This window comes from Bufo bufo, chromosome 9 (genome assembly GCF_905171765.1).
Source record: "Bufo bufo chromosome 9, aBufBuf1.1, whole genome shotgun sequence".
NCBI lineage: Eukaryota > Metazoa > Chordata > Amphibia > Anura > Bufonidae > Bufo > Bufo bufo.
In genome coordinates this window covers 168,204,966-168,349,144 of record NC_053397.1, presented here as the reverse complement: position 1 = coordinate 168,349,144, position 144,179 = coordinate 168,204,966, and the positions used below count along the sequence as shown (strand labels likewise).

General features: G+C 47.2%; 1 protein-coding gene across 1 annotated transcript; it reads left to right on the top strand.

Moving 5' to 3' along the window:
* The first annotated feature begins 40,511 nt into the window (after positions 1-40,511).
* On the top strand, positions 40,512-124,368 carry RANGAP1 (Ran GTPase activating protein 1). The gene is made up of 17 exons (XM_040407522.1): positions 40,512-40,664; positions 54,687-54,801; positions 55,792-55,919; positions 77,350-77,409; positions 77,493-77,672; positions 78,530-78,664; positions 78,742-78,900; positions 79,006-79,119; positions 79,716-79,815; positions 86,645-86,729; positions 95,703-95,892; positions 96,464-96,586; positions 96,693-96,795; positions 100,332-100,420; positions 105,130-105,251; positions 105,390-106,857; positions 124,258-124,368. Exons 2-16 carry the CDS (start codon positions 54,690-54,692, stop codon positions 105,457-105,459), a joined length of 1,770 nt encoding a protein of 589 aa, XP_040263456.1. The 5' UTR covers positions 40,512-40,664; positions 54,687-54,689; the 3' UTR covers positions 105,460-106,857; positions 124,258-124,368.
* Positions 124,369-144,179: the final 19,811 nt, after the last annotated feature.

Here is a 144,179-nt window from a genome sequence, read left to right as displayed (position 1 = left end):
CTACCATCTGCTGACCATACATTGTGACATCAAAATAAAATTCGGAATACTATTATCTGCTGACTATACATTGTGACGTCATAATGGAATCCGGGATACTATTATCTGCTGACCACACATTGTGACATCATAATGGAATCCGGGATACTATTATCTGCTGACCATACATTGTGACATCCTAATGGAATACGGGATACTATCATCTGCTGACCATACATTGTGACATCATAATGGAATCTGGGATACTACCATCTGCTGACCATACATTGTGACGTCATAATAGTATCCGAGATACTACTATGTGCAGACCATACATTATGACATCATAATGGAATCCGGGATACTATTATCTACTGACCATACATTGTGACATCATAATGGAATCCGGGATACTATTATCTGCTGACCATACATTATGACATCATAATGGAATACTGGATACTACCATCTGCTGACAATACATTGTGACATCATAATGCATTCCCGGATACTACCATCTACCGACCATACATTGTGACGTCATAATGAAATCCTGGATACTACCATCTGCTGCCCATACATTGTGATATCATAATGCATTCCCGGATACTACCATCTGCTGACCATACATTGTGACGTCATAATGGAATCCTGGATACTACCATTTGCTGCCCATACATTGTGACGTCATAATGGAATCCTGGATACTACCATCTGCTGACCATACATTGTGACATCAAAATGGAATCTGGAATACTATTATCTGCTGACTATACATTGTGACATCATAATGGAATCCTGGATACTATTATCTACTGACCATACATTGTGACATTATAATGGAATCCGGGATACTATTATCTGCTGACCATACATTATGACATCATAATGGAATACTGGATACTACCATCTGCTGACAATACATTGTGACATCATAATGCATTCCCGGATACTACCATCTGCTGACCATACATTGTGACGTCATAATGGAATCCTGTATACTACCATCTGCTGCCCATGCATTGTGACGTCATAATGGAATCCTGGATACTACCATCTGCTGACCATACATTGTGACATCAAAATGGAATCCGGAATACTATTATCTGCTGACTATACATTGTGACGTCATAATGGAATCCTGGATACTACCATCTGCTGACCATACATTGTGACATCAAAATGGAATCCGGGATACTATTATATGCTGACCATACATTGTGACATCATAATGGAATCCTGGATACTATTATCTGCTGACCATACATTGTGACATCATAATGGAATCCTGGATACTATTATCTACTAACCATACATTGTGACATCATAATGGAATACTGGATACTACCATCTGCTGACAATACATTGTGACATCATAATGCATTCCCGGATACTACCATCTGCTGACCATACATTGTGACGTCATAATGGAATCCTGGATACTACCATCTGCTGCCCATGCATTGTGACGTCATAATGGAATCCTGGATACTACTATCTGCTGACCATACATTGTGACATCAAAATGGAATCCGGAATACTATTATCTGCTGACTATACATTGTGATGTCATAATGGAATCCAGGATACTATTATCTGCTGACCATACATTGTGACATCATAATGGAATCCGGGATACTATTATCTGCTGGCCATACATTGTGACATCCTAATGGAATCCGGGATACTATCATCTGCTGACCATACATTGTGACATCATAATGGAATCTGGGATACTACCATCTGCTGACCATACATTGTGACGTCATAATAGTATCCGAGATACTACTATCTGCTGACCATACATTATGACATCATAATGGAATCCGGGATACTATTATCTGCTGACCATACATTGTGACATCATAATGGAATCCTGGATACTATTATCTAATGACCATACATTGTGACATCATAATGGAATCCGGGATACTATTATCTGCTGACCATACATTATGACATCATAATGGAATACTGGATACTACCATCTGCTGACAATACATTGTGACATCATAATGCATTCCCGGATACTACCATCTACTGACCATACATTGTGACGTCATAATGGAATCCTGGATAAAACCATCTGCTGCCCATACATTGTTGCATCATAATGCATTCCCGGATACTACCATCTGCTGACCATACATTGTGACGTCATAATGGAATCCTGGATACTACCATTTGCTGCCCATACATTGTGACGTCATAATGGAATCTTGGATACTACCATCTGCTGACCATACATTGTGAAATCAAAATGGAATCCGGAATACTATTATCGGCTGACTATACATTGTGACATCATAATGGAATCCTGGATACTATTATCTGCTGACTATACATTGTGACATCATAATGGAATACTGGATACTACCATCTGCTGACAATACATTGTGACATCATAATGCATTCCCGGATACTACCATCTGCTGACCATACATTGTGACGTCATAATGGAATCCTGGATACTATTATCTACTGACCATACATTGTGACATCATAATGGAATCCTGGATACTATTATCTACTGACCATACATTGTGACATCATAATGGAATCCGGGATACTATTATCTGCTGACATTACATTATGACATCAGAATGGAATAGTGGATACTACCATCTGCTGACCATACATTGTGACATCATAATGCATTCCTGGATACTACCATCTGCTGACCATACATTGTGACGTCATAATGGAATCCTGGATACTAACATCTGCTGCCCATACATTGTGACATCATAATGCATTCCCGGATACTACCATCTGCTGACCATACATTGTGACGTCATAATGGAATCCTGGATACTACCATCTGCTGCCCATGCATTGTGACGTCATAATGGAATCCTGGATACTACCATCTGCTGACCATACATTGTGACATCAAAATGCATTCCCGGATACTACCATCTGCTGACCATACATTGTGACGTCATAATGGAATCCTGGATACTACCATCTGCTGCCCATGCATTGTGACGTCATAATGGAATCCTGGATACTACCATCTGCTGACCATACATTGTGACATCAAAATAAAATTCGGAATACTATTATCTGCTGACTATACATTGTGACGTCATAATGGAATCCGGGATACTACTATCTGCTGACCATACATTATGACATCATAATGGAATCCGGGACACTATTATCTGCTGAACATACATTGTGACATCATAATGGAATCCGGGATACTATTATCTGCTGACCATACATTATGACATCATAATGGAATACTGGATACTACCATCTGCTGACAATACATTGTGACATCATAATGCATTCCCGGATACTACCATCTGCTGACCATACATTGTGACGTCATAATGGAATCCTGGATACTATTATCTACTGACCATACATTGTGACATCATAATGGAATCCTGGATACCTTTATCTACTGACCATACATTGTGACGTCATAATGGAATCCTGGATACTACCATCTGCTGCCCATGCATTGTGACATCATAATGGAATCCGGGATACTATTATCTGCTGACCATACATTGTGACATCCTAATGGAATACGGGATACTATCATCTGCTGACCATACATTGTGACATCATAATGGAATCTGGGATACTACCATCTGCTGACCATACATTGTGACGTCATAATAGTATCCGAGATACTACTATGTGCAGACCATACATTATGACATCATAATGGAATCCGGGATACTATTATCTGCTGACCATACATTGTGACATCATAATGGAATCCTGGATACTATTATCTACTGACCATACATTGTGACATCTTAATGGAATCCGGGATACTATTATCTGCTGACCATACATTATGACATCATAATGGAATACTGGATACTACCATCTGCTGACAATACATTGTGACATCATAATGCATTCCCGGATACTACCATCTACAGACCATACATTGTGACGTCATAATGGAATCCTGGATACTACCATCTGCTGCCCATACATTGTGATATCATAATGCATTCCCGGATACTACCATCTGCTGACCATACATTGTGACATCAAAATGGAATCCGGAATACTATTATCTGCTGACTATACATTGTGACATCATAATGGAATCCTGGATACTATTATCTACTGACCATACATTGTGACATCATAATGGAATCCGGGATACTATTATCTGCTGACCATACATTATGACATCATAATGGAATACTGGATACTACCATCTGCTGACAATACATTGTGACATCATAATGCATTCCCGGATACTACCATCTGCTGACCATACATTGTGACGTCATAATGGAATCCTGTATACTACCATCTGCTGCCCATGCATTGTGACGTCATAATGGAATCCTGGATACTACCATCTGCTGACCATACATTGTGACATCAAAATGGAATCCGGAATACTATTATCAGCTGACTATACATTGTGACGTCATAATGGAATCCGGGATACTATTATCTGCTGACCATACATTGTGACATCCTAATGGAATCCAGGATACTATCATCTGCTGACCATACATTGTGATGTCATAATGGAATCCTGGATACAACCATCTGCTGACCATACATTGTGACATCAAAATGGAATCCGGAATACTATTATCTGCTGACTATACATTGTGACGTCATAATGGAATCCGGGATACTACCATCTGCTGACCATACATTGTGACATCATAATGGAATCCGGGATACTATTATCTGCTGACCATACATTGTGACATCCTAATGGAATCCGGGATACTATCATCTGCTGACCATACATTGTGACATCATAATGGAATCTGGGATACTACCATCTGCTGACCATACATTGTGACGTCATAATAGTATCCAAGATACTACTATCTGCTGACCATACATTATGACATCATAATGGAATCCGGGATACTATTATCTGCTGACCATACATTGTGACATCATAATGGAATCCTGGATACTATTATTTACAGACCATACATTGTGACATCATAATGGAATCCGGGATACTATTATCTGCTGACCATACATTATGACATCATAATGGAATACTGGATACTACCATCTGCTGACAATACATTGTGACATCATAATGCATTCCCAGGTACTACAATCTGCTGACCATACATTGTGACGTCATAATGGAATCCTGGATACTACCATCTGCTGCCCATACATTGTGACGTCATAATGGAATCCTGGATACTACCATCTGCTGCCCATGCATTGTGACGTCATAATGGAATCCTGGAAACTACTATCTGCTGACCATACATTGTGACATCAAAATGGAATCCGGAAGACTATTATCTGCTGACTATACATTGTGATGTCATAATGGAATCCGGGATACTATTATCTGCTGACCATACATTGTGACATCATAATGGAATCCGGGATACTATTATCTGCTGACCATACATTGTGACATCCTAATGGAATCCGGGATACTATCATCTTCTGACCATACATTGTGACATCATAATGGAATCTGGGAAACTACCATCTGCTGACCATACATTGTGACGTCATAATAGTATCCGAGATACTACTATCTGCTGACCATACATTATGACATCATAATGGAATCCGGGATACTATTATCTGCTGACCTTACATTGTGACATCATAATGGATTCCGGGATACTATTATCTGCTGACCATACATTATGACATCATAATGGAATACTGGATACTACCATCTGCTGACAATACATTGTGACATCATAATGCATTCCCGGATACTACCATCTACTAACCATACATTGTGACGTCATAATGGAATCCTGGATAAAACCATCTGCTGCCCATACATTGTGACATCATAATGCATTCCCGGATACTACCATCTGCTGACCATACATTGTGACGTCATAATGGAATCCTGGATACTACCATTTGCTGCCCATACATTGTGAGGTCATAATGGAATCTTGGATACTACCATCTGCTGACCATACATTGTGACATCAAAATGGAATCCGGAATACTATTATCTGCTGACTATACATTGTGACATCATAATGGAATCCTGGATACTATTATCTGCTGACTATACATTGTGACATCATAATGGAATCCTGGATACTATTATCTACTGACCATACATTGTGACATCATAATGGAATCCGGGATACTATTATCTGCTGACCATACATTATGACATCATAATGGAATACTGGATACTACCATCTGCTGACAATACATTGTGACATCATAATGCATTCCCGGATACTACCATCTGCTGACCATACATTGTGACGTCATAATGGAATCCTGGATACTACCATCTGCTGCCCATGCATTGTGACGTCATAATGGAATCCTGGATACTACCATCTGCTGACCATACATTGTGACATCAAAATGGAATCCGGAATACTATTATCTGCTGAATATACATTGTGACGTCATAATGGAATCCTGGATACTACCATCTGCTGACCATACATTATGAAATCAAAATGAAATCCTGGATACTATTATCTGCTGACCATACATTGTGACATCATAATGGAATCCTGGATACTATTATCTGCTGACCATACATTGTGACATCATATTGGAATCCTGGATACTATTATCTACTAACCATACATTGTGACATCATAATGGAATACTGGATACTACCATCTGCTGACAATACATTGTGACATCATAATGCATTCCCGGATACTACCATCTGCTGACCATACATTGTGACGTCATAATGGAATCCTGGATACTACCATCTGCTGCACATGCATTGTGACGTCATAATGGAATCCTGGATACTACCATCTGCTGACCATACATTGTGACATCAAAATGGAATCCGGAATACTATTATCTGCTGACTATACATTGTGACGTCATAATGGAATCCGGGATACTATTATCTGCTGACCATACATTGTGACGTCATAATGGAATCCGGGATACTATCATCTGCTGACCATACATTGTGACGTCATAATGGAATCCTGGATACAACCATCTGCTGACCATACATTGTGACATCAAAATGGAATCCGGAATACTATTATCTGCTGACTATACATTGTGACGTCATAATGGAATCCGGGATACTACCATCTGCTGACCATACATTGTGACATCATAATGGAATCCGGGATACTATTATCTGCTGACCATACATTGTGACATCATAATGGAATCTGGGATACTACCATCTGCTGACCATACATTGTGACGTCATAATAGTATCCAAGATACTACTATCTGCTGACCATACATTATGACATCATAATGGAATCCGGGATACTATTATCTGCTGACCATACATTGTGACATCATAATGGAATCCTGGATACTATTATTTACAGACCATACATTGTGACATCATAATGGAATCCGGGATACTATTATCTGCTGACCATACATTATGACATCATAATGGAATACTGTAAAACTACCATCTGCTGACAATACATTGTGACATCATAATGCATTCCCGGATACTACAATCTGCTGACCATACATTGTAACGTCATAATGGAATCCTGGATACTACCATCTGCTGCCCATACATTGTGACGTCATAATGGAATCCTGGATACTACCATCTGCTGCCCATGCATTGTGACGTCATAATGGAATCCTGGAAACTACCATCTGCTGACCATACATTGTGACATCAAAATGGAATCCGGAAGACTATTATCTGCTGACTATACATTGTGATGTCATAATGGAATCCGGGATACTATTATCTGCTGACCATACATTGTGACATCATAATGGAATCCGGGATACTATTATCTGCTGACCATACATTGTGACATCCTAAAGGAATCCGGGATACTATCATCTGCTGACCATACATTGTGACATCATAATGGAATCTGGGAAACTACCATCTGCTGACCATACATTGTGACGTCATAATAGTATCCGAGATACTACTATCTGCTGACCATACATTATGACATCATAATGGAATCCGGGATACTATTATCTGCTGACCTTACATTGTGACATCATAATGGAATCCTGGATACTATTATCTACTGACCATACATTGTGACATCATAATGGAATCCGGGATACTATTATCTGCTGACCATACATTATGACATCTTAATGGAAAACTGGATACTACCATCTGCTGACAATACATTGTGACATCATAATGCATTCCCGGATAATACCATCTGCTGACCATACATTGTGACATCATAATGGAATCCTGGATACTACCATCTGCTGCCCATACATTGTGACGTCATAATGGAATCCTGGATACTACCATCTGCTGCCCATGCATTGTGACGTCATAATGGAATCCTGGATACTACTATCTGCTGACCATACATTGTGACATCAAAATGGAATCCGGAATACTATTATCTGCTGACTATACATTGTGACGTCATAATGGAATCCGGGATACTATTATCTGCTGACCATACATTGTGACATCATAATGGAATCCGGGATACTATTATCTGCTGACCATACATTGTGACATCCTAAGGGAATCCGGGATACTATCATCTGCTGACCATACATTGTGACATCATAATGGAATCTGGGATACTACCATCTGCTTACCATACATTGTGACGTCATAATAGTATCCGAGATACTACTATCTGCTGACCATACATTATGACATCATAATGGATTCCGGGATACTATTATCTGCTGACCATACATTGTGACATCATAATGGAATCCTGGATACTATCATCTGCTGACCATACATTGTGACATCATAATGGAATCCCGGATACTACCATCTGCTGACCATACATTGTGACGTCATAATGGAATCCTGGATACTACCATCTGCTGTCCATACATTGTGACATCATAATGCATTCCCGGATACTACCATCTGCTGACCATACATTGTGACGTCATAATGGAATCCTGGATACTACCATCTGCTGCCCATACATTGTGACGTCATAATGGAATCCTGGATACTACCATCTGCTGACCATACATTGTGACATCATAATGGAATCCTGGATACTACCATCTGCTGACCATACATTGTGACATCAAAATGGAATCTGGAATACTATTATCTGCTGACTATACATTGTGACGTCATAATGGAATCCGGGATACTATTATCTGCTGACCATACATTGTGACATCATAATGGAATCCGGGATACTATTATCTGCTGACCATACATTGTGACATCCTAATGGAATCCGGGATACTATCATCTGCTGACCATACATTGTGACATTATAATGGAATCTGGGATACTACCATCTGCTGACCATACATTGTGACGTCATAATAGTATCCGAGATACTACTATCTGCTGACCATACATTATGACATCATAATGGAATCCGGGATACTATTATCTGCTGACCTTACATTGTGACATTATAATGGAATCCTGGATACTATTATCTACTGACCATACATTGTGACATCATAATGGAATCCGGGATACTACCATCTGCTGACCATACATTGTGACATTAAAACTAGAGTTGAGCGAACACCTGGATGTTCGGGTTCGAGAAGTTCGGCCTAACTTCCCGTAAATGTTGGGGTTCGGGATCCGAACCCGATCCGAACTTCGTCCCGAACCCGAACCCCATTGAAGTCAATGGGGACCCGAACTTTTGGGCACTAAAAAGGCTGTAAAACAGCCCAGGAAAGAGCTAGAGGGCTGCAAAAGGCAGCAACATGTAGGTAAATCCCCTGCAAACAAATGTGGATAGGGAAATGAATTAAAATTAAAATAAAAAAAATAAAAATGAACCAATATCAATTGGACAGAGGTCCCATAGCAGAGAATCTGGCTTCACGTCAGCAGAGAATCAGTCTCTTCATGCCATAGCAAAGAATCTGGCTTCATGTCAGCAGAGAATCAGTCTCTTCATGCCATAGCAGAGAATCTGGCTTCATGTCAGCGCAGAATCAGTCTTCATGTCATAGCAGAGAATCAGGCTTCACGTCACCCACCACTGGAACAGGCCACTGTCACACATTTAGGCCCAGGCACCCAGGCAGAGGAGAGAGGTCCCGTAACAGAGAATCTGGCCTTATGTCAGCGCAGAATCTGTATTCATGTCATAGCAGAGAATCAGGCTTCACGTCACCCACCACTGGAACAGGCCACTGTCACACATTTAGGCCCCGGCACCCAGACAGAGGAGAGGTTCATTCAACTTTGGGTTGCCCCGCAATATAATGGTAAAATGAAATTAAAAATAGTATTGAATGAGGAAGTGCCCTGGAGTAGAATAATATATTGTTAAGGGGAGGTAGTTAATATCTAATCTGCACAAGGGATGGACAGGTCCTGTGGGATCCATGCCTGGTTCATTTTTATGAACGTCAGCTTGTCCACATTGGCTGTAGACAGGCGGCTGCGTTTGTCTGTAATGACGCCCCCTGCCGTGCTGAATACACGTTCAGACAAAACGCTGGCCGCCGGGCAGGCCAGCACCTCCAAGGCATAAAAGGCTAGCTCTGGCCACGTGGACAATTTGGAGACCCAGAAGTTGAATGGGGCCGAACCATCAGTCAGTACGTGGAGGGGTGTGCACAGGTACTGTTCCACCATGTTAGTGAAATGTTGCCTCCTGCTAACACGTTCCGTATCAGGTGGTGGTGCACTTAGCTGTGGCGTGTTGACAAAACTTTTCCACATCTCTGCCATGCTAACCCTGCCCTCAGAGGAGCTGGGCGTGACACAGCTGCGTTGGCGACCTCTTGCTCCTCCTCTGCCTTCGCCTTGGGCTTCCACTGGTTCCCCTGTGACATTTGGGAATGCTCTCAGTAGCGCGTCTACCAACGTGCGCTTGTACTCGCGCATCTTCCTATCACGCTCCAGTGTAGGAAGTAAGGTGGGCACATTGTCTTTGTGTTGGGGATCCAGCAGGGTGGCAACCCAGTAGTCCGCACACGTTAAAATGTGGGCAACTCTGCTGTCGTTGCGCAGGCACTGCAGCTTGTAGTCGCTCATGTGTGCCAGGCTGCCCAGAGGTAAGGACAAGCTGTCCTCTGTTGGAGGCGTATCGTCATCGTCCTGTGTTTCCCCCCAGCCATGCACCAGTGATGGGCCCGAGCTGCTTTGGGTGCCACCCCGCTGTGAACATGCTTCATCCTCATCCTCCTCCACCTCCTCCTCATCCTCGTCCTCCTCGTCCTCCAGTAGTGGGCCCTGTCTGGCCACATTTGTACCTGGCCTCTGGTGTTGCAAAAAACCTCCCTCTGAGTCACTTCGAAGAGACTGGCCTGAAAGTGCTAAAAATGACCCCTCTTCCTCCTCTTCCTCCTCTTCCTCCTGGGCCACCTCCTCTTCCATCATCGCCCTAAGTGTTTTCTCAAGGAGACATAGAAGTGGTATTGTAACGCTGATAACGGCGTCATCGCCACTGGCCATGTTGGTGGAGTACTCGAAACAGCGCAACAGGGCACACAGGTCTCGCATGGAGGCCCAGTCATTGGTGGTGAAGTAGGTCTGATCCACAGTGCGACTGACCCGTGCGTGCTGCAGCTGAAACTCCACTATGGCCTGCTGCTGCTCGCACAGTCTGTCCAGCATATGCAAGGTGGAGTTCCACCTGGTGGGCACGTCGCATATGAGGGGCGGTGAGCGGAAAGGCCGAAGTTACGCTGTAGCGCAGACATGCGAGCAGCGGCAGGGTGTGAACGCCGGAAGCGCGAACAGACGGCCCCCACTTTATGCAGCAGCTCTGACATGTCGGGGTAGTTGCGAATGAACTTCTGCACCACCAAATTCATCACATGCCCCAGGCAAGGGATGTGCGTCAAACCGGCTAGTCCCAGAGCTGCAACGAGATTTCGCCCATTATCGCACACCACCAGGCCGGGCTTGAGGCTCACCGGCAGCAACCACTCATCGGTCTGTTGTTCTATACCCCGCCACAACTCCTGTGCGGTGTGGGGCCTGTCCCCCAAACATATGAGTTTCAGAACGGCCTGCTGACGTTTACCCCGGGCTGTGCTGAAGTTGGTGGTGAAGGTGTGTGGCTGACTGGATGAGCAGGTGGAAGAAGAGGAGGAGGAAGCTGAGTAGGAGGTGGAGGAGACAGGAGGCAAAGAATGTTGCCCTGCGATCCTTGGCGGCGGAAGGACGTGCGCCAAACAGCTCTCCGCCTGGGGCCCAGCCGCCACTACATTTACCCAGTGTGCAGTTAGGGAGATATAGCGTCCCTGGCCGTGCTTACTGGTCCACGTATCTGTGGTTAGGTGGACCTTGCCACAGATGGCGTTGCGCAGTGCACACTTGATTTTATCGGACACTTGTTTGTGCAGGGAAGGCACGGCTCTCTTGGAGAAGTAGTGGCGGCTGGGAACAACATACTGTGGGACAGCAAGTGACATGAGCTGTTTGAAGCTGTGTGTGTCCACCAGCCTAAATGACAGCATTTCATAGGCCAGTAGTTTAGAAATGCTGGCATTCAGGGCCAGGGATCGAGGGTGGCTAGGTGGGAATTTACGCTTTCTCTCAAATGTTTGTGAGATGGAGAGCTGAACGCTGGCATGTGACATGGTTGAGATGCTTGGTGACGCAGGTGGTGGTGTTGGTGGTACATCCCATGTTTGCTGGGCGGCAGGTGCCAACGTTCCAGAGGCGGAGGAAGAGGCCGAGGCGGCGGCAGCAGCAGCAGAAGAGGCCGAGGCGGCGGCAGCAGCAGAAGAGGCCGAGGCGGCAGCAGCAGAAGAGGTAGCAGGGGGAGCCTGAGTGACTTCCTTGTTTTTAAGGTGTTTACTCCACTGCAGTTCATGCTTTGCATGCAGGTGCCTGGTCATGCAGGTTGTGCTAAGGTTCAGAACGTTAATGCCTCGCTTCAGGCTCTGATGGCACAGCGTGCAAACCACTCGGGTCTTGTCGTCAGCACATTGTTTGAAGAAGTGCCATGCCAGGGAACTCCTTGAAGCTGGCTTTGGGGTGCTCGGTCCCAGATGGCAGCGGTCAGTAGCAGGCGGAGTCTCTTGGCGGCGGGTGTTCTGATTTTGCCCACTGCTCCCTCTTTTGCTACGCTGTTGGCTCGGTCTCACCACTGCCTCTTCCTCCGAACAGTGAAAGTCAGTGGCACGACCTTCATTCCATGTGGGGTCTAGGACCTCATCGTCCCCTGCATCGTCTTCCACCAAGTCTTGATCCCTGACCTCCTGTTCAGTCTGCACACTGCAGAAAGACGCAGCAGTTGGCACCTGTGTTTCGTCATCATCAGAGACGTGCTGAGGTGGTATTCCCATGTCCTCATCATCAGGAAAAATAAGTGGTTGTGCGTTAGTGCATTCTATCTCTTCCACCCCTGGGGAAGGGCTAGGTGGATGCCCTTGGGAAACCCTGGCAGCAGAGTCTTCAAACAGCATAAGAGACTGCTGCATAACTTGAGGCTCAGACAGTTTCCCTGATATGCATGGGGGTGATGTGACAGACCGATGGGCTTGGTTTTCATGCGCCATCTGTGCGCTTTCTGCAGAAGACTGGGTGGGAGATAATGTGAACGTGCTGGATCCACTGTCGGCCACCCAATTGACTAATGCCTGTAACTGCTCAGGCCTTACCATCCTTAGAACGGCATTGGGCCCCACCAAATATCGCTGTAAATTCTGCTGGCTACTGGGACCTGAGGTAGTTGGTTCACTAGGACGTGTGGCTGTGGCAGAACAGCCACGTCCTCTCCCAGCACCAGAGGGTCCACTAACACCACCACGACCATGTCCACGTCCGCGTCCGCGTCCCTTATTAGATGTTTTCCTCATTGTTCCCGTTCACCACAATTTTGAGAATGGCAAATTTGGGAATGCTTTTTCAACCCAGAAAAAAAAGTGTGCTTTTACGGTCACTACAAATAACTTGACCAGCTAAAACAGTGCAGATTTGGTTGAATAGAGATGTGAGACCTGTTTTTTTTTGCGCTGTGTGACAGGTATAGGTTTAATCACAGAATCACACTTCTATCAGCACGCTAGCGTGTGTCTTAGGTTTTTCTGAATGACACTATCAATACCTTCAATGTAAGATTTTCTTTTTGGGATAGATTTCAAGTAGGCCTCAAATACCAGAAACTAGTTATTTTGAGAATGGCAAATTTGGGAATGCCTTTTCAACCCAGAACAAAAAGTCTGCTTTTACGGTCACTACAAATAACTTGACCAGCTAAAACAGTGCAGATTTGCTTGAATAGAGATGTGAGACCTGTTTTTTTTTGCGCTGTGTGACAGGTATAGGTTTAATCACAGAATCACACTTCTATCAGCACGCTAGCGTGTGTCTTAGGTTTTTCTGAATGACACTATCAATACCTTCAATGTAAGATTTTCTTTTTGGGATAGATTTCAAGTAGGCCTCAAATACCAGAAACTAGTTATTTTGAGAATGGCAAATTTGGGAATGCTTTTTCAACCCAGAACAAAAAGTCTGCTTTTACGGTCACTACAAATAACTTGACCAGCTAAAACAGTGCAGATTTGGTTGAATAGAGATGTGAGACCTGTTTATTTTTGCGCTGTGTGACAGGTATAGGTTTAATCACAGAATCACACTTCTATCAGCACGCTAGCGTGTGTCTTAGGTTTTTCTGAATGACACTATCAATACCTTCAATGTAAGATTTTCTTTTTGGGATAGATTTCAAGTAGGCCTCAAATACCAGAAACTAGTTATTTTGAGAATGGCAAATTTGGGAATGCTTTTTCAACCCAGAACAAAAAGTCTGCTTTTACGGTCACTACAAATAACTTGACCAGCTAAAACAGTGCAGATTTGGTTGAATAGAGATGTGAGACCTGTTTATTTTTGCGCTGTGTGACAGGTATAGGTTTAATCACAGAATCACACTTCTATCAGCACGCTAGCGTGTGTCTTAGGTTTTTCTGAATGACACTATCAATACCTTCAATGTAAGATTTTCTTTTTGGGATAGATTTCAAGTAGGCCTCAAATACCAGAAACTAGTTATTTTGAGAATGGCAAATTTGGGAATGCTTTTTCAACCCAGAAAAAAAAGTGTGCTTTTACGGTCAATACAAATAACTTGACCAGCTAAAACAGTACAGATTTGGTTGAATAGAAATGTCAGGTCTATTTTTTAGGCGCTGGGTGACAGGCTCAACTTGCCCCTGATGTAATATATGGCCAAAAAATAACCACACTGTTGATGGTTAAATGCACTTGGGTGACACAGGCTCAGCCTGCACCAGATGTAGTATATGGCCAAAAAATAACCACACTGTTGATGGTTAAATGCACTTGGGTGACACAGGCTCAGCCTGCACCAGATGTAGTATATGGCCAAAAAATAATCAGACTGTTGATGGTTAAATGCACTTGGGTGACACAGGCTCAGCCTGCAGCTGATGTAGGATATAGCACAAAATAACCACACTATCGATGGTTAAATACACTTGGGTGACACAGGCTCAGCCAGCAGCTGATGTAGTATATGGCCAAAAAATAATCAGACTGTTGATGGTTAAATGCACTTGGGTGACACAGACTCAGCCTGCAGCTGATGTAGTATATGGCCAAAAAATAACCAGACTGTTGATGGTTAAATGCACTTCGGTGACACAGGCTCAGCCTGCAGCTGATGTAGGATATAGCACAAAATAACCACACTATTGATGGTTAAATACACTTGGTGATAGCTCGTGCTGGCGCACCACAAGTCACAAAATGCCCGCCGATTACCCCAGAAAAAAAGTGATCTAAAAACGCTCTGGGCAGCCTCAAAAAAGTGAGCAAGTCAATAATAGCACTTCAATGATCCACAGCTGCAGATCGATCACAGAATGAAGTCTTTTGGAGGAGTTAATCTGCCTAATCTCGCCCTAACGTCGCAGCTGCAACCTCTCCCTATACTGATCATAGCAGAGTGACGTGCGGCGCTACGTGACTCCAGCTTAAATAGAGGCTGGGTCACATGGTGCACTGGCCAATCACAGCCATGCCAATAGTAGGCATGGCTGTGATGGCCTCTTGGGCCAAGTAGTATGACGCTTGTTGATTGGCTGCTTTGCAGCCTTTCAAAAAGACCCAAGAAAGCGCCGAACACCGAACCCGAACCCGGACTTTTACGAAAATGTTCGGGTTCGGGTCAGTGTCACGGACACCCCAAAATTCGGTACGAACCCGAACTATACAGTTCGGGTTCGCTCATCCCTAATTGTGACGTCATAATGGAATCTGGGATACTATTATCTGCTGACCATACATTGTGACATCATAATGGAATCCGGGATACTACTAGGGTTGAGAGAACCCGAACTGTAAAGTTCGGGTTCATACTGAACTTTAGGATTTTTGGACCCCGGACCCGAACATTTCAGTAAAAGTTTGGGTTCGGTGCTTTCTTAGTGCTTTTTGAAAGGCTGCAGAGCAGCCAATCAACAAGCGTTTAACTCTGTGCCCTTAGAAGCCATCACAGCCATGCCTACTTATGGCATGGCTGATTGGCCAATGTAGCATGTGACCCAGCCTCTATATAAGCTGGAGTCACGTAGCACTGCACGTCACTCTGCTGTGCTTAGTGTAGGGAGAGGGTGCTGCTGGTGATTTCAGGGAGAGAATAGGAGAGAATCTTTGTTCAGAACGTGAATCTAACTCAGCAATCTTCATACACTGTGCTGTGTGGGTGCAGGGCACAATTTTTTTATCCTGCCCTGAACACTTTTTTGGAAATATACAACATCTCGATTAGTCAGTGTGCAATTTAAGCTAGAAATACAGCCATAATTTTCTTGGTTTTTATAAACATGCTTTTTTGCCTAAATCCACTATTTTTCTGGCCTTGCAGCATCAGCACGGAGTGGATAGTGGAGTTTCAGCTGCAGCACACACGGGTGAGTCGCTCGGCGGAACAGCACCACTTCACCACCAATTACTGGGCCTCCATGCGAGACCTGTGTTCCTTGTTGCGCTGTTTCGAGTACTCCACCAACATGGCCAGTGCCGATAACGCCGTTCTCAGTGTTACCATCAAACTTCTATGCCTTCTTGAAAAAACGCTGCTGGCGATGATGGAAGAGGATGTGGCACAGGAGGAGGAGGAAGAGGGATCATTTCGTAGAGTTTCCGGCCAGTCATTCCCAAGTGGCTCCGAGGGTGGGTTCCTGCACCCACAAACGCCAGGTACACAATTGTCCAGCCAGGGCACAGTTCTGGAGGATGACGAGGAGGAGAAGATGGAGGAGGAGGAACCATGTTCACAGCAGGGTGGCACCCAGACCAGCTCATGGCCATCACTGGTGCGTGACTGGGGGGATACAGAGGACACAGACGATACACCTCCCACAGAGGACAGCTTTTCGTTGCCTCTGGGCAGCCTGGCACACATGAGCGATTACATGCTGCAGTGTCTCCGCAACGACCGCCGAGTTGCCCACATTCTAACTTGTGCTGATTACTGGGTGGCCACGCTACTGGATCCCCGTTACAAGGACAAAGTACCGTCCTTAATTACGTCACTGGAGAGTGGTCGTAAGATGCGCGAGTACAAGCGCACGCTGGTAGACGCACTGCTGGTGGCATTCCCACCTTACAGCGGGGGCACAGTGGAAGCACAAGGCGAAGGCAGAGGACGAGGTCGCCAACGCAGCTGGGGCACCGCCAGCACCTTAGAAGGCAGGGTTACCATGGCCGAAAGTGGAAAAGCTTTGTCAGCACGCCACAACAACCCGCACCACCAGCTGATATGGAACGTCTTAGCAGGAGGCAGCATTTCACCAACATGGTGGAGCAGTATGTGTGCACACGCCTACACGTACTGAATGACGGGTCTGCCCCCTTCAACTTCTGGGTCTCCAAATTGGGCACATGGCCTGAGCTTGCCCTTTACGCTTTGGAGGTGCTGGCCTGCCCTGCAGCCAGTGTATTATCTGAACGTGTGTTTAGCACGGCAGGGGGAGTCATCACAGACAAGAGCAGCCGCCTTTCCACAGCCAATGTGGACAAGCTCACGTTCATTAAAATGAACCAGGCATGGATCCCACAGGACTTGTCCGTACCTTGTGCAGAATAGACATGTATACCGGCACTAACCAGCCATTGTTATACTGCAGCGCAATTGCTCATTCTTGTATTTTGGATATTTCACACTCTTTTGGAGTGTACCCTAATTTAAAAAAAATATATTAAAACCAAAAACCTGTGTTGGCTACCTCATCCTCCTCCACCACCGCTTTCACCTACACCACTACGTCCACCGCCTCCTCAAACTCCTACTCCATATGGAACTCCACCTCATAAATCAATATTTTTTTTTTTATTTGTGCGTATTTTTTTTATGTCATTTCAATACTTTGTCAGTTACATTTTCGGGTGAAATTCACCAATTTTTGGGTGTGAAGTACCACTGCTATACCTAGTAGACCGAAAAAAAAAAAAAAATGTGTCAGTTACATTTTCAGTTGAAATTCAACAATTTTTGGGGGTGAAGTACCACTGCTATACCTAGTAGACAGGTTAAAAAAATAAATAGTCTGTTACATTTTTGGGTGAAATTCACAAATTTTTGGGTGTGATGTACTCCTCAACCTAGTTGACAGCTAAATAAATTTCAATAATTTTTATTTTACATTTTAGGGTGACAATAAACAATTTTTTTCTGTCATAGACCCCTGGTCTACCAAGTAGACAGGTTAATACATTTCTGTAATTTTTCTGTTACATTCTTGGGTTGACATTATACAATTTAAGACGTGAATAAACCCCTGCTCTGCATAGGTGACAGGGAATAACATTTCTGAAATGCTTCTTTAATTGATGCGCGCCACCTCCTTTGATTCAATGCTTAAACTTTAACAAGTTGTCCCATATTTCCGCTTTACTCTTTTGGCCCACATTTCGGCTTCTGTAATTTGGCCCACATTTGCGCCTCAATAGCTTTTCCCACATTTCCGCTCGATCCCAAAAAAATTTTATAAATTTATCTCCCTTGAATTTGGACTCTTTTTCTCACGCTCCCTCTCCGGCATGGAACCCTGATTCGCCGATAACCGTGATCAACATGGTAGGCTCAGAAAAGAACATTGAAAGTTGATAGAGAAGATATCGAAATGGATGGTGGATGTCACTGGGGCACCTCTACATAGGTGACAGGAACATAAATTTTAAAAAATCATCAATTACATTGTCAGATGACATTTTTCAAATTTTGCCGGATAGAAACCACTGCTCTGCATAGTTAACAGGGAATAAAATTTTATAAATTCTTCATTAATTAATGCGCGCCACATCCTTTTATTCAATGCTTTAAACTTTAAAAAGTTGTCCCACTTTTACGCTTTAATAATTTGTCCCATAATTCCGCTCTATAATTTTAAATTTGAAAAAATGAATCCTCCCTTGGATGTGGTCTCTCTTTCTCACGCTCCCTCTCCGGCGTGGAACCCTGATTCCACGCCAACCGTGATCACCATGTTAGGCGCATATAAGAACATCGAAAGTTGATAGAGCAGATATCAAATTGGATCGTGAACATCACGGGGACGTGCGACATGGTGGGGCAGTAAGTGTGCACACGCCTATACGAACTGACTGACAGGGGTCAGCCCCTGCAACTTCTGGGTCTCCAAATTGGGCACATGGCCTGAGCTTGCCCTTTACCCCTTGGAGGTGCTGGCCTGCCCTGCAGCCAGTGTATTGTCTGAACATGTGTTTAGCACGACTGGAGGGGGTTATCACAGGTTATATTTCCCAATGTTTTGAGGTGTACCCTGATTTAAAAAAAATAAAAATAAATTTAAAAGCAAAAATCAGTGTAGGCTACCTCCTCCTCCACCGCCGCTTCCACCTACACCGCCATATCCACCGCCTCCTCAACCTCCTACTCCATATGGACCCCATCCTCATAGATCAAGATTATTATTTCTTATTTTTACGTATTTTATGTTATTTAAAGTAATTTCCCTATCCACATTTGCTTGCAGAGCACTTGCCATGCTCTTAACCACATTTTGATGCCATTTGCAGCCCTCTAGCCCTTTCCATGACATTTTTACAGCCATTTTAGTGCTCAAAGTTCGGGTCCCAATTGACTTCAATGGGGTTCGAGGTCAAGTTTGTGTGACTTTTTTCTGAAGTTCGGCCCGAACATGTCGAACCCGAACATCCAGGTGTCCGCTCAACTCTAGATACTATCATCTGCTGACCATACAGTGTGACATCATAATGCATTCCTGGATACTATAATCTGCTGACCATAGATTGTGACATCATAATGAAATCCAGGATACTATAATCTGCTGACCATACATTGTGACATCATAATGGAATCCTGGATACTATTATATGCTGACAAGACATTGTGATATCATAATGCATTCCCGTATACTACCATCTGCTGACCATACATTGTGACATCATAATGGATTCCGGGATACTACCATCTGCTGACCATACATTGTGACATCATAATGAAATCCGGGATACTATTATCTGCTGACCATACATTGTGACATCATAATGAAATCCGGGATACTATTATCTGCTGACCATACATTGTGACATCATAATGCATTCCCGAATATTATCATCTGATGACCATACATTGTGACATCTATATGGAATCCAGAATACTATTATCTGCTGACCATATATTTTGACATCATAATGCATTCCCGTATATTTTTATCTGCTGACCATACATTGTGACATCATAATGGATTCCTGGATACTATTATCTGCTGACCATACATTGTGACATCATAATGTAATCCGGGATACTATTATCTGCTGACCAAACATTGTGACATCATAATGGATTCCAGGATACTACCATCTGCTGATTATACATTGTGACATCATAATGGAATCCGGGATACTACCAACTGTTAGCCATACATTGTGACATCATAATGGAATCCTGGATACTATTATCTGCTGACCATACATTGTGACATCATAATGTAATCCGGGATACTATTATCTGCTGACCAAACATTGTGACATCATAATGGAATCCAGGATACTATCATCTGCTGACCATACATTGTGACATCATAATTGAATCCAGGATACTACCATCTGCTGACCATACATTGTGACATCATAATGGAATCCAGGATACTACCATCTGCTGACCATACATTGTGATATCATAATGGAATCCTGGATACTATTATATGCTGACAAGACATTGCGATATCATAATGCATTCCTGTATACTACCATATATTGTGACATCATCATAGAATCCGGGATACTACCATCTGCTGACAAGACATTGGCCGTCCACGGCAGCACACCTGAGACCTCTGACTATGGGGGTGGGTGGGGGATTGAAACCCAGGTACCGACCCAGGGCATCATTTTTTCAGATACTGATATGTCAATAACTAGGGATTTGGTGGGGTGGCTTGCCTCCCTTTTTCGAGACGCTACCATCTCCCTGGTCCTGACTACTGTCTCCCTCCCCCCACCTTCCTTCAGGTTTAATAATTGTTACACTACATTATTTTCCTTTCTTTTTTACTTATTTTACACCTTCTTTTTTTCATCTAACTATTCTCCTAGAACTGACCCAAGGTCTACTATACACCATGACCTCTACGCAACTGTACAGGTTGTTCTACCACACCCTTTGGGCTTTAGCTTTAGGTGGCCTGTGGGTTAAATCATCTTCTCTACATGAGGAGTGAATACACTGTGCCTCGGCTCAGGATGTTCTCCATCTCCCATTCTCCCTTTAATTTCCTTGCTATCTATCCTTTTTTCCTCTTTTTTCATTCCACTTATTCTTCTTTCCACTTTTCTGGATACTTTGGGTAACATAGTAACATAGTAACATAGTACATAAGGCCGAAAAAAGACATTTGTCCATCCAGTTCGGCCTGTCATCCTGCAAGTTGATCCAGAGGAAGGCAAAAAAACCCTATGAGGTAGAAGCCAATTTTCCTCACTTTAGGAGAATAAAAAATTCCTTCCCGACTCCAATCAGGCAATCAGAATAACTCCCTGGATCAACGACCCCTCTCTAGTAGCTATTACACTCCAGAAATACATACAGGCCCCTCTTGAATTCCTTTATTGTACTCACCATCACCACCTCCTCAGGCAGAGAGTTCCATAGTCTCACTGCTCTTACAGTAAAGAACCCTTTTCTATGTTTGTGTACAAACCTTCTTTCCTCCAAACGCAGAGGATGTCCCCTCGTCACCGTCACAGTCCTGGGGATAAATAGATGATGGGATAGATCTCTGTACTGCCCCCTGATATATTTATACATAGTAATTAGGTCTCCCCTCAGTCGTCTTTTTTCTAACGTGAATAACCCTAATTTTGATAATCTTTCAGGGTACTGTAGTTGCCCCATTCCAGTTATTACTTTAGTTGCCCTCCTCTGGACCCTCTCCAGCTCTTCTATGTCTGCCTTGTTCACTGGAGCCCAGAACTGTAAACAGTACTCCATGTGTGGTCTGACTAATGATTTGTAAAGTAGTAGGAATATGTTCTCATCACGGGCATCTATGCCCCTTTTGATGCAACCCATTATCTTATTGGCCTTGGCAGCAGCTGCCTGACACTGTTTTTTGCAGCTTAGTTTGATGTTTATTAAAATTCCTAGATCCTTTTCCATGTCAGTGTTACCGAGTGTTTTACCATTTAGTATGTACGGGTGACTTGCATTATTCCTTCCCATGTGCATAACTTTACATTTGTCAGTGTTAGACCTCATCTGCCACTTCTCTGCACAAGCCTCCAATCTATCCAGATCCCTCTGTAGTAGTATACTGTCCTCTTCAGTGTTAATTACTTTACACAGTTTAGTGTCATCTGCGAAAATTGATATTTTACTATGCAAGCCTTCTACAAGATCATTAATAAATATATTGAAGAGAATAGGGCCCAATACTGACCCCTGAGGTACTCCACTAGTGACAGTGACCCAATCTGAGTATGTACCGTTAATAACCACCCTCTGTTTTCTATCATTGAGCCAGTTACTTACCCACTTACAGACGTTTTCTCCGAGTCCGAGCATTCTCATTTTATATACTAACCTTTTATGTGGTACAGTGTCAAATGCTTTGGAGAAGTCCAGATACACGACATCCATTGATTCGCCGCTTTCAAGTCTAGAACTTACCTCCTCATAGAAACTGATTAAATTAGTTTGACATGACCGATCCCTCACGAAGCCATGCTGATATGGCGTTATTTGCTTATTTCCGTTGAGATGCTCTAACATAGCATCTCTCAGAAAACCTTCAAACAGTTTACCCACAACAGATGTTAAACTTACCGGCCTATAGTTTCCAGGCTCTGTTTTTGGACCCTTTTTGAATATTGGCACCACATTTGCCATGCGCCAATCCTGTGGGACATTCCCTGCCAGTAAAGAGTCCACAAATATCAGAAATAAGGGTCTGGCTATGACATTACTTAATTCCCTTAGGACTTAATTTAGGACTTAATTTATTTCACAGAATGTACGATGTAGTGCCTGTTTGCACTTATGTTCACAGTTGTACTTATTTTTGTGCTACTTGGCAATGTTGTTTTTGCATCTGCCCTTGTTTTTATTCTTGTTTTATTTTGTTTGGTCTTGCCAATGCCATGCCAGTGTAATGGTACGCTGGGTTGCGCTCCAGCGTGGAACGCAGCGGCCGACGGGCCGTCTAGTGGCTCCGCCCACTCACGCTCCGGCCGATAAATAGGAGCCAGGGGCTGCACAGGGTGTTCCACTAATGGAGTGCGCACCCTGTCAGCTCCATTCACCCAGAGGACGCCATCCCTGAATCTGGACTGGAACCCTGAACACCGTGGAGGACTCCCCACCATCATCCACTGGCTCCCCCACTGCTGGCTCCCTCGTGAAGGACTGCTAACTGCAAGTATATGCCTGCTAACCGGCTTTTCTATTAACGTGGAAGTTAGAGTGGAGGGAACTCCCGGTGGTGAGAATTGGTATTGCAGTGTTATACCCAACCTGAGGAAATGGTATGAAACACCTCTTAACCTCTTCAACTAATAGGAGACCTTCCTCCCCATTAGTTAACCATTTATTTTGTTATTGCGGTACATGATTTTGGAACCCCAAACTCTCCGCCTAAGACTAAGAGAGCCGCCTGGGGTTCAAACTGAGCAGCCGCAAATCACACAGCCAACACTCAGGCAGTGTGGTAAAAGTTGATGTCCATTGACTCTGCAGTTGAGATCCTAACTGATCAACTTGGTGCGTTACATATTAGTGGAACCCTCATGGATCCAGCAGAGCTTGCAAGACACCTGGTCGCCCTCACAGAGTGGGTGGAGACCCTCAATGAGACCGTACAACATCTCCAGTTCGAAAATCAGACCCTACGGGAACTCGTCACTCCGGGCACAGGACACCCCCGTGATGGACCAGAACCCAAGGTCAGCCCACCTAAACTATTCTCGGGAGACCGGAAGCAGTTCCGGGAATTCCTGAATGCGTGCAAACTAATGTTTGAACTACGGCCCCGGACCTACCCAACAGACAGAACAAAAGTACTTACCATGATCTCGTACCTCAGGGGGGAGCCCAGAGCATGGGCCAATACATATTTAGAAAAGGAAGACCCGGTCCTGGATTCTTTTCCCCTGTTCCTTGAAACAATGGCCCTCCTCTACGAGGACCATAGCAAACAGCTGACCGCAGAGACCGCCATCCGCAGCCTAAAGCAAGGGAGACGACCTGTAGAGGACTTCATTGCGGAATACACTCGTTGGGCTCGGGAGACTGAATGGAATGATCTCACCATTAGGAATCAGTTCCGTCTCGGTCTCTCCGAGGCCCTGAAGGACGAATTAGCCCGAGGAGAGTTACCACATACACTTGACGCCTTGATGCAGAAGGCCACCACCATTGACAGACGATTGAGGGAACGCAGAGCCGAGAGAGTCTCAGGGTTCATACCCACCCCAAGACAGTCCAGCCTGGGTCCTGCACTAGAGATGATGGAGATCGGGGCGATTCGGGGTCCTCTGACTGAGAGGGAGAAAGCTAGGAGACGTAACCTCAACCTCTGTTTATACTGTGCGTCTGCCGACAATACAGTTGATGGATGTCCCGCCATACGAAAGAAACATGAAGGTAAGAACAGGACGTCTTGTACCTTAGGCAATAGAAGTAATAGCACAGGTAGTTACATCTACACGTCTCTCACCTTACAGTGGGACCAAAACCGAACTATCGTTGAAGCCATGGTGGACACGGGAGCTTCCGGGAATTTTATTGACATGCATCTGATAGAGCGAAATAAAATTCCCCACACGAGAAAAAACGTTCCGATATCCGTGAGTTTCATTGACGGAACCACTTCTAAACCTGTCCACAGTCAGACTCAACCCCTCCTGGTGACATGCGAAAATAACCACACAGAATTCTTATCCTTTGATATCATACACTCTCCTTTGTTCCCCGTGATGATAGAGTTGCCATGGTTGCGGTTACATCAGCCGGCCCTCCTATGGGAACAGGGGAGAGTTGGGTTTACCTCACGCTATTGCATGGAGACCTGCTTCCCTCTCAAGACCCTCATGCATGTGGGAGTGTACCAGGTCCCCACTCAATACACAGAGTTCGCTGAGGTATTCAGTGCAAAGAAGGCGGAATCCCTTCCACCGCATAGATCTTACGATTGCCCCATAGATTTGTTGCCGGGCAGTGAGATACCCACAGGAAGAATCTACCCATTGGCACAACCAGAACTTGTTCACCTCAAACAGTACCTGGAAGAGAACTTACGGAAAGGTTTTATTCGGCCTTCAACCTCCCCGGCAGCCGCAGGGATGTTCTTCGTAAGAAACAAAGACTCAAGCCTAAGGCCCATCATTGATTACAGAGCCTTGAACAAAGTAACAATCAAAAATCGGTACCCCCTGCCGCTAATATCCGAACTCATAGAAAGACTTCAAACATCCACAATCTACACCAAGCTGGACTTGAGAGGCGCATACAACTTGATTAGGATCAGAAAGGGCGATGAATGGAAGACAGCCTTCCGCACCCGGTACGGACTCTTCGAGTATACTGTGATGCCCTTCGGATTGTGCAACGCTCCTGCCACATTCCAAAACTTTATTAACGACATTTTCAGGGACCTACTGGACGTATGTGTAATCATCTATCTTGATGACATACTAGTGTATTCTGATAACTTACATGATCACAGAAAACATGTCCGTTGGGTACTTGCACGATTAAGCGCCCATCGTTTATACGTCAAACCGGAAAAGTGTATATTTGAGACTACTTCCCTTCCGTTCCTCGGTTACATAATCTCACCTAAGGGTATCCAGATGGATCACTCAAAGATCACTTGCATCCAAAACTGGCCGATCCCGGACTCCAGGAAAGCCCTTCAGCGATTCCTGGGGTTCTCAAACTTCTATAGGAAATTTATCAAGGACTTCTCCGCTACCACTAAACCGCTAACCCGGTTAACTAGTGTCAATACGAAGTTTGTCTGGTCCAAGGAGGCCCAATCAGCGTTTGATTTACTAAAGAACAGATTCACTTCGGCACCGATACTGACCCTCCCGAATCCGAACCATCACTAAGTGCTGGAAGTAGACGCATCCCAGGCAGCCATAGGAGCGGTCCTGTCCCAGCGAAGCTCCTTCTCAACCCCATTACATCCTATCGGGTTCTACTCCCGGACGCTAAATACCGCCGAATTCAATTACCCCATAGGGGAAAAGGAACTCCTCGCCATAAAATGTTCTCTGGAAAACTGGAGGCATTTACTTGAAGGTTCAACACACCCCATCACAATATACACGGATCACCGTAATTTACAGTATCTGAAAACCAGTAAAACACTGTCAGCCCGTCAAGTACGGTGGAGCTTCTTTTTCGACAGATTCAACTTTCAAATTACATACCGACCAGGCTCAAAAAATGGGAAGGCCGACACCCTATCACGACTGGCTGAATTCCGCACCGCGGACACGGCCCCCACATGGATCATACCACCGAAGAAACTCGTCCTCGCCACCGTCGGGTTGGAGACCCAGCTCCAGGATGCTCTGAATAATGACCATGCCAACACACCCCCAGGTCTTCTGCAGAACCAACAGGGTTTCCTCTACAAGGACAACCAACTGTACATACCACCCTCTCTCACCACCCAGGTGATCAAACTCTGCCATGATTCACCCCTCGCGGGGCACCCTGGCATAGCCAAAACCACAACCCTGATACGCAGGAACTTCTGGTGGCCAAAAATGACCAAAGAAATTGAGGAATACGTTTCCACGTGCGAGACCTGTGCCTCATGCAAAAGTGACAGGAACCGACCATATGGTCTCCTAATGAGTCTTCCCATCGCCAACAGACCCTGGGAATGGGTCTCGATGGACTTCATCGTAGAACTCCCCCTTTCCAGAGGAAACAACACCATCATGGTGGTAGTAGTTCTGCTGACTAAGATGGCACACTTCGTGGCCCTCAAGAAGTTACCCTCCTCCAGGGAAACAGCCGAGGCCTTCCTGTCCAACATCATAAAGCTACATGGAGTTCCTAGCCAGGTCATATCAGACAGGGGTTCGCAATTTATATCCAAATTCTGGAGAGCGCTCTGTTCCAGACTCCAAATCGACCACAGAATGTCTAGCGCCTATCACCCCCAAAATAACGGGCAGACAGAAAGGGTGAATCAGTGTCTGGAACAATTTCTCAGATGTCACTGCTCATTTCTCCAAGATGACTGGGAGAGCCTACTTCCTCTCGCCGAATTCGCCTATAATAATTCTACGAATTCCTCCACTTTACATAGTCCATTCTTTGCTAATTATGGATTTCACCCTAGGTCTCACCCTCAAACCAGCCTTCCCACAAACGTTCCAGCCACAGACGATTATCTAACTACTCTGCAAACTACCCTCAAGACGCTGAAAGACAACTTCCAACGGGCAAAGGAAAGACAAAAGATCTACTTCGACCATCGCAGAAGAGAAAATCCTCCCTACCAGGTCGGGGACTCGGTATGGCTGTCGACGAGAAACCTTCGGTTGGGGGTACCTTCCAAGAAATTGGGAAGACAATTCTTGGGTCCTTTTCCGATAGAAAGGGTTATCAACCCCAACACGGTGAGACTCACCCTTCCTCCTCGACTACAGGTACATCCCACATTCCATGTGTCACTGCTGAAGCCGTTCAGACCTAGCCCGTTCCCATCACGGGATCCTCGACCCTCGCCCCCGATAGACGTCCAAGGTGAAGAGGAATTTGAAGTCGAGCAGCTCCTCGATTCCAGGAGAAGACGGGGGAGGATCCAGTACCTCGTTAGATGGAAGGGGTATGGCTCCCAGGATGACTCTTGGGAAGATGTGAAAGACGTTCATGCTCCCAGACTCCAAAAGTTGTTCCACCGGAGGTTTCCCGACCGACCCTCCACTACTGGGGTACCCCGGAGTGGTCCCCTTAGGGGGGGGGGGGGTACTGTAATGGTACGCTGTGTTGCGCTCCAGCGTGGAACGCAGCGGCCGACGGGCCGTCTAGTGGCTCCGCCCACTCACGCTCCGGCCGATAAATAGGAGCCAGGGGCTGCACAGGGTGTTCCACTAATGGAGTGTGCACCCTGTCAGCTCCATTCACCCAGAGGACGCCATCCCTGAATCTGGACTGGAACCCTGAACACCGTGGAGGACTCCCCACCATCATCCACTGGCTCCCCCACTGCTGGCTCCCTCGTGAAGGACTGCTAACTGCAAGTATATGCCTGCTAACCGGCTTTTCTATTAACGTGGAAGTTAGAGTGGAGGGAACTCCCGGTGGTGAGAATTGGTATTGCAGTGTTATACCCAACCTGAGGAAATGGTATGAAACACCTCTTAACCTCTTCAACTAATAGGAGACCTTCCTCCCCATTAGTTAACCATTTATTTTGTTATTGCGGTACATGATTTTGGAACCCCAAACTCTCCGCCTAAGACTGAGAGAGCCGCCTGGGGCTCAAACTGAGCAGCCGCAAATCACACAGCCAACACTCAGGCAGTGTGGTAAAAGTTGATGTCCATTGACTCTGCAGTTGAGATCCTAACTGATCAACTTGGCGCGTGACAGCAAGCACATTTCTCATTTCATGTGAATCAGCCCTTTTATCACATATATAAATGGCAGACTTCATAGTATGCACATATAATGTGAAAGGTTTAAACTCTCCTACTAAACGCAGCCATCTATTGTCATTATTGAAGAAAGATAAGGTATCGGTTTTGATGTTGCAGGAAATGTATTTTAAAACGCACAAAATACCGAAATTACCCACCTATTACTGCTCTTCCTGGTTCCATCATACTAATGACTCTTCTGCTTCAAAGGGTGTCTCCATCGCCTTCCACAGAGTAATCCCCTTTACCTGTATATCAAGACTCTGAGGGTCGGGCTCTCTTTTTGAAAGGTTGGATTGCCACATCTGTCTATACATTTTCAAATCTATACAACCTCCAACACCTCACAAATTACCGAGATGGTAAGAAAATTTGAGGATCTACAGGCATTTGCAGAGGGCCCTATCATATTAGGGGGAGACTTCAACTTGGTGTTAAACCCTTTGTTGGATGCTTCCACAAAACATTTAGTGCAATCCAGAACAGGCCTCCATAGACTCTGCAATCGTTTACAGTTGCTGGGTCTCTCGGATGCTACACCCAACAGACCTGGACTACACTTTTTTCTCAACACCACACAACTCCCACCAACGTTTAGATTATCCTTTTATACACAATCGCATTCTCCCAGCCCTTAAAAATGCTGAAATAGGTCCTTCCACATTTTTGACCACTCACGATTATTTATGTGCTTGTCTGTCGCGGATCTACCGAGAAGAGAATGGACCTGGCATCTTAATGAAACTCTATTGGACAACAAGGAAGACGCTGCCTATCTTACCAGCCAGCTCCAGTTCTTTTTTGAGTCTAATGCAACCCCAGATGTAGCCGAATCTACGGTTTGGGAAACACACTTATATGAGAGGTCTCTTGATAGCACTGGGCACGAGGGTTAAGAAACAAACAGAGAAAGAGATCTTAGGATTACTCTCCCAGATCAGAAGTCAAGAGAAACTGCATAAACGAACTCCCACACCCACAATACATGCTGAGTTATCTCAGCTGCGCGACCAACTGAAAATGTTTTTAAATAAAAAACTTGCAAAGAATGTATTATATTACCAACATAAACTGTATGCCCATGGAGATAAGGGGGGCAAAATAATGTCCGCATTGATCAAAAAACGAAGGGAAAAGTCCTTTATATCCAGCATCAACACTCAGGCAGGCGATAAAGTGACCCACACCTTGGAAATTGCAGCAATATTTAGTAAATATTATTCCTCCCTTTATAATTTGGCAAGTTCTGATCCACCCCCATGTGCCTCCGACAGGCAATCCAGCATATTATCCTTTTTTAAAGACTCGAACCTTCCCACTCTCTCTGAAACAGACAAGCATTAGAACAGCCAGTTACGACACAGGAAGTGAAGGACACAATGCTCTCTTTCCCCTCAGGGAAAAGTCCAGGCCCTGAAGGGTTCACCTTGCTGTACTATAAAAATTTCCAGAATCTGCTGCTACCTCGCCTCATCCTCCTCTGTAATCATCTTTTTACAGGAGGCTCCATTCCACGACAGGCACTTGAGGCGCACATCACCATATTACCCAAAAAAGGTAAAGCTCTAGCTATCAGCCTATTTCCTTATTAAATATCGATGTCAAAATTTGGGCAAAACTCTTAGCTAGACAACTTACCAAATTAGTCAGACCTGATCAGATGGGATTCGTAAAAGGCAGGGTGGGTAGGTTAAATGTTACACGTCTCATCAATTCCATTTCTCTAGCGCATTCTCGCAATTTCGATGCCGAAAAGGCCTTTGACAGGGTCACCTGGGATTTCATGCGCCATCGTATACAGTCCCGACTGTCCGGGTCAGGGTCAATGGTACATTATCCCCCTGCTTTGCTATCACCAATGGCACTCGGCATGGATGCCCTTTATCTCCCACCTTGTTCATACTCTCCATGGAAGTCCTCCTACAAAAACTCAGACAATACGCAGTCGTCAAGGGCAATACTATAAACTCTGAAATCTACCTTATATCGGCTTTTGCAGATGATTTATTGTTGCTGATCTCCAACCCCCTTATAGCTTTACCCAAATAGTCAGAACTTTTCCAACAATATGGTTCCACCTCGAATTTCAAAATAAACTATTCTAAATCTGACATTTTAAACATCTCCCTTACCACATCCCAGGCGACCCTGTTACGTACTTTCTCTCCTTTTCATTGGGCAGAGGACTCAATAACTTACTTAGGGGTACAAAACTTTCACCCTCTCCTACTTAAAATATCCTGCATACTCAAAGAATACAATTTTCCATACCTGTCGTGGATGGGTCGCAAAAACTTACTGCAAACCTATATTCTCCCCCTGATCCTCTATTATTTACAGATGCTACTCATGTCAATTTTTACTACCATTAGGAAACATTTTTTCCTTTTCTTATGGCCCCGTTTATCCTACCAGATACTAACACGGAAAAAAAAGTAGAGGAGGTTTTGGGCTTTCCGACGTGAAACAGTATTATACAGCTATCCATCTGCAAAGGTGTCTAGATCAAGTTACACCCTCTCCCTTGGATGTCGGTCAGCAGTGGCGTACATAAAGAAGTAAGGGCCCCATAGCAAGGATCAAACCAGGCCCCCCACACAGGACAGAAGCGTTTCCACCTAAACCCTTTTCAGTGACCCTTGGGCCATTTTTCCACTGCTTAATTTGCTAAAAGTTGTTCCTTTAGAGGGTAGAGTCCTGACCAAGTTTTCACCTTCAGCAGAAGAGATAATCCCAACTAAGACTGGGCCCCCTCTTGCCCTGGGCCCTATAGTATTCGCATGGTCTGCCACTATGGTAGTTCCGCCCCTGTTGGCAAGAGACCTGACCTCCCGGTATTAGGACCTGACCATCTGAGAATTCTGTGGTTGCCAAATAGCACATCCAGGCTCTTTCCGATACATTATTGTGTGGTACGATATCCGTGTGGCACTCCCTACGTAACTGCAACATACTATTCAGAGGAATTTCTCCTTTGTTACCAGTTCATTTATTACCCAATGTGGTCAAACAAACCAACGCCTCCATGCACTCATTCTGGACAAGGCTTTATGGAATCAATATTGCCTCCTGTATGCCCTCTAGCACAATACCAGACAATGAAACACTACAATCGCAAATGCGATTCTATTCTTATCCTCTAACTTGCCATGCAGACAGCTGTCTTGGTTTGAACAATTGGTTCTACTCCACAAGAATACAAGACAAAAGCTCTCCTCCTTATACTCCCATCTTTTATTTTCTTCCTCAGTTAAATCTCCCCCTTTTTTACATTCCTGGGAACAATAAGTAGGCATATCAGTCACAGATGCAGACAAGACTTTTATCTTAGCTCACTCTCATGGTTTTTCAACATGTATCAAAATACAGGAAAATCACTACAAACCTTTGTCCAGGTGGTACAAGCCACCTGACCTCTTATACAGGCAGGGTTTATCGGATACTAAGCTTTGTTGGAGATGTAAATTACATGTGGGCACACTGAGCCATATATGGTGGCATTGCCCGATGGTCAGCTCCTTTTGGACACTGGTTCAGACACACATGCAAGCTCTAGGCTCCTCCGATTTTACCCTTACAGTGGGATTGGTGTTAATGGCTCAACCTTCGCAACAGTGTCGACTCTCAAATCGCTCTTTGATAGCCGCGGCCAAATGTCTAATCCCCCTGCTGTGGCTACAGTCTTACCCCACTACTGAACATCAATGGCTACAGAAGGTACACCAGCTATGTCGTATAGAGGATCTAACTAGCTGGCAGGCTCAGACTCCTTTATGCGCATATGGGGCCCCTGTGTCACGATCAGTGTGGGGTGGAAACTCCACACTATACACAGGAAGGAAGGGAAACAGTAACTGGGCCTGGAACCTAGGGAAGAAACAGGTCACCTCCTAGACAACCCTAATCCGGGCCCTAACTATCTATAAATATGAATAGACCTTGAAGGTAGGAATATTCATAAGCAGGATACCTAGGCCCTGATTTCCCTATAATGCCCTGGAATAAGTATAGGACCAGAGACAACCCATTCCTCCCCAGATGGACGAATGGAAGTCTCTGTCTCAGGCCCAGATACAAACAGGGAATATAACAAACACAAACAAACGTGACACTTAACTTCTGTAGAGACAGACGAGCAGGAACACCAGAGACAGGCTCACACCGGCTCAGGTAAACCCAAATGAAGCTATCTACCGCATAGTCAGAAGGGAGGGGTCAGACTATAAAGGGTAGAAGTGATGACCACTGAGCAACAGCTGAGAAAAGGGAAGTGGTCATTAACCCTATTAACACTGAATCAAGAGAAATCAAGGAGGCTGTTAGATTCCTCCACGCTTAGACAATCTCCTTGATTTCCTGACATCAGTCACTTGAGGAACCATGACACCCTGGCTACAGTATATTAAAAACATCTGATTATTTTTGTACAGCTTTCACTTTGTATTCCACCATTCATACTTCCTCCCCCTCACTTAATGCATGTGACTTTATTCAATGTGTTTACTACCCATACTCTAACTAAACTTTGTAACAAGATTCCAATAATTGTTATATAATGTGATATTTCAATGCACCTGTATTGTCTACAATTGTACCAGATGATCACAATGCACTTGGCTTAAATGATTTTTCTCTGTTCTAAAAAATTTGAATAATAATAATATAATAATAGAATTTATTTATATAGCGCCACAATATTTCACAGCGCTTTACAAGTTCATAGGGTTCATATACAAAACAAAAATAACTGGATAATATGCAACTGAAACACTAGAAATCAGGGCCCTGCTCGCAAGAGCTTACAATCTATGAGGAATTGGGGGTGACACATAGGGTAGATTTGAGCCATTATTGAACTGACAGGAGTGGTGCCGGCGATCTGCTTCGGGTTTGGGACTACTAGATAAAAACAGATATGTAAAAAAAAAAAATTAAAAAATCATAGGTACCCCAAAATATAATTAATAAAACAGTCACCTTATCCCGTAGTTTCCAAAATAGGGTCACTTTTTAGGAGTTTCTGCTGTAAGGGTGCATCAGGGGTAGGGATCGACCGATATTGATTTTTTAGGGCCGATACCGATAATTTGTGAACTTTCAGGCCGATAATTTATACCGATATTCAGTGAAATTTCATTGTTGAAAAAATAAAAATTCCTACACACATCTGCTGAAAATGAATATTTTTATTGTTAATGTGTAGTTTTGTTTTTTTTGTAAATCTTTCTTTTTTATTTATACTTAATATTTTGGTGTGTTTTTTTTACTAACTTTTAGCCCCCTTAGGGACTAGAATCCTTGTCCTATTCACCTGATAGATCTCTATCAGGGTGAATAGGATCACACACTGTTCCTGCTGCCCTGTGCTTTGTGCACACAGCAGCAGGGAGCTGAACATGGCAGCCAGGGCTTCAGTAGCATTCTGGCTGCCATGGTAACTGATCGGAGCCCCAGGATTGCACTGCTGGGGCTCCGATCGGAGGGGACCCTGTGGCCACTGCCACCAATGATTAAAACTGGGGGGAGGCTTGGGTGGGGGGCACACTGCGCCACCAATGAACATAAATCTCTCATTTATTCATATACAGGAGGCGGGAGCTGGCTCCCGACCTCTATGAGCGGTAGCTGCGATCCGCGGCATCTGATGGGGTTAACTACCGCGAATCGCAGCTACCGCTCATAGAGGTTGGGAGACGGCTATGTGATTCTGCAGCCAGCTCCCGCCTCCTGTTCAATTTGAATGAATGAGTAAGTTAACATTATTGGTGGCGCAGTGGCCAAAGCCCCTCCCCTCCTCTTCCATCTGTCTCTTCATTGGCGGCAGCAGCACAGGGGGAGGAGACACTGCTTCCTTCTCCCCTGTACTGCTGAGGGAACACAGAGAGCGCTGAGAGCAGCGCGATCTGTGTTCCCCATACGTTATCGGAACATCGGCAAAATAGATGCCGATACCGATAACTGTCAAAATCCTGTATATCGGCCGTTAATATCGGTAAAACCGATAATCGGTCGATCCCTAATCAGGGGGACTTCAAATGAGACATGGGGTCTAAAAAACAGTCCAGCAAAATCTGCCTTCTAAAAACCATACGGCGCTCCTTTTCCTCTGCGCCCTTAAGTGAGTTTAATAAATATAGAATTTTGTTTGGCTGTTACCCCTTGATGTCTTAAAGAAAAAAATGGAAAATCTGCCAAAAAAGTCGCAATTTAAAGGGGTTCTGCACTTTGTTTTAACTGATGATCTATCAGTTCGTGGGCGGGGCTAAGCTCCATTCACGTGAACAGAGCTTAGCCCCGCTAGTTGATACAAGTCGTGACGTCACTGGGCCGGCGGTAAACAGTGAGAAGGCCGCGGCGCTACTGGAGCGCCGCTGCCTTCTCGAACAGCTGATCGGCGGGGGCTCCCAGGTGTCGGACCCCCGCCGATCAGAGGATAGATAATCAGTTAAAACAAAGTGCAGAACCCCTTTAATCTCCATTTTTCTTTAATTCTTGTGGAACACCTAAAGGGTTAAAGGGGTATTCCGATTTCAGACAATGAGGGCATATTGCTAGGATATGCCCCCATTGTCTGATAGGGGCATATCCTAGCCCCGCACCTACTACGAGAACGAAGCGGGTAGAGCTGTGACTGGAGGACCCTGGATTTCCCGGGGTCCATTCACCACCAAGCGCTGCTCCCCTATGAATAGTGAATAGGAGCGCACCGCGCGGCCCCTGCTCCCATTCATTTCTATGGGGCCGACGGGAATAGCCAGCGCTCGGCTACTTTTGGCAGCCCCATAGAAATGAATGGAGGGTGGCCGTGCATGCGCAGTGCACCCTCCATTCATTCCCCCGCTCCGTTCTCAGTGTAGGTGCGGGTCCCAGCGGTGGGACCCACACCTATCAGACAATGGGGTAATATCCTAGCGATATGCCCACAATGTTTGAGATGGGAAAACCCCCTTTAACAAAGTTTGTAAAATCAGTTTTGAGTAACTTGAAGGGTGTAGTTTCTACAATGGGGTCATTTATGGGGGGTTTCCACTATGTAAGCCCCACAAAGTGACTTAAGACCTGAACTGGTCCTTAAAGCGAACCTTTCACCAGGATTTCACCTAATAAACTATTACCAGTACCTTATAGATTATGCTCATTCTGTTTAAATGCATTCTTGTCCCGCTTTCCTGGGATGTATATTGATGAAAAAAACTACTTATAAAGCCCTTGTCTCCAGCTCCTGCAGTCACGGTGGAAGTCAAGGGGGTAGCCCTTCCCTCACTCCAGCCTGTAACTCCCCTGCCCTAACCCCTCCTCTAACTAGTGTAACTGACACCCGGCTCAGTCGCCGGGACCGCGCTTGTACTGGCGGCACATGCGCCGTTGGTCTCAGTAGCAGCGCGATCCCGTCTATCGCACGGACTGAAGCGCGATCCTGTAAGTGAATTGCGCATGCGCCGTCCGTCCCCGATGCCTCCCTGTCTTCTGTTCTTCAGGCGCGCGCCTGAATAGAAGACAGGGAGGCATCGGGGACGGACGGCGCATGCGCAATTCACTTACAGGATCGCGCTTCAGTCTGCGCGATAGACGGGATCGCGCTGCTACTGAGACCAACGGCGCATGCGCCGCCAGTACAAGCGCGGTCCCGGCGACTGAGCCGGGTGTCAGTTACACTGGGGGGGAGGGTAATTACGTTATAGGAGGGGAAGATAGTGCAGATAGAGACCGGGGGCAAGGTAATAAGAATGGGGGAGGAATGGAAGGAGGGACTAGAACAGTTCAGAAGGAAAGGTGTAGGGTAAAAAATATACATAAACCTCTCAAATGTATGTATACTAATGCCAGAAGCCTGACTAATAAAACTGGTGAACTGGAATTAGTGATGTGTGAGGAGGACTATGACATAGTGGGAATAACTGAGACATGGCTGAATGATAGCTATGACTGGGCAGTTAATGTACAAGGTTACATTCTGTTTAGAAAGGATCGTCAAAACCGGAGAGGGGGAGGGGTTTGCCTTTATGTAAAGTCCTGTCTAAAGCCCACATTCCGTGAAGATATAAGTGAGGGACATGAACATGTGGAGTCACTGTGGGTAGAGATACATGGAGCTAAAAACAACAATAAATTACTAATAGGAGTTTACTATAAACCACCTAATATACCAGAGTCCACAGAAAATCTATTACTAAACGAGATAGACAAGGTGGCAAATCATAATGAGGTGGTTATTATGGGGGACTTCAACTACCCAGATATAGACTGGGAAACTGAAACTTGTATATCTCATAAAGGAAACAGGTTCGTGGCAATAACCAAAGACAATTACCTCTCCCAACTGGTTCAGGACCCGACTAGAGGGACGGCCATACTGGACTTAGTATTAACCAATAGACCTGACAGAACAACAGACGTGCAGGTTGGGGGACACCTGGGAAATAGTGACCATAAAGTAATAACCTTCCAATTATCATTCAAAAGAGCGTTTCTACAGGGAGGAACAAAAATACCAAACTTCAAAAAAGCTAAATTTAGCCAACTAAGAGAGGCCATAGGCCAAACTAACTGGGACAAAGTCCTCACAAATACAGACACAAAATGGGATATCTTTAAAAACATCCTAAAAACTCATTGTGAGAGGTACATACCGTATGGTAATAAAAGGTTAAGGAACAAAAAGAAACCAATGTGGATAAATAGAACTGTAAAGAAAGCAATAAATGACAAAAAGAAAGCATATAAAACACTAAAACAGGAGGGTAGCACGGAAGCACTGAAAAACTATAAGGAAAAAAATAGAACATGTAAAAAACAAATAAAAGCGGCCAAACTAGAGACCGAGAGATTAATTGCCAAAGAGAGTAAAACTAACCCTAAAATGTTCTTCAATTAAATAAATGTTAAAAAGTATAAATCTGAAGGTGTTGGCCCTTTAAAGAGTAATGAGGGGGGAGTCGCAGAGAGCGATGAGGAGAAAGCAAAGCTGTTAAATATTTTTTTCTCCAATGTATTCACTGAGGAAAATAAATTGTCAGATGACATGCAGAATGCAAAAATAAATTCCCCATTAAAAGTGTCCTGTCTGACCCAGGAAGAAGTACATCAGCGACTTAAAAAGATTAAAATAGACAAATCGCCAGGACCGGATGACATACACCCCCGTATCCTAAAGGAATTAAGTAATGTCATAGCCAGACCCTTATTTCTGATATTTGCGGACTCTATATTGACAGGGAATGTCCCACAGGATTGGCGCGTGGCATATGTGGTGCCAATATTCAAAAAGGGGCCAAAAACAGAGCCTGGAAACTATAGGCCGGTAAGTTTAACATCTGTTGTGGGTAAACTGTTTGAAGGTTTTCTGAGAGATGCTATATTAGAGCATCTCAACGGAAATAAGCAAATAACGCCATATCAGCATGGCTTCATGAGGGATCGGTCATGTCAGACTAATTTAATCAGTTTCTATGAGGAGGTAAGTTCTAGACTTGACAGCGGCGAATCAATGGATGTCGTATATCTGGACTTCTCCAAAGCATTTGACACTGTACCGCATGAAAGGTTAGTATATAAAATGAGAATGCTCGGACTGGGAGAAAACATCTGTATGTGGGTAAGTAACTGGCTGAGTGATAGAAAACAGAGGGTGGTTATTAACGGTACACACTCAGATAAGGTCACTGTCACTAGTGGAGTACCTCAGGGGTCAGTATTGGGCCCTATTCTCTTCAAAATATTTATTAATGATCTCGTAGAAGGCTTGCATAGTAAAGTATCAATTTTCGCAGATGACACTAAACTGTGTAAAGTAATTAACACTGAAGAGGACAGTATACTACTACAGAGGGATCTGGATAGATTGGAGGCTTGGGCAGATAAGTGGCAGATGAGGTTTAACACTGACAAATGTAAAGTTATGCACATGGGAAGGAATAATGCAAGTCACCCGTACATACTAAATGGTAAAACACTCGGTAACACTAACATGGAAAAGGATCTAGGAATTTTAATAAACAGCAAACTAAGCAGCAAAAACCAGTGTCAGGCAGCTGCTGCCAAGGCCAACAAGATAATGGGTTGCATCAGAAGGGGCATAGATGCCCGTGATGAGAACATAGTCCTACCACTTTACAAATCGCTAGTCAGACCACACATGGAGTACTGTGTACAGTTCTGGGCTCCTGTAAACAAGGCAGACATAGCAGAGCTGGAGAGGGTCCAGAGGAGGGCAACTAAAGTAATAACTGGAATGGGTGGACTACAGTACCCTGAAAGATTATCAAAATTAGGGTTATTCACTTTAGAAAAAAGACGACTGAGGGGAGATCTAATTACTATGTATAAATATATCAGGGGTCAGTACAGAGATCTCTCCCATCATCTATTTATCCCCAGGACTGTGACGAGGGGACATCCTCTGCGTCTGGAGGAAAGAAGGTTTGTACACAAACATAGAAGAGGATTCTTTACGGTAAGAGCAGTGAGACTATGGAACTCTCTGCCTGAGGAGGTGGTGATGGTGAGTACAATAAAGGAATTCAAGAGGGGCCTGGACGTATTTCTGGAGCTTAATAATATTACAGGCTATAGCTACTAGAGAGGGGTCGTTGATCCAGGGAGTTATTCTGATTGCATGATTGGAGTCGGGAAGGAATTTTTTTTCCCCCTAAAGTGGAGAAAATTGGCTTCTACCTCACAGGGTTTTTTGCCTTCCTCTGGATCAACTTGCAGGATAACAGGCCGAACTGGATGGACAAATGTCTTTTTTCGGCCTTATGTACTATGTTACATCCCAGGAAAGCGGGACAAGAATGCATTTAAACAGAATGAGCATAATCTATAAGGTACTGGTAATAGTTTATTAGGTGAAATCCTGGTGAAAGGTTCGCTTTAAAACGTGGGTTTATAAGTAAAGGTGAAATACAAATATAGTAACTCAAATTTACCACTGTCATGAAGTACAATGTGTCACAAGAAAACAATCTAAGAATGGCTTAGATAAGTAAACGTGTTCCAAAGCTATTACCACATAAAGTGAGATATGTCAGATTTGCAAAAAATGGCCTGGGAAGAAGGGGTTAAGATATTTCCCTGCTTTTTTTTTTTTTGTCCCTTGGTGCCAGCATGTTGTGGGGCTGGTGTTGCAGGCATTTTCCATAGATTTCTCTCTAGGGAAGAAAAGAAAAGTAAAATGACAAATGAAAAAAAATATAATAATCACAAATCCACAAAAAAAAAAAAAACTCTCCCCCCCCCCAAAAGGAATCCTAAGGGGTTAACAGTCTTCAAGTTCAAGGTGACGCTTCAGAGTATTACGACAAGGTCACTAATACCCGACTGTAATACAAGGTGTGACAATGGCGCAGCACTAGTTAGTGACGCTGGTTTCGGCCGCTGTGACTCATCAGCCGTTGAGTATCACACACGCGATTCAAAAACATGGAGCGCGATTGTGCAACTGGACCACACCTCCCGCTCCTCGAGGCCTTCGCCAAAAGCATCACGGGACTGGTAGTTCTTACAGTGGCTCCTTGTAGCGGCAAATGCTAGCGCTAGAACTACAAGTCCCGTGAGCCAGCGAGCGCGCAGCCGTTGTAAGCCAATTGCTGATACAGATAGAGCGAGAAGGATAAAAAAAACAAAAAAACAACCGGTTCGCCATAAGCAGTGTGTGAAGCGACGGCCTGAAGACCGGCAAACGGTAAGAGGGCTCATTGGAGGCCGTGTTACTTCAGTTACCGGCGTGAAACAAATGAAGTGTAAGGCGATTCCTTGCACAAGCAGGTTTTGGCGGGATGTGCTTCTGCTGTCACTTATCCTGTGCACATGAATGGCGGAGAGGCGTTTGCCGGGTTATAAACGCGTCACGTTGCATGAGTGTGTACAGGGCGCCCCTCTGCTTCTGTCCTGAAGATATGGGTTATATTTTAACTCTTAATTAGCTGGGTTGGGGCAGTGTGCTCCCTATGAGCCCTTCCTCAGACAGGAAGTGTCGGCCACAGGTTTCCTGAGGTAAATGTCTGTTCATGAGGTGTGGTGGACCTGTGTGTACATGGCCCTGTTCACTCCTGGGTTTAACCCTGTGTCCTCCAGGCTGAGCAGTGACCGAGATGTCCGCCAGACGCCCCTCTCCTTCCTTTTTTGCGCTCATTTGGTTAAAGGGCATCTGTCAGCAGATCTGTACGGATGGCATTGGCTGATCTGTGATTTTAATATATGCAAATTAGCCTCTAGGAGCAATGGGGGCGTTGCCGTTACACCGAGAGGCTCAGCTCTCTCTACAACGGCTGTGCTCTAGTGATGGGTCGTTCGCGGCTGATTCAGTACAAAGAGTCGGCTCCTTTACCTGAATGATGGGATATAAACATAAGACATGATTTACCCCCTCAGGTGAACGCTGTAAAAAAATAAAATTACATAAAAACCATGCCAAAAATGCAATTTTTTATTTTTTTTTGTCAGCTGAAGTCACAAAAATTGTAATACCAAGTGATCAAAAAGCCATATGTACCCCAAAATAGTACCAAACGTCATCTCATCCCGCAAAAAAAAAAGAGCCCTTAAATAAGACAATCGCCCGAAAAATATGTTTTTTAGAAAATGGAGATGCTAAAACTTGATTTTTCTCCCGTTATGCCCTCCGGTATCTCCACTCACTCAGTTCTAGTAGGTGGAGATTCCAGTCACTAAGTTATGGTAGGCGGAGTCTGCTCTAGGGCTGGCCAATTGCAGCGCAAGGCTCACAGCCTGGGAGTTTTTTTTCTCCCAGGCTGTGAGCTCTGCAATGCGATTGGCCAGCGCTACAGCAGAACAAGGGCAGACTCCGCCTACCATAACTTAGTGAGCGGAGATACCGGAGGGCATAGCGGGAGAACGGAGCGGCGCCCGGGGATAATAGTAAGTGCAGTGAGATCCACGGGCGCCGCTCTCCATGTATGTATAGTTAGTTCATAGTGTAATAATCGGTGAAAGGTCCTCTTTAAGTGTAATATAAAGTGATCAAAAATGGTACCTATAAAAAGTCAGCTTTTCCCGCAAAACATGAGCCCCTACTCAAGGCGATCGGCAGAAAAGTAAAAGAAATGTAGCTTTCAGAATATTAAAGAGGACCTTTCACCGATCCTGACATTGTGAACTAAGTATCATGACATATACAGCGGCGCCCGGGGATCTCACTGCACTTACTATTATCCCTGGGCGCCGCTCCGTTCTCCCGGTATGTTCGGGGACTTGGTTATAGTAGGCGGAGTCTGCCCTTGTTCTGCTGGGCGTCTCCTTCTCCTAGGCCAGTGATGGCAAACCTTTTACAGACCGAGTGCCCAAACTGCAACATAAACCCACTTATTTATCGCAGAGTGCCAACACAGCAATTTACCTTGAATACTACAGTCTAATATAGTATATATTCTATGTACGTTATTATTTAGCTATAATATCCTGCCTACATTCAGTGCGCTGCCTGTGCTGTTCATAGTGCGCCCTGCGCTGATGACTGACAGGAAAAGTCTAAGGCATATTGGTACACCATAGACTTTTCCAGTGTGTGGGTGCCCACAGAGAGGGCTCTGAGTGCCACCTCTGGCACCCGTGCCATAGGTTCGCCATCACTGTCCTAGGCTGTAGCGCTGGCCAATCGCAGTGCAGAGTTCACAGCCTGGGAGTTGTTTTTTTTTCTCCCAGGCTGTGAGCTCTGCGCTGCGATTGGCCAGCGCTACAGCCTAGGAGAAGGAGACGCCCAGCAGAACAAGGGCAGACTCCGCCTACTATAACTTACTGAGCGATGATACCGGAGGACAGAACGGCGCGGCGCCCAGGGATAATAGTAAGCGCAGTGAGATTCCTGGGCGCCGCTGTATATTTCATGATACTTAGTTCACAATGTCAGGATCGGTGAAAGGTCCTCTTTAACCACCTCTGGACCGCCTAACGCAGATTCGCGTTCCGGAGGTGGCAGCGCTGCGCAGAGTCACGCATCTACGCGTCATCTCGCGAGACGCGAGATTTCCTGTGAACGCGCGCACACAGGCGCGCGCTCACAGGAACGGAAGGTAAGAGAGTGGATCTCCAGCCTGCCAGCGGCGATCGTTCGCTGGCAGGCTGGAGATGTGATTTTTTTTTTAACCCCTAACAGGTATATTAGACGCTGTTTTGATAACAGCGTCTAATATACCTGCTACCTGGTCCTCTGGTGGTCCCCTTTGTTTGGATCGACCACCAGAGGACACAGGTAGCTCAGTAATATGTTGCACCAAGCACCACTACACTACACCCCCCCCCCCCCCCTCCCTGTCACTTATTAACCCCTTATTCACCCTTGATCACCCCATATAGACTCCATGATCACCCCCTTGTAAAGCTCCATTCAGACGTCCGCATGATTTTTACGGATCCACTGATAGATGGATCGGATCCGCAAAACGCATACGGACATCTGAATGGAGCCTTACAGGGGAGTGATCAATGACGGAGGTGATCACCCCATATAGACTCCCTGATCCACCCCCCTGTCATTGATCACCCCCCTGTAAGGCTGCATTCAGATGTCCGTATGATTTTTACGGATCCACTGATACATGGATCGGATCCGCAAAACACGTACGGACATCTGAATGGAGCCTTACAGGGGAGTGATCAATGACGGAGGTGATCACCCCATATAGACTCCCTGATCACCCCCCTGTAAGGCTGCATTCAGATGTCCGTATGATTTTTACGGATCCACTGATACATGGATCGGATCCGCAAAACACATACGGACATCTGAATGGAGCCTTACAGGGGGGTGATCACCCCATATAGACTCCCTGATCACCCCCCTCTCATTGATCACCCCCCTGTCCTTGATCACCCCCCTGTAAGGCTCCATTCAGACTTTTTTTTGGCCCAAGTTAGCGGAAATTTTTTTTTTTTTTCTTACAAAGTCTCATATTCCACTAACTTGTGTCAAAAAATAAAATCTCACATGAACTCACCATACCCCTCACGGAATCCAAATGCGTAAAATTTAACCTGTGAAATCCTAAAGGTGCTCTTTGGAATGTGGGCCCCTTTGCCCACCTAGGCTTCAAAAAAGTGTCACACATCTGGTAGCTCTGTATTCAGGAGAAGTTGGGCAATGTGTTTTGGGGTGTCTTTTTACATATACTCATGCTGGGTGAGAGAAATATCTCGGCAAAAGACAACTTTTCCCATTTTTTTATACAAAGTTGGCATTTGACCAAGATATTTATCTCACCCAGCATGGGTATATGTAAAATGACACCCCAAAACACATTGCCCAACTTCTCCTGAGTACGGCGATACCACATGTGTGACACTTTTTTGCAGCCTAGATGCGCAAAGGGGCCCACATTCCTTTTATGAGGGCATTTTTAGACATTTATATTCCAGACTTCTTCTCATGCTTTAGTGCCCCTAGAATGCCAGGGTAGTATAAATACCCCACATATGACCCCATTTCGGAAAGAAGACACCCCAAGGTATTCTGTGGGGGGCATATTGAGTCCATGAAAGATTGAAATTTTTGTCCCAAGTTAGCGGAAAGGGAGACTTTGAGAAAAAAATAAAAATATCAATTTCCGCTAACTTGTGCCCAAAAAAAATATTTCTATGAACTCGCCATGCCCCTGAATACCTTGGGGTGTCTTCTTTCTAAAATGGGGTCACATGTGGGGTATTTATACTGCCCTGGCATTCTAGGGGCCCTAAAGCGGGAGAAGAAGTCTGGGATCCAAATGTCTAAAAATGCCCTCATAAAAGGAATGTGGGCCCCTTTGCGCATCTAGGCTGAAAAAAAGTGTCACACATGTGGTATCGCCGTACTCAGGAGAAGTTGGGCAATGTGTTTTGGGGTGTCATTTTACATATACCCATGCTGGGTGAGTTAAATATCTTGGTCAAATGCCAACTTTGTATAAAAAATGGGAAAAGTTGTCTTTTGCCGAGATATTTCTCTCACCCAGCATGAGTATATGTAAAAAGACACCCCAAAACACATTGCCCAACTTCTCCTGAATACGGCGATACCACATGTGTGACACTTTTTTGAAGCCTAGGTGGGCAAAGGGGCCCACATTCCAAAGAGCACCTTTAGGATTTCACAGGTCATTTACCTACTTACCACACATTAGGGCCCCTGGAAAATGCCAGGGCAGTATAACTACCCCACAAGTGACCCCATTTTGGAAAGAAGACACCCCAAGGTATTCCGTGAGGGGCATGGCGAGTTCCTAGAATTTTATATTTTTTGTCACAAGTTAGCGGAAAATGATGATTTTTTTTTTTTTCCTTACAAAGTCTCATATTCCACTAACTTGTGACAAAAAATAAAGACTTCCATGAACTCACTATGCCCATCAGCGAATACCTTGGGGTGTCTTTCCAAAATGGGGTCACTTGTGGGGTAGTTATACTGCCCTGGCATTCTAGGGGCCCAAATGTGTGGTAAGAAGTTTGAAATCAAAATGTGTAAAAAATGACCGGTGAAATCCGAAAGGTGCTCTTTGGAATATGGGCCCCTTTGCCCACCTAGGCTGCAAAAAAGTGTCACACATCTGGTATCTCCGTACTCAGGAGAAGTTGGGGAATATGTTTTAGGGTGTCATTTTACATATACCCATGCTGGGTGAGAGAAATATCTTGGCAAAAGACAACTTTTCCCATTTTTTTATACAAAGTTGGCGTTTGACCAAGATATTTATCTCACCCAGCATGGGTATATGTAAAATGACACCCCAAAACACATTCCCCAACTTCTCCTGAGTACGGCGATACCACATGTGTGGCACTTTTTTGCAGCCTAGGTGGGCAAAGGGGCCCACATTCCAAAGAGCACCTTTCGGATTTCACCGGTCATTTTTTACACATTTTGATTTCAAGCTACTTACCACACATTTGGGCCCCTAGAATGCCAGGGCAGTATAACTACCCCACAAGTGACCCCATTTTGGAAAGAAGACACCCCAAGGTATTCGCTGATGGGCATAGTGAGTTCATGGAAGTTTTTATTTTTTGTCACAAGTTAGTGGAATATGAGACTTTGTAAGAAAAAAAAAAAATCATCATCATTTTCCACTAACTTGTGACAAAAAATAAAAACTTCTATGAACTCACTATGCCCATCAGCGAATACCTTAGGGTGTCTACTTTCCGAAATGGGGTCATTTGTGGGGTGTTTGTACTGTCTGGGCATTGTAGAACCTCAGGAAACATGACAGGTGCTCAGAAAGTCAGAGCTGCTTCAAAAAGCGAAAATTCACTTTTTTGTACCATAGTTTGTAAACGCTATAACTTTTACCCAAACCATTTTTTTTTTTTTTTTTTTACCCAAACCATTTTTTTTTTTATTAAAGACATGTAGAACAATAAATTTAGAGAAAAATTTATATATGGATGTCGTTTTTTTTGCAAAATTTTACAACTGAAAGTGAAAAATGTCATTTTTTTGCAAAAAAATCGTTAAATTTCGATTAATAACAAAAAAAGTAAAAATGTCAGCAGCAATGAAATACCACCAAATGAAAGCTCTATTAGTGAGAAGAAAAGGAGGTAAAATTCATTTGGGTGGTAAGTTTCATGACCGAGCAATAAACGGTGAAAGTAGTGTAGGTCAGAAGTGTAAAAAGTGGCCTGGTCTTTAAAGGGCTTCTGTCACCCCACTAAAGTGATATTTTTTTTGGGGGCTAGTTAAATTAGTTATATAGCGATATATGAAAATATAATAGTGTTCCTTACTTTGATCCAGCAGTTTATTAAAAAAACGAAGTTTTATCATATGCAAATTCGGTCTCTACCAGCAAGTAGGGCGGCTACTTGCTGGTAGCTGCTGCAGAAATCCGCCCCCTCCTCTTGTTGATTGACAGGGCCAGCCGGGATCTCCTCCTCCGGCCAGCCCTGTCGGCGTTTCAAAAATCGCGCGCCTGTGTTGAATCGGCGCAGGCGCTCTGAGATGAGGAGGCTCGTCTCCTTAGAACTCCCTCAGTGCGCCTGCGCCGATGACATCACCGAAATAGAAGACGTCATCGGCGACATAGCTCTGTGTGCTTTTATTGTGTAAAAATCAGCCTCGGAACGAACTGCACATGCGCTAGCTCACGCATCGCGAGATTACAGCGCTCTAGCTTGAGACAGGACTCATCTAAGGTTCATTTACATATCTATAAAAATCCCTTCTTATGGAACACCTAAAGGGTTAACAAAGTCTGTAAAATCAGTTTTGAATAATTTAAAGGGGTGTAGTTTCTAAAATTGGGTCATTTAGGGGTGGTTTCTTCTATGTAAGCCCCACAAAGGGACTTTAGGCCTGAATTAGTACTTTAAAAAAGTGGGTTTGAAAATTTTCTTTAACCCCTTAAAGACCGGGCTAATTTTCACCTTAAGGACCAGGCCATTTTTTGCAAATCTGACCAGTGTCACTTTATGCATTAATAACTCTGGGATGCTTTTACCTATCATACTGATTCCCAGATTGGTTTTTTTCGTGACATTGTCTACTTTATGTAAGTGGTAAATTTTCGCCGGTACTTATTGTGGACAGTACAAGGACATCCCTCTTGTCCTTATATCTGACCAGCAACAGGTTTCCACTGGTAAGGGCACGGGTCTCACCCCTGGGGATAGGTACCTGTAGGGGGTGGGCAGGGAGGCCGCGTTGATTTTTCCGCACGGTCCCACAAACGGACGTGGATCTGGCGGCGAGGGACTGGAACAAGGGGATACTAGTATAAAAGTTATCCACGTACAGGTGGTAACCCTTATCTAGCAGTGGGTGCATAAGGTCCCACACAAGTTTCCCGCTAACACCCAGAGTGGGGGGACATTCTGGGGGTTCAATATGGGAATCTTGCCCCTCGTACACACGAAACTTGAGACTCCTCAACCGCGACCTCCCTTCCAGGTACATAGGCCTCCAAAAATTTGGCCCCAAAGTGATCGATGACCGGCCTGATTTTGTACAGGCCGTCATAGGCAGGATCACCTTGGGGGGGGGGGGGGGGACATGCTGCATTATCTGAATAATGCAGGCATTTCTGAATGGCCTCAAAACGGCAACGTGTCATGGCCATACAGTAGAGTGGGGTCTGGTAGAGGACGTCCCCACTCCAGTAATGCCTGACAGTTTTTTTTTTTTGACTAGGCCCATGTAGGGTTGGACGATATCAAAAATATTCCCACGATAACGATATTAAGAAATTTATCGCGATAACGATATATATCGCGATAAATGCCCATTTAGAAGAAAAAAACACTTGGGGCCACAAGGAGACATTATACTGTATGGGGGCAGCCACAAGGAGACATTATACTGTATGGGGTAGCCACAAGGAGACGTTACACTGTATGGGGGGCAACAAGAAGACGTTACACTGAATGGGGGGGGGGGGGGCACAAGGAGACGTTACACTGTATGGGGGCAGCCACAAGGAGACGTTATACTGTATGGGGGCAGCCGGGCAGCCACAAGGAGACGTTACACTGTATGGGGGCAGCCGGGCAGCCACAAGGAGACGTTACACTCTATGGGGCAGCCACAAGGAGACGTTATACTGTATGGGGGCAGCCACAAGGAGACGTTATACTGTATGGGGGCAGCCGGGCAGCCACAAGGAGACGTTACACTGTATGGGGGCAGCCACAAGGAGACGTTATACTGTATGGGGGCAACCGGGCAGCCACAAGGAGACGTTATACTGTATGGGGGCAGCCACAAGGAAACGTTACACTGTATGGGGGCAGCCACAAGGAGACGTTATACTGTATGGGGGGCAGCCACAAGGAGACGTTATACTGTATGGGGGCAGACGGGCAGTTCCCCAGCCTCTGATCAGCCCCCCCCCCCCCCCCAGCCTCTCCCTCTTATCAGGCCCCTCTGGTAACCCCCCCCCCCCCTAGTATTAATCATTGGTGGCAGTGGCCAGGGTCCCCCTCCCCATCATTGGTGGCAGTTCCCCTTCCCCCCAGTATTAATCATTGCTGGCAGTCGCCACCGGGTCTCTCCCCCCCCCATCATTGGTGGCAGTGGGCAGTGGACCCCCCCCAGTATTAATCATTGGTGGCAGTGGCCCCCCCCCCCCCCTCCCCAGTATTAATCATTGGAGGCCACAGGGTCGTCCCCCCATCATTGGTGGCAGTGGGCCCCCCCTCCTCTCTCCCTCCCCAGTATTAATCATTGGAGGCCACAGGGTCGTCGTCCTCCTCCTCCCCCCATCATTGGTGGCAGTTTGCAGTTCCGATCGGAGTCCCAGCAGTGTAATGCTGGGGCTCTGATCGGTTACCATGGTAGCCAGGACGCTACTGAAGCCCTGGCTGCCATGGTATGTTAGTGAGCAGCATTATACTCACGTGCGTCGTGGCCACCAGTCGCTCCTTCTTCTGTCTGTGCGGCGCATTGCTAAGGCTTATAGCATTAGCAATGCGCCGCACAGACCTATGAGAAGAAGGCGCGCCCGGCGGCCACGACGCACGTGAGTATAATGCTGCTCACTAACATACCATGGCAGCCAGGGCTTCAGTAGCGTCCTGGCTACCATGGTAACCGATCGGAGCCCCAGCATTACACTGCTGGGACTCCGATCGGAACTGCAAACTGCCACCAATGATGGGGGGAGGAGGAGGACGACGACCCTGTGGCCTCCAATGATTAATACTGGGGAGGGAGGAGGGGGGCACTGCCCACATTCCCGGCACCCGACCTCTGAGAGGACGCTGTGATCACCTGAGGGGTTAATTGCGCTGATCACAGCGTCCTCTCAGAGGTCGGGTGCAGGAAATGCGAGTGACAGAATTCCTTCCCTCCCCCACGCCGGCCGAACTGCTAAGAGCGCCGCCGCAAGCGGCCAGCAGGTATCGGGGACATTTGCACGAGTAGAAGTACTCTGCAAATGTCCCGTATCGGTTCATGCTGGGGCGGGCGGCCGCAGATTTAGAAGCGGTCAGCGTACATGACCGCTCCTATGACGTCACGAAATACCGCGGTATTTACAAAACGGCGATATCGCCATATCGCCGTTTTTTTAATACCGCGGTATATCGTGATACCGGTATATCGCTCAACCCTAGGCCCATGTGCAGCACGAGGCCCCAAAAACATCCTCATCTCGGCTGCACTGACCGGAGTCCAGCCACCGGCCCTAGCCAAAAAGGAGCCCGGGTGTTGAGCAATGAACTGTTGGGCGTACAAGTTCGTTTGCTCCACCATCAGATTCACAAAGTGGTCACTGAAATAAAAACTAAAATAGTCACATTCAGTGAAGCCCACTGTGGGAATCTGTATTCCTGATTTGCCAACAAAGTCAGGAATCACAGGCTCAAAATCCTCTGGGGTACACCAGACAAGTTCACCGGTAGGGGGCTCAGGTAGACTTAGTACAAGCCACAGGGCTGCTCATACTATTGTGGGCCACAGGGTCCCTGTCATGGGGGGCTCCTGCTCCGCCTGGCAGCATCTCCGCCGCCTTGGGTGCTCATCATCATCATCACTAAATGATGAGGAGAACGAGGATGACAAAAGGGCAACAAACGGTACCAAGCTTATCAGCGGTGGGGGTGGACGATGCGCTAACAGTGGCCGGACGCTCTTTTATGGCTAAGAGTGCCGGCCACAGTCAGCGCACCTACAAAAAGAAAAAACGCTTGCGCCCCAAAAAAATGTGTGTGGGGAAAGCTGCAGCACCCCTGGGGGGTCGGGGGTCACACAGCTGAGGGTGCTGTGGCCCCCAGACACCCTCAGATCCGGGTGCTGCACAAAAAAAAAAAAATCTTTTTTTTTTTTCTCACTTCTCCCTGCTTAACTAAAGCTCTCTCTAAATGTTTGTGCCAGATGGCACTTTATGGTGGCTCAGGGGCCCCGGATGGCGGCGGATCGATTGGGAGGCAGAGGGACTGACACAGAGCTCCTCGCTCACACGGAAGTCTGTGGGCGGGGAGAGCGGAGCTCCGGGACGTTATCCCCCCCCCCCCCCCCCGTCCGTCCATCCACCCAATCACAGGCGATCCTGAGAGGTGGCGTCACCGGAGACCCGAATGACCCGGAAACGCTGCAAACCGCAGGTCTGAATTGACCTGCGGTTTACAGCGATCGCCGGGGGGGGGGGGGGGGTCACAGGACCTCCCTCTGCATTGTCACAGGGTGCCTGCTTAATGATTTCAGAAGGCACCCCGTTCCGATCGCCGTGCGCCAGTGATCGGAAATACACAGGGCGTGTCTTTAACCCTTTCATGACCAAAGGTCATTGATGCCCTAGTGTCCAGGTCAAAATTTACAAATCTGACATGCGTCACTTTATGTGGTAATAGCTTTGGAACACTTTTATTTATCCAAGCCATTCTGAGATTGTTTTCTCGTGACACATTGTACTTCATGATAGTCATATATTTGAGTCAATATATTTCACCTTTATTTATGAAAAGCTCCAAAATGTACCCAAAATTTTGAAAAATTCACAATTTTCCAAATTTCAATTTCTCTGCTTCTAAAACAGAAAGTGATACCTAATAAAATATTTATTACTTAACATTCCCCATATGTCTACTTTATGTTGGCATCATTTTGGAAATGTCATTTCATTTTTTTAGGATGTTAGAAGGCTTAGAAGTTTAGTAGCAATTCTTAAAATTTTTACGAAAATTTTCAAAACCCACTTTTTAAGGACCAGTTCAGGTCTGAAGTCACTTTGTGGGGCTTACATAGTGGATACCCCCATAAATGACCCATTGTAGAAACTACACCCCTCAAGTTACTCAAAACTGATTTTACAAACTTTGTTAACCCTTTAGGTGTTCCACAAGAATTAAAGGAAAATGGAGATGAAATTTTGAGGGTTAACAGCCAAACAAAACTCAATATTTATTACCCTGATTCTGTGGTTTACAGAAACACCCCACATGTGGTCGTAAACCGCTGTACGGGCACACGGCAGGGCGCAGAAGGAAAGGAATGCCATACGGTTTTTGGAAGGCAGATTTTGCTGGATTGGTTTTCTGAACGCCATATGTTTTTTATTTTTCTGCCGATCGTCTTGTGCAGGGGCTAGTTTTTTGCAGAAAGTGTTGAGGTTTTAATTGGTACCTTTTTTGGGTACATAGGATTTTTTGATCATTCATTATTACACTTTATGGGGCAAGGTGACCAAAGAATTTGCTGTTTTGGAACAGTTTTCATTTATTTATTTTTACAGCGTTCATCTGAGGAGTTAGGTCATGTGATAGTTTTATAGAGAAGATCGTTACGGACATGGCAATACCTAATATGTATACTTTTTCTTATTTATTTAAGTTTTACACAATAATAGCATTTCTGAAACCAAAAAAATGATGTTTTAGTGTCTCCATAGTCTGAGAGCCATAGCTTTTTTATATTTTTTGGGCGATTGTCTTAAATAGGGTATCATTTTTGGCGGGATGAGGTGACTTTGGTACTATTTTGAGGGTCATAAGCCTTTTTGATCGCTTGCTGTTGCACTTTTTGTGATGTAAGGTGACAAAAATAGCTTTTTTGGCACTGTTGTGTTACATTTACATATTTATTATTTTATTTATTTTTTTCATTTTTATTATTTTCACTTTCTTTTTTTTATCAAGTCCCTCTTGGATCATGAAGGCTGTACTATACTTTGCAATGCTCTTGCATTGCAAAGTATAATACTATTAGATGCCCTGTAGGTGGCAGCACCGGACGCCTTTGCCATGGCAACCGGACGCCTTTGCAAAGCGTCCGGTTGCCATGGCAACCATCGGGCGCTGCCATCACAGCGCTGCAGCCCCGATGGTTGAGAGAGGGAGCTCCCTCCCTCTATTAACCCCATGGATGCCGCAAACCGTGGCATCTATGGGGTTACAGCAGAGTGTCAGCATAGAGCTGACACTCGCTGCTGATGGCGGTGGCTCAGGAATGGAGCCGCCGCCATCACACACAGCAGGGGTACCGGGGGCAGCGCTGGAAAGGGGGGGGGTACGGCTGCCAACATTGAGGGAGGCTGGGGCAGGAGGGGCGGGGAAAATGCATGGGGCGGACCGCATCGGGGACTACATGAATATGGATGGGGCGCGGGAACTGCATCAGGGGCAGGCGCGGACAGGGGGGTGTTGGAGGCGCACAGATCGGGGGCCACAGAGACACTACCTGATTTCAGGCTCTGATCTGCAGAGCGCAGATCAGAGCCTGAAACCGGCATTTTTTTCACTGCCGCGATCCGATTGGTTAGTCTGCACAGACTAACCAATCGGATCGATTGTCGGCAAGGGGCCACTATGATTGGTCCCTTGCCGGCATTACTGCACTGTATGCTGTCCGTGACAGCAGCAGGACAGGGGCAGAAGCTTTAATCCAAACGCTTTGCAGCGCTTGGATTAAAGAGCTGGTTTGACGTTTATAGACGTGATAGCTGCACGGGGCATGTGCAAATATCACGTATATAAACGGATTGCAGTCGTGAAGGGGTTAAGGACTCTGACATCAGGGCGTACAGGTACGCCCTGTGTCCTTAAGAGGTTAAAAACGTCAAAATTGCTTCTAAAATTCTAAGCCTTCTAATGTCCTAAAAAAAAAAAATGACATTTACAAAATGATGCCAACATAAAGTAGACATATGGGGAATGTTAAGTAATAACTATATTATAAGGTATCACTGTCCATCTTAAAAGCAAAGAAATTCAAATTTAGAAAATAGTGATTTTTGCAACATTTTCCGTCAGATAAAATCATTCCAGAGTTAGTACCACATAAAGTGACACATATGAGATTTGTAAAATGAGCCGTGGTCCCCAACCATATTTGCACCAAGGACCAGTTTCATGCAAGACCATTTTCCCAGGGAATGGGGGGGGGGGGGGGTTCTGGGGCCGGGCTTAACGGTGCTGGTCGGTGCTGACTGATGTGCTGATCTTTTCATCCCTTGTCCTATTCACCCTAATAGAGCTCTATCGGGGTGAATAGGACTTTACACTCTCCCTGCTGCCCTGTGCTTTGTGCACACAGCAGCAGGGAGCCGACTCTGGCAGCCAGGGCTTCAGTAGCGTCCTGGCTGCCATAGTAACCGATCGGAGCCCCAGGCTTACACTGCTGGGGCTCCGATCAGAAGCTGCCACTGCACCACCAATGAGGAGGGGAGGGGGGGACCCTGTGGCCACTGCCACCAATGATTATAATAGTTATAATAACACTGCGCCACCAATGAATATAGTTTATGCCTGAATACAAACACAGGCTGCGGGTGGCGGCCATATCCCATACCCGGCCTCTATTACTGCGCTCTGCGATCCACCGCAATTAACCCCTTTAGGTGCCGCACCTGAGTGGTTAATAGTGGCGGATCACAGCGCGCAGTCATAGAGGCTGGGTGCCAGGTATGGTGGGATATGGCCGGCACCCTTAGCCTGCGTTTTGTATCCAGGCATAAACTATATTCATTGGTGGCGCAGTGGCCACAGCTCCTCCTCACTGCTATCAGTCCTTTGGTGGCAGCAGCGGTACAGGGGAGAGGGACTGCCTCCTTCTCCCCTGTGCTGCTGAGAGCATGGCACGCACTGACACCAGCGCGTGCCATGTCAGTTTAACTCGTGTGTGTGAAAGCGGCAGAGCATTGGAGGGTCTAGGCGCAATTTTGCAATTCTAAGTCGCATTGGCAGCCATTTTGGTCGCCATCTTGGGCCCTGATCATCATCATCATTTTTTATTTTTTTTAGCCTTTTATTCTTTTATCATTGTGTTTTTCATTTCTTTGCTTAGGAGATGGCATCTGAAGATATCTCACAGTTGGCTGATTCCCTGGCAAAGACCAAGGTGGGAGGAGGAGAGCTGAGCTTTAAAGGCAGAACTCTGAAACTGAACACTGCACAAGACGGTAAGCTTGGTTCTGGGAGTGTAAAGGGTGTATTAGACAGCCCGATGCCGCAGACGTTTGTAGGGAGGATAGCTAGCGGAGGACATCACTGCTGTTACATGATGTCCTCTGAGGCATGTGGAGGAGCGATCGCTGAATCGCAGATTGCACTTCATAGTGAAGTATCTTCTCCTGGGCACATGCAGGTGCAAGTTTATATACACACTACCCATATTAATTAAAGCTACACAAAATCTATGTTTGTCTTACTGTTTCTGGACCCAATTTAGTGCGGTCAACTGTTGACAGTCTCACTTTAAATCGGACCTGTCACATTGAAAATGTAATGCAATCTGCATTATTCAGTCAGTGATACTTCTTATTCTTAGTGAGTGACAGCTATCCCTGTATGCATAGGTGTGCAAGGAAGACTCAAAGGGGTTATCCAATACCTAAACTGCCCCCCCCCCCCCCCCCCCAATGTGCTGGCCCCTTAAAGGGAATATAATTACCCCGCTCTTGGTCCCTGCACCACCGCTGCTGCTTTTCCTTGTTCCAACCGGGGGGAGCAGCCAATTGCAGGCGAGGACGAGCCTGTGCCGCCCCCCGACACCGGATGTTTTTATTGGCGCATGGGGAGAATCGGCGATGTGGGGATCAGCAGCGGCACGAGGATTCCCTTGGGGGGAGGGGGGGCACTTGGTGGGATAACCCCTTTAATCATCCTATTGGCTTTCTATTGGAAAAGTATATTTAAAATGGATAAATTACATATTTTGCTGAATCTTTTCCCATAAAACTATATATAAATCCGCTCACCTTCTCTAACATGCTGTGTAACGTGCCACCACTATTTTAAGGTTTATAGGTTCAGAACAATTTACTAATGATGCCCAACACTGAGACACAGATTTATCCCAGTGTCTGCTGCCATCTAAATCATAAAGGTGTTTTTCCTTTTGGCTTTTATTTTGCTATATTTTTTAACCATTTTTTTCTTGCCACTTGCAGCAGAGAAAGTCGTGCAAGAAATTGAAAATTTTGAAGGACTTCAAGCATTACGTCTTGAAGGCAACACTGTGGGTGTTGAAGCTGCTAAAGCTATTGCCAAGGCCTTGGAAAAAAAATCTGACCTCAAGGTGAGATTGTATACAGTAATGTAACTAATATGCGTGTAAAAAAGTGTGTGTGTGTATATATATATATATATATATATATATATATATATATATATATATATATATATATATATATATATATATATATCTCTATCTCTCTAAAGGTGACAATGAAACAGAAGTGTTGTTTCTCTCATGGTGTAAAAGTGTGCCTGATGAACCACATTGACTATAATGAGATCCATTGCGTTTCCATTAGAAAGTCCTGTTAGAAGCCCTCATGGGTCATGTGTAGATCATATCTCTGAAATCATTGCAGATCATAAACACTCATTATAGCTCAGTTCTTTTCAAACTGATAAGATGTTAGCTTAAATAAGTGTTTACGTGCTGAGTTCAGAGAAGGGCTATACAGAGCAGTCAGGGTTTCTATCTGCTACTTTGCAAATACACAGAGACTGACATCTATTCATTGAAAAGGGCTGAAAAGTTTTTAAAGACCAATTGAGAAAAATGCCTTAACCTCTTAAGGACACAGGGCATACAGGTACGCCCTGATGTCCGAGTCCTTAATACGCCCTGTGTATTTCCGATCACTGGCGGAACGGGGTGCCTGCTGAAATCATTCAGCAGGCACCCTGTGAAAATGCACATGCACAGGACCCAAAACTATGGCTCTTAGATTATTAAAACACTAAAACATGATTTTCTCGCCCAGTTTCCTTGGGGGACACAGAAGACCTTGGGTATAGCTCATCTCCATAGGAGGCGTGACACTAAGTGAAAGCTGTTAAGCCCCTCCTCCACAGCTATACCCTCAGCCTGGAGAGAGAGACTGCCAGTTTTTTGCTTAGTGTCCAAGGAGGCAAGACACTCCCTGCTCTGCAGGGCTGTATTCTCCTTGTTTAAATTTTAGATTTTTACTTTTTTATTTTCTTTTTGTTCCAGATCATCAGGGATAACAGAGACGCACTAGACCTCTCTGTTCTCCCGGGGTTGAGCTGCGCCAGTGCCGGTCACCCGCACTGCTGCCTCCCCCACAGAAGGCAAGGTGGACCAGGGCAGCCTAGCTCCCCTGCATCCCGCCAGCCCAAGGGTCGCCCGCACGCCAAGTCCCTCTTCCAGCGTCCTGCCACTACGGTGCCAGTAGCTGAAGGGGCGACCCTGCTGGAATGGACCGAGGGTGAAGACGGCTGTGGTAAGAGAGAGGCTTCTCCAGCCCTACGTCCCCGTCCCCCCCGGTCTCCTGCGTGCCTGACCCCCATACTGGGCCTCTAGTCCCCTGCTGGATCTATGCTGGCACCTGCAGAGCGGCAATCTCCTTCTGCCTTACCCCCCCACCCCCCCCCCCCCCTGCCTGGCTCCCATAGACATGCAGCCAGTGGCTGTCTCCACAGCCAGCTACAGAAGCGGCAACATAGTTTATTTCTACCACAGGCACCCGGTCTCTGGGTCCCCCCCCCATCTCCTACCGGAGTGTTGCTCAAGGCCTGCCTGACGGCTGTGGAGTGAGGCCTCGCCTCCGGCCGACATTGGTACTCTGGTGCGACCGGGCGCCGCAAAAATCTTAGCCCAGGCTCCGCGGCCTGCTAGGCCGCCATTCCGGGTCCCTGACTCTTCCGGCCGGCGGGGTGGGCTCCCGCGGCCGGCAAGCCGCCATTCCGAGCCCCTGACTCTTCCGGCCGGTGGGGTGGGCTCCCGCGGCCGCCATTCCGGGCCCCTGACTCTTCCGGCCGGCGGGGTGGGCTCCCGCGGCCGGCAAGCCGCTATTCCGGGCCCCTGACTCTTCCGGCCGGCGGGGTGGGCTCCCGCGGCCGGCAAGCCGCCATTCCGGCCGGCGGGGTGGGCTCCCGCGGCCGGCTTTGGGCTTGACTTCAGCAGGCCCCGGCCGACCGTCGGTGCCGGTCGGTGGGGCTCCGCAAATTGTGGCCCAGGCTTCGCGGCCTGCTGGGCCGCAATTCCGACCGGCCCGCGGGGTGGGCACCCGCGGCCGGTTTGATGCGCCACTCCGCCTCAGGTTCCGGCGGTACATGCCGGGCGCCGCAAATTTAGACCCCGGCCTCACGGCCTGCTAGGCCGCAAAATTCCGGCCTCTGGTGGAGGGGGCGGGAACTTCTCCAGGCGCGAATTTTTCCCGCCGGGAGGTTCCTCCGCCCCCAGGGGATCGCAGCGCCGCCCTCCAGGCCGGATCCATGTTAACCCTTTTGGGTACAGGCCGGCTCCCAATGGGCCTGTATGGCTGGCCCCCCCCCCATTTTCCTGAATATCTGTGCCCCTATATGGTGGCCCCCTTTAGCCTCAGAGAGGCTGTGTTTTTAAAAAAAAAAAAAAAAAAAAATATAATATAATATATATATATATATATTTCTATTGGACTGCGCAGGACGCTGCAGCCTCATCAGTAGTGCTGCATGTCTGCATGCCCTCTTTCCACAGGCGGCATAGTGTTGCGCTCCCAACCTGCGTCGGTGCTAGGGCATTTCCCCTTTTAGGCAGTTTTCCTGCCCTCTTCCAGGATACGGCGCTGGCCAAGTGCATGCGGCCCTTCCGTTGGCAGCATTCATCATCTCTCCAGTTATGGTGCCTGCCATGTGCATCCCCCCCCTCCTAGGCGGGATACTGCACTCTCCCTGGCTGCCGGCTGGCCATGTGCATGACCCCCTTTTAGGCGGAATGCTGCACCTTCACCGGATACGGTGCTGGCCATGTGCATGACCCCCTTCCTAGGCGGAATGCTGCACTCTCTATGGATTTGCTGCCGGCCATGTGCGTGACCCCCTTCTCTAAGCGGAATGCTGCACTCTCACTGGATTCACTGCCGGCCATGTGCGTGACCCCCTTCCATGGGCGGAACGCAGCGCTCTCACTGGATTCGCTGTCGGCCATGTGCGTGACCCCCTTCTTAGGCGGAACGCTACACTCTCACTGGATCTGTTGCCGATCGTGTGCATGACCCCCCTTTTTAGGCGGAATACTGCACTCTCACCGGATTCGGTACTGGCTATGTGCACGACCCCCTTCCATAGGCGGAACGCTGCACTCTCTCTGATGGGCTATGATGAACTTATGTACTATGTTACTATGCTGCACTCTCACTGGTTCCGCTGCCGGCCATAGGCATGATTCAGGCAGCATAAATACATCCCTCTGTCTGTGGTTGTTTTCTCGCAGGTACGTTGCTGGCCATGTGTAAGTACCCCATACATGGCGGGGTGCTTGCACTCTCGCAGGATCCGCTGTCAGCCATATGCATGACCCCTCTTCCGTGGGCGGTGTACGTACTCTCGCTGGATTCTCTGCCTGCCATGGGCATGCCTTCCTTCCTCAGGTGACATACACACATTCTCACTGACTGTGTTTGTCTCTCACCAGTACGTTGCTGGCCATGTGTATGACTTCCATACATGGCGGGTGCACGCACTCTCCCTGGATGAGATGCTGGCCATGTGCATTACCCCCCCTTTTTTCTGGGCGGCATGCTACACTCTCACCGGATACCTTGCTGGCCATGAGCATGGCCCTCTAACATGGGTGGAACGCTTGCACTCCCATTGGATATGGTGCTGGACTTGTGCGTGACCACCCCTTGTTCCATGGGCAGAATTTGGCACGCTCATGAGATTCACGGCTGTCCTTGTATGGCTGTACTGGACTTGTACATGTCCCCCTTCATTGGCAGAGTAGTAGCACTCTCGCTAAATCAGTGTTGGGTGTATTATTGCACACTCACTTAATGCTAGGATAATCCTGTGCATGTTCCCCTTTCACTAGGTGGACCTCCTGCTGGATTATAGGGTATGTCCTGCTTCTCTGAAGTAGGTACGGCCTTAGGCATCACTCCCTTTTGGGACCGGCCTTTGCACTCTTGCAGACTGCAGTTTGCCAGATACAATTTCCCCCCTTTCGGGGCGGACTGCTTGCGTTCCATCGCATGCTATACTAGGCTTGTGCATAACTCCCTTTCAGGTTGCACTTTGCAATTCCGTACATGCTGTGGCACTCTGTGGCGAGCCCCCTTTTTCGCTGAATTAACCTTTTTGCAGTGAGCGAACGTTCTTGTGCGTTGTTTGGGCCGTTTATGCCTTCTCCTCCTGTAGGTGGGTTGGCCTTCTCACTGCTTACGGGCTGCTCGTACGTATGCCTCACCTGCTTCCTGCGGCATACTTTTGTTTTCTTGGGATACGATGCTGGCCGCAAGCCTTGCACTCGTCTCTAAGGAGTTCATTCTGTCCACCTGACCCGGACGGGCTCTACTTGCTCTCTGCTGCACGGAGCTGGGTGGTACTCATTCATTTAGTTGGCCCTTTATTCCAGGGAGTGTTCGTGGTTCCTAGATGCGTGCCCATTCGTCCTTCCGCGGTATTGCTTCCCTGCGTTAGTGGTCACATGGTCGGGAGTGCTGTTGTCTGGAGCGCCCCTCGAATTCTTCGTTGGCTCTGGCAGGACTGCGGTTCCCTTGCCTGCTGCAATTTCCTCCTCTTCGGATGTAGTGTGGTATGAGTCCTTCCTCTTGGCGCCTCTACGCTTCAGTCTGATCTGCTACCAGGTGCGGGCCGCTTTTCTCGGGGAAAGTCACCCAAATTCTCTTGGGTGCTCGATTACCCAGGTCCGGAGGACCTCCACCTTGGGTTCTCAGGGTATTCGCCTTCTGCGAGGCGGTGAACCGGGCATCTCACAGTGTAGCAGGGTTCTGCTTTTGAGCTGTCCTATGGCTTCCCTGTTGCCTACTCCTCCTTTCGATTGGAGGGTGTTATGCCGGCCTCTGTCTCGACTACCTTATCTCGCCGGCTCTGTTTGGCTCCCGCTCGGTACAGATCACTCCGATGTGGCTTCTGTCCCGCCAGACTTCAGAGGCTGTTCCTTCACTGTCCTCCCCTCTGGGGAGAGCATGGTTGTTCATGTGGATGGTTCCGGTGTTCCTTTTGGCCTCGTACTGTCTCCCTTGTCCACACTGGCTGTATTAGCTGTGCCTATTTACCGAGTCTACCGCGTTCTGTCCTCCCGCTGAGTGCAGATTGCGTGGTCCATTCTAAGTCAATGGTCCTTCTGTAGACTTACCTTCTCGGTAACTTGGGGGGACTACCTTTCGGTCCAGATTGTCCTTTGATCTCCCACACCGGGACTGTAGAACATGGCTACATCAGCATGGACTTTAGCCTGTCTTGTCCTGGCATCTGGCGGATGCTGGGCGGGCCCTTTGGTTCCTTTCAGTCTGTCCTTCTACTCCCCCGCTAGGGTGGATACGGGACAACGTTGCCCGGGGGCCGACGGGACCAGTTTTGTCGACTTCTGCCCGTGTTACTGGTCTGCGCCTGATCACATTGTTTTTTTTCGCCCGCTTGCCAGGCGACTCCAGCGGGTTTGCTACTGTCCGCTCCTGGCTGTATTTCGTCCAGGATCTGTCGTAAGACTTATGGTTCTTTTGTCTGGGGTTCTGTGGGAAGCTGTGCATTCCCCACTCTGACCTTTTCTCTCCCCATGGTTCTGTCTTTTTTTCCAGTCCGGCCTGGACCTGGGACTGGGATTCCTTTACTTGAGGTGTCAAGTGTCGGCGCTGTTCTTCCTCTTCCAGCGTTCCCCGGCCCTCTGGGCCTGTCAAGACCTTCTTACTCGAAATGGCTCTTTGGTTCCTCTGTACTGTCCTTCGGTATCGCCCTGGGAACTTCATACTGAGCTCTCGGTGCTCCAATCTTGTCCTTGGAGCCGTTACAGAAGTTCTCTCTACCCCGTCTGTCCTGTACGGTTGTGTTTCCGTATCAGTCGTGTCTCTGACTGGTGCCTGAATGGCCCCTTTTTGTTCTGAGCCTTATGTCTTTTCCCAGGACAGGGCTGTTCTACATCCCGTTCCTTCCTTCTGAAGGTGGTGTTTGCCTTTCGCTTCAACACTTCACCGATTTTGGACGTTGTTTGGGCCTTGCCGGTTTTACTTGGAGATCTCCGACTCTTGTCGACGTTTGGTCTCTTGGGTTTCCTGGAGGTCCGCACTTAGAGTTGACGGACTCCAGGGTGGTTTTCCTCCGCCTTATCAGATTGGCTATTGCTGAGGTTACCGCACCGAGGGCAGGATTCTGCCTTTGCTGTCACCGTTCATTTCACCAGAGCGATCGGTGCCTCCTGGGCCGGAGACATTGGGCTTCGGCCATGCATTTGAGCAGGGCGGCCACAGGTCTTCCGTGCACGCTTTACAGAGTTCTACAGGGTGCATACTCTGGCTTCGGCGTATGCTGCCTTGGTCCGCCTGGGTCTGCAGGCGGAGGTTCCTTGATGCCTTCGGGTGCTTCGCCTTGGAGCTGTGGTCCCTCCCCTTTTGGACTGCTTTTGAACGTCCCAAGGTCTTCTGTGTCCCCCAAGGAAACTGGGCGAGAAAACGAGATTTTTGTATAACTTACCAGTAAAATCTCTTTCTCGCTCTTTCCTTGGGGGACACAGCACCCACCCATTCATTGTTTTTCTCTACACGGTTTCCGAGTTTGTGTTACCCGTTGGGTAGTTGGCTTGTTGGTTCCTTGTTGGACTTTGCCTTTTCTCACTGCTTGGACACGCAACTGGCAGTCTCTCTCTCCAGGCTGAGGGTATAGCTGTGGAGGAGGGGCTTAACAGCTTTCACTTAGTGTCACGCCTCCTATGGAGATGAGCTATACCCAAGGTCTTCTGTGTCCCCCAAGGAAAGAGCGAGAAAGAGATTTTACTGGTAAGTTATACAAAAATCTCGTTTTTTTTGTTGTTTCAAAAATATTAGAGTAAAATACCGGGACATATTAGGTATCGCCACGTCCGTAAAAACCTTCTCTATAAAATATCACATGACCTAACTCAGGTGAACACAGTAAAAAATAAATAAAATAAAAAAACAGTGTCAAGCCATTTTTTTGTCACCTTACATCACAAAGTCATATTCACCGTAAAATAGAACCAATCAAATCGTCATCTCATACTGAAAAAATGAGCCCCTACATAAAAAAAAAAAATATATATGGCTTTCAGAATATGGAGACACAAAATTTTTATTTTTTTTTCAAAAATGCTTTATTATATAAAATTGAAACAAACAAAAAAAGTAGTTATATTTTGTATTGTCGCGTCCGTAACAACCTGCTCTATAAAAATAGCTCATGATCTAACCTGTCAGATGAACGTTGTAAATAACAAAAAATAAAAACCGTGGCAAAACAACTACCGTATTTATCGGCGTATAACACGCACCTTCATTTTAAGAGGGAAATTTCAGGAAAAAAATTAAAATGCTGTATGGGGGCGGGGGCCACAGGGAGACGTTATACTGTATGGGGGGCGGGGGCCACAGGGTGACGTTATATTGTATGGGGGCGGGGGCCACAGGGTGACGTTATACTGTATGGGGGCAGGGGCCACAGGGTGACATTATACTGTGCGGGGGCAGCCGCTTGGTGACGTTATACTGTATGGGGCACTAGGGCAGCCCCAAGGTGACGTTATACTGTATGGGGGCAAGAGGGAGACGTTAGTATGGGGAAGTCCCCGTCCACCCCCTATTCATGGAGGGTGAGTGGCTGGAAGTTGGAACCTGGCAGCACTCCTATTGACACTTCAATGCCAGGGAGAAGAAGCAGAGCGGCAGCCTGACAGCAGAGCATAGCTGACCCAGAGCAGTCACCACACACACTACCTGCTGCGCTATCTATCACGGCACAGGCTGCCACCATGTCAGGAGCTCCTACTACAGCCGCTGACTAACTTGTGCCTCCGCTGGGAGCTGACTTCCGGCCCGCGGCGCCCGACTTCCGGCCTGCACAGGAGCGCTGATAACACTGCGGTAAGCAGCCCGGACTTGCTGCAACGGGCTGTGTATTAGAGGAAAACCCGGCGCAACCCTAGCCCTGCTACCTGCCCGCAGGGCTAAGCTGCCTGCACAAACTACCTGCCCGGCGCCCTGAACTGCATGTCTCGGGCGATAGGAATTCCACACCCCTGTAACATTATATCGGCGTATAACACGCATACATCATTTGCCCCCTATTTTCAGGGGGAAAAAGTGCGTGTTATACGCCGATAAATACGGTAATTTTTTTTTTTGTTAACTTGCCTCGCAAAAAGTGTAATATAGAGCAACCAAAAATCATCTGTAAAATAGTACCAACAAATCTGGCACCTTATTTTATTTCCAAAATGGAGTCACTTTTTTGGAGTTTCTACTCTAGGGGTGCATCAGGGGGTCTTCAAATATGACATGGCAAGTTTAAAATTATCCCAGTGAAATCTGCCTTCCAAAAACCATATGGTGTTCCTTTCCTTTTGCGCCCTGCCATGTGCACTTTACGACCACATATGGGGTGTTTCTGTAAACTACAGAATCGGGGTAATAACTATTGAGTTTAGTTTGGCTGTTAATCCTTGATTTGTTAGCGGGAAAAAAAATTATTAAAATGGAAAATCTGCCCAAAAAGTGAAATTCTGAAATTTCATCTCCATTTTCCAGTAATTCTTGTGGAACACCTAAAGGGTTAACAACGTTTGTAAAATCAGTTTTTAATCCCTTGAGGGGTGTAGTTTCTGAAATGGGGTCTTTTTTGGGTGGTTTCTATTATGTAAGCCTCACAAAGTGACTTCAGACCTGAACTGGTCCTTTTTAAAAAGTGGGTTTTGGAAATTTTCAGAAAAATTTCAAGATTTCCTTCTAAACTTCTAAGCCTTGTAACGTCCCCAAAAAATAAAATGCCGTTCCCAAAATGATCCAAACATGAAGTAGACATATGGGAAATGTAAAGTAATAACTATTATATGAGGTATCACTATCTGTTTTAAAAGCAGAGAAATTGAAATTTGCTAATTTTTTCCAAATTTTTGGTAAATTTGTTTTTTTTTTTTATAAATATGTGACGAGAAAACAATCTCAGAATAGCCTGGATGAGTAAAAGCGTTTTTAAAGTTATTACCACATAAAGTGACACTGGTTAGATTTGCAAAAAATGGCCTGGTCCGTAAGGTGAAAAATGGCCCGGTCCTTAAGGCCCCTTTCACACGGGCGAGTATTCCGCGCGGATGCGATGCGTGATTTGAACGCATTGCACCCGCACTGAATACCGACCCATTCATTTCCATGGGGCTGTTCACATGAGCAGTGATTTTCACGCATCACTTGTGCGTTGCGTGAAAATCGCAGCATGCTTTATATTCTATTCTATTTTTATTTATTTTTTTAACCCCTCCAGCCCTATTTTACGATGCAACCATGTTATAAGGGAAAATAATACAATCTACAGAACACCGATCCCAAGCCTGAACTTCTGTGAAGAAGTTCAGGTTTGGGTACCAAACATGCGTGATTTTTCTCACGCGAGTGCAAAACGCATTACAATGTTTTGCACTCGCGCGGAAAAATCGTGGGTGTTCCCGGAACGCACCCGCACATTTTTCCGCAACGCCCGTGTGAAAGAGGCCTTAGTTGGGTGGTCAGACTGCAGGTGTTGCCGTAACGCACCCGCACATTTTCCCGCAACGCCCGTCTAAAAGAGGCCTAAGGGGTTAAAGTAGCACAATTTTATTTTATCTTTTATTGGGCCACTGTTTGTAGCATCACTAAGTTCAGGGAAGTTCAGGGAAGCCCTTATTGGCTTCTTTATTCTGCATCAAATGACTCCTTTCCCGGTGCTGCAGGATCAGGTGACCTTCAGTCTGACCACCCAAGTAATACAGCGTCTGCTGTGTCCTTCGGAAGTAAGAGTCCTTATTCAAGTCTGAGACTCACATCGAGCCTCTCATGATCTGTATAGAGGCTCTTACTTCCGGCTGACGTAGCAGATGCTGTATTAGGCCCCTTTCACACGGGCGAGTATTCCGCGCGGATGCGATGCGTGAGGTGAACGCATTGCACCCGCACTGAATACCGACCCATTCATTTCTATGGGGCTGTTCAGATGAGCGGTGATTTTCACGCATCACTTATGCGTTGCGTGAAAATCGCAGCATGCTCTATATTCTGCGTTTTTTCACGCAACGCAGGCCCCATAGAAGTGAATGGGGTTGCGTGAAAATCGCAAGCAAGTGCGGATGCGGTGCGATTTTCACGCATGGTTGCTAGGTGACAGTCTATTCACTGTATTATTTTCCCTTATAACATGGTTATAAGGGAAAATAATAGCATTCTGAATACAGAATGCTTAGTAGGTGATCAATTGAGGGTTAAAAAAAAAAAAAAAAAATTAACTCACCTTCTCCTCTTCATCATTAAAGAAGAGACCGGGAACTACGCGAACAAGAGGAGAAGGTGAGTTAATTATTTTTATTTTTTTTTAACCCTCAATTGATCACCTACTAAGCATTCTGTATTCAGAATGCTATTATTTTCCCTTAAAACCATGTTTATAAGGGAAAATAATATCTACACAACACCTAACCCAAGCCCGAACTTCTGTGAAGAAGTTCAGGTTTGGGTACCAAACATGCGTGATTTTTCTCACGTGAGTGCAAAACGCATTACAATGTTTTGCACTCGGGCGGAAAAATCGCGGGTGTTCCCGGAACGCACCCGCACATTTTTCCGCAACGCCCGTGTGAAAGAGGCCTTAGTTGGGTGGTCAGACTGCAGGTCACAGGGAACCGAGTAGTTTTATGTGGAATTAAGAGGCCGATGAAGGCATTCACTGCACGACCCTAATCCTTGGTGATATTACAAATTTAGACCCAAGCATTTTTTATTTATTTTTTTAAAGTTTATTCACCTTTCCAAATCACTGCCGCACATTTCAGTTCTTCACATGTACTCTCCTGGACTCTACTTGTTCCTGAAAACTGAGGTAATGTGACCAGTCGGCCGAAAACTGGCCTCAACGGTTACCCACATCAGCAAGTGAGGCGCAAAGGAGGTGTTAAGAGGGACAAGGAAGTAGAGGACTCCTCTGCATAACGGAAACGGGACGGATCCGTTTTGCAGCCCATAGGCTTCTATTATGACTGATTGAATAACGGAATGCCTCTAAAGGCATTCCATTATAGAATTGCGTTATGGTCCGTGGTAACGTAATCCATAACACAATTCGCCGTTTACCACCCAAACGAAGTGTGAATGAATTTCAAAATATAAAATATATATCAATTATTTTTTCCCAAATCCCTTTTTTTTGTATAATTGTCTGTAGTGTTATTGATAAGCGCGGTTAGGTGTTCCATTCGTCTAACATCCATAACGCTGGAGATTAGGTCAAGCCGAGTCGGTATGTCCTGTCTTTTCCAGTATTTAGCTATAAGGCGTCTAGTTGCCGACAATATATGAAGCACTAAGTAGAGTACATGTTTCTTTAGTACTGTTGGAGACATGTTCAGTAAAAACATATAGGGGTCTAGTGAGAATTTTAGATTAGTTAGTTGCAGTATAAGGTGTTGGGTCTTGCTCCATAATGGGAATATAGCATGACAGTCCCAAAAGATGTGAAACAAAGACCATGGGCCAGAGTCACACCTCCAACAAGTACTAGAAACAGTAGGATTCAGGTGTTTAAGCAACTGGGGTGTGTGATACCAAAAGATCAAAAGGAATTCTCTCTAGAAGTCACACATGTGGATGACATTGCTGCTCTACGCCATATAATCTTCCAATCACTCAGTGGTATTTCCCTCTCAAAGTATCTCTCCCACTTAGACATATACGCATGGCGCAGAATCCGTGGGGATTCCGGAGTCGAGAGAAGAACATAGATGTCTGATATGAGACCTCTGCTGGAGGTCGAGAGTTTACATAATCGCTCAAACATTGTCGGAGTAGATACCTTTGTGTCATTAAATAAGGTTCTAAGCAAGTGTTGAATTTGTATATGCTGCCATCTAGAGGATTCCGGTAAATTGTATTTTTCCCTAAGCAACTCAAATAGTATAATCTCAAGGGTCCTATACTCCACTAGATCAGCGAATCTGAATAATTTGTTGTAGAACCATGGCTTAAAAGAGGCGTGCTGTAACCCTAACGGGAATAAGGGATTGAATAAAAACGAGGTCATGGAGGATTTATCAGATACCAACGGGAATTTCTGTTTGCAACTTTTCCAGATACTATATGTTAGTGACATAGGACCCAACAATTGGGTAGTACAGTTGGCCGGTAATGGTGACCGCAAAAGGGCATTAGGGTGAATAGGGGCCAACCATAGCTTCTCAATTTCCATCCATGTAGAGAATGCTAGGAGGGAAGACCATGCAGGGATACGACGTAAATGTGTCGCCCACAAGTCGCAAGACCACCTTGCGACTTGAGGGCGGTAAGAGTACTGCAAGAAATTCTGTGTCTTTTTCCATTCCAGACAAACCTGAGGATGGAAGATTGCCAAATCCCTTTTAACACAATCTGCATTTTATAATGTATTTCAGCTTTTGTTATTTACTACTTATGATTTATTATTTCTTCTTCTTTCCTTCTTTCTTCTTTTCCCTGTTCCTAAGGGCTCATTCAGACGGCCGTATGCTGTCCGCAAAAATGCGGATCCATTTTCTCGCCCATATTCCTTGGGGGACACAGGAAACCATGGGTATAGCTCTGCTCCCTAGGAGGCGTGACACTAAGTGAAAGCTGTAAGCCCCTCCTCCATCAGCTATACCCTTCAGCCTGGAGAAGAGACTGCCAGTTTTTGCTTAGTGTCCAAGGAGGCAAGACACCCCCTGCTTATTATGCAGGGTTGTTTTCCTATGAATTTTTAATTTTTTGCGTTATTTGTTGTTTTTAATTCGATTTTTTTCTACCTACAGGGACAACAGAGGCGCATTAGACCCCTCTGGCGTGAACGGCGCCATTTCATCTTGGCCGGCACTTCATCACCTTGGGGGTTAAAATCATTTTGCCGCGCGCGCGCGGCTCTGTTTCTTCTTCAGCGCGGCAGAGGGGGGGCGGAGCTTCCTACATGCGCTCCGCTACTTCCGGTTTCATCGGGCTCCACTTCTCAGTGCTGCGTGGAATCCTCTCTGCCGTGCGATCCTGAAGCCATTCATCTCCGTGCTGCTGCCTCTCCTCCACAGCCTCCTCAGTCTGTTCCCCTTACCGCTGCCGCTTGCATCATCCGGGTCTGGTAGGACTGTTAACCCCCTCCGTGCCACCACTTTTCTTTGGGGTCTCCCACTTTAAGTGCAACATCTCTTTTCCACCATGTCAGACCCTTCTGCAGCCGCCAAGCCTTGGTACCATGCCTGTACTGCTTGTAGGGAACCCTTTCCCCGGGGGCAGTCTGATCCGCACTGTACTGCATGCCGAGCTCCACCGCAGCCTCAGTCGCCCGCTGTGTCGCTCCCTGCTTCCTCTGACCCGCCTGACTGGGCTAGATCCCTGTCCCAGGCCGTGGAAAGCCTCACTCATGTCGTGGGCCGCCTAATAGACAGGCCACCTACCCCGCAGGACGCCTCTCTGACTGTCGCGCCCTCCGGGTCCACTGCTTCTGCCGCTGCAGCGGGTTCACTCTCTCTTAGTGACCCCTCCCGAGCTAGGCACTCTCAGAAGCGTATTAGAGTAGAGCGAGCCTCCTCCTCTGAGGCCTCACTCTCCCCGCCACGCGTGCGCACCCAGACGGGCCTCTCCTCTCCAAAGGATTCGCTCTCTGAAGGTGAATTGGCGGTTTTCTGATTTGGAAATGGACTCGGCCCTGCCGTCCAAGCTAGCCTCAGCGATGGGTCAACTCATATCTGATATTCGTGACACCTTTAAGGTGCAGGATGACCCCCCTAGCTCTGACGCAGCTAGCGTCTCCTTTATCAGACCCAGGCAGGCCTCAAAAGTCTTTCCAATCCACTCTGATTTCTCCTCTTTGGTGTCTAAGGCTTGGGCTCGCCCGGACGCCCGTTTTGTCAACCCCAAGAAGCTAGACATTTGTTATCCTTTTCCAGCCGATGTCGTGGCCACATGGTCTTCCCCACCCAAGGTGGACCCCCCTGTGGCCCGGCTGTCAAAGAACACGGCCATCCCTGTTCCCGACGGGTCCTCTCTTCAGTCAGCGGAGGACCGTCGCATGGAGACCCTTTCCAAGGGCATTTTTGCTGCCTCCGGTTCTGCTCTCAGACCAGTTTTTGCCTCTGCTTGGGCAGGGAAAGCAATCTCTGCTTGGGGTGCGCAGCTGGAACAGGAGTTGGACTCGGACGTCCCCATCCAGGACCTACGTTCCTTGGCCCAGCTTATTATTCGGGCCGGGAATTTTGTTTGTGAGGCCTCCCTTGATGCGGGAGCCCTTATTGCACGCTCCTCCGCCCTGGCAGTTTCCGTCAGGAGGGAGCTCTGGCTGAAGGTTTGGAAAGCGGACGCTGCCTCCAAACGTTCCTTGGCGGGGCTACCGTTTGCGGGTTCCCGCCTTTTCGGGGTCCGCCTAGACGAACTTATTTCGGAGGCCACGGGTGGTAAAAGCACCCATCTTCCTCAACCCCAAGCCAGGGGCGCCCCCCGCGGACGCCCTGGTGCGTCTCGTTTTCGGTCCTCCCGCAGGGCCTCTGGGGCTCCCACCACAGCTGCCGCTTCGGCTCCTCCCCAGGATAAGCGTAGGAAGCCGTTTTTTCGGGCGCAGCCCTCCTGGCGCAAGCCGCAGGCTGCCCGCACACCCGCAGCAAAGCAGTCCTCTGCCTGAAGGCGCGCCCCCACCCACCCGGGTGGGGGGCCGGCTCCTCCTTTTCAGGGACGTCTGGATGGCTCATGTCTCCGACGCCTGGGCCCTCGAAATTGTGTCCTCCGGATACAAAATCGAATTTGCATCCTTCCCTCCAGATCGGTTCTTTCGCTCCCGCCCGCCGCGGGACCCGAAAAGCGCAGCTGCGTTCTCCGCGGCCGTTCAAGCCTTACTGGACAGGGGGGTGATTACCCCCGTTCCTCTAGAGGAAAGGTTCCAAGGGTTCTACTCGAACCTCTTTGTAGTTCCCAAGAAGGGAGGTTCGGTGCGGCCCATTTTGGACCTCAAAAAGCTCAACCGTTTTCTCCTCCTTCGACGGTTTCGGATGGAGTCCCTCCGTTCCGCGGTGGCTTCCCTGGAGCAGGGAGATTTCATGTCTTCCATCGATATACAGGATGCCTACCTCCATGTTCCGGTAGCCCGGTGTCACCATCGCTTCCTCCGATTCGCCGTGGGGGACCTCCACTTCCAATTTGTCGCCCTTCCCTTTGGGCTGGCAACAGCCCCCCGGGTGTTCACCAAGGTCCTGGCCCCGGTTTTGGCCTTACTCCGTTCCAGGGGTGTTTTTCTGCTACCGTACTTGGACGATATCCTCATCAAGGCTCCGTCCCTTTCTCAAGCGGTTGCCAGCGTGGATCTCACTCTAGAGACTCTGGCGAGGTTCGGTTGGGTCATCAACTTCCCCAAGTCCTCCCTTCCCCCCTCCAGACAACTAGTCTTCCTGGGAATGTTTTTAGACACAGGAGCGGCGGAGGTACGTCTTCCCTCGGAAAAACGTCTGGTCCTCCGTGGGGCGGTTCGGGGTCTCCTTCTCCACCGTCGACCGTCCTTCCGCTTCTGCATGCGGGTCTTGGGGCAGATGGTTGCCTGCTTCGAGGCGATCCCATTTGCGCAGTTTCACTCCCGCCCTCTCCAACGGGCGATCCTCTCCTCCTGGGACAAATCGCCGGAGTCTCTGGATCATCCCTTCCATCTATCGCCTCCGGTGCGGTCATCTCTCCGCTGGTGGTTACAGTCCCCTCTTCTGGGCAGGTCCTTTCTGCCACTCAACTGGTTGGTGGTTACAACCGATGCCAGTCTCTTGGGCTGGGGAGGCGTGTTTCCTCCCCGATCCGTCCAGGGCATTTGGTCTCCATCGGAGTCCAAACTCTCGATCAATGTCCTGGAGCTGAGAGCGGCCCTTCTGTCTCTACGACACTGGACTCATCTGCTGAAGGGTCATCCAGTTTGTGTACAATCGGACAACGCCACGGCTGTGGCGTACATAAACCACCAGGGGGGCACTCGCAGCGCTGCAGCAATGCGGGAGGTCACCAGCATTCTCCGCTGGGCGGAAGCCCACGTCCCGGCCCTATCTGCAATTTTTATTCCAGGGGTGGACAATTGGGCGGCGGACTTCCTCAGTCGCACCACCGTCGACCCCGGCGAGTGGTCTCTTCACCCGGAGGTATTCGAGGCCATTTGCCTTCGTTGGGGCATACCGGACGTGGACCTCATGGCCTCAAAATTCAATCACAAGGTCCCCGCCTATCTGTCCAGGGCCAGGGATCCGGGAGCTTGCGGAGCCGATGCCCTCGTTCTTCCTTGGCGAGGCTTCGCGCGCCCATACATATTCCCTCCCATCCCTCTCCTGCCCAAGGTCCTTCGGAAGATCGCGGCGGAAGGCGTCTCGGTGATTCTGGTCGCTCCGGACTGGCCCCGCCGGTCTTGGTATGCCGACCTCATGCTGCTCCTGGCAGACGCGCCCTGGCCGCTGCCCGCCAGGGAAGATCTTCTCTCTCAGGGACCGATCTTCCATCCGCGTTTAGGGTCCCTACGTTTGACGGCGTGGTTGTTGAGACCACCGTCCTGACACGTAGGGGTTTTTCTGCGGACGTCGTCCGCACCATGATCCGCGCCCGTAAGCCGTCCTCTTCTAGGATCTATTATAGGACCTGGAGGACCTTTTTGGGGTTCTGTGCCGATCTGGGGATTCCTCCGCTCCGCTTTTCTCTCCCCACCGTTTTGTCCTTCCTGCAGAGCGGACTGGCCCAAGGTCTGGGCCTTAGTTCTTTGAAGGGTCAGGTGTCTGCGCTGTCCATTTTGTTTCAGCGCCCACTGGCCCCCCTTGGTCCTGTCAAGACCTTCCTTCAGGGCGTGGCTCACGCGGTTCCCCCGTACCGCCCTCCGGTACCGCCCTGGGACCTGAACCTGGTTCTCTCAGCGCTCCAGGCTTCCCCTTTCGAGCCTCTGCGGACGATTTCCTTGCGACTTCTGTCCTGCAAGGTTATTTTCCTTGTAGCCGTCACCTCTCTTTGGAGGGTGTCCGAATTGGCTGCACTCTCCTGTCTGGAACCTTTCCTAGTGTTCCACCAGGACAAGGTGGTTCTTCGTCCGGTCCCTTCCTTCCTTCCTAAGGTGGTCTCCGCCTTTCATCTGAACGAGGACATCGTTCTCCCCTCTTTGTGTCCTTCCCCTTCCCACCCGCGGGAGAGGAAGCTTCATCGCCTGGACGTTGTCAGGGCGCTCAAGATTTACCTGGAAGTAACCAGCTCTTTCAGGCATACTGACTCGCTCTTTGTGGTCCCGGAGGGGTCGCGCAGAGGGATGGCGGCATCCAAAGTTACTATCGCCCGTTTTGTCAAGATGGCTGTTACTGAGGCTTATCTCGCCAAGGGCAAGGTTCCGCCCCTTGGTGTTACCGCTCACTCCACTAGAGCGGTCGGGGCTTCCTGGGCTCAGAGGAATCGGGCTTCTACGGAGCAGATTTGCAAGGCGGCCACTTGGTCCTCCTTGCACACCTTCACCAAGTTCTACAGGGTGCATACTCATGCGTCGGCTGACGCTGCTTTAGGCCGTCTGGTGTTGCAGGCGGCAGTTGATTGATGCCTCTGGTGTTGGTTGAGTTTGTTCTGGTCCCTCCCTTCTGGGACTGCTCTGGAACGTCCCATGGTTTCCTGTGTCCCCCAAGGAATATGGGCGAGAAAAGGAGACTTTTGTATTACTTACCAGTAAAGTCTCTTTCTCGCTCTTCCTTGGGGGACACAGCACCCGCCCTTCATTTGGGTTACAGTTGTGGTTCCGGCTTGGTTGCCCCCGTTGGGGCTCGACAGTTCTTTTTCCGGTTGGTGGTTATCTTTCACTACTTGGACACGCAACTGGCAGTCTCTTCTCCAGGCTGAAGGGTATAGCTGATGGAGGAGGGGCTTACAGCTTTCACTTAGTGTCACGCCTCCTAGGGAGCAGAGCTATACCCATGGTTTCCGGTGTCCCCCAAGGAAGAGCGAGAAAGAGACTTTACTGGTAAGTAATACAAAAGTCTCCTTTTTTTGCGGACAGTTCAGCATGTCCGCAAAAGGATTGCATTCAGTTTTTTTGCTGACCCATAGACTTCAATGGGGCGATATCCTGATTTTCGCTGACAAGTATAGGACATGTTTCATTTGTTTTGCTGAGCCGTGCAATGAAATAAAAGGTCCCATAGAAGTGAATGGGACAGCATCTAATTCGCAAAACTGATCCGCATTTTTGCGGACAGCATACGGCCGTCTGAATGAGCCTGAATAGTGAGTTTCCAGTAGTTTTATTATTTAATTTTCCTCTCTGCCGCTCCCCAGCATCCAGTTCTCATGAGCGCCGGGCGGATTGCGCTTCTGTCTTTTTGGCATCGTGTTGCCATGGAGCTCACGGCGTCACATGACCACTTGCAGCCGGCTAACACTCCGGTATTGGCCGGGACTTTACAGGGGAAGAGCGCATATATTTTACATTACATTACACTTTTCTGTGTACATTATAACTATTGTCTAGTACGGTTTCGACAATGCCTCCTGTAATAGGCTTTTCTAGCTCTACATGTGGATCTGTTTATAAAAAAGCCTCAAAAAAGTACGTTGCTTAGTGGTGTCGCAGGTCCCAATGGTGAAGTGGGTACAGTTCACCCAGGTGAAAGCGTTTCTTTTGATTGGACCGCGCTGCCTCAGAAGTCACAGAAAATCCACAATCTAAGCCAGCAAGATAATCACGGACATGGGGAAGCAAACAGGCCAGTCAAAGCCTCTCCTCCTCTCCAGGCTTCTATGGAACACCAAAATTGCATCCAATAGTGAAGTACCGTCATGCAAATTGGAGTAAAAAATGGTTTTATTATACTCACAATGTACAAGTATATACAGGCAGTATACACTGGATCAATCACCCGACCCGGGTTTTGCTCAGTCGAGCTTTGTCAGGGGTATCCGTTTTGACTGGCCTGTTTGCTTCCCCATGTCCGTGATTATCTTGCTGGCTTCGATTGTGGATTTTCTGTGACTTCTGAGGCAGCGCGGTCCAATCAAAATAAACGCTTTCTACTTGTGGATCTGGTTTAGGGGATGCTCTTGGGGTTTTTGGAACCACCCCTTTCCCTTGGAATCCTGGATTTTGGCCCCCTTTTTTCCAGGGCTGTGGAGTCGGTAGATAAATGGTCCGACTCCTCTGTATTTAATATGCAAATGTATTTAATAGGAAGGAAAGAAAGGCAGCATACATGTCATTACCACAGAACTACTGGCGAGGAAGCTGCTGCCTTCTCCTTTGTGTGCTGATCTTCTGCTGAAGATAGGGCAGTGGGAGGATCCAGGACGGGGCAGGGGAAGGGGCATTTATTGTAAAACATGATTTCCCTAGTAGAATCCCATAGTAATGTTTAAAGTTTAAGCTAACAATCTGAGTTTACAAGTTTTTATAGCCTTAGCTGAATGACAGCAGTTTTTCAAATGGTTTACAGCTTCAGTCTTGAACTATTGACTATCCATTCCCTTCACTTATACAAGTGTCTCTAGTCCTGCAAAAAAACATATTTACTTAATCAGTTATCAGTGAGAGGCGAGGTTAACCATGGGCGTTGCGTTCCCTGTAACAGCGGAACACAACACAATGGAAAGTATAAGTATTGCCGCTCCTTAACTGTGTGTTGCGTGCCATATAGGGAAGCATATGAAAAGCATGCTTCTTCATGGTCACTTAAAGGGATTCTGTCATCAGATTTTACCCCTATAACCTAAAGATATCCTCATGTCCGGACTAATAAGAAGAATCCTAAGCTGGCCTTATTAAACCTCACTGAGGCTCTATTTGTCCAAAAAACAGGTTTTTATAACCTGCCAATCACTTACTTAAGGTGCCCAAGGGGAGGTCCGTTAATACAGGGTGCCCGGCTGCACCCCTCGCCGTCCGGTGCCCATCGCCGCCTTCCCTGTCTTCAGCGCCGCCTTCTACAGCTCAGCGCCGCCTCTGCAATCCTCCCGTCCCTTTGCCAGATCCCGCGCACTAGGCTCGGCCTGATGCGCCCGTGCGGACTCCTGGCAGCGGCTTCATTGAGCGAGGTGCGCACTTCGCTCAACCCTAATATGACCTGCAGATTGGCTGAGCTTAGTGCGCAGGCGCGGGATCTGGCAGAGGGACGGGGAGGATTGCGGAGGCGGTGCTGAGCTGTAGAAGGCGGCGCTGAAGACGGGGAAGGCGGCGCTGGGCCCCGGACGGCGAGGGGTGCGGCCAGGCACCCTGTATTAACGGACCTCCCCTTGGGCACCTTAAGTAAGTGATTGGCAGGTTATAAAAACCTGTTTTTTGGACAAATAGAGCCTCAGTGAGGTTTAATAAGGCCAGCTTAGGATTCTTTTTATTAGTCCGGACATAAGGATATCTTTAGGTTATAGGGGTAAAATCTGATGACAATCCCTTTTAACGTGTTCGTTTTGCGGTAACGTGACGCACTGCATGCATTGGCCTTTATTCTTACAGTAGAGAAGTACCGCATTTTTCGCAAAAGTGGGTGAAAAATAGAAGTGCATCTTATGGGGGCGAATGCTGCGACCGTCCGGTGAATAGGCTGAGAGGGGGGAGGGGCTGGGGGCCGGCATCTGTTTATGTAATGGCAGCGGGGCCCGGTGCAGTCACTGTATTCTACTACACCGGGCCCCGCTCACTGTAATATACGGTAATCATATCTAACTTGTGGGTATTGTTAAAGTATTCCAATCATCTTAAATCCAGCACTGTACTACTTACTACTAACTTCTTGGCAGTCAGGAGGCCGGGTGGGTGCTCGTAGAGGAGCTCACTACGTCACGCGCCTGCTCCGCCCACTTTATGAATGAAGCAGGCATCGGGCCTCGCTGCCATTACAGAAACAGATGCCGGCCCCCATTCACTACACAGGGACACTGTTATGGGGGGATCACATGGATGACACATAAGATGCTATATATATGTCATCCACAGATGCCCCCACAATGATCCCCCATAACAGTGCCACCCACGGATGCCCCCCATAACGGTGCCTCCTCAAAAACCTAGGCGCAGCTTATGGGCAGGTGCGTCTTATAGGGCGAAAAAGACGGTAATTAATTATAACTTTGTGAATTGGGACATTTAAACTTGCATTTTTTGCCGACTCCAGGTACCCAAAATTGCCTCCGACTCTGACTCCTCGACTCGGACTCCGACTCCACAGCCCTGCTTTTTTCTTTGTATATATACCTGTATGTGTATTATTGATGATAGCAGTCTTTTACCTGAGGTAGGGGAAGTATATCCCCAAAACTCCTAATATTTCTGCAATAAACTTCTGAAGATTTCCTTCTGCCATTACATGCACTCTGGTTCCTTGCGCCGAGGGATGATCCTCATATTATACCATATATATATTTTTTTTTACATTAAAAATCATTTCTACTACTGTTGTCCTGATGGGACTGCTCTTTTTTTTATGCTTTAGATTTTATCTTTGAGATGCATATTACTGAACAGTAACTAACATTTCACCTCTGTTTGCTCTTTTTGCACACGCATGTTATTAATGCAGTAGCTGTGTCTTCTCTTTCCAGAGATGTCATTGGAATGATATGTTTACGGGAAGATTGAGATCGGAAATTCCTCCAGCGCTGGTAAGCATGCTAATCTGTGGCTTTTGACATTCTTATAGTGGAGTAAATGTGAGTATATGTTTATAATGGTCATTTCCTTACAGATGTCTTTAGGTGATGCATTGATGAGTGCTGGGGCGCAGCTGACAGAGCTTGATCTGAGTGACAATGCTTTTGGACCAGATGGGGTTCAAGGGTTTGAGGCACTGCTGAAAAGTCCTGTGTGCTACACACTTCAAGAACTGAAACTAAACAACTGTGGAATGGGAATTGGTGGAGGAAAGGTACTTTGATGCCACCTTTACAGTATTTGGTGAACAATGCTGCTTCCTAGTTTTGGAAGCTATTATCTCGTTGCAAAGTTGTACAATGCTGGGAAATCCTACCAGTCAATTAGGGCCTGACCCATGCAGCACAATCCCCCAGCTTCCCTTTTCAACCATACTCTTATTTGACTATTTCTGGGCAGCCACCCTACCGGCCGGACAGTGATATGGTCCTAGTTTTACTTAAAGGAGTTCTATACCTTTTTTTTTTTTTTTTCTTTTCTTCTGATTATCTATAGATAGATCATCAGCATCTGATCGACGGGGGTCCGACACCCAGGACTCCCACTGATCAGCTATTTGACACGACAGTGGAACTTGCAGTTGCACCACAGCCTTCTTGCTGTTTTCCACAGGCCAGTGACATCTGGGCGCTGTATTTCTGAGTCTGCATCCATTCCGCAATTTTGTGGAACAGATGCGGACCCATTCATTTTAATGGGGCTGCACAAGGTGTGCTGTCTGGATCCATAGTTCCGTTCCACAGCCCCACAAAAAATATAGAGCATGTCCTATTCTTGTCCGCAATCGCAGACAAGAATAGGCACTTCTATATGGGGCTAGAATCGGACGTCTGAATGTAGTCTTATTCACACGTCCTTGTTTTTCATCCGTGATTGTTATCCAAAACCAGGAGTGGATCATTCTCCAAGATGAAGTATATTAGATATATTTGCGCAAGTTCTGTGCTTTGGTCCTGCTTCTCTTTTGGATAACGAGAACAGACATTTCCGGAGTGGTACGAATAATGGATGCTTTTATCAGAGGAAAAGTATACATGAAAGATTTGTACTTACTCACCAATATTCCTCCAGATTCTGGCTGCAGCACTTACTGCATGCCACAAAACATCCAGTTCTCTTGGCAAACCCCTGGCCCTCAAGGTGTTTGTGGCAGGAAGGAATCGCTTGGAAAATGACGGTGCCACAGCTTTGGCAGAGGCCTTTCGGGTAGGTGCTGTTTGTTTGATTTATTGATAATATTATGTCAGCCCACCTCCATTTTAAATCCATTATTTTGTCCCTAGTTAATCGGCACCTTGGAAGAAGTACACATGCCCCAGAATGGGATCAACCATGCTGGCATCACTGCGTTGGCTGAAGCCTTTAAAGCAAATCCTTTATTGAAAGTCATTAATCTCAATGATAATACATTTACAGATAAAGGAGGCATTGCTATGGCAGAGGTAATATTTTATTTCAATCCTCGAGTCACTTTTTATATGTTTGATAATCAATGTAATCGATTTGAGTTTCTTGAGTAAGTTTCCAATTAACTCTTCTGCTTTTAGGCACTAAAGTCTTTAAGGCAAGTGGAGCATATCAATTTTGGAGATTGTTTGGTGCGATCTAAAGGAGCAATGGCCATTGCTGCTGCCCTAAGAGAGGGCTTACATAAAATAAAGGTATGTTCTGTGTTTGTGTGGCAGTAAGTGATTAAATAAAAAAATAAAAATAAAAATTGGGACCAGAGTTCTCCTAGCTTCTCCAGGATTGTGTGAGCTGTATTGAACAGCCGCCACTCTGTGTACGGAGCAGGCCCGGCTTCTGACTGCGCTCCATACTCTTACCAGTGACCGATGATGTACAGTTACGTCGGTTGTTAAGGGGTTAAAATAGTGTCAGTGGGATATCTGATCCTCTTCTCCTGTTTGACGATGAAGCTGGTCATGTTTATATAGGTATATTTCGAAGTCGTTCATAGCCAATGACAGATATATATCCTATTAATAGAAGTTCAGATTTAGGCAAACGATTGATCATTTGTTGTTTTAACTTGTCTATGACCAGCTTGATTTTGTGTTTTGTCTTGTAACTTTCTGTGGGAAAAAATGTATAATAAGAGATTAAAAAAAAAAAAAAAAAAAAAGCTCAACTTTTCAGTAAGAACTTTTTATTTTATTTTATTGCAACTGGTGAGCTATATCCGAAAAATTCTTTGTTATGGTTAACAAAATTTGCTTCTGTATTAAATTACATTTAATTTTTGCCTTCATGACAGGAACTTAACCTTTCCTTCTGTGAAATTGAACGTGAAGCAGCTGTTAGTTTGGCTGAATCAATTGAAGATAAATCTGAGCTTGAGAAATTGGATATAAATGGTAAGTGTTTAAAATGTAAATTTTATATTTTTTTTTAATTTGTAAATTCTTTAAATGCGTTGCTTTTTTCATCACATGCTGATTTCTTATGCATAACAAATGGCTATAACTAGGAACTAGGGTGGTTTCGGGTATCGAATTTTCGATACCCAATTGATACTTTTACCTGGTATCGACCTAGATACCAGGATTTCTCGCCCATATTCCTTGGGGGACACAGGAAACCATGGGTATAGCTCTGCTCCCTAGGAGGCGTGACACTAAGTGAAAGCTGTAAGCCCCTCCTCCATCAGCTATACCCCTCAGCCTGGAGAAGAGACTGCCAGTTTTTGCTTAGTGTCCAAGGAGGCAAGACACCCCCTGCTTATGCAGGGTTGTTTTCCTATAATTTTTTATTTTTTGCGTTATTTGTTGTTTTAATTCGATTTTTTTCTACCTACAGGGACAACAGAGGCGCATTAGACCCCTCTGTTTCTCCCGGGGTTGAGTTGCGCCAGTGCCGGTAATACCGCACTGCCGCCTCCCCCACAGAAGACAAGGTGGACCAGGGCAGCCTCGCTCCCCTGCGTCCCGCCAGCTCAAGGGTCGCCCGCACGCCAAGTCCCTCCCCCGGCTTCCTGCCACTGCGGTGCCAGTAGCTGAAGGGGCGACCCTGCTGGATGGATTGAGGGTGAAGACAGCGATGGTGAGAGTGGCTGCTCCAGCCTCCCCTTCCTTCCCACTGCTGCTACATCGAGCCGCCCCCCCCCCCCCCCCCCCCCATGGGCATATCTTACCGGCAACCTATCATTTGGGGGGGACTTTGTCAGGGCAAAAATTCACTTTATTAGCGGCAGGGCACGAACTCATGCCTTCAGGGACGGCTGTAGGCTGGGGGCCGTTTTTCCTTGGCACGAACAGGCGCCATAGCTGGCCGGCACTCATCCAAGCTTGGGGGTTAAAATCATTTTGCCGCGCGCGCGCGGCTTTGCGTCTCTTCAGCGCGGCGAGGGGTGGGCGGAGCTTCATAGCGCTCCGCTACTTCCGGTTTCGTCGGGCTCCACATCGCATACTGCGTGGAATCCTGCTACGTCCGATCCTGAAGCTGTTCATCCCCGTGCCGGCTGCCTCTCCTCCACAGCCTCCTTCAGTCTGCTTCCCTTGCTGCTGCCGCTTGCAGGGTCTGGTAGGACTGTTAACCCCCTCCGTGCCAGTACTGTTGTTGGGTGTAATCTCCGTTCCTTTAGCCCTGGGGTCTCCCATAAGGCAACATTTCCACCATGTCAGACCCTTCTGCAGCTGCCAAGCCTTGGTACCATGCCTGTACTGCTTGTAGGGAACCCTTTCCCCGGGGGCAGTCTGATCCGCACTGTCCTGCATGCCGAGCTCCACCGCAGCCTCAGTCGCCCGCTGTGTCGCTCCCTGCTTCCTCTGACCCGCCTGACTGGGCTAGATCCCTGTCCCAGGCCGTGGAAAGCCTCACTCATGTCGTGGGCCGCCTAATAGACAGGCCACCTACCCCGCAGGACGCTACTTTTACTGTCGCGCCCCCCGGGTCCACCGCTTCTGCCGCTGCAGCGGGTTCACTCCCTCTTAGTGACCCCTCCCGAGCTAGGCACTCTCAGAAGCGTCTTAGAGTAGAGCGAGCCTCCTCCTCGGATGCCTCCCTCTCCCCGCCACGCGTGCGCACCCAGACGAGCCTCTCCTCTCCAAAGGATTCGCTCTCTGAAGGTGAATTGGCGGTTTCAGATTTGGAAATGGACTCGGCCCTGCCGTCCAAGCTAGCCTCAGCGATGAGTCAACTCATCTCGGATATTCGTGACACCTTTAAGGTGCAGGATGACCCCCCTAGCTCTGACGCAGCTAGCGTCTCCTTTATCAGACCCAGGCAGGCCTCAAAAGTCTTTCCAATCCACTCTGATTTCTCCTCCGTGGTGTCTAAGGCTTGGGCTCGCCCGGACGCCCGTTTTGTCAATCCCAAGAAGCTGGACATTTGCTATCCATTTCCAGCCGATGTCGTGGCCACCTGGTCGTCCCCACCCAAGGTGGACCCCCCTGTGGCCCGTCTGTCAAAAAACACGGCCATCCCTGTTCCCGACGGGTCCTCTCTTCAGTCAGCGGAGGACCGTCGCATGGAGACCCTTTCCAAGGGCATTTTTGCTGCCTCCGGTTCTGCTCTCAGACCGGTTTTTGCCTCTGCTTGGGCAGGTAAAGCAATCTCTGCTTGGGGTGCGCAGCTGGAACAGGAGTTGGACTCGGACGTCCCCATCCAGGACCTACGTTCCTTGGCCCAGCTTATTATTCGGGCCGGGAATTTTGTTTGTGAGGCCTCCCTTGATGCGGGAGCCCTTATTGCACGCTCCTCCGCCCTGGCGGTTTCCGTCAGGAGGGAGCTCTGGCTGAAAGTTTGGAAAGCGGACGCTGCCTCCAAACGTTCCTTGGCGGGGCTACCGTTTGCGGGTTCCCGCCTTTTCGGGGTCCGCCTAGACGAGCTTATTTCGGAGGCCACAGGTGGTAAAAGCACCCATCTCCCTCAACCCCAAGCCAGGGGCGCCCCCCGCGGACGCCCCGGTGCGTCTCGTTTTCGGTCCTCCCGCAGGACCTCTGGGGCTCCCCCCGCAGCTGCCGCTTCGGCCCCTCCCCAGGATAAACGTAGGAAGCCGTTTTTTTTCGGGCACAGCCCTCCTGGCGCAGGCCGCAGGCTGCCCGCACACCCGCAGCAAAGCAATCCTCTGCCTGAAGGCGCGCCCCCACCCACCCGGGTGGGGGGCCGGCTCCTCCTTTTCAGGGACATCTGGATGGCTCACATCTCCGACGCCTGGGCTCTCGAAATTGTGTCCTCAGGATACAAAATCGAATTTGCGTCTTTCCCTCCAGATCGGTTCTTTCGCTCCCGCCCCCCGCGGGACCCGAAAAGCGCGGCTGCGTTCTCCGCGGCTGTTCAAGCCTTACTGGACAGAGGGGTGATTACCCCCGTTCCTCTAGAGGAAAGGTTCCAAGGGTTCTATTCGAACCTCTTTGTTGTTCCCAAGAAGGGAGGTTCGGTGCGGCCCATTTTGGACCTCAAAAAGCTCAACCGTTTTCTCTTCCTTCGACGGTTTCGGATGGAGTCCCTCCGTTCCGCGGTGGCTTCCCTGGAGCAGGGAGATTTCATGTCTTCCATCGATATACAGGATGCCTACCTCCATGTTCCGGTAGCCCGGTGTCACCATCGCTTCCTCCGATTCGCCGTGGGGGACCTCCACTTCCAGTTTGTCGCCCTTCCCTTTGGGCTGGCAACAGCCCCCCGGGTGTTCACCAAGGTCCTGGCCCCGGTTTTGGCCTTACTCCGTTCCAGGGGTGTTTTTCTGCTACCGTACTTGGACGATATCCTCATCAAGGCTCCGTCCCTTTCCCAAGCGGTTGCCAGCGTGGATCTCACTCTAGAGACTCTGGCGAGATTCGGTTGGGTCATCAACTTCCCCAAGTCCTCCCTTCCTCCCGCCAGACAACTGGTCTTCCTGGGAATGCTTTTAGACACGGAAGCGGCGGAGGTACGTCTTCCCTCGGAAAAACGTCTGACCCTCCGTCGGGCGATTCAGGGTCTCCTTCTCCACCGTCGACCGTCCTTCCGCTTCTGCATGCGGGTCTTGGGGCAGATGGTTGCCTGCTTCGAGGCAATCCCATTTGCGCAGTTTCACTCCCGCCCTCTCCAACGGGCGATCCTCTCCTCCTGGGACAAATCGCCGGAGTCTCTGGATCATCCTTTCCATCTATCGCCTCCGGTACGGTCATCTCTCCGCTGGTGGTTGCAGTCCCCTCTTCTGGGCAGGTCCTTTCTGCCGATCAACTGGTTGGTGGTTACAACCGATGCCAGTCTCTTGGGCTGGGGAGGCGTGTTTCCTCCCCGATCCGTCCAGGGCATTTGGTCTCCATCGGAGTCCAAACTCTCGATCAATGTCCTGGAGCTGAGAGCGGCCCTTCTGTCTCTGCGACACTGGACTCATCTGCTGAAGGGTCATCCAGTTCGTGTGCAATCGGACAACGCCACGGCCGTGGCGTACATAAACCACCAGGGGGGCACTCGCAGCGTTGCAGCAATGCGGGAGGTCACCAGCATTCTCCGTTGGGCGGAAGCCCACGTCCCGGCCCTATCTGCAATTTTTATTCCAGGGGTGGACAATTGGGCGGCGGACTTCCTCAGTCGCACCACCGTCGACCCCGGCGAGTGGTCTCTTCACCCGGAGGTGTTCGAGGCCATTTGCCTTCGTTGGGGCATACCGGACGTGGACCTCATGGCCTCAAAATTCAATCACAAGGTCCCCGCATATCTGTCCAGGGCCAGGGATCCGGGAGCCTGCGGAGCCGACGCCCTCGTTCTTCCTTGGCGAGGCTTCGCGCGCCCATACATATTCCCTCCCATCCCTCTCCTGCCCAAGGTCCTTCGGAAGATAGCGGCGGAAGGCGTCTCGGTGATTCTGGTCGCTCCGGACTGGCCCCGCCGGTCTTGGTATGCCGACCTCATGCTGCTCCTGGCAGACGCGCCCTGGCCGCTGCCCGCCAGGGAAGATCTTCTCTCTCAGGGACCGATCTTCCACCCGCGTTTAGGGTCCCTACGTTTGACGGCGTGGTTGTTGAGACCACCGTCCTGACGCGTAGGGGTTTTTCTGCGGACGTCGTCCGCACCATGATCCGCGCCCGAAAGCCGTCCTCTTCTAGGATCTATTATAGGACCTGGAGGACCTTTTTGGGGTTCTGTGCCGATCTGGGGATTCCTCCGCTCCGCTTTTCTCTCCCCACCGTTTTGTCCTTCCTGCAGAGCGGACTGGCCCAAGGGCTGGCCCTTAGTTCTTTGAAGGGTCAGGTGTCTGCGCTGTCCATTTTGTTTCAGCGCCCACTGGCCCCCCTTGGTCCGGTCAAGACCTTCCTTCAGGGTGTGGCTCACGCGGTTCCCCCGTACCGTCCTCCGGTACCGCCCTGGGACCTGAACCTGGTTCTCTCAGCGCTCCAGGCTTCCCCTTTCGAGCCCCTGCGGACGGTTTCCTTGCGACTTCTGTCCTGCAAGGTTATTTTCCTTGTAGCCGTCACCTCTCTTCGGAGGGTGTCCGAATTGGCTGCACTCTCCTGTCTGGAACCTTTCCTAGTGTTCCACCAGGACAAGGTGGTTCTTCGTCCGGTCCCTTCCTTCCTTCCTAAGGTGGTCTCCGCCTTTCATCTGAACGAGGACATCGTTCTCCCCTCTTTGTGTCCTTCCCCTTCCCACCCGCGGGAGAGGGAGCTTCATCGCCTGGACGTTGTCAGGGCGCTCAAGGTTTACCTGGAGGTAACCAGCTCTTTCAGGCGTACTGACTCGCTCTTTGTGGTTCCGGAGGGGTCGCGCAGAGGGATGGCGGCATCCAAAGTTGCTATCGCCCGTTTTGTCAAGATGGCTGTTACTGAGTCTTATCTCGCCAAGGGCAAGGTTCCGCCCCTTGGTGTTACCGCTCACTCCACTAGAGCGGTCGGGGCTTCCTGGGCTCAGAGGAATCGGGCTTCTACGGAGCAGATTTGCAAGGCGGCCACTTGGTCCTCCTTGCACACCTTCACCAAGTTCTACAGGGTGCATACTCATGCGTCGGCTGACGCTGCTTTAGGCCGTCTGGTGTTGCAGGCGGCAGTTGATTGATGCCTCTGGTGTTGGTCTAGTTTGTTCTGGTCCCTCCCTTCTGGGACTGCTCTGGAACGTCCCATGGTTTCCTGTGTCCCCCAAGGAATATGGGCGAGAAAAGGAGACTTTTGTATTACTTACCAGTAAAGTCTCTTTCTCGCTCTTCCTTGGGGGACACAGCACCCGCCCTTCATTTGGGTTACAGTTGTGGTTCCGGCTTGGTTGCCCCCGTTGGGGCTCGATAGTTCTTTTTTCCGGTTGGTGGTTATCTTTCACTACTTGGACACGCAACTGGCAGTCTCTTCTCCAGGCTGAGGGGTATAGCTGATGGAGGAGGGGCTTACAGCTTTCACTTAGTGTCACGCCTCCTAGGGAGCAGAGCTATACCCATGGTTTCCTGTGTCCCCCAAGGAAGAGCGAGAAAGAGACTTTACTGGTAAGTAATACAAAAGTCTCCTTTTTCCTTTTTACGATACTAGGCTTCGCTATTGCGCAGTCTAGTATCAGAGAATAAGGAGCGCGCTCTGTGTTCTACTCAGCAGCACAGGGGAGAAAAAAAGCACAGAATAAGTCGACTAATGGTACAGACACTTGAATGCTCAGTCAAAAACGGAACAATAAACAAAACCAGAAAAAAAGAGCATATCTCATGAGAAGTGTGGCATAGGACTTTGGATCTGTTGAATAGATAGGGCAGCAGGGGGGTGGCCTCATATCACCTACAACATATATAAATGATAAAGAACACCCAAAGCCTTTATAAAGTCACATACTATAGCCTGTGAGAGGAGGACAAGCAAGGCTGCCAGAGTTTCAAATAAAGCGTCAACCGTATCACCTTGGATAGCTGCAATCTTTTCATATATGGCCATTCTATCCAACTTAGGCTCCATTCACACATCTGCAATTCCACTCCGCATTTTGCGGAACGAAATTGCGGACCCATACATTTATATGGGGCCGCAATAGCAGACAAGAATATGCATATTCTCTTAGTGCTGGCAATGTGCGGTCCGCAAAATGCGGAACGCACATTGCCGCTGTCCGTGTTTTGCGAATCCGCAAAACACACACGGATGTGTGAATGGAGCCTCATAGAATGTAAATGTTACGCTAAGAACTGTATGTGAAAAGTTTAACTAAACTATTTATATTAAAAAGCAGAATTGAAACTATTAATTTTGTTCAAAGGCATGATTTCAACTTGGTATGCTTGCTTTGTAGGAAATAACCTGGGTGAAGAAGGTTGTGAACATGTTCAGGAAATTTTGGATGGCTATAACATGAGCTCAGTGCTGGGGTCCCTGAGGTACGTACTGTCATTCAACCTCAACCTCCAAGAATAATAATAAATCTTCCAGTGTCATTTGACTTTGGAATTTTAGTGCTCTGCATATTGTTAGAGAAACGCCTCCGACAGGTGGTCTGACTAACAGGTCTTAGCAACTGTTAGCCCAGGTTTGAGCTTCAAACATTTTGCTTATTGGTAGACTGTTACAATCACGTTTCCCAACTGTCTTCACTAAATGTGGTCGCCATTCAAAGGTTTTGGCCTTAATGTTTAACTTATGTGCAAAATTAACTTGTCTCTTTCACTCTGCTTAGGCTACTTTCACACTAGCTGACCTCCGGCAGGTTGTTCTGTCGGGTGAACAGCCTATCGGATCCGTCTTGCCGCTAGTGACCTTGTGCCCCCGGACTGCCGCTTCATCCCCAGTGACTACAATGGGGGCGGTGCGGAGTTCCGGCGGAGGCACGGCAGCGCACGACGAGAGGCTGCCGGAATAAATGTTGGACATGTCCTCTTTTTTATTCCGGCAGCCTCTCGCCATGCCTCCTCCCCCGCCCCCATTATAGTCAATGGGGACGGAGCGGCAGTCCGGGGGCACGCGGTCACTAGCAGCAGGACTGATTCGACAGGCTGTTCACCCGACTGAACAGCCTGCTGGAGGTCCGTGCCGCTAGTGTGAAAGTAGCTTTAAAGGGGTATTTTTTTTTTTTTGTTTGTTTATATGATAGGAAATCATACAAATCTAATATACATGTATTCAAAATTCTGATTCCATTCCTTTTTTTAAGATCAGGCAGTTGACTCCTATATGCAGTAGGCCATGTGTCAGTCCTATGTAATGCATCCATGGCCTAACTGAAACATGGCATCAGTCTATGCACATCCATATGGTTTGCAACTAGGATTAGTGATGGAATAATATTTTCTCGCCCATTCCATTGAGGGACACAGACCATGGGTATAGCTTGGGCCATTACTAGGAGGAGACACTATGCAAATAATAAAAAACAGCTCCTCCTCCACTGGCTATACCCCCATGCTCCAACAGGAGGACCTCAGTTTTAGCTTTGTGTCAGATAAGGAGGTGACACCTGCTCCTGCAGGGTTGTCCCTGTAGTTTTTTCTTCTCCTGTTTAACCGTTGGACGTTTTCCCTCTGGAGGTGCTGGTCTTCCCACCCCATGGACTGCTCTAGGACGTCCCATGGAATGGGCGAGAAAAGGAGATTTTATTTTGTGGAACTCACCTGTAAAATCTTTTTCTCGTCTTTTCCATTGGGGGACACAGCTCCCACCCATTCTTGTCTGTTGCAGGAGGGGTTGGTTCTATTCTAGTGGGACCTTATGGTTAACGGCCCGATGGCGGTGTTCCTTGGTTCTGCTTTTCTTTGTTAATATTTGGTTTCTGATCTCCTACTGCTTTTGCACGCACGGAGGTCCTCCTGTTGGAGCATTGGGGGTATAGCCAGTGGAGGAGGAGCTGTTTTTTATTATTTGCATAGTGGCTCCTCCTAGTAATGGCCTAAGCTATACCCATGGTCTGTGTCCCCCAATGGAAAAGACGAGAAAAAGATTTTACAGGTGAGTTTCACAAAAAAAGTCTCCTTTTCTCGCTCATATCATTGGGGGACACAGGACCGTGGGTATAGCTTGCTGCTGCCACTAGGAGGCGACACTAGGCTGAAAACTGTTAGCTCCTCCCCTGCAGCCTATACCCCCTCCAGCCTGGAGAGAGCATTGGGTGGCAGAGGGTGGCTCTTTTGGAAAGTTTATTTTTATTTTATTAGGTTCATGGGGCACAGATTCGCATGGCATCTGTCTCCCTGGGAGGCTAGCCGGTGTCGGTTGTCCCACCGCCTTGCCCCCCCAAGAAGACAAGTGGACCAGGGCAGCCTCGTTCCCCTGCTTCCCACCAGCAATAGGGCCACCTACTCACCACCCCTATCCTGCCCTGAACCCAGATGCCTTCTGCCAGCAGTCGTTGGGTGGCCCTGCTGGGACGACATCTAAGGGCAAAGTCCACAGACAGGTGAGTATTACTCCCCCTTAGCTCCTCACCCCTGTCTGCTGGGTAGCGATCTCCCTCCTGCGTCCTCAGATCCTCAGCGGTGGTACGGCACTGCGGGGGTTAATGTCGGCAGCATCGCGGCTGCAGCGGCTCTGCCACTACAAGGAGAGCGGTCCGATCTCTCCCTCTTCAGCGCTCTTAAGTCTCCAGGCATCTCCTGAGGCAACCTGTCCGGCGGTATATTAACCCCTTCCCGTCTCATGGTGGCTCCTAACATGCAGGCGGGGAAGGGGGGTGTGGCTTCTTCCCGGACGTTTCCTCACACGACCCACGCGGGGTGCGGAGCCTATTTTCCCACCGCGGCACTCCGGAAGACCTCTCCAGCGCTCCCTTGCCACAAGGACACAGGACCTGGGACTTCTAATAGTAGGAGATCGCTACCCCCTCCAGCATAGAGAAGCCACACAATGTCAGACCCCTCCCCAGGCACCCTGCAGGACCACTTATTATGCCTGCACTTCATGTTCTGTTAAATTCCCTCGTGGCCAGTCACTCTCACTATGCTCTGCATGTCAGGCGGCCCCACAGAGCCATCCATCCATATTGTCACAACCCACAGGAGTTCAAGAACCCTCTGGCTGTGGAGAACCTGACTGGGCAAGGTCCCTGTCCTGGGCAGTAGAAGACCTCTCCAAAGTCTCCCATTCCACCCTTTCATTACTGGGTCGTTTGGTAAAGAAATCGCCCACAGTGCAGCCCTCCCCTTCGCAAGGCGCACAAAACTAGGAGCAGGCTTACTAGCAAGCGTCGCAGATCAGGTCGTCATTCCTCTTTTGACGCCTCTGCATCAGGGTGGATTTGATTTAAATCAAACGGATTTAAATCACTAGTCAGTAAGGCTTGATTTAAATCATAGTTTTCTACATAAAGACTAATTGTCGCTGGTATAACTTATAATATGCAAGTAGATGAGGATTTTTAGAATAACAACTTTTCATATTAGTTTGATTAGGTTGATTCTGCATTCATAGGTTTGTAGAAGTTCGGATTAAGGTCTTTTTCTCAACTCTGTTCATGTTATAACATTTTTGCTGTGAAGAAGAGGCATGTGATCTCTGCTGAGTCAAATTCAGTTTTGAGAACTGCAAAAGTAAACCAAGCATCTGTGATAATATCTTGTAGGCAGAGAAACTACCCAGTAATCTTAGGCTACTTTCACACTTGCGACAGTGTGATCCGGTCGGAACTGCCCGCCGGATCCGCCGATCTGCATGTGACTGAAAGCATTTGTGAGACGGATTCGGATGCGGATCCGTCTTACAAATGCATTGCAAGAGCGTATCCGTCTCTCCGCTTGTCATGCGGACAGACAGATCCGTCTTGTATCTTTTTTCACATTTTTACTGGTCTGCGCATGTGGAGGCCAGAAGGACGGATCCGGCATTCCGGTATTTTGAATGCTAGATCCGGCACTAATACATTCCTATGGGGAAAAATGCCGGATCCGGCATTCAGGCAAGTCTTCAGTTTTTTTTTTCGCCGGAGATAAAACCGTAGCATGCTGACGTTTTATCTTTTGCCTGATCAGTCAAAATGACTGAACTGAAGACGTCCTGATGCATCCTGAACGGATTACTCTCCATTCAGAATGCATAGGGATATACCTGATCAGTTCTTTTCTGGTATAGAGCCCCCGTGATGGAACTCTATGCCGGAAAAGAAAAACGCAAGTGTGAAAGTACCCTTACAAAAACCTCTGGAAGAGCATGACATTGTGAATGGATTCATGGAATTTATTTACCAAAAGAATTAAACATATACAGCCTTATTCTACATAATTAAAAAACGAATCTTTATTTCATGATGGAATAACCTTTGGATGGTAATATATTTTCCTCCAAAAAGAATTTTATATAAAAAAAATCTGACTTTTTTAAAAAAAAATCTGAGATTTTTATCCACCCTGGTAGTACTGGTAGTACTCCTTGTCTGCTTGCCTTTTCCTCCTTACACTTAGGCTACTTTCACACCAGCGTTCGGGTGTCCGCTTATGAGCTCCGTTTGAAGGCTCTCACAAGCGGCCCCGAACGCATCCGTAATGCCCTAATGCATTCTGAGTGGACGCGGATCCGCTCAGAATGCATCAGTCTGGCAGCGTTCAGCCTCCGCTCAGCAAGCGGACACCCAAGCGTTCGGGTGTCCGCCTGGCCGTGCGGAGGCAAGCGGATCCGTCTAGACTTACAATGTAAGTCAATGGGGACGGATCCGTTTGAAGATGACACAATATGGCTCAATCTTCAAACTGATCCGTCCCCCATTGACTTTCAATGTAAAGTCTGGACGGATCCGTCTGAAGCTACTTTCACACTTAGAATTTTTTCTACAATATAATGCAGACGGATCCGTTCTAAACGCTAGTGTGAAAGTAGCCTTAGTTTCACTTTCTTCTTGTGCAGATCTATTCCACTCCAAACAATCAGAAAAATATTGTTTATATTCTATTCACTGAACTTTAAACTTAGCACTGAAGGGGTTGATTCTGTATTTATAGGTTTGTAGAAGTTAGGATTAAGATCTTTTTCTCAACTCTGTTCATGTTATAAATTCAGTTTTGAGAACTCCAAAAGTAAACCTAGCATCTGTGATAATATCTTGTAGGCAGAGAAACTACCCAGTAATCTTACAAAAACCTCTGGAAGAGCAGGACATTGTGAATGGATTAATGGAATTTAACAAAAAATTAAACATATACAGCCTTATTCTACATAATTAAAAAAGTAATCTTTATTTCATAATGAAATAACCTTTGGATGGTAATATATTTTCCTCAAAAAGCATTTTATATAAAAAAAAATCTAATTTAAATCCAAAAAATCCGATTTTTTTTTTTCTATTTATTTATTTATTTTTTAATCATTGATTTTTATCCACCCTGCTCTGCATCCCCTCCCCCTCCCAGTTCCCGATCTCAGACGTCCTCCATTTTAGGTGACTCACTATCAGATGGTGAGATTGCGGATTCAAATACGGAGATGGACCTGGAGCAGTCTTCCCAGATTGCATCTATGGTAGATTGCATCTATGGTCTGATTTCAGCTATCTGGGACACTTTCCAAATTCAGGAGGAACTCCCCTCCACCAGCCACCAGGGAGTGTCGTTTTTGCGTACAAAGCAGACCCCCAAGTCCTTCCCTGTACACAATGACTTTTTCGTTGTTGTCGCAAAGGCTTGGGACCAGCCAGGTTTGCGCTTCATTGTCCCAAAGCGGTTAGACTTGCTCTACCCTTTTCCAACTGATTGTGTGGAAAAATGGGCCTCACCTCCGAAGGTAGACCCACCGGTCGCTCGCCTCGCAAAGAACACGACTATTCCGGTGGCGGATGGCTCCTCTCTCCAGGACCCAGTAGATTGGCACATTGACTCGCTATCGAAGTCGGTCTTTGCAGCCAGTGGTTCAGCCTTACGCCCGATCTTCGCATCGGCATGGGTAGCCAAGTCTGTTTCGGAGTGGGCCCTCCATTTGAACCAAGACCTTGCAACCAATCTTCCTCCGGCGGAACTCCAGTCCTTGGCGGTACAAATTTCCCAGGCAAGAAAGTACCTCTGCGAAGCGGCTCTGGACGCGGGGACGATGGTAGCCCGTTCCTCAGCTCTCGCAGTATCTATCCGCCGAGAACTGTGGCTTAAAGTCTGGTCGGCGGATTCATCCTCCAAACGTTCTCTTTCAAGACTTCCCTTTGCCGGGTCTCGACTCTTTGGTACCCGGCTAGATGATATTATTTCGGAAGCATCAGGGGGAAAAAGCACCCATTTACCGCAACCCAAGGCGAAACATTCCTTTCGTCCTAGGGTCACATCTTCCCGTTATGAGTCCTTTCGTAGGTTTGCAGGCACTCGTCCGGCGGCCCACCTGCATCTAGGCCACCCAATCAGGACCAGCGAAAAGGCCCATCCTTCAAACCCCAGCCAGCATGGCGTCCGCGAGCGCAGCAACCTCGTTCCGCTCCCGGGAAACAGCCCTCAGCATGATGGTGCGGCCCCACCCTTACAGGTGGGGGGGGTAGTCTCCTTCTTTTTCAGGAAATGTGGCAAACTCATATCGGACGCTTGGGCACGAGAGGTAGGGACATCAGGATACAAGATGGAATTCAAATCTATCCCACCCAACCGTTTTTTCCTCTCCAAGCAGTCCAGTCCCTTCTCATACGGGGCGTGATAATTCCGGTCCCCTTACACAAAAGATTTACGGGTTTCTATTCAAACCTTTTCGTAGTACCTAAAAAGGAAGGCGATGTTCGCCCAGTGCTGGACCTCAAGATAGTGAATCGCTTTCTCCGCATTGAACGGTTCAAGATGGAGTCACTCCGCTCCGTGATTGCCTCTTTGGTACAGGGGGAACTCATGGCATCGATAGATATCCAAGACGCCTACTTACACGTTCCCATCGCACCCGCTCATCAACGTTTTCTTCGTTTTGCCATTTATTCATGTCACTACCAGTTTGTCGCCCTGCCATTCGGCCTAGCGACAGCTCCGAGAGTGTTCACAAAGGTGCTTGCCCCCCTCCTGGGTCTCCTGCGCTCCAGGGGCATCACTCTCCTCCCGTATCTAGACGATGTCATGATCAAAGCATCTACGGTCTCCCAATGCGAGGAGAGTCTTCAGATCACTTTGAGCACCCTGTCCCGCTTCGGGTGGATAGTCAATCGGCGGGAATCCTGCTTATCTCCCACTACACAAATCAGGTTTCTGGGCATGATACTAGACTCAGGTGCAGCCGTGGTACGCCTGCCATTGGACAAGAGTGTGGACATTCAGAGATCTATACGCAACGCCGCAATAAGTCTATCCGCAATTGCATGCGGGTGCTGGGCATGATGGTGGCCTCCTTTGAGGCCATTCCCTTCGCTCAATTTCAACAAGCCATTTTGTCATCTTGGGACAAATCCCCGGATTCTCTGGATCGCCGTATCCGGCTGTCCCTCCAAACACATAAGCCCTCGGTTGGTGGACAGAGTATGCGCATCTGTTGGCGGGGAAATCCTTCCTTCCAGTGATATGGACGATCATTACAACAGACGCCAGCCTTCGCGGTTGGGGCGGAGTTCTCACCACACGGACGGTCCAGGGTGTTTGGTCTCCATCGGAGTCCAAACTTCCCATCAACATACTGGAACTCCGGGCCATTTATCTCTCCCTTGTCCATTGGACTCCACTTCTGCAGGGTCGTCCGATCAGGGTGCAGTCGGACAATGCCTCAGCTGTGGCCTACATCAACCACCAAGGAGGGACTCATAGCCTTCCGGTGATGCAGAAGTCTGCGAAGATTTTGCAGTGGGCGGAGTCCCATGTTCCGATGATTTCGGCAGTCTCAGCCGGACAACAGTGGACCCGGGGGAGTGGTCCCTCCATCCGGAGGTGTTCGAGGCCATCTGTCTCAGGTGGGGACATCCGGAAGTGGACTTGATGGCGTCCAGGTTCAATCACAAGCTCACGTTCTTCCTCTCTCGCGCAAGGGATCCAACAGCACACGGTGTGGACGCTCTCGTGGCGCCTTGGGACAGCTTCGCGTATTCCCACCGTTACCACTTCTACCTCGGATCCTACGCAGAATCAGGAAGGAAGGCATCAAGACAATCCTGATCGCCCCAGACTGGCCTCGACAAGCTTGGTACTCAGAACTCATTATTCTGCTAGGAGATGCTCCGTGGCCTCTGCCAATCGGAACCGATCTACTCTCCCAGGGCCCAGTCTTCCATCAGAGTTTAGATACGCTACGTTTAACGGCGTGGCTGTTGAAACCAAGGTGGTTCTTCGTCCAGTGCCATCTTTTTTACCAAAGGTTGTTTCTGCCTTTCACGTGAATGAGGACATTGTTTTGCCCTCGTTTTGCTCTCAGCCTTCTCATCCGTGGGAGGTCTCCCTCCATTGTCTGGATGTAGTACGGGCCTTGAAGATCTATCTGTCGGTGGTGGCCCTCTTTAGACGCACTGACGCTCTGTTCGTTATCTCGGAAGGCCCTCGTAAAGGTTTGGCGGCTTCAAAGGTGACTATTGCTCGGTAGATTCGCTCGGCCATTGCCGAGGCCTATCGTTCCAGGGACAAGGTTCCTCCACCCGGGATCACGGCTCACTCTACCAGAGCGGTCGGGGCTTCTTGGGCACACCTTCACCACGCTTCTGCGTCTCAGTTGTGTAAAGCAGCGACTTGGTCCACAGCACCCACCCACATATTGTTGTGAGGCAAGTGGGGTTCCTGTTTTGCCTGTTGGGACCTTGTGTTTGGTTCGGTCTCATGACAGTGTACAGTTTTCTGTTAATTTTCACTTTATTTTGGTCTCTCCTACTGCTGGAGCACAAACTGAAATGCTCTCTCCAGGCTAGAGGGGGTATAGCCTGCAGGAGAGGAGCTAACTGTTTTCAGCCTAGTGTCGCCTCCTAGTGGCAGCAGCAAGCTATACTCAGTCCTGTGTCCCCCAATGAATCAAGCGAGAAAGAGATTTTAAAGGTGAGTTCACAAAAAACTCATTTTTTTTGTTTTGTTATTACAGTAACTACTTCATTGTATATATTCACATGACTGTCTCTAGGTGATTTGTACAATGGCTGCCTGTCTCTAGGTGATGTTAATAAAGTTTAATATAAAAAAACGCAACAGCACAGAGATCTGCTTCTATACAAACGCTGACAGACATGAGATGCTGCAAGTAGTGATACAATATACTGTATGTTTTGCTCCTCAATACACTACTATTCATTTCTTCGATGTATGGGCAGTTAACTGAAAGCCAAATCACATGATCTGTGAGGGTCACATGACTGACACCATTGGTAGTCCTATCCTGCTCTCATGGTAACACTTTACAGGGCTAAATAGGTTATACCAGTTTTTTTTTTCTTTAGAGAGCAGTATTTTAGCTGATATAATAAAGGTCTGAGCAAAATTGTAATCATTAACAGAAATACCTCTTAAATTTTTTTTCAGTGATGATGAAGGAGATGAAGATAACGAGGATGATGAAGATGAGGATGACGACGACGAAGAGGAGGAGGAGGAGGAGGAAGATGGCGAAGATGATGAAGAGGATGAGGATGAAGATGATGAGGACGAAGAAGAGGAAGGAGATGAAGAGGAGGAAAATGAAGAAGAAAAGCCAAAGAAGCTTCCTCCTCAGGTAGTATTAACATGTTAATTAAAATGGGCTGGTTAGAGTAGAGATTGCGGGTTAACAAGCATGATACCATAACAAATACAGGACTGGAGGCCATTTTAATAAAAGATTGGTAATTGCATAAAATATTGTTAGAATTGCTTCTCTTGGTAGGGAGTGATACTGCTGTAAAACCATATTTAGTTTGGTGTAGGGAACTTGGAGTATGGAACTTGAAACACTCTTGGCTGCTCTGTGTCTTCAGGGATTGCTTCTCTTGTTGTTGGGAGCAATTCAGTTAGCAATAATAAATTGCTGTGTTATTGTTCCCCCCCACCCAAATATATGCACAATGGGTAAGGCAGTGGTGGTCAACCTGTGTGTTTGGGATGGGATTTAACTGCCCATTGTTCCACCTCCATTCTAGTCATTGGTGGATGCAGGTGAGTGAGCAGGCCGAGCTGTTTCTAGATTTGCCATTCACTATAATGGAAGATGACCATGCCTTGTGGCTTGCCTCCCTGCTGTAAGCAATGGGCTATGTCTGGAAACGGAATGGGTTAAAGTTAACCTGTTTCTTTTTGCTTTCTAAAAGGAATCCTCACCTGCCACCACTCCTCGTCCTCGTCCTCCTGTTGATGCATCCGCTTTCCTCAACTTTCCCTCTCCTGAGAAACTCTTAAAGATGGGTCCTAGGCGTTCAGCAATTATAGCTCAGGTATTGTGTACTACATATTACAAAATCTACAATGCAAAGTACTTATGCTTGGTGAGGACCTACTGTAAGTTTCCTTTTTTTTTCTAATTTGTGTATTTATTTTTAGACTGATGTTGCAGACACTGATAAGGTAGTACAGGCTTTCATCCAAATAGCCTCCGTGTATAGAGATGACCAAGAGGTAAAGACAGCGGTGGAAGAAACAATTGGTAAGGAACTGTGTTCATATGGCTGGACACTTAAAGGGATTCTGTCAGCACAAAATGTAGTATGCAGTATGTTCCAGGGCAGGAGAAGCTGAACAGATTGATTTTATGGCCTGCTGCGCTGAAGGATCAGTCACCAGGAATGAGCCAACTGTAGAAGATCAGAGGAGAAGAAGATACCGAAGTGCTGCTTGTATCCGTGAACAATACTTCAGGTGGAGATCTGTTAAGTATAAGGTTTTTTTCTTTATTTTTATTGGGTATACGAATAATACGTTTCGGGGCTGTACAGGCCCTTTCGCCAGATTCATACCAATCCGGCCCTGAAATGCGTTATTTGTATACCCAATAAAAATAATAAAAACTTACTGATCTTTGCCTGAAGTCTTGTTCACCGATATGAGCAGCACTTTGGTTTCTTCTTCAAAGATTGATATATAGTTTTTGAAAAAAGATAAAAATGTTTGACTTCAGAACTAAAGACCACCCTGTGCACAACTATCAGTGACTGACCGCTATCTATGAATACACAGGGAATGCATAAATCACTAAGACAAGTTTTACTGAATCATTCTACATAAAACTATGTATCACTGCTCAGCTCCTCCTGCTCTATAACCTTCTAGTCTTCCCTTTTAAGGTGCGTGAGTGCGTGGCCGCGCAGCGATTATTGTGCCCCCGCTCACAAGTTTTATAATGTCCGCTTAGCGCATCGCTCACCCTGCTGGCTAAATGCCCACACTCATGATGACTTACATTACATCCTCGTTCTGTGTGCGACTCAGCGGGGCGCCGCCTACCCCATATTGCTGCGCTTCTGCTGCCTCCTCCTCCTTTTTCTGACCGGAAGAGGAGGACTGAGCACGCAACAGCAGGTCGAGGTAACGTGTTGGTCGTGCCATCTTAGAGGCTAGAGTGATGTCTGGACTCTCTCTCCCAGCCATGACTTAGCAGCTCAGTGATTGGGGTTTTACCCTGTGTCAGGCTGGGAGCTGGATGGTAATTAGCACCACACTGTTTGGGGTAGACTTTATTTTTTTGCTAGTTCCTCACATATGATTTGGGGTCACTCACATGTTGTGTTTTATTCTAATGAGAAATATTTCATAATCAGGATTTGGAGAAGGGGCAGAGGGATAGCAGAGCAGGGAGAGGCTGGTGCTGCTACTGGGGGGCTCATACCATGATCATGGCACCAAGACTGATGGAGCAGAAGCTGGACAGTTTGGTCATTGGTTCAGTACCAGGCTGGTGGGAACTCCGCTTACAGGGAACACTGCCCACAGAGCCTTTAACGTCCTAACGTTGGCTAGTGTCAGGACTTTTCTGCGCGGCGCTCCAAGCTGGCCCCACCTCCTTCCTCACTGCTTTTACTGGAATAGAAGAACATGTACAGCGCTGCAATAGATGGGGAAAAGAGGGGACGGCATCTTAGACCTAGCCCCCCAGACCCCCTCCAAAGTGTTAAAGTGGTGTGTGAGATCACCAAGGGCCAAGCCAAGTAATTGTAAGTATTCATGGGGAGTATGTTTCATGTCAGAGTATGCATAGACTGTGCTGCATTGTGTAGGGGTTATACTGTATTTTGTACAGTATGGCGCAGGGGTTATATTGTCCGGCATGGTATAACCGCTATATGTTTGCTGTACAGTATACATTATAATCCATACACCATGCCGTACAATATACAGTATAGTTCAGTCACCATGCCGTACAATTTACAGTATAACACCTACACTGTGGGGTTATGCTATATATTGTATGGAATGGTGTATGGATTATAATGTATACTTTACAGCAAGGTGTATGAAATGTATATTGTACAGCATGGTGCAGGGATTATACTGTATATTGTATAGCATGGTGCAGGGATTATACTGTATATTGTACGGCTTGGTGTATGGATTATAATGTATATTATACAGCATGGTGCAGGGATTATACTGTATATTGTACAGCATGGTGTATGGATTATAATGTAGATTTTACAGTAGGGCTGCATGATATGGGAATTTTGTGCGATTGCAATTGGGGCCCTAAAAATTGTGATAACGATATGCGATATTTTAAGGGAATTGTGCTAGAGGTCTATTTGCTGTGGATGGCACTGTTATGGGGGATCTGTGGATGGCACATATATAACATCTTATGCTATGTGCCATCCACATATCTCCCCCCCCCCCCCCCCCCCCCCATAAGTGTCCCTGCAGTGTGAATGACCCCCAATACAGGGGCTGGGGGCCGGCGCCTGGATTATGAATGAGAGCGGGGGCCGGTGCAGTCCCTGTATTCTATTGCACCGGCCCCGCTCATTGTTGTATAATCTTATCTAACCTGTAGGCATTGTTAAAATATAATAATCATGTGTAATCCAGCTGTATTACTTACAAGATCCGTAGCAGAGAGAAGGGAGGAGGCAGGCCAGGAGGGCGGTCGGGCACTTTATGAATGGAGCAGGCGGCGCGGGCGCGTGACGTAGTGAGTGACACGCCACCCGCCCTCCTGGCCTGCCTCCTCTCTGCTACGGAACTTGTAAGGCTACTTTCACACCTGCGTTAGGTGCGGATCCGTCTGGTATCTGCACAGACGGATCCGCACCTATAATGCAAATTTTTTATATATTTTTTTTTTGTGTTCATGATGATGCAAACGGATCCGTTTTGACCTACACTGAAAGTCAATGGGAGGCGGATCCGTTTTCAATTGCACCATATTGTGTCAGTGAAAACGGATCTGTCCCCTTTGACTTACATTGTAAGTCAGGACGGATCAGTTTGGCTCCGCATCGTCACGCGGACATCAAAACACTGCAAGCAGCGTTTTAGTGTCCGCCCCCAGAGCGGAATGGAGGCTGAACGGAGGCAAACTGATGCATTCTGAACAGATCGTTATCCATTCAGAATGCATTGGGGCTAAACTGATCCGTTTTGGGCTGCTTGTGAGAGCCCTGAAACGGATCTCACAAGCGGACCCAGAAACGCCAGTGTGAAAGTAGCCTAATACAGCTGGATTACACATGATTATTATATTTTAACAATGCCTACAGGTTAGATAAGATTATACAACAGTGAGCGGGGCCGATGCAATAGAATACAGGGACTGCACCGGTCCCCACTGTCATTCCTAATCCAGATGCCGGCCCCCAGCCCCTGCTCCTTCTGATACACCCGCTGACCGCGCTGTGTGGCAGCCATGTATCATTGTAGGTAATCGCAGCATTTTTGGGTCAGCCAAATTGCCATATCGCAATCGTCGATTATCGCGATACGATTGCTTTGGCGATATATCGTGCAGGCCTATTATACAGCATGGTGCAGGGATTATACTGTATTGTACGGGATGGCGTAGGGGTTATACTGTATGCTCTTTGATGTGACAATTATTTTAGGTTTTCCTATCTCCCACCTTTTGGCAGCAGCTGCCAAGTCTTAGAGGGAACACTGTCTATAACATGCAGCCTGCATTTTCTAGTGATAGGTTCCATTTTTAAATAGTATGTTTTGTTATTCTTTACAACCTTTTTTTTTTTTTTTTTTTAGATGAGTTGATGAAAAAAGCTTTTAACACCTCTGCTTTCGAGCCAAATTTGTTCATTACCAGTTTGCTTGTTAGGATGGGACTTCTTAAGGTATGACCATTGTTTTGTTACAACTTTGTGTTGACAAATGACAAGTAGTGGGCTGTAACTGGGATTAACTTTCAAGAGTACCTGTTCGTTTATTTTTAAAGGGAATGTGCTATCCGAAAATGACCTATTGTTTAAATCACGTTTTTATGTAGAACATATTTCTAAAGAATTTTCTCGCTCATATTCATTGGGGGACACAGGAACTGTGGGTATAGCTATGTTCTCTAGGAGGCGTTGACACTAGTAAAAGCTGTTAGCTCCTCCCCTGGCAGCTGTACCCCCTCCAGCCTGGAGAGAGAGCTTCAGTTTTTTCTAGTGTCAATAGGTGGCAAGACCTCCCTGTCTGCAGGGATATCCTGAAGATTTTTTATTTTAGTTTTTTTTTTTTTTCTCTTTTAGGTGGGAGACAGTGGTCGCCTCGCCTCCCTGTTCTCCCTGGGGGGAGCACGCCAGCGTTGGTCCGCCACGCTGCCTCCTCCCCCCACAAGAAGACAAGGTGGACCAGGGCAGCCTCGCTCCCTGCATCCCGCCAGACAAAGGGTTACCTAGGTCCGCCAAAGAGAAGACCCTCCCGCCATACCAGACTCCTGCCACTCCGGTGCCAGCTGCTGAGGAGGTGACCCTGCTGGAGAAGGTGACCTTATAGGCCCACTTAGGGAGGGTGAAGAGAAGAGGAGGAAGATGAGGTGAGTACACGGGATTAGGTGAGTATGTTAACCCTCTCCTCCCCCCCCCCCCTCCCTCTTGGTGTTAAAAGTGAAGCTCCACTCAGCAGTCATGTGAATAAGCCTAATTCAGTATTCGTCTGTGGGACATGCGATCAGAAGATCGGAGGTTCTGGTCCTCTAAGGGTGGCTAGAAGTTTTTTTAGGGTTAACAGGGTGGTAATGCGCCTTGAATATAGTTCAAGTCCCAGGAGACAAGTGTTTTATCACAGGGCTTTATTTATTGTAGCCCAAGACCCACTCTCACTCCCCCTCTACAGCGGAGTTGCTGTCAGCTACGGGCAGCTAGGGGGTTAATAACCAGACAGAGCGGGAGGCCGGGCGCGCCGCTGTGGACCGGGACCATGCATCGGTCGGACAGGCAGGGAAGGAGCGGAGAAAGCTCCACTATATGTAATGCGCAGGTTAGCGAGCGCGCTGCCCTCTCGAGCACCGTTGTGTCCCCGGCCAGTCCCGCAGCTACCTCCGCCGCTCCGAGTGATTACACTACTACGGTATACAGTCCTTGCCTTTTATATATTGTCCCTTGTGTAGGTGGACTAAGTACAGTTACACTGGTTTTCAGTGCTGGACGTATGCATTCATCCTTTGGTAGGTGGTGGCATTGCATCTCCACTGGGTTCTGTACCTGCCGTATGCATTAGCCTTCTCCATCACAGTGTTTCCTGTTGCATTCCCACTTTCACTAGTTATCCGCTACAGGGGAATACCTAAGCATCTTGGGTTGCTGCAGTTCACCTAGGCCACGGCTCTAGATGCCTTAGCTTCTTTCACACTGGGGTGTGGCAACAGCAGATATCACGGGTGCCGGTGCTCTGCATCTAGTGGCGTATGGGTGCCGCCAGTGGATACAGTAGCTGTTTCCACATTGTATCCTTCTTATCGTTCGGTGCTGGTTTAGAGCATGGTTGTGACATCCTCTGTCCTCCCAGAGGGGTTGCCTGCAACACTTGTGTCCTAGACACCACCCATCTCCATGGGCCCCCTCATTGCCAGTCGGTCATGACATTGTTCTCATCAATACCTAAATCCCTGGTTGCATTTGCATGGGGTATTCTTTTTGTGGACTTCTATTTCCAGCGTTCTGGACCCGACTGGTGGGCGGTGGCGCACTCCACATCTCTCCTTCTACAGGTGAATTCTTCCCATTGGTGGGTGTGCTACCTGTATCTACATTCCCTCTCAAGACATGACTAATGTCTCTGGTCACGTCAGCCCTCTGGTGATCTTCCTTTCCAACAGCCATTCCGGGGGTAGACTACGAGACTCCCCCGCGCCACACACAGCGGGGGTGCTGTCACGTCTTGTCACGCTGATAGATGTTCCATTCATGGAACGGAACACCCTTCTATTCTTCTTCCTCCTCGAACAGAACGGACCGGCCTCCCCCTTCTGTATTCCCGGACTGCTGAAGGTGTTTGAGGCGGCCTGTCTGTGTTGGAGTCGCCCGGGTGGACTTGAGGGCCTCGAGACTCACTCAGAAGCTTCCACCTTTCTCTCCCGAGCAGGAGATCCGGAAGCTTGCGGCATGGTCGCCCTGATATCCCCTTGGCAGGGGTTTTCCCTCTTTTACGTTTTCCCCCCTTCCCCCTCCTACCCATTCAGGATGGAGGGTATTCCGACTATCCAAGTCGCCCCGGGGATTGGCCGTCGAACGTTGTAGGTGGACCTCTTGCTCCTTCTGGGAGACGTCCTTAGTCTGCCACTCAGAGATGACCTTCTTTCAGTCCGGTCGTCCTTCAGTTTTTAAGGTCTCTTCGTTTGCCGGCGTGGCTATTAAAACCGCCATTCTGCCACGAAGAGGTTTTTCGGCGGATGTCATCAGCATGCCTACCTCGTTCGGACTCTCTTACGGGACCCGGAGGTCCTTCCAGGTTTTCTGTGAAAGCTGAAAATTTCTGCCACTTCGTTTTTTTCTCTCTCCACGGTCCTGTTCCTCTCTACAATCAGGGTTGGACCTTGGTCTGGCCCTTAGCTCTTTCAAGGGTCCGGTTTCGGCGCTTCTATCCTTTCCAGCGCCCTCTGGCCCCCTGGGGCTTGTAAGGTCTTTTCTTCAGGGAGGGGCACATACGGTTCTTCCGTATTGTCGTCCTTACCACCTTGGGATCTGAATTTGGTCCCCTTTGCGCTCCAGGCTCCCCCTTGGAGCCCTTGCAGGAGATTTCTCTCCGACTCCTGTCCTGGAAAGTAGTTTTTCTGGTCGCTATCACTTCCATCAGGTGGGTGTCTGAGTTGGCGGCGCTCTTTTGCAGAGAACTCTTCCTGGTTATTCATAGGGACAAGGTGGTACCCCGTCCTGTCCCTTCTTTCCTTCTTTTTTTCCGAAGGTGGTTTCTGACTTCCATATTAATGAGGAAATTGCCTTCCCTCACTGTGTCCTTCTCCTTCACACCCTACGGGAGAGGAGTTACACCATTTGGATGTTGTCAGAGCTCTGAAGATCTATTTAACAGCCTCCGGTCCCTTCCGCCGTACGGGCCCCTTTTTGTCATTCTGAAGGTTCCTTGAAGGGATTGGCGGCCTCCATGGTTCCGGTCGCCGCTAGATCCAGTCTGCAATTGCTGAAGTATACCACGCCCAAAGCAGAGTTCCGCCCTTAGGTATCACGGCTCACTCCACAGAGCGGTGGGCGCTTCTTGGGCTCGGAGGAATCGCACTTCGGCTGCACAGTCGTGTAAGGCGGCTACTGGTCCTCCTTACACACATTCACGAACATTTACCAGGTGCATACTTTTGCATCGACGGACGCGGCCTTAGGCCACATGGTCTTGCAGTCGGCAATTTTTTAGATGACTGCAGGGACGCGTGCTTCCATGGGTCTGTGGTTTTCCCCTCCCTGTGGACTGCTTTTGAACGTCCCACGGTTCCTGTGTCCCCCAATGAATATGAGCGAGAAAAGGAGATTTTGTTTAACTTACTAGTAAAATCTCTTTCTCGCTCTTCATTGGGGGACACAGCACCCACCCAGTATTGTTGTCCGGCCACAGTTGTAGCTGTTGCTGGTTAGAACCCCGTGGGGTCCTTTTGGCATGATTGGTTTTCCATGTTTTTTCTTGGTTGGCTTGCTTCTCCTACTGCTTGTACACAAACTGAAGCTCTCTCTCCAGGCTGGAGGGGATATAGCTGCCAGGGGAGGAGCTAACGGCTTTTACTAGTGTCAACGCCTCCTAGAGGACATGGCTATACCCGCGGTTCCTGTGTCCTCCAATGAAGAGCGAGAAAGAGATTTTACTGGCAAGTTATACAAAATCTCCTTTTTGTTAATGTTTTTAATTTTCTATGTCCATATCTATATTTAAACAAGACATAAAATCCTGCAGTTTTCACAATGGCCATTCAGCTTAATAGGCACCACTTCACTTCTTAGTCTGTACAGATTATTCTAATCCTGCCTATGATGATATCACCTCACCTTTATAGATAAGACAGGATCCTCCATTCACAATAGGTGATTGTCAGAGCTTATCTATCCTTTCCTTGTACAATGACCTCTGCATAGGTCATAGAGCATGCACAGAAAACTCTCCTATAGAAGTCAGTCAGGTCCCCTCCTGACCACTATGTCTATGGACCATATGGATGCCATAAAACAATTTTCTTAATGCTGTGTAATGACTGTTAAGAACAACTCGGGCAAGATGGCCGCCCCCATAATCATGTTCAGGAAACGGAATAATATTGTAACTTGAGGGACCACTGTATTATCAGTCTCTGGGGTACATAATTCAGTTTCCTTGTAGCACAATCAGAACAATTTTATAGAAATAATTATCTTGCAAGGGAACAGTGCTAACAACTGTGCTGCAGATTACACAGATTGATTGGCCTCTTTCATCAGAATGAAATGGGCACGATTATAAGCAGCACAGACGGTTACACAGGGAGACGTGCTGCCCAATAATCAGTAGACTGCAATTGTTCATCCCATATGTGCTTTGTAGCAGTTTTGTGTAATGAGTGTTTTTCATTTGTGGTGTCTTTTAGAGTGAAGAGAAGATAAAAGCGATCCCCCACCTGTATGGGCCATTACTGTCTTTAAATCATATCGTGCAGCAGGATTATTTTCAGAAGTCTGTCATTCCTATACTGTTGGCTTTTATTTCCAAGTAAGTATGAAAGAGTAAATACAGAATTATCTAATATGTAGATGCCTTGTTTACACGTCATCTTCTGAAGTTATGTCTGAATTTGTTAATTTTGTATTTAACTAAAATCTTTTTAAATATAGCTTTTTCTTTTTGTAGGCCAAATCGTGCACTCGAAACACAGCCTCAAGCCCGGCACATTCTCATGCAGACTCTTCATAACTTGTAACCCTTTCAGCAGGATTGGACTATGATGGCTTAGGTCCCAAATGTAGGACCATAAAAAAAAAGGAGGGAAATAATCACACAAACTTTGCCAAGAGACTTCAGACCATGCAGAGGGTCAAATGCCTTTAGCCCTTATCCAGAGCTCCTTTCCAGTCTCTGTTTACACGTGATTGGGTTTTTGCCCTACCTCTTGATACCTAATGACCCAGTTAACTTGGTCTGAATCTCAGGAAACAAAAAGTCTAAAACTGGACACTTATTAAATGTCTTTATTGCAGCATACAACAAAAATATTGTATGGTGTTTTTGCTCCTTTTACGATGATTGCTATGAAATTCCTATCAAAATATTTAATGCTGTTTGGTTATAAATGGTCTTCATTTGGAATTTGATCCATAACTAAAGGTCTTAAAGGCAATCTGTCAGCCTCTCCATACCAAACTAGAATAAGCAATATTTAGTGTAAATGGCACGGAGTCCGATTATTATGCATTGGACTGCCAGTTTGCAGGAGCGCAGAACATAAAAATGCAAATTAATATGATTTTATCATTTCCACTATACATCACCTACTTTAGTCTGTGGTGTTTCCCTTTCAAGATGCAAATAATGAGTCTGTTCAATAGCTGGTATATCTTAAAAATGTAGATAAGCTACTTCAGCACAGGTGTATCCGAGCAATGGGAAAAATTGAAAAGGTATTGGATAGCAAGTTTATAATTGAAGTGTATATAAAATGAATACCTTTTAAATTTAGACGAAGGCAATGCCCTTGATCTAGACGGATGTGTGGAAATCTATTTGTATATACTTTGTGTTTTTTATTCATGTCACAATGTCTCCTTATTCTTGTAGAGGTAAAAAATTTTAACGTTTACCTGCTTTTGAAAATAAGAGGTTTTACAATGGCATTATAATATATTTTTTGGGAGTCTGTTACTGAGTGAGAGGTGGATTGCTGTTATTTTTTTATTTTTATTTTTTTTATTTAAGCCACATCATGAAGTTTCATACTAACACAAAATGTAATGTAGACTGCATGTTCTGCAAAACTAAAAACATTCAAATAAAATTACATTGGCGAAAAGCTCTAAAACTCAAGGGAAAATGCAAATAAAGGCATTCTTTTGGTTAGCTCCTGCCCAGTTCTGTGATTATCCTGGCCAACACTGAAGGTGTTCTTTTTCGTGAAAAAGCAAAAGAAAGATCAACCAGCACACAACTCTTATTTGGGTGAAGGCTTGTGTCCCTGCCAGAGATCCTTCAACTTGAAATGCATCAGAGGTGTAGCTGCTGTATGATGAGCGCTCCAAGATTAAAAAGGATCTTCTGCTTCCTAGCACATGCCTTTCCTTTTCAGCAATTGACATGATACCTCAACCTCTGACAGAGGCTACAGGTTAATAATGATAGAGAACTCAAGCAAAATGCGGTGCAAAAGGAATAATTTTTCATTGAAGATGCGGCAATTTTAAACGTGCCTTTTCGTCCATATACATAGGCCCTTATCAGACTGTAATATACAGACAAAAAAATAGGTTACAACTTCTATCCAAATACGTAGATTACATGGTCAGTGGTTTCACGCTTAAACTTAATACAAAGTTACAAGATTGTTTCTGGTGTATTTCCTACCGTAATTCTGTGATCTAGGTCATATAAACATCTCTGTGATCCGAAAGTTAAGGCAAAAAAAGAAAATACATATCTCCATAGTATGCACATAAAAATCAAGTCAAATGTACATTAAATCTGTATCTATAGTATCACAAAAGGGAATAAAGGGCAAAAAATTAGCAAAGTTATATATACCTTATTTTTCGCCCTATAGGACGCACCGGCCCATAAGACGCACCTAGGTTTTTGGGGAGGAAAATAAGAAAAAAAACCAAAGGTGTGCTTTTGGTGGGTTTGGAACTAATGGTGGTCTGTGGATGACGGACACTGTTACGGGGGGGGGGGGGAGGAGACCTGTGGCTGGCACTGTTACAGGGGGGGGGGGGTTTGTGGATGGCACTGTTACAGGGGGGGGAAATCTGTGGATGGCAGTGTTATATATGTGCCATCCACAGACACCCGACACCCCCCCCCCCCCCCCCCCCCCCCAGCCCATAACAGTGCCATCCACAGACCCCCACCCCTTAACTGGGCCATCCACAGATTCCGTGTGCCCCCCCGCCGCCGCCCCAGTATACAAATATAAAATGTATTATTGAATTAAAAGTTATTAAACATGCCCCCCTCACTCACTCACTAATAGTACCGTATATCCTAATTGCTTCTGTATAATGCCAGCCGGCGCGTCCCTCACTGACGTCACTTGCCTGCGCCGCCTGCTTCATTCATAAAGGAGGCGGTGCAGGCACGTGACATCAGGGAGTTACGCTGCCGCCCGCCCGGCCTGCCTGCCGGCGTTATACAGAAGCAATTAGGATATACGGTACTATTAGGAGTGAGGGGGGCATGTTTAATAACTTTTAATTCAATAATACATTTTATATTAGAATACCGGAGAGGTGGGGCGGGGCTATAGTACAGTGACCCCACCGCTATTGCCGGCCCCCAGCTCCTCCCCCGGGCCCCGATCCGTGCATCGCATCCAGCGATGTAAAACTGCCAGCATTCGCCCCATAAGACAGCATTCTCCTTTTTGGGGAGGAAAAAGTGCGTCTTATGGGGCGAAAAATACGATGTGTGTGTGTGTGTATATGTATGTATGTATGTATGTATGTATATATATGTGTGTGTGTATATATATATATATATATATATTATATTACACTTTTCTATAAAGGACATCATCAATCAAGATAAAATCTAGATGGTATACAGAAAATAATACCTGGAATCACATCCACATTAATTACATTATTTGATACAACTTGGTATACATGCATATACATAAAGCCATTCAAGATGTGGAATATATCCTATAGTCTCCTGGAGCCATTGAGTGATAAAGAAATGATTAGAGTATGTGGCTAATGCTATCATATAAGATGTAAACAGATATGTCCACCTGTATATTTGGCTATACATATGACTATGACAGGATCCCTCTCTGACAGATTTTCCTGGAGACGCTTTTAGATACTGCCTGGGCGTTGCTGGTAATGCGCAGAAAATCTGCTGCTATTCAGGAATCAGCAGCTGCTACTGGGTGGCTGCCGGTCAGTTTCAAATGCGCGCGTACCGGAAGTCTTCCGGACGCCGTGCAGGAACGCTCTTCCGCGCTCCAAGCCTCTCTTTGGAACTTGAGGTAAAGATGCACGCTTCGTTCCCGGCAGCATCGCATTCCGTAAGTGGCATAATTAGCATACCTAACATTCATATGGACAGAACATTATATAATATTTAGTATCTGGAGGAGGACGATATACAGCCTCAGAATAAGTTGTGGCAAACACCATTAGATAAGTGGGGTAAACACCATTAGATCCCTAAGACAAATAATCTAAAAGGCAAGAAATCAAAATTATATGCTAAGGAAGATTGTTAGTGATTTAGACAATGATAATTGGTAATTATACCAGGGTCAATAATAAATCATATATGGTGGTACTACTATTTTAATGATTGGAATACTAATACCCACCCCATAGGCTGGATTGTCTATGTACGTACCAATATATGAAAGGATACTATGTCTATTAGCTGACATACTATGGAATCTGTGGATAAAAAGAGAAGATATTCTCATTGAAATGTATTCCTGTAGAAAACCATATGGACAGTCAACATTATATGACAATAGTATATAATGTATCCATGTTTGACAAATTCCTATAGGGATCCAGATATGTATCTTTAGTCAAATGACTGAATGATCTTCATGTAAAACCCAGAATTTCATATTCCATATTGAGGCCTTTTGGTTCTAGGGTATCCAATGTGTGGATCCAAAAAGCTTCCCTTTTTCTCAGTAGTTTTACCCTGTCTCCACCCCTCCTATGCGGTAACACCTGCTCTATGACTTGGTATTTCAACTGACAAAGATTGTGCCCTGCGGATGCAAAGTGAGCTGGTACTGGGAGTAGTAAGTTGCCCCGTCTAATGTTGGACTTGTGTTGACACACTCTGTCACTGGATTTTTTGAGTGGTTTTCCCCCACATAAATTTTTCCACATGGACACTTGAGTATGTATATCACATAAGAGGAATCGCACGTGAAGAAGCCACGTACTGGGAAACGTTTACCAGAGAGATGCACAAAATGAGAACCCTTGAGCACATTAGAGACAATGTATACACGGAAATGTTCCCTGTTTTTGTTTCTGTAGAAAGGTTTGTCTGGATCTACCTTCAGATGGGCCTAGGTCTGCTTTGATCAATATGTCCCTCAGATTTTTGGAACGACGAGTGCACGCTAGAATTGGATTTTTGAATTCTGCTACATTGGGATATGATTGTCTTAAGATTGACCAGTGGCTCTTAATGCTATTGGTTATTTTCCTTATACTCGGGTGGAAGGTTTGCACAAACGGTATCCCTAGGTTTATCAATTCTGGGTCTTTCCGCATTTTGTTAAAGGTTTTTCGGATACCCTCTTTCTAGGAATCTGTCTTTAATTTCGCTGGATCTTTTTTGGTGCAGATGGTTCATTTTGACTATACGGTGTACACGTTCCAGTTGGGAATATGGGAGTGATTTTTTTTTTTTGTATTAGGAGAATGGAAACTTGAATAATGCAACAGATTGTTTCTATCTGTTGGCTTTCTATACAGATCAGTGATGATTGTGTCATCATCTTGTTTTATGACCATTGTATCGAGGAAATTGATTTTTGACATGATAGTGTATGGTAAATTGTAATTCCGGGTACACTGAGTTCAAACGTATGGAATCGCAACAGGGAATCCAATGGGGCCCCCCCATATGCAAAAGATGTCGTCTATATAACGTTTCCATAGTAAGACATTCTCAAAATCCGCATGTGGGTAAACAAAGGAATCTTCAAATTCTGCCATGTAGCTATTTGCATAGGGGGGCACCACATTGGACCCCATTGCGGTACCCTGGATCTGTAGGAAAAAGTTGTCCTGAAACAGAAAAACTAGATTTTTGTAACTTACCAGTAAAATCTCTTTCTCGCTCTTCATTGGGGGACACAGAAACCGTGGGTATAGCTATGTCCTCTAGGAGGCGTTGACACTAGTAAAAGCGGTTAGCTCCTCCCCTGGCAGCTATACCCCCTCCAGCCTGGAGAGAGAGCTTCAGTTTGTGAGAAGCAAGTAAACCAACGAAACAACGTGGAACACCAAAAATGCTAAGAACCCCACTAGGTTCTAACCAGCAACAGCCACGACTGTGGCCGAACAACAATACTGGGTGGGTGCTGTGTCCCCCAATGAAGAGCTAGAAAGAGATTTTACTGGTAAGTTTTACAAAAATCTCGTTTTCTCGCCCATATTCATTGGGGGACACAGGGAGGGAAAACCACAGACCCATGGAGCAAGCACCCCTTCAGGCAACTAAGAACTGCTGCCTGCAAGACTTTGCGGCCTAAGGCAGCGCCCGCCGATGCATAAGTATGCACCTGGCAAAATTTAGAGTGTGCGTAAGGAGAGCAGTAGCCGCCTTATACCACTGCGCGGCCGAACCTTGAATCCCCCGAGCCCAAGAGCGCCCACTGCTCAGGTGGAGTGAGCCGCGACGCCGAAGGGCGGAACCCTGCCCCAGGTGCAGTATGCTTCAGCAATTGCAGACGTGCCATTGCCACCCTGGAGGCCGCCAATGCTTTGCGAGGACCCTCCGGATGACAAAAAAAGCAGAGTGCACACTCAGGAGAGGTTATACGGCAGCTGCAGCTTCCACGGCCATCGCTGCTACAGAAGTTCTACCTTCCTCCGGTCTCGATTGAACCAGATGGATGTGGATCAGAAGGTGTCTCGGGACGACATTCTGGCGGTCAACGGTTATTCTAAGCTGAGTGTACCTGCACTCGTCAGATCGCAGAAGATAAGCAGCTTAAGGCTTGGCGAATACCAGCTTGGGAGAATACCAGTTGGGAATCCCTAGTTCCGTTGACTTAAAAAGGCTTTCAAGACTGTCAACCTGGCGATGGATTTACTGTCTGATACAGCGCAACAACAGCTGAAGTTGGCGGCCAAAACCATGACCCTGGTGTCAGCGGCCCGCGGGCCTTTGTGGCTTAAGCCTTGGGTCACTGACAATTCCTCTAAATATAATTTATGTAGCCTTCCCTTTGAGCCCAACCGTTTGTTCGACTCAGAGTTGGATACGATTATGGAAGACCTGTCAGATAAAAAGGGGAAGAGTCTTCCCCAACAGTCCTTTTGGGGGCGGGGGCAGACAAAACCATGGTGGTAGGTCTGACCACCAGTCGAGCCCGGAGGGACTGGGGAGCGCAGCAAAGAGGTTCGAGGCGCTCTCGTGAAGGAGCCAAGGATAAAAAAAATCCACCTCCTGACTACGGGCCTCCTCAAGGCTCTTGGATGACTCCTGCCATCCTGCCAGAAGACTTCCCCACTCCCCTGCCTCCTTCCCATTGGAGGTCAACGCTCCCACTTCAAGGACATCTGGATCCGAGAGATTTCGGATCCCTGGGTCCTGAATGTCCTATCAGAGGGGTACTCAATCAATCTTCTTTCTCTGTCTCCGGACAGGTTCATAAGAACCAAACTTCCACAGGCCGCAAGGCAGTCTGTTCTGGAGGCTTACATTCAGGATTACATCCACAAGGGGGCTCTGGAGGAGGTTCCGGCAGGGATTTACTCACCAGTGTTTCTGGTTCCCAAGGCGTCGGGGGCTCTCCGGATGTTTATCGATTTGAGATTCTTCAATCGATACGTAAGGTTCCGTATGGAAACCATCAGGTCAGTGGTTCACGTTCTCAATCCTGGAGATGTGACGGCAACCCTGGACCTCAAGGATGCGTATTTGCACATCCCGATTCATCCTGCTTCCAGGAAATATCTCAGGATCGTGGTCCAGGTGTCACCAGACACCTTCAGTTCGTTGCCTTTCCCTTCAGCATTTCTTCTGCCCCTCACACTTTCACCAAGGTGGTAGTTTCTGTGGTGGCGGCCAAGACTCCCAAGGACTGACCATCATTCCTTATCTGGACAATTGACTTTTAAAAGCCTCTTGCTTTTGTGGTCCTGACCCACCATCTTCATGTAGCGATCTCCTTTCTGTTCCGCCTAAGGTGGATCATCAACTGGCAGAAGTCGAACGTGAGCCCGTCGACTTCAGTAAAATATTTAGGCTTCATAATCGACTCCGTTGGGAGATCTCTCCAGTTGACTCCAGAAAGAAGATCCCGAATACAGAACATGGCAGAATTCCTATCCGTGCCTTGGCGAGTTCCAATTTGGACTCTCATGAAGATGTTGGGGCTCATGTCTGCGTAAGCAGTCCCTTGAGCTTTATGGCACCTCCGGCCGCTGTAGTCGGATGTTCTCTCCAAATGGAATGGCAGCCCCGCCGGGCTGAACTCCCTGTCTTGGCAAAGTTGGCATTCGCTCAGATGGTGGAGCCATCTTTTAGACGGGAAGTCTATGACCCAGCCAACCTGGGTCATATTGACAACAGATGCGTCCCAAGTAGGCTGGGGTGCTCATCTAGACGATTATCCAGTGCACAGATCCTAGTCTCCTCAGGAGCGGCTCCTCTCATCCAATCTCCGCGAGATTCAAGCTATCTGGCTAGCCCTCCTTCACTTCGCCCCTCAGATCCGGGGCAAAGCGGTGAAAGTCCAGTCAGACAATATGACTGCGGTACTTTACATCAACAAGCAGGGAGGCACAAGATCACTTACCCTCTTATCAGAGATCAGTGTGATTCTGGATTGGGCAGAATTGAACCTTTCACACTTATCTGCGATCCACATTCGAGGCTCCCTCAATATGATAGCGGAGCGGTTGAGCCGCGGTCTTCCTACAGTGGAGTGGTCTTTACATCCGGAGATATTCAAGCAGATAGTCCTCAAGTGTGGAATGCCAGAGGTGGATCTTATGGCAACAAGGTTCAACGCCAAGGTGGAGAGGTTTTGCTCCCTTTACAGGGAGGACAACCCCCTGGCGATAGATGTTCTGTCAATATCCTGGAGGTTCAGGCTGGCTTATATCTTCCCTCCCTTTTCCATGATACCGAGGGTATTGATGAAAATTCGTCATGATCAGGCCTCGGTAATAGCCATCATACCGTTTTGGCCCAAGAGATCCTGGTTTACCCAGCTCATTCAGATGAGTCGGGGACATTATTGGAGGCTCCCCCCACGGCAGACCCTGGTGTCATGGGACACTCACCTCTGCCCAGATCTGCACAGGTTCAACCTGACAGCCTGGAGGTTGATCAGTCCCTTCCCAGAATAGAAGGGCTTTCAGAGTCTGTCCTGAGAACGCAGTCTCATTCAAGAGCAGACTCTACTAGGAGAGCCTACTCAGAGATTATGAGGATATTCTCTTCTTGGTGTCCCTCAAAGGAGGTGGCATCTTCAGATCCGCTCCTCCCCATCATCCTTCAGTTTCTGCAAGATGGCCGTGACAAAGGCCTTGCTCCATCTACCTTGAGGGTTCAAGTTTCAGCCATTTCAGCTTGTTTCAACAAGTCTTTTTTGCAGGACCCTCTCATCAAACGGTTCCTTAAAGGAGCTGAAAGATTAAAGCCTACAGTACTAAAACCCATTCCTCAATGGGATTTATCAGTAGTTCTCAAGGGGTTAGCATCTCCCCCTTTTGAGCCTTTGGAGGAGGTAGATTTCAAGTTTGTCACATGGAAACTTGTTTTTCTCCTTGCTGTGACTTCGGCCAAGAGGGTCTCTGAGCTTCAAGCTCTATCAGCGCACGAGCCCTATACAATTTTGTTGCAATACCGGGTCCTTTTAAGATTTCTCCCGTACTTTAGGCCTAAGGTTCCTTCTTTCCAGAATATCAACCAGGTGGTATCCCTCCCGGTTCTTTCTAGACCTTCTACCTCCTCCGAGGAACCTGCTATACATCCTTTGGATGTCTCGAGATGCCTCTGGATCTATGTGGATAGATCAAGGAGTTCAGGAAAGATGAAAATCTTCTAATCCTGTTTGCCGGTAAGTTTAAAGGCCGTAAGGCGTCTAAACCATCCATCAGTCAATGGATTAAGGAGGCTAATGGGGAATACTTTGTTTCCCAATCTCTAGACCCTCCGGCGTTTGTAAAAGCCCATTCTACGAGGGCTGTAGCTACTTCTTTTGCCGAGAGGAGTCTTCTTCCGCTCGACATGATTTGTAAATCTGCCTCCTGGAGCTCTGAATCAACAGTCATCTCCCATTATAGACTAGATGCCAGATTAGCTGAGTACTCGGCCTTTGGGCAGACTATTCTTAGTTCTGCCAGGCATGATGGCCCTCCCTAGGGGTTCTTCTTGCTATCTCCCCATCTGTGCTGCTGGTAGGACGTAAGGGAATCGTTAATAGTCCTAACAGCAGCACACATTTCCCACCCTAGTAAGACTAGTTTTTTCTTGCTATAACACAATGGGCTGGAGGTGGTTCCCTCCTTTTATAGGGGAGGTTTAAGTGTTTAATTTATTACTTGGGCTCATTAAAAATTCCGCCGGTCCTATTAGTCCATGGGGGGTGGTTAACCCCATCTGTGCTGCTGTTAGGACTAAGGGAAAACAAATTATCGTTAGAAATTAACGATTCTCTGCAAGAGAGCGCCCCAACCCGGAAACCCGTCTGATGGGCTTGATAGCCACAAGAAAAAAACTACCGTCCAGGACAGGAGTCGGAGTGACATCTCCCGCAAGAGTTCAAGGGGAGAATTCCGGAGCGCTGAAAGGACTAAGTTCAGATCCCAAGACGGAAAAAGAGGACGGTACAGAGGAACCGTATGTGCCATTCCCTAAAGGAAGGTATTATGGGCGAGGTGAGTCAGAGGACGCTGGAAAAGGATACAAGCGCCGAACCTGGCCCATCAAGGAACCGAGGGTTAAACCAAAAACCCAGAACCGTAGGATCCACTCCTGCTAAAGGGAAGCGCTCCACAGAAACGGTAAGTGGTCCACTGAGCCGAAGAGGCTTGTGGGGAGACTGAGAAGCTGGCTGATAAACAACTGAGAAAAAAACGCCTGAATGAGGCATGTCCAACCGCAAGCCAAGGAATCAATACATTGGATAGGTAGAAGTAGAGACGATAAGGAGTTCCGTCAGCGACCGTGTATTGACAGTGTAGTAACACTGCACGACAGAAATTTCGACCAGACCAAGATGAGAAACAAAACCCCTGCCTCGAGGAGAATAGAAGGAGAGTTCCGTTACAGGAATGAAAAACTCCATCAACAGTCGTGACAGCACCCCCGCTCAGCCTTGCGTGGCGAGTCTCGTAGTCTAGCCACGGAATGTGCAGTGAAAAGGCATGACTACATCGGACTGACATGGCAGTCACTAGTAGAGTCTTTAGAGAGGTAGTTATGGATACGGGTAGTACACCCAGGACCAATAGAAGGGGGGATATGGAAAACGTCACAGCCCAAAAGTTGGTCCGGAACAAGACTGGAAGAAAAAAACAGAACCAATACCCTGCATCAACGTAGATGAGGGGAAGTAGTAACGTAGGGGCTACCAAGGTTTGCGGAGTGGCCGTGAACCCTGAGCCAGAGAAGGAAAAAACAGAAGGAAAAAAGTGGCAGGGCGAAGCCCATTCCCCATCTGAGACTGGCACTACACAGAAGAAGCCACCGGATGATAGTTACAGTGCCATACTCCGCTTTAGGAGGAGGCCATGCAGCGTACGCCACCGAATTTAGCGTTAGAAGAATCCGTCACCTGACGAAGGAGCCGTGCAGGGGGAGCCAGAGTACGTAAAGGCTACTCCAGGACCCCCGTACCGTAGGAGCCGCAGCGCGCCCCGCCAGCACAAACTGAGGGGCAGACTAGAGGAATCCGGTAGAAGCCATGGTCTCATACTGCGCCAGGGACGGAGAGCTAACCTTAAACACTCCACCTGGGAAGGGCGTTGAACAGGAACAACCGCCAAGCCAGCGTCAGGGTAGAACCACTACCTGAGGGATTGCCCCACTGCAGTGACTGCGAACACTAGTACCAGCGTAAAATCTGCACCAGCAGAGAACATGCTGCAAAGCTAAACCAGAGTGCCAGCACAACCACTTCCCACATCAGAAATGGTGGATAGGGAATATAGTCAGTGTAACACTCGACTTGCTGGAACGTAAGCACAATATTACGTGCCATGGTGTATGCACTACATATTGTTGAGACACATTGGAACAGTGGCGGACCATGGAGATAGGGGACGCTAGGACCCATGAGTGACGCTGGGCAACCCCCTGAGGAGAGAGGTTGTCATTTATGCTCCAAACCTGCACCGAAGGAAAAGGACACAACGTGGAAACAGCCACAGTATCCAATGGCGGCACCGAAATACCATTAGAAGAAGAATACAGGGCACCAACGTGTATCGATACTCGGTACGCACCACTTGTAGAAGAAGCAAAGGCATCTATAGCCGTGGCGTAGTTTTAGTGCAGCTTTCAAGATGTGTACTCATTCCCCACGGTATTGGATCACTTGTGGAAGGGGCAATGTTGCGACTATCCCACCAATGAAAGGGGGCAATGCTTACGGCAAGCACTGCACTCAGTGATAGGCCTCATGCACACGACAGTATTTTTTCACGGTCCGCAAAACGGGGTTCCGTTGGTCCGTGATCCGTGACAGTTTTTTCATCCGTGGGTCTTCCTTGATTTTTGGAGGATCCACGGACATGAAAAAAAAAGTTTTGGTGTCCGCCTGGCCGTGCGGAGCCAAACAGATCTGTCCTGATTTACAATACAAGTCAATGTGGACGGATCCGTTTGACGTTGACACAATATGGTGCAATTGCAAACGGATCCGTCCCCCATTGACTTTCAATGTAAAGTCAGGAGTTAATATACCATAGGATCAGAGTTTTCTCCAATCCGATGGTATATTTTAACTTGAAGCGTCCCCATCACCATGGGAACGCCTCTATGTTAGAATATACCATCGGATTTGAGTTACATCGTGAAAACTCATATCCGACAGTATATTCTAACACCGAGGCGTTCCCATGGTGATGGGGACACTTCAAGTTAGAATATACTACGAACTGTACATGACTGCCCCCTGCTGCCTGGCAGCACCCGATCTCTTACAGGGGGCTGTGATCAGCACAATTAACCCCTCAGGTGCCGCACCTGAAGGGCTTAATTGTGCGTATCATAGCCCCCTGTAAGAGATCAGGGGCTGCCAGGCAGCAGGGGGCAGACCCCCCTCCCTCCCCAGTTTGAATATCATTAGTGGCCAGTGTGCGCCCCCTCGGCCCCCCCTCTATTGTATTAATATCATTGGTGGCCAGTGTGCGGCCTCCCCTCTCCCCCGATCATTGGTGGCAGCGGAGAGTTCCGATCAGAGTCCCAGTTTAATCGGGGCTCCGATCGTTAACCATGGCAACCAGCAGGAAGCTATTGCAGTCCTGGTTGCCATGGTTACTTAGCAATATTAGAAGCATCATACTTACCTGCTGCGCTGTCTGTGACCGGCCGGGAGCTCCTACTACTGGTAAGTGACAGGTCTTCTGTGCGGCGCATTGCTTAATGATCTGTCACTTACCAGTAGGAGGAGCTTCCGGCCAGTCACAGACAATGCAGCAGGTTGCCATGGTTACCGATCGGAGCCCCAGCGATTAAACTGGGACTCTGATCGGAACTCTCCGCTGCCACCAATGATCGGGGGGGGGGGGCCCCGCACACTGGCCACCAATGATATTAATACAATAGAGGGGGGGGGGGCGCACACTGGCTACCAATGATAATACAATAACGGGAGGGGGGGGCGCACTGGCCACCAATGATATTAATACAATAGAGGGAGGGGGGGGCGCACTGGCCACCAATGAAATTAAAACTCAGGAGGGAGGGGGGGTCTGCCCCCTGCTGCCTGGCAGCCCCTGATCTCTTACAGGGGGCTATGATACACACAATTAACCCCTTCAGGTGCGGCACCTGAGGGGTTAATTGTGCAGATCACAGCCCCCTGTAAGAGATCGGGTGTTGCCAGGCAGCAGGGGGTAGTCATGTATACAGTTTGTAGTATATTCTAACTAGAAGCGTCCCCATCACTATGGGAACGCCTCTGTGTTAGAATATACTGTCGGATTTGAGTTTTCACAAAGTGAAAACTCAGCTCTGAAAAAGCTTTTATGCAGACGGATCTTCGGATCTGTCTGTATGAAAGTAGCCTACAGATCACGGACACGGATGCCAATCTTGTGTGCATCCGTGTTTTTTCACTGACCCATTGACTTGAATGGGTCCGTGAACCGTTGTCCGTCAAAAAAAAAGGACAGGTCATATTTTTTTGACGGACAGGATACACGGATCATGGAGGCGGATGACAAACGGTGCATTTTCCGAGTTTTCAACGGACCCATTGAAAGTCAATGGGTCCGCAGAAAATCACGGAAAACGGAACAACGGCCACGGGTGCACACAATGGTCGTGTGCATGAGGCCATAGTGTAATACTCCACCATGAAGGATGACAATGCAGCAATGCATCTAGCAGGAACTGAATCCAAGTAGAGAGAATACGCCTCTTACGGAAAAGGCAAGGCATAAGGAGAGTCCAGTATCAATACCCCACCTACGTAAGGGGGTAAAACATACAGTAGCCACTGAACCAGGGATAATGCCATAGTGCCACCTATGGAAGAAGGCTAACGACCTACAGTAAGTGCTGTCCCCTGTGGGAATCCAGTTCCGCCAGCTACTAAAAGGAGGAAAGCCTACTGCCGGCACTGAAACAGTTCTAGTGTTAGACCCCAATAGAGGGAGGTAATATCCAAGGGAGTACTGCATCCAGTAGTAGTGCAAATACTCCGCCTAAGGAAGGGGGTAATGCATACGACAAGTACTGCTGTCTACCTCTGACGCCATCTTGGAAGATTGCACCTGAATCACGGCAGGGACTGAAACACTGATCCCCCCTTTCAGACCGAACCTCTCCAGGGGGGGAGGGTGCGTCTGAGCGTGACCCTAGGGAGGAAGGGTGGGGGTGTGGAGGTGACCGAGGAGGAATATATGCTGCTCTGGGTTGCTCTGTACAGTCTCCCCTCCGAAACTTGCCCATGGCAGACGCAGGCTCGTCGGTGGGAGTTATTAACCAAACTACCCAGGGGTGGAAAGGGAACTTCAACAGGTTCACTCACCGGATTGCGCAGGCGGTGCTTTATTAACCAAACGACCCCTGAGGGAGATTGGGAAGTACGGGGATCCACCATTGGAGTGCGCAGGCAGCGCTTATCAACCAAACGACCCGGAGGTGAGTGGGAAGGTCTAGAGGTCCACCATTGGATTTGCGCAGGTGGTGCTAATCCACCAAACGACCCCGGAGAGTGCTTGGGAGGGTCCGGATGTCCACCATGGGATTGCGCAAGCATCACTCTATCAACCAAAACGACCCAGAAGACTGGGAAGGTCTGGATGTCCACCTGGATTGCGCACTCAGCGTTTTATCAACCAAACGACCCAAGAGGGTGATTGGGACGATCCAGATGTACACAGTCGGATTGCGCAGGTGATGCTTATCAACCAAACGACCCCGGAGCATGATTGGGAAGGTCCGGATGCACACAATTGGATTGCGCAGACAGCGCTTGGCAACCAAACGGCCCCAGAGGGTGAAAGGAAATATCCAGATGTACCAGTGGATTGCGCAGAAAGCGCTTTATCAACCAAACTGACCCCGGAGGGTGAATGGAAAACTGAAGGGTCCTCCTCTGACTGTGATAGGCCCCGGGCCCAGTCTGATACCGACGGGGGGTTCCTGCAGTGATGAGGACTGAGGGGGGAGGACCCGAATGGACTTTATTTATTAAATTTTTTAAAACTGAGATGCCCACGATTGCTCAGGTGGTAATTGGTAGTGATGAGCGGGAGGTGCCATATTCGATTTTGCGATATTTCGCAAATATTCGCATGAATATTCGTGTTATATTCGTCGAAATCGAATATTCGCAATTATTCCAATTATCGCGAAATTATTTTTTCGCATATTGCGAAAATTTATCTTGATAGTATAAGGCAACGTTCCTATGCTAATGACTATGGCTAGGCTAATATGTGTATTTTACGAAATTTCGTAATATTGCTCTAACTTCGTCTCTTAGAATATTACGAATATTCTAAAAGACGAAGTTAGAGCAATATTAAGAACATTTGCAAAAGTCGAAATTGCGATGCGAGTAATATAACACGAAATAGTCGCATGAAGATTTAAACTTAGCACTGCTATATTCCATATTCTAGCCTAATATGGAATATAGCTGTGCTAAGTTAGCACTGCTATATTCCATATTACAAAGAAAAAAATAAGGGGTTGGGTCAGCACAACCTGCCTGTAGGTGCAGATCGCTATGGCGAAATACATATACAAATGGAAAATGCAAATGTGATCGCACACTACATCCAGCACTCTGCCCTCCATGCTGGATGAGACATTGGTTTATATTTTGGCCAAAGCATAGTAAGCCACTCACCGCGTCAAGGCTGTCTCATGAGTGGTCCCTAACTCTTGTTCCTACCTGTTCATGGGCCATGACAGCCACATAAAATCCAGGGAATGCAGGTCAGCATGCAAGCCAAGCACACTTTGCTTGTAACCCCGTCCGGTGCCATTACAGCTTTCATCGGATCCAGGGATGCAAGTACCAACATGCATGCTGAACCCACCATATACTTCTCCTGGAGCCAAATGGCTAATGGTAGGTTCTATACAAGCAGACTCAGTTTTATACTGACTTTAAAACCAGCCTCAAGGACAGATTAACTGGTCAGGTGTGCAATGACTCCAAGGAGATCGCCACGCCTCCAATATATACTACAAAGAAAAAAATAAGGGGTTGGGTCAGCACAACCTGCCTGTAGGTGCAGATCGCTATGGCGAAATACATATACAAACGGAAAATGCAAAGATTTCAACTTAGCACTGCTATACTCCATATTCTAGCCTAATATGGAATATAGCTGTGCTAAGTTAGCACTGCTATATTCCATATTAGGCTAGAATATGGAATATAGCTGTGCTAAGTTTAAATCTTCATGCGACTATTTCGTGTTATATTACTCGCATCGCAATTTCGACTTTTGCAAATGTTCTTAATATTGCTCTAACTTCGTCTTTTAGAATATTCGTAATATTCTAAAAGACGAAGTTAGAGCAATATTACGAAATTTCGTAAAATACACATAGATTGTATTTAAGCTAATATACTGCTATAGTAATAATTTTTAATAGTGTACATATTTTACAAAACTTAAGTTCAGAAGAGGCAAAAAAAATTACAGGAAAAAAAAGGGATTATAGCACTATATTAGCTAAATTACAATCTATATGTGTATTTTACGAAATTTCGTAATATTGCTCTAACTTCGTCTTTTAGAATATTCGTAATATTCTAAGAGACGAAGTTAGAGCAATATTACGAAATTTCTAAAAGACGAAAGTAGAGCAATATTAAGAACATTTGAAAAAGTCAAAATTGCGATGCGACTAATATAACACGAAATATTCGCATGAAGATTTCAACTTAGCACTGCTATACTCCATATTCTAGCCTAATATGGAATATAGCAGTGCTAACTTAGCACAGCTATATTCCATATTAGGCTAGAATATGGAGTATAGCAGTGCTAAGTTGAAATCTTCATGCGAATATTTCGTGTTATATTACTCGCATCGCAATTGCGACTATTGCGAAATTTCGTAAAATACACATATAGATTAGATTGTAATTTAGCTAATATGGAATATAGCAGTAAGTTGAAAACGCCACTGACTGGAGCAGCCAGGAAGCCAGGAATCCAAAGGACAGGTAAGAACAACTTTAGGGAAGTGGGAAAGAAAAAAATATAATAAAAAAAAAAAGAAAAAAAACGAATATTCGATTTCGCGAATATATAGAACGATATTCTAAATATTCGCGAAATCTCGAAATTGCGATATTCGAGAAAAAAATTCGCAATTCGAATATTCGCGCTCAACACTAGTAATTGGCCAAGAGGCAGAGGAGTGAAACCCTCAGCATTAAAGCCCCGCAGATAGAAACCCATGAAATCCTGTGCCAGCCTCAAGAGATGGCTGTCCAGGAGGGTTAACTGCCTGAACCGAGGGCGGGGCTCTGTGAGCTACTAGGGGAGGGGAAGGCAAGGCGGGAAGAATTCGCGCCAGACTGCCCCCCCTCCCTGGGTGAAGTGCGGGCTAGTAGGCCGCAAGCCGGGGCCTAAAGTACCAACAATGCTAAGAACCCCAGGGACAGCACTGCATGCCGCGGCCGGTCGAAGGGCAGCGCGTTTACCAGACACGGCGTATCACTGTAAGTGAGGTCGCGCCGGACCGCAGAGAAATGCGCCCGCTGTGCACGCATGCTGAGGAGGCCGCAAGCCGGGGCTGGATTGCGCAGGCAGAATGTCGCACTGGCCGGAGTGATCAGGCGGGGCCAGATTTCTGCAGTGCCCGGACCCGATCATGGTGTTAGTCTCCTAGAGCGGCGCACTCTTAGGCGCTCGCTTTCAGGGGATGATTAGCGCTGGGGAGCGGAGACAAAGGGAGATCAGAGGTCCAACCCTGCGTTATTCGGAGGCACTCTGCATCTACTCTACACCCGACCAAAGCGGTGCGCACGGTCGCCCGCTGTGATTTAATGTCATTAACCCCCTATGTGCCCGATTACCAACGGCGAAGAAGGGGGAGGGTAGGCTGTGGAGCTCCCTAAGTGGACCCCAAGGTCACCTTCTCCAGCAGGGTCACCTCCTCAGCAGGCGTCTGGTATGGCGGGAGGGTCTTCTCTTTGCCGGACCTAGGTGACCCCTTGGCTGGCGGGATGCAGGGGAGCGAGGCTGCCCTGGTCCACCTTGTCTTCTGTGGGGGAGGCAGCAGTGTGGATGACCGGCACTGGCGCAACTCGACCCCGGGACACAGGGTGGCGAGGCGTCCACTGTTTTCCCATCTGAAAAAGAAAGGAAAAAATCTTCAGGAGATCCCTGCAGAGCAGGGAGGTCTTGCCTCCTATTGACACTAGAAAAAACTGAAGCTCTCTCTCCAGGCTGGAGGGGGTATAGCTGCCAGGGGAGGAGCTAACAGCTTTTACTAGTGTCAACGCCTCCTAGAGGACATAGCTATACCCACGGTTTCTGTGTCCCCCAATGAATATGGGCGAGAAAAAGTTATTCATCAGGACCAATTGTAATGAGTCCATGTAGAACTCTATTAAGTTTGTGTCTATTGTATTTGTGTCAAGTAACTTTCTGACGGCTGTCAGACCCTTTTCAATGGTCCTAGGGGATAATGTTGGTAGGCCTTCTAAGAGCTTGAGAAATGCTGAGGTGTCCAATAGTAAGGACTTGGTCTTTTTAATCATTGGGGTCAACACCTTTTCTAAATTGATGGACAATGGAGATAGAATTGAATCTGTTGAGGCGACTGTCGGTCGCCCCGGCGGATTATACAGATTTTTGTGTACCTTAGGTAGTGCATATATGACAGGTGTGATGTGATTTGTTTTGGTTAGGAAGGTAACCGCAGTGTCATCTATCACTTTTTGGTGTTAGTAATGTTTTAGTACCTCATCAATCTTTTCAGAAATTTGTCTAGTAGGATCTCTTTGTAGTTTTATGTACACTGTTTCATCACTAAGCTGACGTTCTATTTCTTTCATATATTTATCCCTGTCCATCACTACTAGGGCGCCACCTTTTGTCGGCCGGTTTAAAAATTAGTTCCTTCCATTTGGAAAGGGTCAGAAGGGCTAAGGCTACAGGTTAAACAGGAAAGAACCCATTGAGTCACCTTCCCCTTTTATGTTATTACTTGGGTCATTAGACTCTGGTCGGACTGGGATTTTCAGCTGTACTACAAAAATGACTTTGATAAAATAAGACCATACAACAAGAGGTAGAGCGTAGACTTACTGAAGTGAAGGATATGGTGTACACCGCTGATATTACCTGTACTCTACAACCAGGTCTTACAAGAAAAAGCAGAGGATATGGAAAATCAAAAGCGAATAAATAGTCAAGCAAAGTTACTAATGAAAGTGCAGCAGAATTCTGGCAACCTGCCCTGGGCTAGGGTTCTCCAGGATTTTCATATTGATGTCCTTTCATCAGGATAGGTCATCAATATCTGTTCTGAAGTCGGACCCCCTCTATCAGCTTTTTGTGAAGGCCACGGCACTCTGCAAGCGCTTATGTCTCTTCCTAAGCCCATGTGATATCCCGTTCATCGGTCACATGGCCCAGGCGCATCTTATACCGATTCAAGTGAATGCGGCTGAGCTGCAAGACCAAGCACAGCTGCTATCCAATGGACGACACTAAGCTTGGTAAGTAGTGAGGAGGCCGTGGTGCTCACTAGAACTCCGATGAGCACTGCAGCTTCCTCAAACAGCTGATCGGTGGAATTGCCAATAGTCGACTCTCTAAAGGTACACCAGACTTACCATGCACCATTAGCCACTGTGACAAACCTGTCACAGTTTAAGGGTACTTTCACACTTGCGGCAGGACGGATCCGACATGCTGTTCACCATGTCGGATCCGTCCTGCGGCTATTTCGCCCTGCCCCCGGGCCGCCGCTCCGTCTTCATTGACTATAATGGGGGCGGAGCTCCGGCGCAGCACGGCGGTGCACGGCTTAAGGCCGCCGGACTAAAATTACTGCATGTCAGGTTTTTTAGTCCGGCGGCTTTCGCCGTGCACCTCCGTGCTGCGCCGGAGCTCCGCCCCCGTCCCCATTATAGTCAATGGGGACGGAGCGGCGGCCCGGGGGCACGGCAAAATAGCCGCAGGACGGATCCGACATGGTGAACAGCATGTCGGATCCGTCCTGCCGCAAGTGTGAAACTAGCCTTAGACTGTCTAGTCTAAGTTTGCAATGTCTAAAAATTTGACTGTGTTAGTACATCTGCCCCAATGCTTGTATACTAGACCTTCCAGAAAGAGATGAATGAAAACAATTGATTCAAAATATTCTTTCCATTAACCCCTTAAGGACCCTGGGATTTTCATTTTTCACTCCCCGCCTTACCATAGTCCTAACTTTTTTTTATTTTTCCATTCACATAGCCTTATGAGGGCTTATTTTTTGCAGGACAAGTTGTACTTTCTAATGGCACCATTTACGGTTGCATACCATATAGGAGGGAGCACGAAAAAAATTCCAAATGGGGTAGAATTGGGAAAAAACGCAATTCTGATAAAAGGTTTTTATTTATTTATTTTTTACACTGTACACTATGCGGTAAAATTGACCGGTTATCTTCATTCTCCAGGTCAGTACGATTCCAACGATACCACACTTGTATAATTTTTCTTGCGTTTTAATACTGATAAAAAAAATTAAAACCTTTGAGGAAATTTTTTTTTCTTTTCTCATTCTGACCCCTATAACTTTTCTCTAGCTATGTGTACGCGGATGTGTGAGGGCTCATTTTTTGCGGGACGATCTGTTCTTTTCAGTGATACCAATTTGAAGTGTGTGTGACTTTTTGATCACTTTTTATAAAAAAATTATTGGGTAGTTGAAGTGACAAAAAATGGCAAGTTGGCTGTTTTATTTTTTTCCCGCTACGCCATTTGCCGTATGCCATTAATATTGTTATATTTTAATAGTATGGGCATTTTCGCACGTGGCGATGCCCATTAGGTTTATTTTTTTTATTGGTTAAGTATTTTTATTTTAAGGAAAGGGGGGGTGATTTGTATTTTTTAGTTTAGTGGGGGGTTTTTTGTTTTTTTTTATATTTGTAAAAAACTTTTTTTACTTTACTTTTTTTTAAGTCACCTTGGGTGACAATAACTGGCAATCATCTGATTGCCCATAGTATTCAGTGATGACTAAATAGCCATTATTGAAGACTTCATTTGCACTATATAAATACAACGCTGCCACCTAGTGGCCTGTATTGATATATACATCTAATTGACTCTGAAGTCTGCTTGAGGCTTCGGTCAATTAGCGCAAAGGTAACAGATTCCCTGATCTCAGCCGGAGAAAGCTGTTACCGGACGCGCGCGACTTCCGGTATCCGGTCTGCGCAGATGCCGTGGTCACATTTGACCATGGCATCTGAAGGGTAAGATGTATGTGATCTCCCTTATGGCCGATCTCATACATGTGCCGCGGATCTCTGCTATTTAAAATAGCAGAAACCCCGCGGCTAAGGCGCCTGCTGCACGTGTGAGCAGGCGCCATGTTTAGGGATCGGACCTATGACGTACAGCTACGTCATGGGTCCTTAAAGGAGTTGTCTCACCAGCAACTGGCATGTATCAGCTAGACAAAGTTAATACAAGGCACTTACTAATGTATTGTGATTGTCCATATTGCCTCCTTTGCTGGCTGGACTCATTTTTCCATCGCATTATATACTGCTTGTAATACAGCAGCGGTGGTCATGCATCCTATGTGCAATCCCACAGTTCTGGCCACTATAGAGGCCGGTGCTTTTTCCTAGAGTGTGCAAGCACTGGCACCACTACTGGATTACAGGGTGGCTGTAACCATGGAAACGAGCAGTGTATAAAGTGATGGAAAAATGAATCAAGCCGGCAAAGGAAGCAATATGGACAATCACAATACATTACTAAGTGCCTTGTATTAACTTTCTCTAAACGATTAGTGCCATTTGCTAATGTAAGACAACCCCTTTAAGTCTCCCTCATTACTTCTTAATAGAGCGGACTCTAGAATTCCTACTTGTCCTGTACATTCAGCAGCAGTGCTGAACTACAGAGATATGGGTGCCATACTGGCTGCAGCCCAAAAGAAGAGAAGTCAAACCAGGAACTTAAGGCTCTACTTCTACCAACATTTCAGCTTGGATATGCAAAAGCAAAGTAGGCTGTTTGCACTTAAGAGAACTGAGCCATAAGCCTCAGAGGATCGGGCATTTTATTTTTATTTTGTCATTTTTGTGTTTTCTTTTTTTAGTTCTTTTTTTCCAGAGCCATATCATTTTTTTAAATTATAATTTTTTTTTTCTGTTAACATAGCTGTGACGAATACCGTGCCCCAACTGACGCCGGACGTCAACTACCCCGAGCTCACGAGATATGGTATGGTCACTGGTTACCGTGACGTTGTGCCCTCCCGGAGGAGCATGTAAGGTCAGCTTGGTACAGTTTACACCGACTCCTGTCCACACGGGCACAGAGAAGCAACAAGCTGAGGGACCCTGGTCACTGCCCCATTGAAACAGTGCTTCCTCAGCCTGGGAAATCTGCCACCAACTTCTCGTTTGATATAAGCCCGGTCCACTAACGGGATTATATAGGGTGAGAAACCAACCCGCGGTAGCTTATAACTAGGCTGAAACATGGACGTGGGGATTCGTCATCGAAATACAAGACAGCACAAGATAAAATTGTATATTTAATCCCCTTAAGGACATACTAGATAACATATATATATATATATATATATATATATATACACTGCTCAAAAAAATAAAGGGAACACTTAAACAACACAATGTAACTCCAAGTCAATCACACTTCTGTGAAATCAAACTGTCCACTTAGGAAGCAACACTGAGTGACAATCAATTTCACATGCTGTTGTGCAAATGGGATAGACAACAGGTGGAAATTATAGGCAATTAGCAAGACACCCCCAATAAAGGAGTGGTTCTGCAGGTGGTCACCACAGACCACTTCTCAGTTCCTATGCTTCCTGGCTGATGTTTTGGTCACTTTTGAATGCTGGCGGTGCTTTCACTCTAGTGGTAGCATGAGACAGAGTCTACAACCCACACAAGTGGCTCAGGTAGGGCAGCTTATCCAGGATAGCACATCAATGCGAGCTGTGGCAAGAAGGTTTGCTGTGTCTGTCAGCGTAGTGTCCAGAGCATGGAGGCGCTACCAGGAGACAGGCCAGTACATCAGAAGACGTGGAGGAGGCCGTAGGAGGGCAACAACCCAGCAGCAGGACCGCTACCTCCGCCTTTGTGCAAGGAGGAACAGGAGGAGCACTGCCAGAGCCCTGCAAAATGACCTCCAGCAGGCCACAAATGTGCATGTGTCTGCTCAAACGGTCAGAAACAGACTCCATGAGGGTGATATGAGGGCCCGACGTCCACAGGTGGGGGTTGTGCTTACAGCCCAACACCATGCAGGACGTTTGGCATTTGCCAGAGAACACCAAGATTGGCAAATTCGCCACTGGCGCCCTGTGCTCTTCACAGATGAAAGCAGGTTCACACTGAGCACATGTGACAGATGTGACAGAGTCTGGAGACGCCGTGGAGAACGTTCTGCTGCCTGCAACATCCTCCAGCATGACCGGTTTGGCATTGGGTCAGTAATGGTGTGGGGTGGCATTTCTTTGGAGGGCCGCACAGCCCTCCATGTGCTCGCCAGAGGTAGCCTGACTGCCATTAGGTACCGAGATGAGATCCTCAGACCCCTTGTGAGACCATATGCTGGTGCGGTTGGCCCTGGGTTCCTCCTAATGCAAGACAATGCTAGACCTCATGTGGCTGGAGTGTGTCAGCAGTTCCTGCAAGACGAAGGCATTGATGCTATGGACTGGCCCGCCCGTTCCCCAGACCTGAATCCAATTGAGCACATCTGGGACATCATGTCTCGCTCTATCCACCAACGTCACGTTGCACCACAGACTGTCCAGGAGTTGGCAGATGCTTTAGTCCAGGTCTGGGAGGAGATCCCTCTGGAGACCGTCTGCCACCTCATCAGTAGCATGCACAGGCGTTGTAGGGAGGTCATACAGGCACGTGGAGGCCACACACACTACTGAGCCTCATTTTGACTTGTTTTAAGGACATTACATCAAAGTTGGATCAGCCTGTAGTGTGTTTTTCCACTTTAATTTTGAGTGTGACTCCAAATCCAGACCTCCATGGGTTGAAATATTTGATTTCCATTTTTTTATTTTTGTGTGATTTTGTTGTCAGCACATTCAACTATGTAAAGAACAAAGTATTTTAGAAGAATATTTAATTAACTCAGATCTAGGATGTGTTATTTTTGTGTTCCCTTTATTTGTTTGAGCAGTGTATATACATACAGTACAGACCAAAAGTTTGGACACACCTTCTCATTCGAAGAGTTTTCTTTATTTTCATGACTATGAAGGCATCAAAACTATGAATTAACACATGTGGAATTATATACATAACAAACAAGTGTGAAACAACTGAAAATATGTCATATTCTAGGTTCTTCAAAGCAGCCACCTTTTGCTTTGATTACTGCTTTGCACACTCTTGGCATTCTCTTGGTGAGCTTCAAGAGGTAGTCCCCTGAAATGGTTTTCACTTCACAGGTGTGCCCTGTCAGGTTTAATAAGTGGGATTTCTTGCCTTATAAATGGGGTTGGGGACCATCAGTTGTGTTGAGGAGAAGTCAGGTGGATACACAGCTGATAGTCCTACTGAATAGACTGTTAGAATTTGTATTATGGCAAGAAAAAAGCAGCTAAGTAAAGAAAAAGGAGTGGCCATCATTACTTTAAGAAATAAAGGTCAGTCAGTCAGCCGAAAAATTGGGAAAACTTTGAAAGTAAGGGCTATTTGACCATGAAGGAGAGTGATGGGGTGCTGCGCCAAATGACCTGGCCTCCACAATCACCGGACCTGAACCCAATCGAGATGGTTTGGCCAACAAGTGCTAAGCATCTCTGGGAACTCCTTCAAGACTGTTGGAAGACCATTTCAGGGGACTACCTCTTGAAGCTCATCAAGAGAATGCCAAGAGTGTGCAAAGCAGTAATCAAAGCAAAAGGTGGCTACTTTGAAGGACCTAGAATATGACATATTTTCAATTGTTTCACACTTGTTTGTTATGTATATAAATCCACATGTGTTAATTCATAGTTTTGATGCCTTCATAGTCATGAAAATAAAGAAAACTCTTTGAATGAGAAGGTGTGTCCAAACTTTTGGTCTGTACTGTACATACATACATATATGCTGCACCCAACTTTTCCAAAGTCTGATATTGTCCACCCCTCTCATCTTTCCTTCTAAAACCTGGTATGTCTGATTAGATCTTAAATGTCTCTTTCCCTGCTGGATTTATTGAGTATTTGTTTACATTGACTATTTCACCCCTGTATCTGGTCCTCCCTTGATTAGGCCACATGTAGCCCCCTCCCCTCTTGGTCACACCTGATTGAACACTGAGTGGTATAAATCGAAGTTCCTAAGTCTTCCAGACCTTGGTCTTTCCAAATGCAACATCTCTCAAGTGCAACTCTTAAGTGCACATACTGAATTATAGCAGAAGGGGACCACAGGTAATTACAGACATAGTTAATGCAAACAATGTTTCAATTTTTAATCTTACTCTTCCCACTTTTCCACAACCTCCTGAAATACCCCCACATCCATTCACCCAGCAAGGAACTTTTCATCTCTCCCTCCATCTTACCTTCTCACCTGACCACTTGAACAACCCTGTTTGACAACATAAAACACTCCCTACCCAAACAAACACAGATACCTCCTGCCCTCTCTTATTCTCACCTACTAACAATTTCTCTGCTTCTCCTTATTGCTGGTGATATCTCTCCAAATCCAGGCCCCCCTCAGCAAATCTCCACTATCACCTCCATGTCCCACTACAAATCTCCTTCTACAAATTTCTACAACCCCTTAAACCTAATAACCATTCCTCTGACCCCTGCTCTTTTGGTTCCTCTTGCAGGAGCATTATGGAATGCACGCTCTGTCTGTAACAAACTGTCCTACATTCATGAACTTTTTATCTTTCAAAAACTTTCCTTTCTGGGTCTCACAGAAACATGGCTGACACCTCCTCCTCTGCTGCACTCTAATATAGTGGATTTCAATTCACTCACACACCCCGCCCCGGCTGCAAACATGGTGGAGGAGTTGGTCTTCTCCTATCAGACACCTGCTCCTACAGCCCAACTCCACTGCCACCCTCCATTACGCTCACCTCATTTGAAGTACACTCTGTTCGCATCTACTCTCCCTCCAACCTTCAAGTAGCTGTGATTTACCGCCCCCCAGGCCCAGCCACCATCTTTTTTGACCACTTTAACACCTGGCTACTATACTTTCTTTCTGCCGACATCCCCACTATCATCATGGATGACTTTAACATCCCTATTGACACCTGCCACTCGGCCACCTCTAAACTCCTGTTACTCTCTTCCTCCTTCGGTCTATCACAGTGGTCTTCTGCTCCCACCCACAAAGATGGTCACACTCTGGATCTTATCTTTACCTGCCTCTGCTCCCTATCTAACCTTTCTAATTCGCCTCTCCCACTATCCGACCACAACCATCACTCGTCTCTTTTGCTGCTCCCCCGGTCCACACACTAGCACACCCCCGCATGAACCTTAAACATCTTGACTTTCACTTGCTTTCTGACTCTCTTCTCCCACTCTCTATCATCTGTTCCCTCCAAGACCCAGATGCTGCCACCACCCTATATAACACCACAATAAGTACAGCTCTGGACACTGTTGCCCCCCTCACACACAACAAAACCCGAAAAATTAACAGACAACCCTGGCACACCAACCTGACCAAAAAACTCAGACAAGCTTCCAGGGCTGCTGAGCGGCAATGGAAGAAATCCCATTCTAAAGATCATTTCACTGCATACAAGCAATCCCTCCTCATATTCAAATCCTCACTCACTGATGCAAAACAGGCCTACTTCTCATATCTCATACCTATCCTCTGCCTTTGACACTGTTGACCACTCCCTTCTGTTGCAAACTCTTATCTCTTGGCATCACTGACCTGGCCCTCTCCTGGATCACATCATACCTCACAGAACGGACATTTTGTGTTTCCAACTCCCGCACCTCCTCCTCGTCTCATTCCCTCTCTGTTGGTGTCCCGCAAGGCCCTTCCCTAGGACCCCTGCTCTTCTCTATCTACACTTTTGGCCTGGGACAGCTCATAGAGTCCCATGGCTTTCAGTATCACTCCTATGCTGATGACACACAAATCTACCTCTCTGGTCCAGACATCACCACATTACTATCAAGAATCCCAAAATGTCTACCTTCTATATCATCCTTCTTCGCCTTTCGCTTTCTAAAACTTAACATGGACAAAACAGAATTCATCATCTTTTCCCCATCTTGCTCAACCCCCCCAACAGACCTATCTATCACGATCAATGGCTGCACACTATCCCCGGTCAACCAAGTCTGCTGTCTTGGAGTGACCTTGGATTCTGCCCTTTCCTTCCGACTGCACATCCAAGCCCTTTCCACCACCTGCCGCCTCCAACTCAAGAACATCTCCCGCATCCGCGCTTTCCTTTACTTTGAATCTACGAAAATTCTTGTACATACCTTCATCATCTCCCGCCTAGACTACTGCAACACTCTCTGTGGCCTTCCATCTAGCACTTTCGCACCCCTCCAATCTATCCTCAACTCTGCTGCCCGACTAATTCACCTCTCACCCTATTACTCCTCTGCCAATCCCTTCCCTGGCTCCCCATTGCCCAGCGAATTCACTTCAAAGTACTAACAAATACATACAAGGCTGTCCATAACCTGTCCCCTCCCTACATCTCTGAGCTACTTTCCTGATACATCCCCACACGCACTCTCCGATCCTTAAAGACCTCCTTCTCTCCTCTTATCACCTCTTCCCATAATCTCTTCCAAGATTTCTCCCGCGCATCCCCCATACTCTGGAACTCGCTACCCCAACATATCAGACTCACCTACAGTGGAATCCTTCAAAAGAAACCTGAAAACCCACCTCTTCAGACAAGCCTACAACCAGTGACCCTGCTGCCTCTATACCGCCATGACCAACTTCACCCGCACCTACTGTGTCCTTCTCCCATACCATGTAGATTGTAAGCCCTCACGGGCAGGGCCCTCTCTCCTTCTGTACCAGTCTGTAACTCGTTTTGTTTATGATTAGTGCAATTGTCTGTATTATGTATGTGCACCCCTTATAATATGTACAGCGCTATGGAATGAATGGCGCTTTAATAATAAATAATAATAATATATAAATATATACAGTGGTCTAAGGTTACAAATACAGGTAGTATGGTACAAACAGGATTACACAGGGTACAAGTCAGTTACCGGGTAGATGAATGTTCCTTTGGGTTATAATGGTGGACTAGTCCTTGGCTGCGGTCACGTGGGGGCAGTGATGTCAGCAGTTTCCAGGTCTCTCCAAACACATGGCACGATGTGACCCCCTTTCAAATAAAGACGCGCCCGATTGCTGGCACAAGACTTTTAAACTATAGCCGGCCCCACTTCTGGGAAGGGTCCCCCCCCCCCCCCCTGCTGATCCAGGCAGCTCAATGACCCACAAAACCCTTTAGGGTTTATAGCTCCAGACCAGAAGGTCACAGGGAGATGGTTCTGGGACCAACAGACCCGCCTGAGTCTCGGCTACAATTAGAGTCCAAGCATGGTACCGTTATTGGGTTTCTGTGGGGAGATATGTATATCTCCCTTCCCTGGCACCCGACCTCCAACCTAGGACCATGGGCATGTTCGTCTTTGCCCCAGGATTGCATAAATATATTTGACTTATGTCTGGTATGGACGGGCGAGTCATAATTCCTTATGAACCACCGGTTCCATGATGTCTGGGGGGGGGGGATTATAGATCTGGGTAAGGGCTCAGACCACCTACAGAGAGGTTTTCCTGTAGGATTAGCTGGCCTCCGTATTGGCTGGTTGAGGTGTGAATTCGTACGCATGTGGCCTCCTTGAAGCCAGAACCCCTGTGGAGTTCACTACCTCTGCTTATCTTACAAGCAGATGGTTGGAGTGAACTTATTTTGCAGGTACACTGAAAAAGGTGAATCAGATGAATATCATGGATGCCATTAAATAATGATCCATATTCCTCACAATAGCTGTATGAGGTCTTGTTTCACTTTCTAATAGCACAACTTTATATTGCATACAATGTATTGGAAAGCCAGGAAAAAATTCCAAATGGAGTAGAATTGGAAAAATGGAATTCCGCCACAGTTTTATGGGTTTTGTTTTTACAAGTGCCCTATGTAGTAAACCTGACTTGTTACCTTAATTCTTAGGGTCAGTATGGAATCTGTCACCCCGATTTTGGACTATTACCTACAATGATACATGACTAGTACTGCAGCTAAGGAGTCCAGATCACTTTTTTTTTCCCTACTGCCCCGTTTCCCTGCTGTCAGCGCTGAAAACAAAGTACACCGTCCAGGCTGCTGTGGACTTTCCTCTGCATGCATGGCAGTTCTGACAATGCATTTCAAGACAACTCTGAGTGCTGACAACGGGGAATGGCGGGGGCAATAGGAAAAGTAAAAAAAGTGACGTGGACTCCATATCTGCAGTACTACTCATGTATTACTGTAGGTAATAGTCCAAAATCGGGTTGACAGATTCCCTTCAATACTGGAAAAGTAAAAACTTGCCATATCCTGACCCTGTCTAGGGAGCTGTGTGAGGGCTCATTTTTTGCAGGGCAATCTATACTTTCATTGATACCATTTTCAGGAGTTTGACTTTTTGATCAGTTTTATTCATCTTTTGGGGGAAGGGAATTGATGTAAAAATGTTGAATTGGCAATTTTTTTTTTCTGTTAGGCCATTTTTTTTTGATAGCACAGACATATTTGGATTTGATGATGCCTATTGTTTATTTTTTTATGTATGTATATATTAACTTTTTCAACAGTTTGTTCCAAACTAAACCATCCAAAAGGACAGCATAATCTAATATGTAGCTTACCTGTCCCAGGCTCCGACCCACTAGCCAAAATTAAGTAGACTGTCTACTTAATTTGGGAAAGCAGATGTTAAAAGTTTGAGTGGGTAAAGAGAAGAGCTGTGTATGAAAGCAGCATTAACAAGAACAAAAAGTCATCAAAGAAAATGGCACGGGTTGAAGGAGACTTGGACTTTATTTTGGTGAAAAAGAATGACTTAAACTTTTCTTTTTACTTTTTTTGTAAGAGGCTGTTCACATCTTGTTTTTGCTGTACATCAAGCACAGTGGCGTAGGGATCGCCATAGCAACCATAGCAGTGGCTATGGGGCCCTACGCCACTAGGGGGCCCGTCCGACCGAATTCAAATTTTTTTTTTTTTTTTTTTTTTTTTAACACACACAGACACTACACACAGGCAGCCAGGAGGTGGCGTAACTACCGGGGAAGCAGCTGCTTCGGGGCCCGACAGTTTATTTTCAAGTTAGTTAAATATCGATGTCTTACTGTTCAGGGCCCCTTCACAGCAGCGGTCTTAATGTTCCCTCGCTAATGTGCTCTAATCTTACTGTATATACTAAAGTCTCCTGATGTGTCTGGGATTCGAACCCACAACCTCCAATGTATCAGTGTATCAGAGGCAAAGCATTAACCCTCACAGCCATAAAGAAGGCAGTAACCCGACTGTTACTGCCATAGGGGGAGCGGGGGGGGGGGGGCACTTGATACTGGCACATGGGGGGGGGGGGGTTGGCACCTGACCTGATACTGGCACCTGGGGGGGGGGGGGGGGTGGGCACCTGATACTGGCACATGGGGGGGGGGGAGAGAGGCACCTGATACTGTGGGTGGCACTGTTCAGGGGAGGGGGATCTGTGTATGGCACTATTTAGGGGAGTGTGGATGGCACTGTGGATGGCACTATTTAGGGGAGGGGGGATCTGTGGATGGCACTATTTAGGGGAGAGGGATCTGTGGATGGCACTATTTAGGGGAGAGGGATCTGTGGATGGCACTATTTAGGGGAGAGGGATCTGTGGATGGCACTATTTAGGGGAGGGGGGATCTGTTGATGGCACTATTTAGGGGAGGGGGGGATCTGTGGATGGCACTATTTAGGGGAGAGGGATCTGTGTATGGCACTGTTTAGGGGAGGGGGATCTGTGGATGGCACTATTTAGGGGAGGGGTGATCTGTTGATGGCACTATTTAGGGGAGGGGGATCTGTGTATGGCACTGTTTAGGCGAGGGGGATCTGTGGATGGCACTATTTAGAGGAGGGGTGATCTGTTGATGGCACTATTTAGGGGAGGGGGATCTGTGTATGGCACTATTTAGGGGAGGGGGATCTGTGGATGGCACAGAGGGGGGGGGGGCCCATAAATTTTTTTTGCTATGGGGCCCATGCATTTCTAGCTACGCCCCTGATCAAGCAGATAAATTTAGACATACAGTAAAAAAAAAAGTATGCAGTTTTGTGGTTTTCCGGTATTGAGTTCCGTCATAAGGGCTCAATGCCGGGAAAAAAAAGCATCAGTTTGTCCTAATGCATTCTCAATGGAAAGCAATCCGTTCAGTATACATCAGGATGTCTTCCGTTCCGCCCCTCTCCTTAGTAATCTGCCTGTGCCAGCGGAGGTGCAGGGGAGGGAGAGGCGTGTCCCTTCCCCTTCCTCTGATAGGCTGCAGGCACTAGGCCCACAGCCTATCAGAGGCCTGCGCAGGCGGGGAGATGATGTCATCGCGCCGCCTGAGCCTTACAGCGCGGGACACAGGAAGAGTCTGCATCGCATCGCTGACACTGAGGTAAGTATAATGAGTGTTTTTTTTTGGTTTTTTTTTACAATAGTGTTACTGGCACATTGGGGGGGCTTATTACAATGGGGGGGCTTATTACAATGGGGGGGCTTATTACAATGGGGAGGCTTAATACTGGCACATGATGGGGGGACTTAATATTGGCACATGATGGGGGGACTTAATATTGGCACATGATGGGGGGACTTAATATTGGCACATGATGGGGGGACTTAATATTGGCACATGATGGGGGGACTTAATATTGGCACATGATGGGGGGACTTAATACTGGCACATGATGATTGGGGGACTTAATATTGGCACATGATGGGGGGACTTAATACTGGCACATGATGGGGGGGCTTAATATTGGCACATGATGGGGGGGCTTAATACTGGCACGTAATGGGGGGCTTATTACTGGCACGTAATGGGGGGGCTTATTACTGGCACGTAATGGGGGGCTTATTACTAGCACGTAATTGGGGGGCTTATTACTAGCACGTAATTGGGGGGCTTATTACTAGCACGTAATGGGGGGGCTTATTACTGGCACGTGATGGGGGGCTTATTACTGGCACGTGATGGGGGGCTTATTACTAGCACGTAATGGGGGGCTTATTGCTGGCACGTAATGGGGGGCTTATTACTGGCACGTAATGGGGGGGCTTATTACTGGCACGTGATGAGGGCTTATTACTGGCACGTGATGGGGGGCTTATTACTGGCACGTGATGGGGGGCTTATTACTGGCACGTGATGGGGGCTTATTACTGGCACATTGGGGGCTCTTGTTACTGGCAATGGCACGTTATTGAGGGCCCTTATTACTGGCACATTATTGGTGGGCACTATAGGGGCATCTACTGAGGCCACAAAGAAGGGGTGTTTTATATGGGGGGCTCTGTACAGTAGCATTTTATACTGGAACACATTATGGTGGGTACTATGGAGAAGGGGAGACAGGAGTACAATGGAGTCATCTACGGGGGGCACTAAGAAGGGGTATTTTATACTTGCAAATTATGGGGGACACTGAGGGCATCTACTGGGGCACGATATATGGGGCATTTTATACTGGTACATTATGGGGGGCACTAGCAGGAAGGGGGGAGAGGAGCACTATGGAGGCATTTACTGGGGCACTATATAGGGGTATTTTATACTGGCACATTATGGGGGACATTAGCTCAACTGGGGGCATAAGGGGGTATGTTTTGCACATTATAAAGAGAATTATTTCTACTGGGGGGCATTATCGTGGGTTTAATTACTCCCCCATGGTATGACCCCCTAGTAGCAGCACCAGCCTCTCTCTGCTCTGCTATCCCTCTGCCCCTTCTCCAAATCCTTATTATGAAATCTTTCTCATTAGGATAAAACACAACACAACTCCGCCGAGCCCCCGGGCCAAGTGTTGAAGTGGCGTCCGAGATCCCCAAGGGCCAAGCCAAGTAACTGTAAGTGTTCATGTGAAATATGTTTATTTTATATATGTACACTCCTGTGAGAGGCGGGGAGGGAGATCTGTGGATGACACTGTTATAGGGAGGGAGATCTGTGGATGACACTGTTATAGGGAGGGAGATCTGTGGATGACACTGTTATAGGGAGGGAGATCTGTGGATGACACTGTTATGGAGGGGGAAATGGGGATGACACTGTCATGGGGTGGATCTGTGGATGACACATATAGCATAAGATGCTATATACGGTATGTGGCATCCACAGATCCCCCCCATAGCAGTGTCATCCACAGATCCCCCTCTCCATAAAAGTGTCATCCACAGACAGCTGGACTTTTCTTCCCTGTTGCGGTTTTAGGTATTGGGTAAAGTATTGTAGCATTTCTAAGCGTACTTGTGTAAATGTATCATTGTTATAGCTGCCCCCCCTACTTTTGTCCTGGCCCCCAGTGTGCCCCCCCCCCCCCCCCCCCCAAAATTTGAAAGCTAGAGACGCCACTGCCTGCATCTTTCTCAGCAATCTGTGTCTTCAGTCTTTTGTCCAGCCATCCAGACTCAGTCATTGTGCCACTATGTGGCCTCCTCATGCTGCAATCTCCACAGTATGTCACCTTGCCACTCATTTTTATCACCATGCTGCTGCTGATGCTGCTTAAAAGGCCTTAAAGTCATCACCAGACCCACAATCTAATTAAGGTTTTACGCACAAAACCAAAGTAAAAAATGTATTTTATGGAAAAAATGTATTGAAAACATTCTTTCCTGTATATTTACTTGTATGTAAAGTGCAAGTGCTGCCAAAAATTACAAGGAAGAGGCACTCCGATACAACCTGTATATCACATAAAGGAGGGCCTCATTCACATTGAGTTGCGGGCATGCAGGTGAGCTGACCCTCTAAAAGATTTGAGTTGTGGGCTTGCAGGTGAGCTGACCCTGTAAAAGATTTTAGGTTTGGGCCTGCAGGTGAGCTGACCCTGTAAAAGATTTGAGTTGCAGGCCTGCATGTTAGCGGACCCTGTAAAAAATTATATGTGAGGGCCTGCTGGTGAACGGACCCTGTAAAAAATTTGCTGGGAGGGCCTGCTGGTAAGCGGACCCTGTAAAAAATTTGATGTGAGGGCCTGCTGGTGAGTGGACCCTCTAAAAAATTATATTCGAAGGCCATATATGCGAGGGCATTATATGTGACGAATAAGCAATGCATGTTGATATGACGGAAGAGGAGGATGAGAAAAGGAAGATTCAACCATATACCCATGTTTGTGGTGGAAGGGGTGCATGGGAATAGTCTATTAACTACATTAAAAACAACACATGTAAAGTGCCTTTATGTTCATCAGAATACCTCTGGTGGAGCTGAGAAGTCATGGTCCATCCAGGCCTTGTTCATTTCCTGTCAGTATGTTCAGTTGACAGGCGGATACGCTTATCTGTTATAATGCCACCAGCAGCACTAAATACACGCTCAGACAAAACGCTGGCGGCACGGCAGGCCAGTACCTCCAAAGCGTAGAGCGCCAGTTCGTTCCACATCCAGTAGTTGTAAGGCACTGAGGAATCATTGAGGACGCTGACATGGTCTGCTATGTACTCCTTCACCATCTTCCAAAATGTTTCTCTCCTTGTGGCAGTAGGCCACACATCAGGCTGAAGGTGCTGTCAGGGAGTCATGAAACTGTCCCAGGCTTTGGAGAGTGTTGCCCTGCCTCTGTTGGAACTGCTGTGTGTTCCCCTTGTCTCCCCTGAGGGATGAGAAGTTCTCTTTGTAGCGGGGGTCGAGAAGGGTGAACAACCAGTAATCCGTGTTTAAAATGTGTATAACGCGCGGGTCGTGGGAAAGGCAGCCCAACATGAAGTCAGCCATGTGTGCCAGAGTAGCAACAGGCAAGACTTCGCTGTCGTCATCAGAAGGATCACAATCTCCTCCTCCTCTTCTGCCCACCCACGCTAAACAGATGGAATTAAACTACCATGGGTACTACCCTCTGTAGCTGAGGCAACCGTCTCCTGCTCCTCCTCCTCTTCAGCCTCCAATTCGCATTGAGAAGGCAAACTGAGGGTGGTCTGACTATCATCAACCTGTGTAATGTCTTCCCCCATTTCCACCTCTTCCCACATACACAGCATCATCTTTAATTGTGAGCAGCGAGCGTTTGAGAAGACACAGAAGTGGGATGGTGACACTGATAATAGCGTTATCGCCGCTCACCATCTGTGTTGATTCCTCAAAGTTGCGTAAAACCTCACAGAGGTCATACATCCATGCCCACTCCTCGCTAGTGAATAGCGGAAGCTGACGACCATGTTGCAGCTGGTTACTGCGTAACGAGGGATGGCCACCGACATCAGGTTGCAGAAGACCTCAGTGTCCACAAGCCTAAATGGCAACATTTCCAAGGCCAGTCATTTGGAAAGCTGCGCATTTAGTGCTATGGGCTGTGGGTGGGTGGCTGGGTATTTGCGCTTGCGTTCAAATGCCTGGGGTAATGATATTTGGACACTGCGCTGGGACAGGGAAGTGGATGTGGTCGCTGATAATGCTTGCAAAGGTCCAGGTGCAGGGCGGGAGGTATCCGGGCCTGCGTCTTGGACAGGGGAATGGCCAGCACATAACACAGGGGAAGAGGAGGCAGTGGTGTGACCCGCAGACCCAGATTGTGGACCCAGGCGTTCGGCCCACCTATTAGGGTGCTTTGATGCCATGTGACGTATCATGCTGGTATTGGTGAGGTTGCTATTGTTCACTCCACGGCTCATTTTGGTGTGGCACAGGTTGCAAACTACTATTCTTTTGTCGTCCGCACTTTCCTCAAAAAAGCGCCATACTGCCGAACACCTACCCCTTGGCAAGGGAGATTTATGCAAGGGGGTGTTCCGTGGAACAGTTGCGGGCCTGTTCGGTGGTGCCCGCCTTCTACCTTTTGCCACCCCACTGCCTCTTCCAGCCTGTTGCAGTGCTGCAGATCCCTCCCCCTCTGTACTGCTCTCCTCGCTCGGCTTGTTGCCACCTTCCCAGGTTGGGTCAGTGAACTCGTCGTCCAGCACCTCCTCTTCCACTTCCTCACTCTGATCATCCTCCTGATTTGTTGACCTAACCACAACCTCAGTGATTGACAACAGTGTGTTATTCTCTTCCTCAACCTCTTGAGACAGTAATTGCAGTTGAGTCATTGGCAACTGTGTCTCATCATCATCCACCTCATTACACACTAATTGCCATTCCCCAGCGTCATGTTCTTGTGACACTGGATGCTCAAGAGGTTGGGAATCTGGGCACAAAATCTCAGGTCCCTCTTCAAGCGTGCTTGGTGAGAGGGCCAAATCAATTAATGGCGATGCAAAGACGTCCTCGGAATATCCGAGTCTGGGATCACTTGTTTGGCCAGACTGTAAATGATGGGAGAAAGGAGGATCAGGGTGAGGATTGTGTGGACCAGACTCTTGGCTACTGAGACTGGACTTGGTGGAAGACAGGGTGGTGCTTAACCGACTGGAAGCACTATCTGCTGCAATCCAACCGATCACCTGCTCGCACTGGGCTGACTTCAAGAGTGGTGTCCTGTGCCGCCCTGCAAACTGGGACATGAAGCTAGGTATCTTGGATGATTGTTTCTCTTGTGCTCTGGCAGCAGGCACAGTTTCACCACGCCCAGGGCCACGGCTTCTGCTTGCACCATCAGCATCACGGCCACTTCCCCGTCCCTTAATGCTCGCCTTCTTCATATTAAATGTTATATGGGACCGTTTATAGGCAAAGTGTGGATAAATTGGGGAAAATATTTATTTGTTGTCAGTAATATTTTCCCAATATATGGCCCTGACACACACACACACGCGCTTGCAGCGCAGATGTGACAATTCACTGCAGACACCGTTTATATCCAAAGTGTGGATAAATTATGGAAAATATATATTTGTTGTCAGTAATATTTTCCCAATATCTGTCCCTGACACACGCTATTGCGGCGCAGATGTGACAATTCACTGCAGACACCATTTATAGGCAAAGTGTGAATAAATTATGGAAAATATATATTTGTTGTCAGTAATATTTTTCCCAATATCTGCTGCTGACACACACACGCACTTGCAGCGCAGATGTGACAATTCACTGCAGACACCGTTTATATCCAAAGTGTGGATAAATTATGGAAAATATATATTTGTTGTCAGTAATATTTTCCCAATATCTGTCCCTGACACACGCTATTGCGGCGCAGATGTGACAATTCACTGCAGACACCATTTATAGGCAAAGTGTGGATAAATTATGGAAAAAATATATATATTTGTTGTCAGTAATATTTTTCCCAATATCTGGCCCTGACACACAGAAGGTATTGCAGCACAGATGTCACAAGTCACTGCAGACACCCTCTATCGAAAAAGTATTGTAAAGTATCGGGAAAAAAAAATATTTGCTGGCTAAATTATATTGCTGCCAGCATGCCACCACACACAATAGTCCTTAAAAGGACTTTTGGGTCTTTGAAAGTTTTTCTATCGAATATATTGCGATCACACTTCCGAAACTATCTGTCCCTTCTTAAGCGCAGCTCTCCCCGGCTCACAATGAGCCAAATCCGCATCATTGGGTGCTATATAGCACCAGATGACTCGTTCCGGTCAGCCAATCACTGTAATGCCAGTAGCCAACATGGCTACTGGCATTATAGTGATGGCAGTACTTACCTGCATGTTTATTGGCTGCTTAGCAGCAGCAAACCGTGCGAGGAGGAGACTCGAGCATGCTCGCTCAACACTACTAATTTTACAAAACAGGTTTTGAAAAGTAATACACACTACTGTATACATCCACCAATATAACCACGCAACCAAACTGCATCAAGAATATATTCAAATCAGGTAACCCTCCACCATTCCAGCGCCTGCCACTGATGTGCCAGCTGCTGAGGGGGTGCCCCTGCTGGCCCACCACCGGAGGGTGAAGAAAAGAGGAAAAGGTGAGGTGAGTAAGAACATAAGGTAAGTATTAACCCTCTCACTGCCCTAGCCCCCCTCCCTTTTTTTCCACACACTCTTGCCGCGGGAACTCGGAATCCCTGTGGGGGGTACATTTGCAGGCTGGGGACTGATTTCTCAGGGGAGCATTTGCAGTGGGCAGTCCCGCCCCTTCCCCTCCGCTCTTACTATCCCCGATGCGGTGGATATCGCATCGAACAACGGGAGTCGCAAAGGGGGCTTTGGAGGGCAGCGATGCTTGCGGGCGGCCGCGGCTAATTATCAGCGCGTATAGGATCCAAACGGCTGTTCCTGCCGTTCAGGCCGCAATTCGCCCGCCTCCGTCTCTGACGGGGGGCTTGGCTTCTTTCCCGCTGCAATAGGCAGTGGCTCATTAAGTCAGGACGGCTGTTCAGGCCATCCAGCCCACAGTTCGTCCCGCCTCCGTCCTTTGCGGGGGGTTTGGCCTAAATTCCCACTGCTACTGGGGCAAGGAGGAGGTGCCTGACATCCCGTGTGGCTCGGCTCTGAGGTGTTGGAGGACACAGGACCTGAGGTCACACGCTGGTAGGACAATTCCTTTTGGTCTTTTTACAGCTTGTGTCCAGCATTAGGGAGGCCCACCATGTCTGAGCTCACCAGCGACCCCCCGCAAACTTCCGGCCACCACCTATTACGCTTGCACTATATGCAGTGTAATTTCCACGCGGCCAGCCGGACTCTGTTTGTCCCGCTTGCTCTGAGCCCAAACAGGTCCCTCCT

Bases quoted from the DNA above. Each gene is read 5' to 3' on its own strand.
- RANGAP1 (XM_040407522.1), top strand. From the start codon at position 54,690: ATGGCATCTGAAGATATCTCACAGTTGGCTGATTCCCTGGCAAAGACC. The intron at 55,920-77,349 runs GTGAGATTGTAT...TTCTCTTTCCAG, and splicing joins AAAAAAAATCTGACCTCAAG to AGATGTCATTGGAATGATAT. The intron at 77,410-77,492 runs GTAAGCATGCTA...ATTTCCTTACAG, and splicing joins CGGAAATTCCTCCAGCGCTG to ATGTCTTTAGGTGATGCATT.